Consider the following 121,896-nt stretch of genomic DNA (forward strand, 5'->3'; position numbering starts at 1 on the left):
GCAATGGATGGTTTAGATTAGAGAAACCAATGGTATCTGAAGGTAAGATGGCCAGAGTGCTTGGTAATGGGGTAGCCTAAGGAAGCATCAAACCTCTGGCAAGACTTGAAGCAAGAGGGACCAAGGCATCAAGGTGCACTGCTGCTCATATCCCTCCTGGCCCAAAGCAGCTGCCCAGCTGTGCAGCAGGTCAGTGTGCTACGGAAGTGCTGTCATCCTTGAAATCTGTCAGCTTTTTCATATGCTGGTGAGAAGATCCACCATATACTTGCCTGTTCCAATATGCCCCTCTCCAGCCCCCCAGTACAGGAAAGATGTCATCCAACTGGAGAAAGTTCAGCAGAGGCCACTAGGATAGTCAGAGCTGGAGCATTTGCTCTGTGAGGAGAGGCTCTGGAACCAGTGCTTATTTAGCCTGGAGAGGAGATATCTTCAGAGGTACCTAACAGTGGCCCTCCAGTACCTATGTGGAAGTCATCAAGAAGATGGAGCAGGTCCCTTTTTTAATGGTGCATGGTGAGATGACAAGAGACAACAAGCACAAGTTGAAAGTGTGACATCTTCACACTGATATAAGAAGAAAGATTTCCCCAAGGATGCAATGAGGCAGTGACACAGGCTGCCCAGGGAGGTTGTGCAGTCTTGACCCTTGGAGCTTTACAAGACCTGACCAGAGAAATCCCTAAGTACCTGATCTGAGCTTGTGGTCGAATCTGGTTGGAGAAGAAGTTTGGACTAGACACAGGGGTGTAAAACTCATTGTCACTGAGAGCCACATCAGCCTCGTGGTTGCCTTCAAAGGGCCAAATGTATAAATGTAGTAGTTACATTTATACTGTCCTAAAATGACATTTGGCCCTTTGAAGGCCATCACGAGGCTGATGTGGCCCCCAGTGACAATGAGTTTGACATCCCTGGACTACAGACTTGCTGAGGTCCCTTCTGACTTGAATTATCCCATGATGCTATAGTAAACTTCCTGGCAGAAGCAGTAACACAACTGCAGCAATAATTATGGGTAAATAGAATGCCACATCATGTTTCCAAATTAAAAAAAAAAAAAAAAAAAGAAAATTATTTTTCCACGATTAGGAAGGTTTCAGAATAATTTTCTTTCTAAAATCCCTTTTTGTGACTTGTCCAAACTTTCTAAAAAGAAAAGTTCTCCTACAGGATGAAATGGAAACTGTTAGGAAATAGGTTTGCATAGAAAGAGAGGGACAATTAGAAAAAAATCAAGCATTGGGTGCTCAGTAGGTAGTAACTGAGTGGTGAGTTGTGAAGAAACTGCTTCACCCAGGTACTGGGATAAAGCAGCACAGAAATGACTTGAAATATGGATGTGACCCAATACCTCTCTTTTAATTCAATCTTTTTCCAGCCCATCGCTGGAATTTACACAACGTTTTATTGACTATGGTATCAGAAGCTATCAATTTGCTGCAGCCTCATAAAAATAAAATAGTGATACAGAAGAGAAACTGCTGTGTCAGACACACTTCAGCTATTCCCAGCTTTCCTTGACCCCTTCATCTACCCTCTCATCATAAACATCACTATTCCGTTTGCCTCTTGCTTCTCCTAACCGTTAAAACAGGGAAACAAAAACATAGCCCAGAAGCTGTTAACACAAGACCCAGAAATATGTCAAATACTCAATGTCTGAAATATTTGTTGGCACCAACTAGCAGGAAGGAACAAACAAGCAAGCAAACAGCATAAAACCACATTTCTCTATGGGTAAGAGAGATAAAAGCAGGGCTAGATATTTAAAATGGAGTAAGAGTGTCCTATCACACCATGATTGCTGTGGTAATTACCCATTTTAATGCATATTAGTCCAAACGGCTGCGCAAAATTCATATAAATTGTGAACATAAGTAATACTCTTTCATTTAAAAAATTACAAGGATTTTTTTTTTGAGGAGTTTAGTGTATTTTGGTCATCGTGCTTGATCCCTCATGACATGAATATCTCCCAAGGAAGAGTAACAGGGGTGCACAGTAGCCGCTTAACTCTTGGTTTACTCTCACATGTATTAAAAATACCTTGATTTGGTGAATTCAGTAGTATGTTTTGGAACAATAACTTCATTTTGCCTCTGAAAATCATAGAGCTTCTGCAATACTGATGCTGTTTGCCATACTTTATGCATGGTCACACATGAAACAGAGAGCATTTAACTAAAAAAAAAGAACTCTTGAGTTTGAAGGAATTATAATGCTTCTGTTGTGTCTGTGCAAAATGGGTCTGGTAAAATATATTTAATAGTGAGAGACACAGGTATTGGGGCCAAAGCTATGGTCTTGTGCGACTTGAAGTCAAGAGGAACCACAACATATTCTTTTTCCATAAAGAGACAAAAATGTTTGGGACAATGTATAATATGAGATCCTAAAGGTGTATTTTAGGATCTGTGCCTAACAACTTCAGGGGAACGTCCAGAGCGTGGAACCCCTGTAACTCTCAGTGGTCAAACACTGGGGCTTTCAAACTTCCCCAGGAATTTTCAAATCCTTCGGTGCATGCATTTGCTGATGAGAATTGTTCCCTTAAGTATATGCCCAAAGAGATAAACTTTATGCTGTATGCCAACTTTATGATGTGATAAAAGTTTGTGTTTGAGGTGCCTTGCTGATTATCTATCAGGTGGAAGAAAAAGAATAAAACAACCAATTAAACAGTAGCTCTCGTATCTGTATCTTAGCTAATGTGGTAATTGAAAAATGGCCCCCATTTTTCCCTCCCCCACCCATTTCCATGTAGCATTTCGAGAACTCTGTCCAAGAATATCACTATATGAAAAAAAAAAACATCATTTCAAAATTATTAAAATCTCTGTGGGAATTCATGATTAATTTTAAGGCCTGGCAGATTAAAATACATTATTATGTACACTCTAGTGCATCCTTTCAGATATTTTCAGAATCTGATTTTGCTCTCTTGATACACACCAATGATTCTACATGTATCTAGTAGATTGCAAGGAATAGATTAGCATTAAAGAGGCAGTATTGTGTTGTTAGGTTGTTATGTGTAACTTGTGCTCATACATTAAGAAAAATGTAGCTGGCATTCCCTTGGACATGACCAGACCCTTTAAAAAAAAAGGAGAGAATTGTTAATAGTTGGTTGTAATGCATTTGTAGAGCACTTCTGAAATTTTGACCTTTAGTACATTAACTGGCTGTTTTTATCCAGCTCCCAGGCAGAGTAAGATCTACAGTAGCCTGCTTAGGAAATGGAAAAAATGGGCTTATTAGTAGGACTTGTTAAACCCTCAGTTCCTGAGTGTTCTGTCTTTAGCTCTAGACCTAGATTTGCAATGATCTATCACTCTAACCAGCAAAATCAACAACATTCAATGTCAAAAAGGCAGGTTATGTTTTCTTTTCTTTTGTTTTGTTTTAATTTGGGACAGAATGATCAAATGGATCATTACTGCGAAGTCATTCATTCACAGTTTAGCTCTATAAATGTTAAGGTTCCAGCTTCGGCCCCGGCAGCTGTCCTATGTCTGACTAGAAGTCTGAGAACCCATCTAGCATTAATTTTTCATCATTCAGAAACACCTTTGTCCTCCATCCTGACAAGGTAAGAAGTTACAGCTCCTCAAACTTTTTTTTTTTTTTTAATTATTATTAAGGCATGTTTTCTCATGTAATATGAATGTAGCTATCTTTGACACTCTTCCATGTTCCACCTACAGCTTGTTATCAGCCTGTGTGAGTTGTGGGCTCATAAACAGGACAAAGGCAGCATTATGGCTGAAATAACCAAATTTTTGTCACTGCATAGTCTCCTATTTTTATGCTTGAAGACCACACTGGGTGCAGGACCAGACTGGAATTCATGCTCGTTTGACCTGTCATCATGGTTCCCATCTTTCTCCCTGTCTCTGTTACAAAGATCTCCCTTCTCTTCCAAGTGTTTTTCCCCAAGATGCTGCACATACAGCCTTACCAGAATTACACTGTTTGTTTGTGCCCGTTGTCTCAGTAATCAACCCTTCCTGCAGCAGATATCTCTCCAGGTCATTATTTAACATGGCCCCAAATCATCTGCAAACTTTATCGCAATGATTTTGTGTTTTCTTCCACGTCACTGATAATGTTAAATTACAGCCAAGAACCAATCCCTGCAGCACCCCACTAGCAACCAACACAGTCAGTGGTGATTGGTGTTTACAGTTACATTTTAAGATACGTCATTTAGCCAGTTTTAACATATTTAACGTGTGCAACACTGGTTTTGTATTGCTGTAGTGTGTTGATCAAAGTACTCTGAAGTACCAAGTCAAATACTTCACAAAAATTGAAGTATACTACATCAATATAATTATCAACTAAATTAATAATCTCAAAAAAAAAAGAGATAATTTTATGAGAACTGGTTTCTATACAACCATGTTAATTATCACGAATTATACTACATTATCTATTAATAAAATCTGCTGCCAATGACCCCATTTCAAAACTCTGGACTGACATCAGACTGAGAGGCCTGGAGCTAATGGGGTCATAGTACTTACACTTTTAAAAATAATGGCACAATGCTGTCTTTCTGTTCCTCCTCTGCAACATCTGGATTGTATCAAATATATTGAAAATCAGTGTTAACAATCTTAAAAGGTCCTTGCCTAGCTGTAAATAAAACATATGATGATTTTAAACATCTGACCTTGTAATGGCTGCCTACCATCAGCCTTAAATACTGTTAGCAATGCTGGGAAATAGTTTGGGGACAGTTTCATATCGTATGAATACAGATCTGCTTTTTTTCCTAAATGAAGGAGAGATTTCTTGAATGCTTCCACCCTTTTATATTATAAATGTTTATTCTAACATTTCCATCTTCTTTTTCTTAAAACATCCTTCAGGTCAGGCCATTTTTATTCAAGGTCTAAAAAGATCCCTCTTTTATTTTTCCGTTAAGTCCTCTATCTGGAAATTTCCTCTTCATATCCACTAGCTTTTTTATTCAGTTTTCTGTATTTTCCTGCTTTTAATGTATGTTCATTGCTATTGGTATTTCATTTTATTTTTTAACTTTTTGGTTTGATATTTGGAGCTGTTTATATTTCAATGTTTTTTGAGCTTATACAGCCTTTCTTCTGGACTTATGTGAAGTTGGTGAGGTAACTATTTCTCAAACAGTTGAGAGTTATCATTTATGTTTTTCTGCTTAAAATACATGGTTCAGATATTTTGGGCTGTGTAAAATACATCTTTTCTAAAGCACCAGACAGATGTATTGCGGATTCAGGCTCTATTCTGTTTTCACATAACAAACAGAGCCAATTTACAATCCTGAGTAGTTCTCTGATTTTATTTCAGACATAAATTTCTCTTTTTCTGTTAGATGAACTCTGGTATAACTTTCACCATTTTGGATACAACTGTCATGGGTTTTTTTTATTTTTTTGGAAGTATGAAGTTGTCATCCATGCTTTTAAAAAATTTCAAGGACATTTTAGTTCTGCCAATCAGATACTTCTTGCACGTGTCAATCAGAGGAAATCTGTTCCTCTAATACAGCTTTTTTCCCCCCTACATCTTATATATAGAAAGATGTTTGAAGGACCAGCCATGCTGTTCCCTTATGCAATTGGTAGCCCAGAGTAGTTGTCAATTGTCACTTCATCTTGTTCCTTATTTGCTATACCTTTGATCGTAAGTATTTAAGATTGTTTCCTTTAGAGCTGCCAATGACTCAGGAGCAAGTACTGGTGTAGTTGATGCAGAGTCATTTTCTTTCTAGTCCTTTGCTCATCTGGTTCTTCTTCTTCTAAAAAAAAAAAAATCCTAGCATACCAGGCACGAAGTTCTTTCTAGTTCATAATAACAACTGGGTCAAATGAAAGCATTATTTGGTAAGAGAACTGGGATTTAAAATCAAGGGTTCTGTCGCTATTGAGTCACAGAAACATTTTCTACACAGCTTTACTTATAGACCCAGGACATTCCGCAGCTGGGGATACTGTCCAATATGTGCTTTGGTCTCATTGCACAAAGCCATAAGTAATAGCGAAGTAAAGTACAAAACAATGCAGAATCAGGCTAAAATGAGGGTAAATTACACACAGTGTTATTTCCAAAGGTGGCTCCCTCTCTGAGTGCCTCAGTCCCTGGTATCTGAGAAGCATGAGGGTATCTGCACTACCAGAGGCACAGTACATCCAATTCCTACTGCAGCTTACTGAGATCTCCCATGTACAAACTCTTGGGTTGGACTTCATTCCCTCCTCTCTCGACTTTTGGTGTCCTCAAGGCAGATGTCAAACATCGCCCTTGTGAACTTTACCTCCAACCCCTCCTCATGAACCCAGGCTAGAAACTGTTTTTGCTCGTGTGGCTCTTTTCCTCCCTACGCTTCAATGCACCTGTTTCTATGAAGAAGCAAAGGCAAATAATAGTGGGTGTGGAGAGATAATACTGTAAGGGTTCTGACATCCAAAGGGATGAGTACTGTAAAAGCGTGATTATGGGACGTGCTTCTGCAGCTCCAGTGGTACCTTCTGAAAAAGGTACGATGTCACCTTCTGTGAAGGTCAGGAGCACTGATGACACTTAGCATCTTGCAGGAGCTGACCTATTGTCACCTTTTTTTTCTTTTTTCTTTTTTTTTTGCTTTCCACTTCTTTGCACATAAGTTATGTCTGTGTCTTACCTAGTGCAGCTCTGGAAATAATCTCTCCCTCCTCCGCCTTTGTAATTGCCTGAGCCTTGGAGTTCAGTTGGGTAGCCCCAGCAGTCTGGATGATACACACAGCTAAGCAGACAGAAGGGGCACCTACCACCCTCCCACAATGACAAAGCTGATGTGTGGGCAAAAGGAACAACAAACAAGCACAGTGGTCGCTTCTTGAGATGTGTCTGAAGGTTTGCTTTTGAGCTGCCCTCCAAATTAACTGAAAAGCTCTTTTCTTTCTTTTTATTTTCTTGGTTATGTAGGTCAGATACTGAAGAACTGTATGCAAGAAAACTGAATGTAATCAGTCACAAAATGGAAGTGGAGACTTAAAAAAGAATCACATAAGAATCTGACAATAATGCTTACAATCACTTTGATGTATATTAAAAAAAAAATAATTTTGGTATTGGTGTATATTTTATTGCCCTTGAGGTAGTTTGAAGATTTTTTTTTTCTTTTTGATCAAAAATAAACCCAACAACATGAAAGAACTCAAACAGTTTGCAATCTGGATTCCTCCCTCCACAATAAAAATGGCTGGAACGTTTTCTGTGTAGAAAAACCAAAACCGATATACTGCCCCACCTGTCTGCTGCATCTCCAGGACTTTCTCCAATTCAGACAGATCTCCTCTTCCTGTCACACATGTGAGACCTGATCTTCTCCACCAAGCTGTCCATGCCTGGATGGGAGGTACCATTACTTTGTGCTGCTGCTTTGCACCAAAACTGAACCTCAGTTTCAACTGCCAGGTGGGAAGAAAGTTTAAATATACAGCATTTGCAGCGACCCAATAGGTGCATTTAGTGCTTAGCAGCTTAAATACCTCCATAAGGAGTTTCATTCTGGGTACTTATCTGTCAGTGACCCAAATGGACTAGAGAGGAGGGATTTGGGGATGGAAAAGGTCAGGATGTGGAAGTTATAGTACCCGTGTCAGGAGGTGATCAGCAAGTTGATGCTGTGCACTTTCCTGCTCCTCAGTGAACTGATTCACTTTGAATGGTTCATTTATTTATGTGACCATCTAGGGGGAAAAAGTCTTTAATTGCAGACTCCATAATGTGTTCTTCACATTAAATTCCAAAGTGCTGATTTCAGTTGATTCTGTTTAGAGGTACATATAGTTTTGCTGGTGAGCTGTGCTCATTCTTTAACTCTCTTATATTCTTTATAACAACATAAATCACCTTTGGAAGGCAGCTAAATATTATTAACCTCTTTGTACAGAAGAAAAAGAAGTTATAACACTGAAAAAAAGTAATGTAAATTTGCCCCAGAACCATCTATGTAGGGATAAAGTATAACTAAAGATAAGGATGAGAAGTGAATTCTTGATTTCAGAATAGAGATCACCTTCTTAACCCCCAGTGTTCATGAAGGAAGATCCATATTTTGGTAAAGGCAGATATATTTCTTTCTCTTTTCTGAGCCAAACATGGGCACAGCATGCAATAGTTGTTTCTCAGAGGTGATCTGTGATTAGTTGCTTTGAAATGCCTGCCATGAGATACTGAATATCCAGGAACTATGCAGTTCTGTGTCCTCATTCCTCTTTCCACCCTTCAGTAAGTTTTTTTTTTGGCCCCCCAAAGACATTATCTTCCCATGTCTTTCCACTGTTCTTACAACAACCAGGAAAAACACAGCAAAAAGGTGATCCAAATACTTACTGTCTTTTGTTGCAGCCAGAGATCAGTCTCCAGAGTGCAAGGGCTGAAAACAAAAGATGCATCTTAGAAGGTCAGCTTTTCCCAACGTTAGAGATTAGTTCTTCAGGAAACAAATTCCTGCCAAGGATTGCTCTGACACAAGGGTGTTTATTCGTGAGCAAACTTACATCTTTTTTCCAGAACGCCAAATGCTGTATATGACACTTCTAGGTTGTAAACTGCACCTAACCCTCTTCCAGAGGTGCAAAACTCAAGGGTGACAGAGAAAAAAACAGGAAGGCGATCTTGCCGTGCAGCTCAAGATTTTAAAAGCATAATAACTGTACTTTTTAGATAGTCAGAACTTAGTGAACCATTGAAAGTGACCCAGTTCATTGAGCAGAGCTGAACAGATGGAATTCCAGCCTCGCCATGCTTGGGTAACTCTCTGAACAATACAAAATCTTCCTTCAAAGCTGTCTCCACCAACCTTCCTGCCTCACGCATGTAACATTTGGGGACACTGGTCACTTCTCAGTTCAGCTCACTACATTTTGGGGTAGTGTAGGTGACAGACTCTTAGCATTGGGCTTATTGCTTGGGGTTTTTCATTAGGGCTTTTAAAACTTCTGCTATTGTTTCAGATTTAAAAAAAAACCACACACACACCAAAAAACAAAAACAACAACAGATAAAACAGAAAAAAAAAAAAAACCAACAACAAAATACAAACCCAAAACCAAAACAAAAGCGAGCAAACAAACACACACACACACAAAAACACCCACACACAAAGAAGAATCCTATTGTATGGATTGTATGGTCTGTCTTTGTTGGAAAATGTCTCACCAGGCTCTAGCCCCTGAAATGCAATGGCTATTTTTCCTTTTTCATTTGACTTGCCTACCACTGAATGCTGACAAAACATATTTACTGCATTTTTGTGATTTACAGCAAGCCCCTTGCTCAGCAACTCTGAGGGGCATGGTGGCCCTGTGGCTGCCAGACAGAAGCCACCAGCACCACTTGTGAGCTGGCTGCTACAGCAGGGATATGAGAGGGAAGATAATTATGGGGAAAGTAAGAATAAATATGGTCAGAAATTTGCTATCACTTCCTATGGGACAAGAGAAGAGAAAGATGATGGATGGAAGGCTTTGGGTAAGATATTGATTGGCTAAACCAGAGCTGAGTGTAGCAGTGATCTCTTGGAGCTGTTGCAAGTTCTCCTAAGAGCAACCTGTCCAGGGCTCTGATGTTCATGGACTGACGGCATGAAAAAAGCATGGGTGAAGTGGGCTTCAAGCTAAATGCAGGAAGGTGTGCACAGAAATACTGTAGGACTTTAATCTTCTTGCATGCCTGAATACCTTAGAAAACTGGTTCTATTTCAGATTCATTTTGAAGTGCCTGTAGCAAGCTCTCTGCTTCTCTTGGTTAGAAAAGTTTTAGGGTCTCGGTGTTTGTTTCTGTTATAGTAAAAAGGGAGTTTATTGATTAGATGTGGCTTGGGAAGCGAAAGACCTGTAATAGTACATCAAAAGGTGAATACAAAAAAATAGTGTGCCAAAGCCACGCAACCTGGAACATATCAAACTAAGTGTCTGTGGCATATAGCAAAATACTCATCCACTGTGCCAGGCAAAGGCATCATCTGAAATAGTGGGGTAACCAAAATCCAAAAGAAGGAGCATGGTCTGGACAGGTGAAGAGAAGGGCTGGGAGGCTGGTCAGGGGAATGAAGATCCTTTTGTATGTGTGACCACAAGGTATTAGTTTGTGTAAAAAATAAAGGCTCTGAAGATATATTTACCCTCTGGCTGTGTGCATCCATAATGCAAGAAAAAAGATAAACATGGGGATGGAGAAGAGCTGTTTACTCTAAAGGACAGTGTAGGCAGAAGCACACATGGGAATAGGCTGTTTTAGGAGGGTTTCTAGCCAACTAGAAGTCAGCTCTGTATTACTGAAGAAAGCTCACTGCCTTCTACTAAACTGGGGCAAGCAAGACCAAGTGGGTGTATCTGGCAGGGATTCAAAGGAGGAGGGGCTCCCTCACCCAGGAGACCTTCCTCTGCATGCCATGAATAAAGATGCCTGCACCTGTAGCAAATACTTGGTATTTCTCCTAGTGGAGACATCTAAAAAGAGACAAAACCTTCTTTTCTAGGTTGGTGTGATGGCCCACTCAAGAGGCAATGCAGACCAGGTTTTGTCACCACCTTTGTTATAGCCATTCAGCAGATAAAGGGCTGTTACTCAAATGCTTTTCACCTGCACTTTGTTCACTGATGTCTTCTATAAGAACAGTTCCCTGAGGTCTGTTTGTGTGGTAACGGGCAAGAGTAGAGGCATCTGTAATCTCACTAATCCCAGTACTAATAGTAGTTGCTGAGAACCTTAATTAGGTCCTTGGCATGTGGGCAAGTTCCTATCTTCCTGGAGAGAATTGAAGCAACTTGTACAAGTCTCTCCTTCTCCTGTTCCTGTGTGCAACTGTTAGGTTACAGATAGCTCTGCTGCATGAAAACAGCTTCAGCCACATCTGTAACAGTATTGTTCATCACATGGCCTCGGTCAGCAGCTCCTCCTTGGACAGGCACCCAGTGCTGAGTCATGAGCACATCTGTTCTTTTTTGGGGAGTTGGCAGAGGTACCTGCTGTATTACCTCCTGGCTGAACGAAGAAGGGAAATTAAATGCAATGAACTTATTGATCATCAAAAACAGTAATTCACAGGAGAGGAGTTCTCCTCTGGTAGCTGTCAGCTTGGGCTATAAAACACTGGAGGATGCTCCGGTGACTGGGTGAGGTTTACATCCATCCCCTGAACTCTCTGACTACTCCTGTTCGGGGTACTCTGGGGTTTATAAAGTGCTAGGTGAGCCACACTGTAGCCCTGTGGTAGACAAGGATCATCCAGGTTTGTTACCATACACTGCTCTGTGGCAAAGCTGAGGGCAAGGTGGCCAGACAGGATGCTGGGGTAGCCCGACTACTGCCTCACAGCCCCATTTTCTGTCCTGTGTGAAGGGGACACTTGACAACAGGCTATCCTGGCTACACTGCTCCATGCAGCCCCTGAACCTTGCAGCAAGCACCCTGCAGTGCTGGGGAGCAGCCATGACCTGCCCCTCACCATTGGCACAGCCAGGGCTCAGGTCACTGGCTCATAACCCCTTGGAAATGCTTTCCTCACTGGGCAGAGGGCAGGGGAGGCAGTGCCCACTTCCCCTGACCAGAACCCCTTCCCCTCTTGGTAGGCTGTAAATTTTATTCTAGAGGCAAATAATCTTTGTTAAGCCTCTGCCCCAGCCACAGCAACATCCATTTAACCGACAGGGAGATGCAAAAAGCAATCATCTTGTTTGATCCAGCGGGAAGCTGGACAAGGAGAAACTATCCCCAGTATATTAATGTTTGGCATGAGCCTAGTAAGTGTTATAATTAGATGGCATTAATTAGTGCTGGAAAAGACTGTCATGTTTTATACCAAGCCTTTGGTTAAAAGACAGGAGCAGAATACTTTTCTTGAAAAAATTCCATGTATATTTTCTTGTTTTACTAGTAGGGATTTTTAATCAGTTGAATGAACTTGTATGTACTAGTTAACTTTGCTGGAGTTTAGTGGTTGTATTTAAAGCAGATTTTATCCTAGAATGATATTAATTTGATAGGATCCCTGATCTGTAAAACCATTGGTTATCTTGGTCTCTCCTGATAAGAAAAAAAAAGTGCCGAGGGTTTCCAGTTGGTGAGCACATTTGGGCAGAATCTTTCACACGTCACAAATTGCAGATGGGAGGCAGTGATCTCGAACATGCAGTCACATTGCGTGACCATCTGACACCTTCCATTTAGAAAAATAATACTTTCCTCACAGCATACGCTCCCTGCTGCAACCAGCACCAAAAATTATGCCTGGGAGAGCTGTTCCTCCTAGACTAAGGTCTTAAATATTTCTTAGGCTGCTTTTAAAAGATTCATGCAGCAGCACCACCTCACTCACATCCTGCTAAACCAGAGAAAATACTGAAATTCTTCTCCAGACAGTGTTAATCACAAAATAGCTGAAAAGAACAAAAGGGGGGAAAAGACAGCAGGAAAATTATATACTCACACTAGCAAGGTGAAAAATGGAAGGCTTTTGTTGTATGTGTAATTCAAACATGCCCATGTAAAACACTGCATGGACTTATTTCCTATCACTACCAGTTTTTCAGATGCATAAAATCCCACAACTGTGGCCAAGTTCAGATTTCAAGTGCCCTGTTTTTGTGCATAATTCCTTTTGACAATGTGGTGTGCTGACATTCATTCATTTGAAATAGCAATGACCATTTCAGGGTGTCCTTTGCTATATATTGAGGTGTCAGTAGTGATAAAAAAAATCTTTACTGTTTAAGGACAAAGCCATGTGAATTTAAAGGCTGACATCTCACACTAGCTTATTGTGTCCTCTTTGTTACTATGTCCCAGTAAATACCAGGAATAAAAATTAACTAACACTCATTCTTTCTACCCAAACTATAAGACTGGCTAGGAGCACATTTTTTAACCCATGATGTTATCAGCAGTAGGATGGTGTGACCTGAAGCAGGAGACAGTTCCTGCTGTCCTACCTGACCTTACCAAGTGTAGCTATCTTAACAGTTAGGCCATGTTTTCCTGTTAGTCTGCTGAGCAGATGTGCCCCAGCAGCCACGTCAGCCAAGCACTTAATTTCTGCAGAGTGCCTTCCTCCCCACATCACTTCGTCACCATCTCAGATCTGCCATCCCATACATCTATTCGGTTTCTCTGTGCCCATATGCCACTGATATCTGTGAGAAAGAGGTGTCCATCTAGCTGTTAATATGTGGATGTCTTACTATAGAGTGGGGCACTGGTTGGTGGTTGTACCGGTGAAATTTAGCATGTTGACGGTAGGGCAACCATCTCTCCCCTCTCCATACAGGGATATTCACTTAAATTCCACTTAAGTTTCACTTAAATTTGAGAAGAAACTTCTTCTCAGTGAGGGTGACAGAACACTGGAACAGGCTGCCCAGAGGGGTTGTGGAGTCTCCTTCTCTGGAGACATTCAAAACCCGCCTGGACACCTTCCTGTGTAACCTCATCTAGGTGTTCCTGCTCCAGCAGGGGGATTGGACTGGATGATCTTTCAAGGTCCCTTCCAATCCCTAACATTCTGTGATTCTGTGATATGCCCCTATGGATTCTGTGACACAAGCCATGGCACAGCCCCACAAAAGCCTGTCACACTCATCCTGGCGGGCTCAGTCAGGTCCCAGGGCACATCTCCTCCCAACACCCTAGCAAGGATTCCTCCAGCCTTACAAAGTTTTAATGACAGTTTTGTCTCACTGCAGATTTCTGGCCATTAGGGCTGGCTTAAGCCCATCAAGCAGTGTCACAAACACCCATCATGCAGAAACAGTAATTACTGTCTGCCACCGTGGGCCAAGTTTGAACTCACGTAACAGAGAAGAAAGGCTGTATCTTCTCTCCTGTCTTTTGGCACAGCCTTTCAGTGAACCAAGCCCTGAACTGGCTCTTTGAGAGATGAACTTCTCCAAGCTCCCATCTCGTACTTTCCAGCCCAGGCCTCCACAGACCTCCTTCTTCCCACAGCATCCTTTACCCTGAGGTCCTCCTTGCTAAGCAGGTGTGATGCTGCAGCTGTGTCAAGATTTTGTGCTGCTTTCACAAGGCACACATGACATCTGGGCACAGCCTTACCTTCACTTTTACTCCCAGCTGAGGACAGTGAGCTCCCTCCCTGGCAAAACAATGTATGCAGCACCTCTAGTGTTGAGGTTACCTATGATGTGTAGGTGGTATGTCCGCAGCAGGACATACAGGCTAGGGACATACCATGCATCGAAGCTAGGAGGACAGGGAAGCACTGGTTCATGGCAGACAGCCAGGATCGAAGTGAGGGAGACGTGCAGTTGCTTAACTACTCTTCTAGCCCCAGATGTGGACATGGACACCAGCGTGGCTGGTGCCAGCATGTTTCTGCATACCCTTGCAGATGGGTCTGATCCATGAGGTGTTGGGCTAGACAGAGGCCCCTTCTGTCCCTTCCATCAAGACCCATGCTATATACGCTGCTGCTTCCTAGCCCCACAATTAGTTCCTCCATCAACCTATGTGGTCACGGGACTGCCTTGTCCAGCCTTCTTGCGGATCAGCGGTTGCAGATTTAGAGTGTTGCAGGACTGGCCCACTTTGGGTGCCAAGGAAAAATTTGTTTCCTTGGAGCCAAAAGTCTCAGATCCTGATGTATCTCCATCATGGGACTATTTGAACAGAATATGGACTTCAAAGTTTTGTTTTAAGAGTTCATAGGCACCTATTTAGATCACCACAGCCCATGACTTTTGCCTAGTAAGGTTAACAGGCCTCAGGTTTAGTTCCCAAAAGTAAAGTTCAAGTGGCAGCCCTAATGCTTGTCAGAGAGGAAGAAGGACTAATGACTTCCCAGAATGAGCTCTCCTTCCCTACCGTGATAACAGCTGCAGAGGTGAGCATGGGGGGACTCAGAATGAAAGCTGAGTCCTCCTTGTGGCTTGGGACAGCCTATGTTATTTTGGGGCAGGTGGTTAGATAACCCAGACTTTTCTCCCTTGAATCCCACTTTTGTGATCTGCTAGCTTAAAAGTTTTGACCTGCTGCTTATATCTCATCCTTGCGCCTGCCAGGAGTCATCGCCATGCCTGGATCAGTAAGGCTGAGCCAACTGGTGAACTTGTCTCATTATCTCCTTGCTGAAAACTTACAAGCGTTACTTATTCTTGGATACTTGTAATGTTTACGCTTTTCCTACCCAGAAGATTAGCTCAGGCATAGCAGAGCTCAGAACACAAACCCATCTTTTGGCATTAACTTAGCCTGGGCTGGCTGTCATTTTACAGTAGTTGCACAAAAAGAGTAACTAGCAAGAGCACTTACAAATCATAGATTATATTGTATTGGTTTAGCTCATATTGTTTGCTTTAAATTTATATTGTGCTTTAAATGTCAGCCATTAAAATTATTAGGGCAAGGTTTGCCCTCAGTTTACAGCCCCTCTCCCCAGCAGCTCATAAGAGAAGCTGCTGCGCAGTTGTCCTCATCTCTCTTTACTTGTGTGGCAGAAGTCAGAGAGAGTGTCCAGAGAGTCATAACACACCCCGGAGCTGTTTCGCTTCCAGACAAGATCTGCATTTGGAAAAACAGGTACAGAATCAGGGAAAGTGCATTAAAAAGCTGCATTTCATTTGATCCACCTACTCACCTCGCCCTGACCCCCATCCTAAATCCTTGATGTCTGTCTGGGTGCAGTGATGCAAAAGGCAATAAAGCCACACCTTGTCTTTGGTGATAGGTTATTTTGAGTTGCCATCTAAGCCTAAGGAAAATCATTCCCTTTTCTAGGAGAGTACTTTATTAATGTATTATTTTTGACTGTTATTCTCATCTCTCATGTGTTGCTCTGCATTTTTTCTGTCTGTCCTCACATTTCCTGTAAAACACTGTTCTTGAATAGCTTCAGCCGTGCATACGGAACTTTCTGTGGATGTTCTTAATCTGTAAAAGCAAGATCTGTAGCAGACAAACTAACGCAGCCCTAAGCAAAGAGAAGACCGTGACACTTCTTCAGGGCCTTTAAACTGGGGAATACGATCTTATTTTGGCTTGTGACAAATCCCAGTGATGAAATGTCAGCAGTGTTTACACAGAAGTCTCCCGATCACAGACAGTACAAAATTAACCCTTTCCAGCACTGCTGTCAGGACAGAACAGCGCTGTTGTGTTCTTCTGCAAGGATTGGACTTGGGAGAAAGGAAGGAAACAGACATGGAAGTATTGCCAAATGCCAACCTGGAGGGCAGAGACCCTGTGAAGCTGACCACACTCTATGTGACAAACTGAACAAGGTGTGAGTTGCTTGATAGTTGTCCTAGGCAGAGTGCTCCAGGCACAGCTGGTGGGGGGCAACATCACAATTCCTCAATGGAAGTTTGAACCAAAATCACAGCTATCTTCCAGGCTCACCTTTGCCATTACACATGTGATACCCAGATCTCTCAGCTTCCATAGGATAGTTTAGGTGTGAGACAAAGCTGAACAAAGTTTCAATGGGAAACTTGAAATATATTTTGCCACATAAGCCTCTGACTGCGCATTAACAGCATGCATGGTGATCTAGGGACATAAAGGCAAACACAGCCCATCTCAGGGAGCAAGCAGCAGCAAAGAAGCTAACAGGACACTTTTGTTAAAGGTCCTGACTTTATTGAGTTGTCGAGGGTTAGGATTGCGGGGTGACAATCAAACCCTGGCAGATGTATTGTTAACCTCCTCTCCCCCCACACTTCCCCCTTCTGCCCCTCCCTCTCCCCCCTTCCCACTCAGGACAGGCGATCGGGAGGGAAAGAAGGACAGAGAGAAGAGAGTTGGAAAAGTTAAAGATGTTTTACTAATGCTACTAATAAGAATAGAGAAAATAGTACAAGATATACAAAACCAATCTTGTAAGTCTCAGCAACTGCAGAGCCAGCACCCAAAGTCCTGGATTAGACTCTGTAGCCAACCGGAGCTGGATTCAGTCTCTCACTAGGCCTCAGTTCGCAGGGACGACCAGCAAGGTCCTCTCCTAATGTCAGCCATGAGGAAAAAAGGAAAAGGCAAAAGGGAAAAGGGACGAGATCCTCGTGATCTCCCACTTTTATATGAAGTATTCACGTGAATGGAATGTTATACACCGTTGGTCAGTCTCTCGGTCACCAGTTTCTCGTTGCCCCTCTCGCGAGATGTCCATCTGTGCTTATCAATAAGTTTGCATTCCATTGCTAGGTTTAACCAAAACATGTGTCGGGTTCTCCAGGAAAATGCAGCTAATATGAAGGCTTTAGCTGACAGGCAAAAATTCGCTAAAAGAGAAACTTGTTTTTAACAAAACCAGGACATTCCACCCCTTATAATATGACATTCACTGAATACTTAAACCTTATCAATACAATCTATCAATATAATCTAATTAATCACTACTACTATATATATATATATATATATGTACATATATACACAGGAGTAATTAATCAGTGGACCATCCTTTGAAAAGTTCATTAAGTTCATTTTGTCGCAACAGTCTCCCAGGGCAGGGAAAATGATACAAGTGCATCTCATGACCACTACTTGTGGGTTAAGGACACCAATTTCCAAGAAGGTGTCGGGCGCCACTCGAAGAAGCTAGCTCTAGTTTCATCACCATTGTCTTGATCTGAAAGACACTTATTAAACATTGTTAGTGCAGCAATTCACATCATACAGTTCAGCATTGCATATTTTCACCTAAAATCAAATCCCCTTGAGGTACACACCGAACTTCTCCATCCTTAAGCATCACCCACCAGGTGCTGCCAGGTCCCTGGGCAAAAACAATCCCACGAATAGGTTTGCCTTTGCCTGAGGCAGGAGTAACCCAGACTGCCTTTCCTAAAATATTTTTCATGTGTACTACAGGGACTTTATCTCCTTCTACAGTCCGTAGAATTTCTGATTGGGCAGGCCCGGCTCGATTGGTTGATCCCCTAGTGTTGACCAACCAAGTGGCTTTTGCTAAATGTGAATCCCAGTTTTTAAAGGTTCCACCACCAAGTGCCTTTAGTGTAGTTTTTAACAAACCATTGTACCTTTCAATTTTCCCAGAGGCTGGTGCATGATATGGAATATGATATACCCACTCAATACCATGTTCTTTGGCCCAATTGTCTATAATACTGTTTTTGAAATGAGTACCATTGTCTGATTCAATTCTTTCTGGCGTACCGTGCCGCCAGAGGACTTGCTTCTCAAGGCCCAAGATAGTATTTCGGGCTGTAGCATGAGGTACGGCATATGTTTCCAACCATCCAGTGGTTGCTTCCACCATTGTAAGTACATAGCGCTTACCTTGACGTGTTTGTGGAAGTGTAATATAATCAATCTGCCAAGCTTCTCCATACTTATACTTTAACCATCGCCCCCCATACCATACAGGTTTTAACCGTTTTGCTTGTTTGATTTCGGCGCAAGTTTCACATTCATGAATAACCTGTGAAATAGTGTCCATAGTTAAATCCACCCCTCGATCACGAGCCCATTTGTATGTTGCATCTCTACCTTGATGCCCTGAAGCATCATGGGCCCACCGAGCTAGGAAAAGTTCACCTTTATGTTGCCAGTCCAAGTCCACCTCAGCTACTTTAATCTTAGCAGCTTGATCTGCTTGTTGGTTGTTTAGATGTTCCTCGGTGGCTCGACTTTTAGGCACATGAGCATCTACATGACGAACTTTCACAGGCAGGCTCTCTAGCCGAGCAGCAATGTCTTGCCACAGTGTGGCAGCCCAAATGGGTTTACCTCTGCGCTGCCAGTTGCTTTTCTTCCATTGCTGTAGCCACCCCCACAAGGCATTTGCTACCATCCATGAGTCAGTATAGAGATAAAGTATTGGCCACTTCTCTCGTTCAGCAATGTCCAAAGCCAGCTGGATGGCTTTCACTTCTGCAAACTGACTGGATTCACCTTGTCCTTCAGTGGCTTCTGTAACTTGTCGTGTGGGACTCCACACAGCAGCTTTCCACCTTCGATGTTTTCCTACAAGACGACAGGATCCATCTGTGAACAGTGCATACTGCTTATCAGTCTCTGAAAGCGTATTATATGGTGGTGCTTCTTCAGCACGTTTTACTTCCTCCTCATCTGGAGACATCCCAAAGTCTTTGCTTTCTGGCCAGTCTGTAATAACTTCTAATATCCCTGGACGGTTGGGACTTCCAATTCGAGCTCGTTGCGTGATCAGTGCAATCCATTTACTCCATGTAACTTCGGTTGCATGATGTGGAGAGGGAACCGTCCCTTTGAACATCCAGCTCAGCACCGGCAGTCGAGGTGCCAGGAGGAGCTGTGCTTCAGTGCCGATCACTTCTGAAGCAGCTCGAACTCCTTCATATGCTGCTAGTATCTCCTTTTCAGTTGGAGTATAGTTGGCCTCAGATCCTTTGTATCCTCGACTCCAAAAACCTAAGGGTCGACCTCGGGTTTCTCCTGGTGCTTTCTGCCAGAGGCTCCAGGTAAGTCCATTATCTCCGGCTGCGGTGTAGAGCACATTTTTAACATCTAGTCCAGTTCGGACTGGTCCAAGGGCCACCGCATGAGTTATCTCACGCTTAATTTGTTCAAATGCTTGTCGTTGTTCAGGGCCCCACTCAAATTGGTTCTTTTTACGAGTCACTCGATAGAGAGGGCTCACAATGTGGCTGTAGTCAGGAATGTGCATTCTCCAAAAACCTACAACGCCCAAGAAAGTCTGTGTCTCCTTCTTATTAGTAGGTGGAGACATTGCTGCAATTTTGTTGATCACATCCATTGGGATCTGACGACGGCCATCTTGCCATTTTATTCCTAAAAACTGGATCTCTCGTGCAGGTCCCTTGACCTTACTTCGTTTTATGGCAAAACCAGCATCCAAAAGAATATGAATTATTCTCTCACCTTTCTCGAAGACTTCTTTCGCTGTGTTGCCCCATACGATGATGTCATCAATATATTGCAAGTGTTCTGGAGCTTCACCTTGCTCCAGCGTGGTCTGGATCAGTCCATGGCAGATGGTAGGACTGTGTTTCCACCCCTGGGGCAAGCGATTCCATGTGTACTGGATGCCCCTCCAGGTGAAAGCAAACTGCGGCCTGCACTCTGCTGCTACAGGAATAGAGAAAAATGCATTAGCAATGTCAATTGTAGCATACCACTTGGCTGCCTTTGACTCCAGTTCAAATTGCAGTTCTAGCATGTCAGGCACAGCAGCACTCAGTGGTGGTGTAACTTCATTCAGGCCACGATAGTCTACAGTTAGTCTCCACTCGTCACTAGACTTACGCACTGGCCAGATTGGGCTGTTAAAAGGTGAGCGAGTCTTACTGATCACACCCTGGCTTTCCAATTGACGGATCAGCTTCTGGATAGGAATCAAAGAGTCTCGATTGGTGCGATATTGCCGGCGATGCACCGTCGTGGTAGCAGTTGGCACCTGCTGATCGTCAACCCTCAGCAGTCCTACAACAGAAGGGTCATCTGAAAGACCAGGCAAATCAGACAGCTGTTCAATTTTCTCAGTGTCCACAGCTGCTATACCAAATGCCCACCTATACCCTTTTGGGTCCTTAAAATACCCTCTCCTGAGGTAGTCTATACCAAGGATGCATGGAGCATCTGGACCAGTCACAATGGGATGCTTTTGCCAGTTTTTTCCAGTTAGGCTCATTTCAGCCTCTACAACAGTCAGCTCCTGGGATCCCCCAGTCACTCCAACAATATTGATGGATTGCGTTCCTTTATAATTAGAAGGAATTATTGTGCACTGAGCACCAGTGTCCACTAAAGCTTTGTACTCCTGGGGTTGTGTTGTACCAGGCCATAGTATTTGTACAGTCCAATAGACTCTGTTATCCCTTTCCTCCACCTGGTTGGAGGCAGGGCACCTCTAATTCCTGTTTTGCACAGTCTCTGGGTGTGAATTAGAGGTTCCTTCAAGAGCATCAGAATCTCTTCTGCTCCTTTTGTAAACTGGAGCAGCCACCTTCCTAGGAGTTTTTCCTTTTATCTCACGTACTCGTTCCTGAAGTTCTGAGGTAGGCCTTCCATGCCACTTATTCATGTTTTCTCCCTGCTCATGTAGGAAGAACCACAGTGAACCTCTTTTTGTGGGCTGTCTCTGCCTTCTCTCTCGAGATTGGAAACGCCTTCTCCTAACAGCTGAAACATAGGTTTGTGCAGGTCGTGAACGGTACGAGTCTGCTCTGAGCTCTTGGATTTCTTGCAACAGCTTTTCAAACCGGTCGTCAGATTTTTCACACAGTTTCTCCACAGCGGAGACACAAGCCCGTAGAGAACCAGCAAGGCTGTCCTCAAAGTACCGGAGCTGCTCAATCACTTCATTAATTTCTTGTATACCTCTAGCCGACCAGACCATTCCTGCCAATGACTTAGCATATGCAGGTGGTGCACTTTGTACAAATCTGCGCCACATAGATTTTGTACAATTGATTCTATCTGGGTCTGTCCCCTCTTGGCTGTTTGGTCCTAGATAGATGATCTCTCGCACAGCTAATTCTCTCAGGAACTGGATACCTCTCTCCATAGTATTCCATTTCCCTAACGTGGATATACAATCTTCCTTGTAGGGAAATCTGACTTTCATAGCTGCCAGGAGTCGGGTCCAGAGAGTAGCGGCATTAGACTCTCTTGAAATTGCCCTATCAATGGTGGAATCTTTTGACAGAGATCCCAGCTGCCTGGCTTCACCACCTTCTAATTCAATTGTTTCTGCCCCATTGTCCCAGCATCGCAGCAGCCAGGTTAAAATATTCTCGCCTTCACGACGACTAAAGTCTTTTCGCAGATCTCTCAGCTCACCTGGAGAAAAGGACCGAGTGGTGGTCACTTCATCTCCACCCTGTCCTGATGATGATGCCTCTTGGGTTGATGTTGGCCCTGTGCCATCACCTGCTGCACGGGTAGTCTTTCTAGTGACTTTCTTACAACCAGCAACTGATGCTGATATGGGTTCACCATCATCTGATTCATTTTCAGAGTCTGAATGACTGTCACAGTGATTGCAGTGGTTACAGCAGCAACAGTGCCCAGTGTGTGAAGGCGGGGGGGCTGCCTTGTTAGCCTTTGAGGCTGGAGAAGTAACGTTATCTGCAGCGACCTTGGCAGAGGAGCTCTGCGGAGGAGCTGTAGCTTCAGCCTGTGAAGCCGCGGTTGGGGGGGCCGTGGCTGCAGCAGCAGCTTTGGCTGTTTTGCCTTTTCTCGAGCGGCTAGGAGTGCTTTTTGCTAAAGCTTCTGAAGACGCACTGCAAATCTCAGGACTAAAAAGAGACGCAAACCTCCTATTGAACCTCATTTCTCTTAACAGTAACACAAACTGACACACATTCAGCAAACCAGATAACACCATCACAGTTCTATCAAAGCTCCAAGGGTATTCAAAGTTCTCTAACACATTTGCAAACTGTCCCAGCGAAATCACAAAAGTATTGTTAGTCAGCCTTTCTAAAGATTCGCTTGACCAATTAGCAAATATAGAGCCATTCTGCTCTTTAATCTCTCCTGGAGGTTTTTCAAGGTAAAGCAAAAACGAGTAAAAATACATTAGCGGCTGCAGTATAATGAAATAAACCAGTGCCAAACCACACAGGATCATCATCACGACTAAATAATATCCGAATCAAACAGACGCGCGAGTATCACAACTCTGTGAGTTGGCACCGTGCCAAGAAAATTGAAAGGTACGTCAGAGCAGTAGAAAAGCCAAAAATCTCCAAATTTACCCCTTTCTCTTTGCCCCACGTTGGGCGCCAATTATCTGTCGAGGGTTAGGATTGCGGGGTGACAATCAAACCCTGGCAGATGTATTGTTAACCTCCTCTCCCCCCACACTTCCCCCTTCTGCCCCTCCCTCTCCCCCCTTCCCACTCAGGACAGGCGATCGGGAGGGAAAGAAGGACAGAGAGAAGAGAGTTGGAAAAGTTAAAGATGTTTTACTAATGCTACTAATAAGAATAGAGAAAATAGTACAAGATATACAAAACCAATCTTGTAAGTCTCAGCAACTGCAGAGCCAGCACCCAAAGTCCTGGATTAGACTCTGTAGCCAACCGGAGCTGGATTCAGTCTCTCACTAGGCCTCAGTTCGCAGGGACGACCAGCAAGGTCCTCTCCTAATGTCAGCCATGAGGAAAAAAGGAAAAGGCAAAAGGGAAAAGGGACGAGATCCTCGTGATCTCCCACTTTTATATGAAGTATTCACGTGAATGGAATGTTATACACCGTTGGTCAGTCTCTCGGTCACCAGTTTCTCGTTGCCCCTCTCGCGAGATGTCCATCTGTGCTTATCAATAAGTTTGCATTCCATTGCTAGGTTTAACCAAAACATGTGTCGGGTTCTCCAGGAAAATGCAGCTAATATGAAGGCTTTAGCTGACAGGCAAAAATTCGCTAAAAGAGAAACTTGTTTTTAACAAAACCAGGACATGAGTATTAGGTCTACAGTGTATATTATATCACTACAGTGACTGAAAAAGTCCATTACAGAAGCAGAGGATCTGCAAGAGCAGGGGGTGGGTAGCCAGAGCAGCAGGATTGAAGAATTCACAAGTGGGGAAAAGCACTAACACTTTCCTCAGGATGAAGCACATCAAAAAGAGCTAGGAGAAAACTGGATCTGAAGATCAGTTGTAAGAGAGCCAGTGAAAGTGTTTAAGTGAGGAGAACTGAAGGTTTCTCTACAGGGGGAAAGCAGCAGGTGACAGGTACAATGGTGTCCTACATGAGGTTAAGGTAAAGAGGGAAGGAGGAGAGGGGAAAAGCAAAACGTTTCACGGAGTCATGATGCAGATAAGGACTTTCTATAATTGAAAGAGCAGGAAAATAAAAGAAAAAAAAAAGGGGGGGGAAGTAAGAGGATTTTAGGTGCATCAAAGAGGGTAAAATAGTGGAACTGTTCCCCGCATGGGCCTGGGGGAACAGAGAGGACACTGCAGGTTTGTCCAATGGGGAAGCACAAGACATGGCAGCAGCCCAGCCACACTAACAAAAATCTCTGTTGCCTCGCACCTCTTGCTGGAGATGGATATGGAGCTCTGGCAAAAGCTTCATGTGGAAACTGTGCTGGTAACTACTGTCTGTCCTGCACTGCAGCAGAGGCTGTTTGTGAACTGTGTCACCCTGAGGTCAGGAGATAACAGGAGTAGAGGACGCCTTGCACAAAGCAGGCAGACTTTGGGAAGCAGAAAGCCTTGTGCAAAACTGATATTTTATTGTTGCTAACTAGAATAGCTATAAAGCTGAATTGTAGGAATAGGTCAGCCTTGAGCTCATGTGGCAATACACGTATAGGATTATAGGCTTCATTGCTTTCTTGTAGGCTTTGTTTGGGGCAAAGAGGAGTGCTAGCTGTGCCTGGGAAGCTGTGGTGTTCCCTGCACCAGCAAGGAAGGAAAACGCTAACAAAGAAAAAAAAAATTACTTAGAGCTATTATTCCGGCTCTGTCAGAGACTTTATTACAGCATCAACATCTTTCTTCTTCCAGATGTGCTGAGCAATTCTAGTTCCTCTGAAAGTTTAATGTAGGTGCAGACATTTAGGTGCTTTGAAAATTACATAGTATCATACTCACCGTGTGAGCTCAGTCCTTAAGAGCTGTACAGACACAACTGCCCTATGGCTCTTGACTCTGAAATGCAAGCTGATTTAAACGTAACTATCACAGGCAGATTATATACAGCCTCTGTGTCTCAGCTGATGCTTTGGCAAAATGCAGGTACCTTTTACACACAGACAAGTATGATAAGGCATAAAGCTTCACACCTGATGCAAGACACACTGAAAAGCCACAAAACAGAGAGAAGAAAAAAGGAAAATAGTAACAGGAGGGCTGACAAAAAAATGGGTGAGAAAAGCAGAATAAGTAAATTGGAATAAGAAATTTCCTTTACCGGGATGGAGGAGAGGCACAGACTAGGGTGTGGTGTGGACAGGATCTTGTTGAGATGACCCCCAAACTTTTCCCTGCAGCAGTGGCCCCTCCAGCAAGCAGGGCACGGGTGCTGCAGGGTGATGCCTGGCACAAGTGGGCAGGACAGGAGCTCTGGGGCCAGCGCTGAACCCGGCTGTGCGAGAATGCTGCGTTCCAATGTGGGTTAGAGTCAGGAGGTAATTCCCTCTCACAAGCTCATTAAATTGTGTGGTTGCCCCTCAAAAATGTTCAACAAAACCAGATGATGTTCTTTGTACTGTAAGACGTCACGGGAAAAAAATAGATGAAAATGTGTTATGCTGAGGACAGGAGGGGTCTAGATATTCCTGACACACTTTTTGTCTTCTAGGGCTTTGCTTTAGTTTCAGATGCCCTCTACAGAGAGGGAAACTGCAGTCCTGTTCCCAAGGCTTTTGGATACCCATGCTCCTCTCTCCTTGCTTTTTGGTCACTGGTTGTGCTCCTCAGAGGCCATTTTGTCATGTTGTAAGGTAAGACAAGGCTGTGACCCAGATTCTGGTCTCATGGGTGCTGTGGCTCAGCTGCATATACTAATGTTGCTTGGGGTTTCACTGTTTCCACCCTTCCCACTGTTCTTGTAAATTTGATTTCCCACTGCAACACATAAAGAGCAACAATACATGCTCGGAGGCATCGTTTCTCACCTCTTTGTCCTCAGCCATGAGAAAAAGTCCCTTTTAAAAGCACTTTGTTTGTATTCACTTGGCTTCTGCTCTTCTTCATATTATTTAATATTTTTGTTGCATTTTTTCTATGATTCTTTCCCCAAGACCTTAGATAAACCACAGAACACTAAAGAGAGCTTCAGTTACTCCCCGGGACAATAAAAGCTAAGGGTCAAATGGAGGAGAAAACATCACTTCAAGGTAGGTCTATAAAATCTTGTGCTTTTCAGAGGCAGCGCAGGAGTCTGTGGTACAAATGTCTGACTAACAGCTGGTTGCCGTGTCCTACAAACACTTTTCCTGCTGCAAGCACATTGGAAGGTGTTTTAAGGCCAGCACTGGTTAAGGAGAGTCAGCCCAGCAAACAGCACTGAAACATCACAGAAGTCCTGAATGCAGCATAATTTTTGAAGGAGCCTGTTACATTTCATGTCATGTTACATTTCTTCAGAATTTCATAGTGCTTTACAACAAATAACAGTATGTTGTGTATGTGTGATATTATACACTGTTCACTGGTTCCTTAGAGGGTCTTCTGTGTCCCTCTCCACTTGTTTACTCAAGGGCAAGCAATCGGAGTTACATATCCTTTGTGTTCCTCCATCAAGAGAACAGGTTATTACCTGTACCTCTTTCTGGTTACCTACGAAGCAAGGAGAGCAAAATGAGCATAGTGCCAGGCATGGCATGGATTTTAAAAGGTTCTAAAACATTTTCCAAAGAGATAATTTTGCCCCGTGACAGAAATGTGGCAATTGCAGTGGTAGGACACCACAGCTGGGGAGTAACAACTCGCTGCTTCATTCCAGTGTCTGGAAGGTACTTTTGACCATCTGATCTCACTTCATCAAATCATCTTCTATGCAAAGCTTGTGCCTATTTGTTGTTTCCTAATGGCAGAAGAGTGGCTTCTGAATGTGTGCATCTGCGCCACACTAATATTTTTTAAAGGCTGCAAGGTTTCTGCCCAAAATCTTCTCTGCATGAAGTCCCTTTCTTCAGACAACTCAAGAATACTTTGCAAATATTTTTATTGTAATTCGAGCAGCCACAGTGTAGGGAGCATTCAGGAGGCAGCTCGCTGGACTGGAGCGATGGGGAGGGTGGAATTCGGCCCCTCGCACGCTTCACCAGGCTGTGCCCCACCAAGCTTTCTTCTGCTTTGCCTCCTTGGAGCTGCCCGACACTTGCAAGTTAAAATAAAACTGCAGCCACATTGCGGAGGCCGCATGAAAGTACAGTGCGAGAAGCACTTGTCACCGTGAATAAACAGTGAAATGCATTTTTTTTAAAGTTGCTAATTCCACTTGGCATTTCTGAGCCCAGCGTTGGAAACATCCATCTTGTTAAAAAGTGATGTCATTTGTGACACCAGGAACATTAGAAGAGACTGCAAACGAGTTTTCAACCTGGTTTGATAATGATTTAACAGCCAGGAAAGTAATCAATATTTTAGGGATAAATTTTCCACTGTGCCTTTAGCAGGCTCAATTTCTGCCCATACAGAACTGTGTCTATAGGTCTGCAGGTGAAAATACTGGAGTGCATGTGTCAAAAATATGCACATCAGCTATTACACCAGCAACATTTACTGCCCAATACAGACTTTGTATTTCAAACTGAATTAAAAATCCCTTTGTCTTTTCCCAGTTTCTGATAAAGACAATCCCTCCTATCTCTCTCACGAATCTATAAAATAAATCTTTATACCTGCTTTCTCTTACATATTTTTGTGTTTAAAAACAACCGAAAAAAAGCTGGGGAGTTTTTGATACAGCGCAATAGCTAGCACAAGCCACCATAATGTCACTTACTGATAAAATTGGATGACATTTGGATTTCACATCCTGGTCACAAAATGAGATTATGGCATTCTAAACTGCTTGGGTAATTGATGTGCAGATGCTTTTTAAAAAAAGTGGATAATCCAAACTGATTGGTTTACAAAGTTAAAAGAGAAAGAGAAAGAAAAAGAAAAAGAAAGAGAAAAAGAAGAAAAGAAAAAGAAGAAAAGAAAAAGAAAAGGAAAAAGAAAAGGAAAAAGAAAAGGAAAAAGAAAAGGAAAAAGAAAAGGAAAAAGGAAAGGAAAAAGGAAAGGAAAAAGGAAAGGAAAAAGGAAAGGAAAAAGGAAAGGAAAAAGGAAAGGAAAAAGGAAAGGAAAAAGGAAAGGAAAAAGAAGATGAGCTCAGGTTTCTTCTTTTTTTTTTTAATGCTGATTCATTCCATGGCTATGCCACTGAAAGCAGGAGTCATTAAAACAGCTTTGGTTTTTTGTTTGTTTGTTTTTGATGAGTGAATTTTTCTTACACAATTTCACTCCTACATAAGAAATATTCTTACAAGATTATTTAATCATAGGCAAAGTTCCCAGAGAGGTAAGTGTATGATCTATGTTCTCCCCTCTTGGGAGACACAGAGTAATATTTTCTGAAGTAGCAATTAGATTAGTTATTGTCTTAAATTAGCTTCTTTTTTTTTTTTTTTTTTTTTTTTTAATACCGAATAGTGCTCTGAACTTTCCAAACCTGAGCCACTCAAAATCACCATTCCCCTCAAAAATCTTGGTCCTGCAGCAAAATTCTGTGTATTACCTCATTTCCCTAAAAGTCCTTTTAATGTATCACCAAGTTATTAATAGATTACTTGACCTTAGGCTCCAAAATACTCATGTTATTATTGATAGTATATTGTACTAATCCTAATAGTAGCATAATGAACTTCGGTTGCTTTATAAGAAACTTTAAAAAAATTCTTATTTTAGATAATCTTTTAGATAATAAGAAAATAATTAGACAAAGTATATAAATTTCTGAGGATCTTGCTCCGTGTATATTTAATTCATTAAGATACATTCCCACTTCCTATAGCACTGTAGGATTTGATCCAAGGTTGTGGACACCACAAATCAATGAATAATTTTGCCAGTTTTTTCCTCACAATTAAAATCCTTGTGGGTGTTTGGCCAGTGTGTGTCTTGTGGTGATAATGTTAAAAATCTTATTTATGTTTAGCAAGAAAAATGGCTGTGTTTTCATTTTAGAGCACATATGATAAGCACAACTTTGGAAACTGATGCTTAGCTCACCTGGAGTTGGATTAGTGATTATTATTAGTGGCAAGGAAGGCAACTGGATTATACCACACAGGAGCTGTTCTGAACTTTAGCTCAAAACATGGTGTCGTATACAATAAAATGTAAAAAGAACCAAATGACCTTTCACTTCTCTTTTGATTCAGACCTTCTCAGTCTGGAGGTGAATGAGGTGTCAGGAAACACAACTGGGAAAACCAGGGCCACGGGGATGGGTTTATGATGGTGAGGCTGGGAGGGCAGGGAAGGGGCCACAGAGCTGCCAGGGAGATACTGGAGTCTCCACCTTGGGATGCTGGGCAGAAAGCTGGTCCAGACTGCAAGGTGCAGGTGGGACACACCTGGGCCAGGTGTGGTGAAAAGCTTCAGAGGTGACTGGAAAGAGATGTGCACTCAGAGAGGGTGCCATGTTCCTCTCTGTCACTGCGTGGTGGTCAGCTTTGTGAGGAGATTAGGTGGGAGAAGAAGAGGTCCCTCACCTACAGGACACATGTCAGGTGGATGAGCACTCTCTAGCAAGTATCAGAAATGAAGAGGGAGGTGGTGACCAGCTGTGGATAGAGTACAGCATGACGTGGAGTCAGACTGCAAGTGACAAGTGAAAACTTGGAAATCCTGACACTGGAATTTTGCTTAAATCTGCAGTAAAAGGTAGCTCAGGTGGGGGATTTGAGATGGAAGTTGACAGTGGGAGTCACAGAAAGCTAAATGTTTTCTTTCCTCTAGCCTTAACTCTAAATTTATCTCAATTTTCACTTGAAACCAGAACAGTATTGAAAGGAATATCTTTTTTCCTGATTACCTTTCACTAATCCTCAGGAAACAACAGCTCTGACCCTACTAGTCATTCAAGATATTATTGACTTGGAGGATTTGCATGCCCATACACGTGTGCATGTGTGTGAGCAGGGATGTGAGATAGTCTGTACTCCCTTCCCTAGTACAAAGCACCAGCCCAATATTTCTAACCTGACAAACTGGGAAATCTGTGAAACAGATAAAATGTTTTCTTGTGCGTGATGCAGAGAGACACTTCTGGGAAGTGGAAAGGTTTGGACAGGATGTGATAGGTATGAAGACAAATGTTTCAGTCATTCTTTCGAGCCTGTTTCCAGTTAAGTGAGTGTCTGCTTGTACTCTTGCAAATATAAAACTTCAAAACTTGATGTGGGCAATGGCACTTGCTCCTGGCAGAGAGGCTGATGTAGCTGCTGGCAAGTGCAAATGGTCCATGGTTTAGGCTGCAGCATGGTGTCAGTTTGTCCTACAACCCAGCCAGGCCCAGCAGCCAAGCAGGGGAGCCAAGCTCACACTTGGATGGGAGATGATTTGGGAATCCTTGGTGCACTATGACACTGAGGAAGCTCCAGCTTCCCACTGAATGGGAGAACCATGCCAGGTGTAGGGTGTTTCTGTGGTTAGCTATGCAAGGCATGCTAAATGAATCTTGGCTCTCCACACTGGGCTGGTTGGGCTGTCCAATCACTCTAAGACTGCAGTATGATGTTCCAATCAGGTGGCAATGGTGGAATTTTATTTGTTCCCCAAGAGCCCTGGAAGAAGCGATATTGAAATGAACCTGACCAGAACACTCTGTCAGAGCAGGTTTCCACTGGAATATATTAATTCCGTGACTTGGCATCATCCCATGAAATATGCCCCAGAGGTCTTCACTAGCCTTCTTGCTTTATTTTCTGATTGCCTGAATCCACAGCCTCCCAAAGTATGTTCCCTCAGTCTATTGGGCAAAACATCTGCAAAGCACTTTGCCAAACCAGAACTCTTCAAAAATTTCTCCTCTATAAGAACCGAAACAACTCAGTTCTACATCCCAGCAAGCACTCCAGTTTGTGAATTGTCATTTTTATTTGGAATAAGAAGCATTTTCAATATATAAGCATCCCTGCATGACTCTCTTGCCAATTGGGAGGCAAATGATATTTCAGAAGTCATTATTCCTAATATCTCTATCACATATAAGTCCTAGAAAGGAAGAGAGGGTATGATGAGGTTTATCACGTCACACAGATCTGGGGGTTCACTGAAGGACAGAGAACACCACGGAGACCAGACAGCCATGGGACTATAGAGACAAAGACAATTAGTTACAGACTGCAAGGTTCATGATGGGCTTCCTGTCGTCTGACTTTGTTGAAGGTGTGCTTGGTCTTTGAAAGCCTGAAAAGTACAGGAGCAAGGGGTGACAAATGGTTTAATCATTACAGGACGGTACACCACATCACATGTTCCTGGTCCTGACCCAACTCCTGACCTGTTACATGACTGTAAGCAAATTCTTTTACTGTTCCAGTCCAAATCCTGCAGTCTGCATCCAAGCAAAACAGTCACTGTGATAAAATTCTGTCTTGATGAATGTTTTATGGGTAACCACAATAACACTGTTTCCTTCCTCTTGGCCACAGCAAGATCTTCTGGTACCATACTTCCCTGAGGGACAAGGCTAAATCTGGCACGATTTGGTGACAGGCTGTGATCAAAATCAAATCTGAACACTAGTATATAGCAGTAGTGACCCACTTTCACTCTTTATTTCCTCCCCTCATCTGTAGTTCTCAAAAATCACTTGCCTATAGCATTGTCACTTCTTTAACTCCCAGCCTTGAAGATCTGCTGTGCCAGAGCACCCCATGACTCAGAGAGATCCAAAAAGCCTGAGCTTAGCAGCATGCCTACTGAACTGAGACAAATAAGATGAGCAGGTCAGTCTGACGAGCTAATCAGAACTCTCCTCTAGGAAAGATTATGCTTCCAGGACATACTCCACATATTGCAGAAAGCATGTGGAATAGAGCCAAGGCAGAGACACAAACTCCAGCATAACCCATGTTCCCTCAGTCTTGAACATCCTCAAGGACACTTTGTCTTGTGACCTAACGCTCAGAACCTTTATAAGTACAAAATCTCCTCCCTTCATTTTCAGTGGGAGAGTGTTTCTTTTCCCATCACTTTCTCTGGTCCAAACACTGGGGATTCTGCAGCTACTGAAAAAATGTCTCCAAGTGTCAAAGACACAGTAAGTACAAGGCAGACCCTTTGATATTACTCACATCTACATGTAAGCACTTAAGTCCTGTATCCGTGACCCTAGTGAGCCTTGGAAGGTTACTCAGCTATGACTGCAGTTATTACTTCACTTCTGTGTCTCAGGCAGGAAGAACACATGCTGTGATAGAAAAGCTGTAGACAGTACCTGATGAGTCTACACACCTTCATGAATGTTGCTTCAGCTTCAAGTCCAGTAACACTGCTGAGGTAAACATCCTCAAGTCTGAAACTCCTCATCCCTCTAATTCACTTTTTTTTCTTAGACACTCTACAGAACATTTCTCAGTCTTGAAAGCACAACAGAAGATCTCTACTGAAGGAGAAAATAAGCCATTGATTTACATACCCATATTTTCTAATCTGAGCTCCTCTTACCTCATCGGCCATACCAACACTTATTGTTTATCAGTAGTCTCATTCAAATATCAAGAATATACAATATGGGCTACATGAAACTCCAGGACTGACTCACCATTCAGACCTAGCAGCCATCATACCCCTTCCATGCATGGTTTGGCCTTCTGTAGCTTTGGAAGAATGGCAGATAACTGATGAACAGCAGCCCCCCTCTGCCACAGTGCATACTGATTCACATACAGCTGGATGACACATTTGTGCACCCCTTTGGAAAACAAAAATCACAAGCCCTTCTAAGACAAGCCACTGAATGAGGTGGCAAGATTTTGTTTTGCTTTGCTTCCCTTATGTTTTGCTTAGGAGAATTAGTGTGAAGTCTCCATTTCAGAATTTCAAAGACTGCTATTTTGCTTTGGGTCACAAAGCAAACAGCCTTTTTTAGTTCCATTCTTCTTTGTAATTTTTGCCATGGACAGGAATAGTAAGACTTTGCAGATCGATACACAGACACTAAGGGAAGATCTGTAAGAAAAATAATGCAATATGCCTTTTCAATAAGACTCACCTACTGCTGTTCTTCAGTTGTTGTAGCACCAAATTCACATGCAGGTCTAACACTAAAAATAAATAAGCAGTGACTTGTATGTGTGTATGGTATGGCAGATACCGGGGCAGATCGTCAGCTGGTGTAAATCAGCCTAGGTCCATTGACTTTAATGGAAACTTGCCAACTTACCCCAGCTGAGAATCTGATTATTGTTTTGCAAGTTCTTGCATTAAAGATAAGCATTCACATTCTGCTCTGTTAGACTGGTGTAAGTGGGAGTAACTTCACTGAAATCTCTGGAGTCCTGCTAGATACACCTTACCTGGAGAGCAGATTTTAGTCCAAAATCTTAATGACAATTGAAGCAGTTTTTAGCTCTGCTATATTTAATATCTTTCCTTTTCCTTTAAAAAAAGGAGGGGTGGAGGAGGAAAAAAAAAAAAAAAAAAAAAAGAACAGGAAGAAATAACAGCCTGTCATGGAAATTCTCAACTAAATATTTTTTTCTCTGACTCTCATTTCCAGGCTTTGTGCAAATAGTTTATTTGATTTGACACCTACCGCACAAAAGGTTGCCCCTTCTGTTCTGTCAAGGCTGGCACCCAGAAAAGAGAGAGAAAAATTGCGCAGCTGGTAATACTGAGAACCCAAAAATATACAAAGACGTACCAGAGGGAATAGTCATCAACATAAAGTGAACAAGCACCCAGACTATTGATTACATGCTGCTCACAGAACACTAGGCATTTCTGCCAACTTCTTTCCACTCTTACGCTGAGCTGCAGACAGCATGTTGTACTTTGCATCATCAGTTTTGATGAATAATGCACTGATAAACACTGTAGCCAATATTCTGGAGGAGCTGAGAAGCCAGATGTCATCTGGACCTCCAATAGTTTTAACCCTGGGTCTCTGACAGACTCTGAAATAAACACTAGACATGCACTGCAGAATGGGCGATGCCCAAATGCAAGGTTAGGTATAATATCAAGCTGGCAGGCATGTGAGAAATGAACGGGCATTGTAATCCTTTCACAAAAAAAACATCCAAAGGTGCTGAGAGAGTGAGAAAGCAGCACCCTGGCCTGAGATGCTCCCTGGAAACACCTGCCAGGTGCAGCATCTCTGGGTAAGCAGTGGTGCCCAGACAAAATAAACACTGGTAGCAGTGTCTGCTTGACCCTGCGAGATACTGCCTGCTCCACATTGAAGGGAACAAACAAATGGCCCTTGGGGAAGTGGGATCCCCATTTGGAATGCCTCGTCCCATGTCTGTGGTCTGGATGTGTTAGGACAGCAACCAGCTGGGCATCTGAGCAATACACCACATCCTTCCTGCTCATGGGCAGCAACACATAGCAAAGATTCTCAAGCCCTTAAAGCTCATTTGGTATTTATTTTACATGTATCTCCACCAGTGAGGACTAGCTTTTTTAAGCAACATGTGGGTCCCCCCACTGATAAGGCAGGTGTTCAGGGGACCTCAGGCCTGTGAAGGTTTCAGTTCAGCGAGTCTCAGCAGCACCAGGCAGCTTTTAAAAGCTCACACAGTTTAGCAATATCACCAGTGAGATTATGCAGTTTTGGAAGTAAACTATTCTACACACCCATCTCAATAATCCAAGATCTCAGCATGCCACGTAAAAGTTACTTTTTTAATAAATGAGGGGAAAGGCTCTACCTTCCCCAGAGTTATAGTGTAAAGGGCTCATTGCTAACTCAAAATTCTGTTTAAGGAAGATCTGCTTATATAAAAAGCCAAATTAGGCTCTCAAAGGCTGAGTGTATGCCTAAGCAATGGAAGAGTAGTTTCTCTCTGCTGGCACTGCAACATTGCGAGGGTCAGGAAGCCCCCTCATGGTTTGCTCACCAGGAGAAGGGTTGTATTATTTGAAGCATCCTAAATGTTCTGCTTTATTTTACAGTCAGAATTTCCCAAGAAAAACTGCATGTAGAAAAGAATATATATGGCTTAAATGCGGAGGGAGAGTGTTTTCCCTCTGTTTGCCTTCCTACTTTCTTTGCACCTGAGTAACCATTCTTGGCATAGTTGGCAAATGCTCTAAGACATGCCCTACTGCTGCATTGAGGGGAAATCCAAAAATAGGTAACATGCTCCTTATAATGCTATTTCTTTTCCATTCAGCTTGTCAAATAACTGACAAATGTGAAGCATGAATAAGGACCTCTTCACGGTATGACACAATCCAAGAAGAAAACTGGCATGCACCTGGGAAGTGGGTAAAACAAAGTAGTAGATCAGGAAACGCTTACATAGATAAGGGGTGAGCTGTAAAAAGGCAGAGGCAGTGACTACAGTGGAATTTCAATTATGCTGACATTGATGGGCATAGCAGTAGTGGAGTCATTAAGGATGGATACGTGTTTCTGAGTGCGGTACCAAACTGTTTTTTTCCGTTTGAGGAGCAATCAACAAGACCAGGGGCTATTTTGGACTTAGTCCAAGGAAATGAAACTAGGTGAAATGAATAATATAGAAGATAATAAACCCTTAGGGCTAGGTTATAATATCATCAAATTGGAAACACTTCTGAAAATATTTGTGAATGGTTATAAAAGTACAATAATTTTGAGGACGGAATGAATTGAAGAAAGTTGATTGGAATCAACTGTTTGTGGACAATAATGGAAAAGCATGTGGTATTTAAGAAATGGAGAGACTGCTATTTCTATTCAGTTTATTAGAATCAAAGTCAAAACGATAGCAAAAACAAGATAATGTGGCCTCGAAAAAAAAGTAATAAAGGTATCAAAATGCTTTCTTTATTTAAAAGGCCAGGCATCCTTGAAAAATGGGAAGGTTTGGCAGTTTTAAAATGAATGAGAACAACACTGAGAGAATACCAACAATGAATAATATCCATTAAATATTTCAATCAAGACTGAAGCCAAGTTGTTCAAGTGTATGCATGCAATGTAAATGGTAAAAAAGAAGAAGATAAAAAAAGAGAGATGATAATGAAACATGGAGCACTCGTTCGTATCTATTTGCACAAATAAAAGGACCGGTGCTCAGGCTTTCATTCAGAGCGCAGTTCCCGTGGCTGCAGCAGAGCGAGGTTACAAGTTAGAGTTGCTCAAGGAGTGTGTCCCTAAGGAAGCTGACAGCTGCTGGATAACAACTCGCATGCAGAAGATCTGATCCCATTCTTACAGTGCTGAAGACCACCCAGAAAGGGCTACGTAAGAGTTGGTGCAGGGTCTACCCTGGCAACATGGTAGTGATTCTCACCAGCTGGGACAACCTGGATGATTCAAGAGGAAGAAGTACATCTTGATCCATAGAAATTACTCTAAGGGCATGATCAAATGATCAAAGACGTGGTTCAAGCACATGCATTTCATTTCACAGAGAACAGCCTCGTACAGACACAGTCAGGTCCTCTACCTCTCCTGGGATGGCCACAGCTTTCAGGTGAGGGGACCAGCAGCTTCTCCCAGTAAGCAAACTCAGTCCTTACCGGCTTACCTATGTTTTTAGCTGCCATTTCTGAGCAAATTCTCTATATCTGCTCCCAAATGCCACAGTTTGTCACACCAGAGAGGATAATTTTCATTCTGCTCAACTCGTGGTGGAAGGGCCAGAGTCACCTGTCTAAATCTTACCCTGTGAAGGAAATCAAAGACATTGCCCAGGAACAGTCTCAGCAGAGAGACAGACAGACAGCAGAAGCTTGTGAAAACAACAAGCTGTGTGATGGAGAGGGGGAATGTGCTGAAGGAGGTACTTTGCCTTTTCCTGGGCAGAAATAGGGTGCCCTTGGTGAGAGTGTGCTGCAGTCAGCAGAGTACCTGGCCAGGCAGAGACAGTGCTGGCCGTGCCTGGCTGAGCACCACTTCGTGCCCCTGTAGGGATGTGTTGTTCAGCTGGCAGCATCTCCTACTGCTGTACAGAGCCTGTGATGGGGATTGTTGCTTCTCCCAGAGAAGGAGGTGCCAGAGCCTTCTTCCTTCCTTCACCACAGCCCTGTACTTCTCAGCCCACATCACCAGCCAGGTACAACATGAAGCTGAACTCCAATCTTCTCCAGTGTCCAGAAAGGATGGAGTTACTTATTTCAGTTCAACCTTGCAAAGTGGGGAGGTCAAGATACCAGGGTGCTTTTTATGTCCCAGATTTCAAAGCAGGCCTGATGTCTACCACCCAAGCTGCAAGATAACTCTTCAAATTTTCCATCATGCTTAAGTTGAGGACAAAATGGTGAATTTCCCGATGCTGCACTGATGACTCACAAACAACATCTAATCTAGAAAAGGACCAATTTAGGTGGTTTTTCTTCTTCAGCTACAAATGCTGTACTCCTCTCCCACCAGGTACCCTCAGAACATAAGTCCATTGATAACAGGAAAGGGGCTTTTTGGGAGACACCAGCTCTCACATGGGTGAACCTCCTTGTAAAATGCTGAAACCATGTGTGAACAAATCCTGAAGACAGTTGGTTTCTGGTTTTCATGGTTTGAAGGACCTCCAATGGCTGAATCATAGTAAGTCCCACTCCAACATTTCTGTGACAAAGGCCATAGGCGAGAGCAGATTGAGGAGAATTATAGATGGTTTCTGGACCATATTGCAATGGTTCAGTGGGAACTGGAAACAATATTATACTTGACAGAGTTTTACACAGATGTAAATGCAGTACAGGACAGAGGGGAGTCAGGCACTTAACCCACAGATTGGCAGAAATTGTGGTCTTGGCTTCAAAGATAAAGATGAAAAGCCAAAGATTTTTTTCAGTGACATGTTCCAGAAATGAGCCCAGCCCAAGTTAAGCTTACCAGGTGACGCAAGTTGTAGATAGGGACCTTGCAGTTTTAGTCTGGGATGTTAAATGTGTCCAAATTTGGGGGAGATCAATCCTTTGCATGTCACTCTTCACCCATCAGTGAGACTCCTTGGAGAGAGAGGATGGCCCTGCATGGAACTGGAGTTTATTGAATGAATCCTCTCTCCTCAAACACTCTGGCACCCAGCAAACACTGACCATCCCCCTTCTCACCCTGCAGCCTCCTCCCCCTGTGGCTACTGCACCACTGATTCACATGTCCCACTGGAGCGTGCAGGACCCTGGTAGCATCTGCTGTAAACCTGGCCTGAGGAGATGGTTCACAGTGTGCTCACAGAACCCACAAAACTCAGTGGAAATTTCAGCCCTGTGACAATGATCCAGATTTCCATGAGCTCGTAAAGCGCTCTAAAAATTTAGCAAGGAGAGTGCAAGATCATGCACACCTGTGCAGAATTACCTGTCACCTCAGCAGGGAAGCAGAGAGGAGGATGTATGAGGAGCAGAAATAAGTGCAACAGCAGCAGTGGTGCTCAGGTTATGTCTTTCTCTCTAAAAAAATCAGAACTATGGAGGCACAAACAACTGTACCCAAAGAAAATGGCTACTTTTTTTTTTTTTTTTAAGCGAAATCAGGAAAAAAACAAGACTTACAGTTACCCATAAAAGCCTGAGAAGCAGAATCAGGCTGTCCTACTTTTCTCCAAGCATCCATATAAAGTGAGGAAGAAAGAAAGGATTGTACAAGTGTAGAAACCAGTGTAATTTTTTTGTTGTTGTTTTGTTTTCTGTTTGTTTTGTTTTAAATCCTACCGCAATGCCTGGCTGCAGAGAAGAGTGAGCCCCAGCCTTTGTGGCAGTAGAACCTGCCACATATTTGCCCTGGGTAATGAGCTCAAAGGAGGAGATTTGAAAGAAGACTTTGCATTGTTCGAGGAGGCTCTGGAGCGGAGGGAGGGTGGAATTCCATCTGTTCACTTCCGCGCGGTTCAGTGAGCTGCTTCACTTTTAATGGTTCACTAGGCTGTGACACTTAGCAGAAATTACGGTAAATGTTTTTTAAAACCTTTACATTATCATTTAAGAAGCCGCATGACAAGATCACTGAAAAGCTAACCCTTTGATCTCTGTCTCTTGTGAGGTTTTTTTGTCTGATAATGGAAACAATGTACCATGTGCCATTGAGGCTGGATAATGTGTTGGTGTGCTTACATTCACTGTGCTCTCTGTCTTAACAGCGTTCTTTATGGTAGTTTTTTCACACCATCACAAAAAAAAAAAAGGCAGATTGTTGCCCTTAAAATCTATAGCCACCTCAGCAGTTCCCATATAGCTCTTCACATGTTAGGAGAGCTGACAAACAGCTCACATGCCAGCTCAGATAGGAAGTACCCTATGTTACCGATCAGGTGGAATTCCACTTTGCCTGCTTGAGTGACTCTTTGAACAATGTAAATCATTAAGTAAGTCTTTGCAACGGTGCAGAAAGGTGATGGGGGAAGGGAGCTCTGTATCTGGTGCTTGTTCAATGCAATTTCACAGGAAGTCTGTTTATTTTCCACAAACCTTTGAAGAAGACCAAGTGGTAGTCAAGAAGTTCAGTTTGACTTGAAGACAGGGATGGGAAAACACGGTAAATTTCTGTGCACTTCTGTGTTTAATCAGCATTTAGGACATTTTTTTCTCCCTACATTTTCTCCTTAGCACCAGAGTTTTCAGCACTTTCTTGTATAAATCCATCTTTTCCATCTGAAGAAAGGCTATGGAGTATCTGGAAAACTTGGAGCAATCATTTAGATCTCTTCACTGCCTTAGAAATTGGCCCTTTAAGTATCAGGAGAAAGTCTTTATCATTTTGCAATGAAGGGAAACACATACAAAGGAAGTCAGACTACCCACAGACCCATGGCTTCCAAAGCTTTCTGCCACCTTTTCTCTAGTCAAAGGAAATGGTTTACAGCTTGTTCAGACAGACCACACTCCCCTATCAACTGGACTGCATCGACAGCATGTCTTCAAAACAAGCAGCCTGAAAAACAAACGGAGGCTACAGATTCCAGCCGTTAGAGATCATTCTTACACCTGTTTTGGTGTTAGGGGACAACTATAAAGTGTAGATATAGAACCATTTTTTTCCTTTTATCAGTTTTGTCTGACCTAGGCTATGGACATGAGTTCACAGCCTGAGTACAAGCCCTTCAGCTATGTGAAGATATCCCTTAGGAAACGGACATCTCAAAGATGCAGATTCTGAACTAGTATGGTATCTACAGCCCTGGCTCCATTGTGCTCACATGTTACCAATGAGCATGGTCAGCACACTTTACATATAGGATTTTAGCTGTCACAAAGGAAAATTCTGAAGTAAAATGTAGTTAAATAAACCCAGTCGGTTCTTGCCATAGCTCTGCTACTGTGTTGGCCCTCTTGATGAAAAATGTCCATTTTCTTCCTACAAGTTGGAATCTACCAGGAGGGCAAAAGAATGCTCAGACCATTTATGAGAAGTCTGATAACTACCTGCTGAGTAGAGACAGAGATGTCACCAGAGCGGGGGAGGGAGAAGGAAGCAAGGACTGGAGATGAATTTCAGGTGGAAGAATATGGTACTTCGGACAAGCCACTAGTAGTCAAGGGGAAGGTATTAAATGGGCTGGTTGGAATTCCAGCTGCGAGTAGCTTCATATTGTCCTCTTCAGCTACTGATATGAGTAAGGCACTACTGACCTTGAGAATTTGCCTGACATCTAAACCAGCACAAATAAATTAACCCAAAGCAAGCAGCTAAATATTGGCACCACAGGTCTGTTTTGCATTGCTCCCTGCATCATCTCCATGCTGTTCTTCGCCCATAATCCCAGATCACCCATACAGCTCAGGAACATCCAGGCTGGGGAAGCCTTCATATCACACTGCTCATATACTGGTTGCTTCTGTCTGGCTCTGACTTGTCTCAAACAGGTACAGAGACAGCAAGACAGCCCCCTGTCCCCCCCCTCAACTCTACTGAAATGTAAGTTCAAATATTGCTTTTCAAGCAGTGCCCAAGTCTTTTTTTTCTTCCCCTCTTGGGGATTTGCAAAAGCTCATTTGAACTCCAGTGTCCCTGTACCGGTGCAGTGGCCAGTGAATGCTTTATGTTGCAGGAACATGCTACCTCTCCATCTAAACGTGGAATCCTTCCTGCAGAAATATCCATATCTCATGAAGCTGGAAAAGCATGGCCAATATAGAGCAAATAAATCTATCTGCATGTGGACTTTGACTGGTATCAAACTGGCTCATTTATTGCCACAACTCTTTGCTGGGAGATTTTTGTTCTGCTGTAGAGCTGCTAAAATCCCCTTGAGTACTATTAGTGTTGCTGCTTTTTATGTCTCTCTCCATGACACTACTCAATGCAAGTTATAATTAACTCAGAGCAAGTAGAAGGGGATGGACTCTGTCTGTTTAGGGGGAGATGGGTACAGAATAGGAAAAGATAATGCCAAATAGCCTTTGGGCTCTCTAGTGTCCTCTGAACCCTTGGGCATTGTTTAATTTTAGACCTCACCTTTCTACTGAGAGGCAGGCCAATGCCTGTTGTCAGTGAAACTATGGCAATGAGGACTAATTTGGGGGGCTGAGGGAGAGCTTGAACAACTTGACTTGTAAGCTGTTTGTACTGGCCTTTTGCACAAGACTGGTCTTTAGCCTTGAAGAACTACAGAAGCCACTCCTGGCTGAGATCCTAGTATCAAAGGTGAAGAAAATGTGTCTGTTTTCCAGCAACACTGGACGATCAGGAGAACAATTTATTGCTTAACTATTAAGGATCTAAATGTCAAATGCAGGACCTATCCTGACTCCCACAGATATCCATATTTGTGCATAGACACACAAGCTGAGGCTTGCAAAGGCAGGCTGAGAGAGAGTAGCACAGTATTTCTGAAGGTATTTGCCCTTAAACAGGATCCTGGCAAGGTTTCTTGCATTTTTTTAAAGTACTGCATTGTGGAAGAAGAAAAGGGTAAAAAATCTGGCAAACTAGTGATCACATTGCACATGCTTTGGACACAGAAATTATTCCCCTAGCAGTAAACAGTGAATGCTAATATAACCTTAGTGATCAGCTCACAGAATCATTGGAAGTCAACAAGAAAAAATAAAGTGTCCTTACTGACTTTGACATCCCTTCTGCAAGTACCCATAGCCATAAGTAACCTTATACAGCTGAGTGAACCTATTGAGCTCAGCAGGACCACTCTCATGTACACAATGCTCACCTGGGTCTCAGTAATGTACAGCCATAGTCTAAACAGCTCATACTTTTGAACTTATTCAAAAAGTGAGTTTCTGAACCCAGAAGCCATTTGAATAACTAGCATGCTATTTTGATCAGCATTCTAATTTGAAAACTCATCATTATTTACATGATAAACATAAATGGTGCATTTGGAGTTGTTATGGTCCATCATGTAAATCCGTATTTAAGCATTATGAAAAAGAGGATTTGTGACTCAGTAGATCATATTAGCTGTTGAGCAGCTATTCCTGTTGATCAAATCTATTTTCTTACTGTCCAACATGCATCAAGTCCATGTGATAAAAAATCCTTATGACATATTTATTGCTGTGTGAAATGATGTGGTCATTTTTAATTTCTTTTTATTTTTCCTATAATATTCTAAGCAGCTTGGCATTGTTTGAGGAGAACAGCAGTCTTACTCTAGGTGGCCATACTTTGATCTCAGCTAGGTGAACATCAGCAATAAGCTCCCATGGGTTTAACAAAGGTTCCCACAAATATTCTCCCGCTCACTTGGTGATAGCTGTGATTTTCTGTGGGCATGTCCTCCTCATGAAAAAAAAAAACATGCCAACTCCATATACCCCTTTCTCAGACGGAAAACATCAGCTCCATACTCTCATTTCCACTGTTTCGAGGCAGGTTTGCCCTGCTGCAGGAATAGGTAGTCAGAGGCCGATTCATTTTTCCCTCCGTTCCTCAAGTTGACAGTCCCAGACAGACAGATAAAGGTATCTCCCAAATGCTGGATAGATCTATATAGCTGGTGCTGAAGGGAGAGGCAATATCTCTTCTGTCTTATGCACAGCAGTACACAGTTTCCTTGCTTCATGCTGGGCCAAAAAGACCAGTTTAATTCTTCTTGGTGCTGCTGTCAATGCTGCATCAAATACACGTGCATTCAGACACGGCTTTAAATGGAAACTAGAGAGATCAGCCTTCGCATTTGGCCATGAGATTCGTTCTTCCCACTCCAAGTGCAATCAAAAGATACCTGCAATTACTATGACTTCACTTATGTTGCACAAAGATTTTAGGGACTCTTAATGAGCTTATGTTTTCACAACACTCCTAACTGCTACTATTTTGTATATACTCTTGGTATATGCTCAGCAGGGAGACAGAAGCATATTTTTGTCCACTCAGTCTCCTGCAGCACAAGCACTGTCTATTCTTTCCACTCTCTCATCTTTGGTCTCATTTTTAAGGCTTGTTTTGCCACCTAAGGGGAAACACACTTCAGTCAGATCATCAAAGATTTCTAGAAACCAACATCTCATCTAAACGTTCCTGTTCTGGCAGGGGGATTGGACTAGATGATCTTTTGAGGTCCCTTCCAATCCCTAACATTCTGTTATTCTGTGATTCTGTGATATTTAAGAAAGCTGATGCTTTGTTTTTAAAACCGAGATTACCTTTACAAACCCCCAGTGAGTGTTGTGATTAGCTAGTGCTTGTAGAAAACCCCCACAAATCCTGTTTTCATATTCAGCGAGGACAGCAAATAGTGGGGTCTCACCCCATGTGCTACTGTGCTTTTTTACCTTCTTGGGTAAAATATATTGCAGTCTGAAACTGGGAGATGAGTTAGAGATAATTGGAAGAACAAGGAATAGGTAAGACAAATGAAATAGCAAAATAAGGGCAATGATCTGCCTAGCAGATGTTTGATATTCCTACAGTCTGGTTACCTTTGTTTAAATGTTTGAATCAATGCTCTTAGTTTAATAAACAAAACAGATGTAAAATTTGCAGCTAAGTGTTAGGAATGAATGTCAAGGCACAGCGAGTGATCTGCATGTCCCCTGGGACTGTGATTTTTGGTCCAGGATGGAAAACCTGTTGTTAGAATTGTGCCCAGATTATATCCCACTGGCCCTGATTACCTTGATGTTGGGGAAATGTCTCGAGGGATGTAAATTGCCTAGAATCATTTGCAACAGCTGCCAGCAACTGCGATTCTATGTTATTACAAAAGCAATCTCCCTTCCTGGGAATTTGATTTGCAAAAATAGAAAAATTAATAGAATTAGAAAGAAATGTTTTAAAATAAGTTCAGTTTCCAAAAACCAGGTGCCCTTTTTGACACAAATATCCCTTGTGCTCTCAAATGTGAATAATTTCAGAAGTGACTCTCACAAGATGGCACCTGCTTATGAAAAATAAATCTCTCTCTTGAATTTAGGCAGGCTCGAGTCAATATTTCTTGCAGGAGAAATCTCTCCTTTAAGCTCAGTATATTTTCTGGAACAATGGATATTGAATTGTGTCTGTTAATATAATCGCTTGACATCTACCGTTTTGTATATTTCGTGTTCCAGTGAAACCTCCTCTGTATTGCTAATGAAATAATTTTTTTATGTTCTCAATAATCATTATTCTCTTTAATGAAAAGTTAGGGCAGATCTTTCAGTCCTTACATGTGGGAATAATTTGTACCCTCACATTACTTTCTTGAGTAACTTAAGCTGACTTGAGTGAATTAAAGTTTTGTAGGGATGGCTTGTTCATAACTTAAGTGCTAATTGACATCTATTTCAGAACATGACATCCTGGAATAAACCCTACTTTGAGACATTAATGCAATTATGGTTTTTATAACAATTAGTATAATTATGTTTTGGGTAATAACTAATAAGTCATTGCAGTGGAATGGAAGGTAATGTTTCCCGCCAGCTGCCTTCAAAAATCCTCTGTCAGAGACAGTGAAAAAGATCTGTCCTGAGTCGCACAAAGCACCTCCTTCAAACATGATGAAATAAAAGAACAGAAGACACAATACTTCTGTCTCTTATTTTTGAGGCATGACTAATTCTGGTGCTTGGACATTCTGGAGTTCTAGTACCACGAACAAAACTAATCGCTTCATTTCAATGCCTTTGCATCAGAAAATGAGTCAGGTCCAGATACACCAGTGAGTGTAGTAAGTGACAAATAGCTAAAGTGAGCTGCTGGTGCTTTATTTCCTATCCCCTGCTCTGCCTCCTCTTTAACACTCAGGTAACTGTCAGAGAGGGAGCCAGCTATTACAGATGACAAGGGGTAAATGCCTTCATGTTGTCCTCCAAAGGTTAAGGTTTACCAACCGCAGTTGGAAGCCACAATCTCCAATAACCATTAATCCACTAAACTCCAGTACCAGTGAACATATTTATGGCTGCAGTCACTAAAGGGTGAAATAAAGATTAGTTTTTAGTTAGGAACGCAAAGCTTTTTAGATCAATACAGACCCACTGCTGAAATCAATCTAAAGTTTGGAATTTTTAAGTAAAGATTTACTGGGCTTCCTTGTACAGTTAATTTTCCAAAGGGGGAATAGTCTCAGCAATGTTACATAGTAATCAAATTGAGTAAACACTAGTCAGTTCGTAAACTGACCTCAGTTATGTGCATAGTAAATGAGTGAACAGCAATAAAAACACCCATAATGTGGATAGTAAATTTGCCAATAAACAGGTAAAGCCAAAATGCACGTATAGACTAACATGATCAAATATTAGTAGCTACATTTGCCTATTTGAAAACATAAATAATCAATAGACATTAATAATGAAGTTGTTCGTGCATTTCTTTATTACTGTGCATATTAAGTGTTTCAATTATTTCTACTTAGTTTGATAGATAAATGTATATGCACATTTTATGCCTCAAATAGAATATAGGATTACTCTTCAAAACAAAAGCTACTGTTTAGCTGAAAGAACAACTGGACTGGAAATACACAGCTTGTTATACCCCTCTGCTGTTCATGTTTGATGCATGTATACAATTTATTATGCAATTTCTTGAGATTTGACAAAGTAATTGTCTGGCAAACCATAGCTTTAATGATGGTTTTTCTGCTTCGTACAAAAGGTCTGAAGGTAGTGTAGGAAAATGACTTAATAGATCAGTGTCTATAAATGCTGCTAATGCACATTATATATATATATGTGCAAGGGTAACCCAAGTTATTTTCTGAGTTACCGCACAATATGTTGCGAGTTTCCATGTGGTAAATTCGTTTTTTGTCATCAGAGCTACTGCATGAAATCTTATATGTTGAGCTGTAACTTCCAAAATAACTCAGGTCACTGCATTAGCTTTAGTCTTGCTGTCTGTCACTGGGAGTTCTTGATGATGGACCAAGGGCTATGAAGAAGCCTGGATGTTATAATAGGACCACAGTAGCTTAAAAAAAGACAGAATTTCTATTGTTAATCCCATTTTAAAGGGCTTGTTGCTTGGCAGTTAAAATCCATTCAGGTCTGAAACAAAAGTCAAGGTGCAATATATAAATTCCCTTTTAATCATATTCGTTTTAAATCATTGTGGCTATTCTTAAGATAAGGAGCACAGAAATCCTAAAGTTTTATTATTTTGAACACCTTTGCAGTCTTTTGTAACTAAAACGTCTAATTTTAAAAAATGAAATTTCTCAGCAGAGGGATGTTCTTCATTTTGCCTGTCTCCCTGTTTTATCATCAGTAAAAGACTACTGGCCAGATTCATCGCTTGTGTGAGTGAGCACTGGGTCCACTAGGACCCTCCCTTTACATCAGCAATGAACCTTTGTCTGCTGATGAGCTGTACTCAAATGAAGTTAAAATAGAGACATTTTTCATTTTTCTCTGGTGCCTTTTCTCAGATCTAGGATACTTGGGATGTTTCTCTATACCTTGGTGCAAATAATTGTGAGGCATTGGGCAGACAGGAAGATACTATGTCATGAGAAATAGGTATCTGAAAATCACTCAGGCAACTTGAGCCAAAGAAAAAAGAAAAAAAAAGAGATGAAATTCTGGTGACTGGGCTCCATCATCAAGTACCATTTTATTCCATTTCATTGCCATTTTTTAGAATTAATCATATCTACCCTCATAGCTGCTTTTTTGACTCCCATACCTGGTTCATAAATTAGTTTGTTAACAGGGAAGACTAAAATCTCCTCTTAATTCTCTGATACAACAGAAATGGTGCTAGTACTGATGTCCTCACATTGCCCTTTTGGCACCATGGAAATCATATAGTCATAGAATCGGTTAAGTTGGAAAAGACCTTTAAGATCATCAAGTCCAACCGTTAACATAGCATTCCCAAGTCCACCTCTAAAACATGTCCCTAATCACCACATCTACATGCCTTTTAAACACCTCCAGGGATAGTGACTATCACTTCCTTGGGCATCCTGTTCCAATGCTTGACGACCCTTTCAGTGAAGAATTTTTTCCTAATATCCAACCTAAACATCCCTGGTGCAACTTGAGGCCATTTCCTCTTGTCCTATTGCTTGTTACCTGGGAGAAGAGACCAACCCCCTCCATGCTACAACCTCCTTTCAGGTAGTTGCAGACACCGATAAGGTCTACCCTCAGCCGCCTTTTCTCCAGGCTAAACAGCCCCAGCTCCCTCAGCTGCTCCTCATCAGACTTGTGCTTCAGACCCTTCACCAGCTTTGTTGCCCTTCTCTGAACTCTCTCCAGCACCTCAGTGTCTTTCCTGTACTGAGGGGCCCAAAACTGAACACAAGATCTGAGGTGGGACCTCAGCAGCACTGTGTACAGGGCAACAATCACTGCCCTAGTCCTGCTGGCCACACTATTCCTGATACAAGCCAGGATGCTGTTGGCCTTTTTGGCCACCTGGGCACACTGCTGGCTCACGTTCAGCCAGCTGTCAATCAACACTCCCAGATCCTTTTCTGTCAGGCAGCTTTCCCGCCATTCTTCTGTAGCATTACGTGGGGTTGTTGTGACCCAAGTGCAGGACCTGGCACTTGACCTTGTTGAACCTCATACAACTGGCATCATCCCAACAATACAGCCAGTCCAGACCCCCCTGTAGAGGCTTCCTACCCTCCAGCAGATCAACACTCCCACCCAACTCGGTGTCATCTGCAAACTTACTGAGGGTGCACTCAAACCCCTCATCCGGATCATTGATAAAGAGAACTGAAATATTCCAAAAGGTGAGGGGGGAACAATTTCCAGCTGTGAACAGTTGGCATATCCTTCACGCCAAAGCAGACCACAGATGATCTGTTTGTATTCCAAGGCAATGTCACTCAGAGCCAAATACAAGGACATTTTTATTATGTGAACTAGATGCTGGCCTGAAACAGCTGGCTGGTGACATACAGAGCCTTGCCAGCCATCCAGTGATGACTTTTTCTTGGTTTCTATTGCCTGGGCCAGATTTGAACCAGAAAGCTGGACCCAACTGCCCACTTCGCTGAGAAGCAGTGAAACGCTGCAGCAAAGGAAAGCGATTATTTTCCAAGTCCCACTTTCTCCCCATTCAGAGTGTATGCTACCAAAGTTATCTCTTCCCTGAAAAAAAGAAAAAAAAAAGTATATATTTATAATGCTACAGCAAACTCAGGTTGCTGTTTTGCAGTTGGACCTACTTGAGACAAGACAGAGGTCTTTGTTTATCCTTTAGCTAGTTGGGTTAAGTAGGAGCCACTAATGAATTTCACCAAAATCACCCTCACCGGCTAGTGAGGGTCAACACCAATTGGGAGAACAATGCTTGACCTTCACTGGCTACATAAAGTTAAAGTTTACCTGGTGTTAATCTCATGAAGCCCTGTCTCCATGTTTTGTGGGGTTCTTTTGTTTTGTTTTGTTTTTTTTTTTTTTTTTTCTCTCAGCAAACTACCTAACTTGAGTTATTAGGTTACAAATTTAAAAATACAATTTGGAATATGGGGGCAAAGCAGCATATTGACTATTTCACAATGGTGAATAGGTCTAGTTACTGAGAAAATGATGATACATCATCTCCATAGAGAGATCACCTTTTTCCCCTTTGCAGCAGAACAAGGCTGTATATTTAAGCACAGCTCTACTATTTAAGCAGCCAGGTCAGAAGGTGCTCTATGTTATCTCAGAAAGATGGAGTAAAGCAAAGGGAGGTCATAAACGTTAACTTGCATTTCCTTTGCTTTTTTATACTTATGTTTAACTTATGACACCCAAATTATATTAATGATAAGTATGTTGGTAGTCAAATTTAGCACTACATTTTATTTAAAATCACTATTTCTCACAAGGGAGTCGACATCCAGTGAGTCCTCTCTGCTATATCCAAAGGGAGAAGACAGGTTTGGGGCAGTTGAAATGGAACACTGTGGGAAAGATTTCTGTCCCTAGAGCACTTAGATGTGATGCAGAACAAAAGTCTTTGTCAGCAGACTTTGCTTGAAAGGGAATTAAAAAATTTTCACAACTCTTCTCTCCCTTAAAAACTGTTAGTGCTCTCTTGGGGATTGTGAGAGCCATGTTCAACCTATGGATTATGTATTACTTCAGTACAAAAGTGTACTCTAAATCTAGCCACTGCAATCCTGCTAGTTCCTCTTGCTCTGAAGCTTACCCTTTGCCTCATGTGTCTCAAAGTCTTGCATCAAAAAAACAAGCAACTGGTATGGAGCACTGTCCCACTTGAGGATGGCTTCTTACAAAGCCTGACCATCACTTTGGAGCAATTGTGGTGCCACTCGCCACCAACAAGTCCTCCTCCTGGTTTTGCAATGAGTCCTGTGTGCATCAGGCTGGGAAAATTCAGTCAAACTGAATGGTGAATGCAGACACACGTCCCATGTCAGGAAAGCATCCTCTTTCAAAAGAGGTCTCAAGAATATGCTTTAAGAAATGCTTAAATGCTTTCCTGAACAGAAATGGACTTAAGCACACGAGAGTATCCCTTATTTGGGAGTATAGTGCAGACACAATCACTAAAGCTCATATTATGTGTCTGAAAATCGAGTCCCAGAGCGTAAGCTTTTCCGAGTGATGGTTAGAGGGTTCCTAGTTGTAGCATGGTTCCATACAGAAGGATTTGCTTAATCCATCTTGCTTTTAGATTGCAATTTCCCCAAGCTTAGCTGCTTCTTTTAACAGTTCTGAGTTCTGCCCCCCCCCAGTTATTTTAATAACTCTTTCAGAGGCAATGTCTTATATTCTGATTTTTCAGAAGCTACTGGTTTTCTATGAAGTTTTTCATGTCATCTTGATTGCACAGCATCAAATGACTTTTTTATTTTTTATGTAGTTTACCCTGTTGCCTTTTTGGGGACTGAGAGAGGAGGAATAACAGTTTGTCTTTCGCTGCTCTTAGGTTTACTCGTTTAGGATCCTATTTAGCAGTTCCCAGTCCACTCTCACCAGAGATTTGGGGAAGTAGAACAAAAGTGTGAATACATAATGGTATCATGCTCCTTGTTACAGAAAAGATTCTGCTCTGCATACATTGAGGCATATAAACAATACTTCACCATATGTCTGTGTGTATAAGTAAAACCAGCCAGTATTCCTGGAGGAATCTCAAAGCACAAGGCAAGCACGGATTAACCAGGACACAGCACAGGCGATCAGGACGCCTGTGACACCTTTGGGGCCAGTTGTGCCAGTCTCTAGAGCCACATGGTTGCGGCAGCCACTGGCATAGCAAGTGTAATAGTAAACATTCAAAAATGCTCAGCTGGGGGTGGAGCTGGGCAGATGTGCTCAGCAGGACCAAGGGACCACAAGCTGGGAGAGCCTTGGACTGCACTAATGAAAACGCTTTTTAGCATTTGTTAACTGAAGCACAGAGAGATTTAAGGATGCACCTGGGTCAAGGTTGTTACATCTACTTTACTAGACCCAAGATAACTTGTTTTCAGATCTCTCTCCCTCCCAGCTCCTTGTGATGCCTCACATCTCCCCAGTTCCCACGGAAAAGACCTCCTCAGCGAACAACAAGGCACCTGCGAGGTTTGCATGGTTCCCAGGCCATAACCCCAAAGTGTGCAAATCAGGGTAGGTACAATCCCTGTGTGCCAGTGGTAGGAATCCAGATGTCCAGATTCATGAGCCTTCTAAAAACCATCAACACAATCTCCTGAAATCTTCCACTCCTGCTCTGCTCCTAGGCTGACAGTACCTGGCATGGTTGAACTGAGGAGTTAATCTGTACTCCAGGAACGGTGCTGTGATGCCAGGTCTACCTTCAGAAGTGCGAGCTTACAAACTTCTATGTCAGAAACTTCAAGTGGATTATACAATATTTAGCATGAGTAGCAATGTTGTTGGTGACAGCCAATAATACTGCTGTTGCTCATCTATTTGTCTAGTACTTATACTACGAAAGGGACCTATGTGCTCAGATCTGTCCTAACAACTAGTATGGCATGTTGCCCAACAAAAACGACAGAGTCTTTATGTCTCTGGAAGGTCCACAAGAGAACCTTCCTTTTCTGTGGTGAGAGGTCCCATCCACATACAGGTGGCTCTGGTGAATGCTGCATCTCTGTTCTACCATTTGAAATGCAACAGTGGCAGAAATGCAGATTGCTGAGAGAATTCAGCAAGCCAGAGAACATCGCACAAAGGCAACTTCAGTGCCCAAAAACAGTGGAGCCAGATGAAGTCCTGTTTCTGACAACAGTGTCAATGACAAAGGTGTTCAGAACTGGCACTTATTTTCGTTCTTAATAATTAAGACACTCTGCATATAACTTGATTTCTGAGCTGTGCCAGGGTATCAGTGTATATTGCAATAACAAAAACTGCAAAAAATCCCCCACAAAACATCAGTTTTGCAGAGATACGTTTCATATTACAAGCACAGATAATGAAAGGGTTCTAAATTTCTCATTTTTATATAACTACTCTTAGTGAAAAGTATTCACCTTGCTTATTTACTGAGTTTGTTCCTTGGGATTTTAATGACAATGCCTTATGCCTTCTTGATGATCTCTGCATGAGGACCTCTTCCCTTAATTGCAAGTTGTGATTCAGTTTCTTCTGCAGCATTGACCCCCCTACTACAAATCTCTGCAATGAGGCTTCAGTAAGTTGAGGAGTCTACATGGCAGGGAAGACGTGAACTAAGGGAAGACCAGTAAAAGCACAACATCTACCAACCTCTGGCTTTGAAAAGATGAAAGCATGAGGCACTGCCTGCTGTTCTTCAGAAATGCTGCTTAGGGGCAGAGCCCTAAAGCTACAGTTGGGAAGGCTCAGTAGTTAGTATGTGATCAGTGCCCCGCGGGAGATGCTCGCTGCTCCCAATGGTAAGTCTGTGATAGTTTTAGGCTTATAAGCTAGATACACAAAGTCCCTGCTTAAGCCAAGTGGCCAGTACATCTAGTTTTGCTCCAAAGGAAAAAATGGACAATTTTACACGGTGCAGATCTGGAAGTAACTGCAGAAGAAAGAAAACACGTGTTTTTTTTCTGCTGACAGCTGCCACCTTTAAGCGATGAACTTAAATTTTCTACTTTGCAGATGAAAAGGTGTAAAATTTTGAAAAGCACCCAAGTGAGTTAGAAACTTTGAACTCTCCTTTTAAAAGCACTCAAACACATTTAGAAAACACCATACCCACAACCTTTGGCAATATTTGTCAATTGTAATTTGTAAGTGACCACAAATCATATATAAGCGTGAACTTTATTTCAACTTGTGTTAGTGTACCAAAGTTAAATACAAATTGACCAAGTCTCATTTTCATTAATGAGGAAAACATACCAGTATGCTAGTCCCAGAAATTTGCTACACATTGGCACAGACCTATTTTGGCAGTTTACAATGGTACAGGAGTGTGTGACACATCACTCAATGAAAACTGATACAAAACCTTGTGGAGACTATTTACAGCTATTACAACAGAAAAGTTCAACAGCACAAGCATGATATAAAAATCATTCTTCCCATCTACTACAGTTGGGAGGCAACTCGCATCACTGAAGATACCAGCTACTATCAAAACGGAGGCGTCTTATAATTCATGTTTGTCTTCACTTGAACAGGGTCAAAATCTAGGTGGCAAACAGAGTACAACTGGAAGGAAGGGGCAGGACAACAGGAGCAAAGCAAAGCAAAGGGTTTTACAAGCAGCATATGATGGTGTAATTAATTTGGGAAGAATACCATGCCCTAAAACAACAGCTGCCTAGTTTCTCTAGGAAATTTCTTGCAGAAATAATTGATGTCAAAGAGAGGACTAAGGCAGCTATCTGGTGAAGAAAAACAGAGAGGTACGGCAGAACTTCTTTTTTAAGGTCACCAGAGAATAAATGAAACCCAAACCTGCCTTGATGCCTTTCAGTTCCAGTCCTTTGCATTCCTGAGCAATCTGACTCCAGCTCTGTAAATGCATTGGCATCCTTGGCCAAGTCAAAGGGAAAGACCATGAGACCTGGCATTCAAAGTCCGCTCCTGGTGTGTATTTTAATTAACGGGAGCCAGAGTATTATCTGGGAAAGAGGAAGGGGCTTGTGGCTTTCACATCAGGTACAACTTTCTCTAAGTGCTCATTCCAGTCTCCTTTCATGCACATTTCATTCAAGGCCATCCATTCCACCTTTTTTTTTTTCTTTTTTTTCTTTATTTTTTTTTAATTTTTCTTTTGTTAGTTTTGTTTTGTTTGGGGTGGTTTGTTTGTTTTGGTGGTTTTGGTTTTTTTTGTTTGGTTGGTTTGGTTCTGGTTGGTTTTTTTGGTTTTTGGGTTTTTTTTGACAATTGTAGGTTTGACAACAGAGGAACAGAGCTATAAACGTGAGGGTACAATATATCATGAGGTAAAGCGTGGAGAACATGTCCTCTACCAAAATGCCCCTTGGTGGAAAGAAAAAGCCCTAAATGCCTACAATGAGAATTCCCTCTACTTCTTACAACTATAAAGGAGCAAAAACCAAAACAAAGCCCCAACCCGTGGGCTGTGCTGTGCACGTTTCTAGGCTATCAGCTATGGCAAAAAGTTGAAAGGTTATGTTTGTGAAATAGCAGCTGCTTTTCTGCCATTTGATTCAGGTTTCTGCATTGCAAAGTCTTGAAACCGAAAGACAAATCTGACAATATGCTAATCTCCCAATAAAAAAAAAAAAAAAAGTGACTTCTGAACCCTTATCTGTTGAAGAGCTGACAGTGAAGTTCAGAGACGGTTGTCTAACCAGACAAAACGATAGAGAAAATATGCTTTCAAACAAGATCATAAATCTTGAACAGTGCAGGGGAACAAATGTAAAGGGAACGTTTTACCACTAACACCATTTAGTAGCCTCACTTTCTTTCTCTCCCTTCCACCCCTCCAGCCTCATCATACTTGCAAGGAAGGAGGATGTATCCTGTCAATGCAATAATATAAATACAAGGGGGGTGGGGTGGGGGTGACAATATATCGGGTACTGAAATCAGACATTATTTCCATCACATCTGGGGTGCAGGGGGAGAGTAGAGACACAAAACAAATACTGTGCAACCTGAATACAACAGACTTTCCCCCACCCCCCCAGCAACACACACACACTCGCACACAAAAAGTTTGCATATTGCACAGGGTGCTTGAAGATCATAAATCTATGCATGAGAAAGATGTAGTGGAAATTTTTGGGGGGATTAGAGTTTATTTTTGTCATCTCTGTGAGACAGCTACTCATTCATCCAGATCACAGCTAAGAAAAAAGCTGGTCACAGAAATTAGCAGTTTCAGCTCAGCAGCAAAGTCGCCAGCCTGTGAAGGCAGAGAGAAATTGACTAATTAGCAATGCGCACTAAAACTTGACGGTTCTTTATAGAGAGAGAGAAGAGAGAGGGAGAGCGAGAGGGAGGGAGGCAGAGAGGAGGGGTGGGGGGGGGCTCGCTTTTTCCCCTTCTTTCTTCCAAAGATGTTTGAAATCGCAGTCATTTACGCTCGACAATTTTTACAATAGCCTTGAGCCATAATTTTGCGAGTCTCTCCAGCATCCATCCCCCTGTATGGTCTCTCTCCACTGGCCATGCACGACCGTTTCTCTCCCCAACCGTGGATTTCCTATTACTCTCGTTACGACTCACTGAGCCCCAGGCCCAAGGATAATGATGTGTTGTTTCTTGGTAGCATAATTTGTCACACGTACATTTTTTCTTCTTCTTCTCTTGCAGAAAGCTCTGTGCTCTCTCTCTCTCTCTCTTTCTCTCTCTCTCCTTCTCTCTCTCTCGTACATTTTCTTGCTGTTGCTAATTCATGGTGATCAAATGATGTACGACAAAATAAATTGTAAAGAGTGACTGCTCCGAGTTGGGAACCAGAAGGTTTTTTTTTTCTTTCTTTCTTTTCTCTCCTTTTTTTTTTCTTTTTTTTTTTTTTTTTTGGAAGGAGCAAGCAAACCTTTAAAAAGGAAGGACAATTGATTTTTTTGGGGGGGAGCTTAAGTGAACCTTTACTTTGGCAGCTGGTTGTGGAGCAGGTAAGTTTCTGGCCTTGTGTCTAGCCGTCTCTGTGCATTTTCTTGTGTCTCCTGATTTGTTTGTTGTTGGGGGAGAGGAAAGGGGTGTCTGTGTGTGCGCTGGAAGTGTGTGCCGGGGGAGGGGGGGGCAGTTGTGTAACGAACGCGTTTGCAGAATAAACTCCGATTGCAAGAAATGGGCAAAACGAGGCAGAAAGAAGGGGAGGGAGAAAGAGGAGGAGAGTGTGGGTGTATGTGCGTGTGTGTGTGTGTGCATGTATGTATGTGTGTGTGTGCGGTGGGGAGGGGGGATTGACCGGGTCCACTTAAAGGGAGAGGCTCCGGGAGGTTTCTGTTGCCGGCGGCGGGGCGCGGAGCGGGGTTCAGCCGCGCCGGGGCAGGGGAAGCGGCTGGAGGGAGCCCCGCACTGTGTCGATAAATCGGGCTGGGGGGGGGCGAAGGGAGGAAGAGGAAGCCCAGAGCTGACGAGGAGTGACTGAGCGCGTTGCAATGGCAGGAGCAGGTCTCGGCGGGATCCCGCTGAGGAGGAGGAAGAGCGGTGGCGGCGGCGCTCCGCGGGGCGAGATGCGACCAGCGCGGGTCGGTGACTGCGCAGTCCCCGCAGGTGCGGCCACAGCTCGGGGCTGCCCCGCCGAACCCCCTCCCCGGGCCGGGCACGGGGCCGGGGCAGAGGAGGCGCGGCGGGGCCCGGCCGGACCGGGGCCGCCGGGCAGGGCCCTGCTCCCCGCCGCCCCCGTCCGCCTCCCCCGTCCTTCCCCCAACATGAACTTCACGTAGTTACCGGAGTTACGGCAGCGGCGCCGTCTGCTGCGAGGAGAAGCGAGACAGGCAGGACAGCAGCGGGCGGCCCCTCGCCGGGCCCGGGGCTGCCGCTTCCCCACCCCCTCCCCGCCTCCTCCTCCGGGGTGCGAAGTATTGCAACCCCCCCCCCCAGTGAGTCCAGGAGCGGGGCTGAACTTCGGTGCCGGCCAGCGCCGGGTCCCCCGCTCCGGGCACGCCGCCCCCCGGCCCCGGAGAGGAAGCAGGTCCCGGCACCGCCGAGTTGCCTAAGCGTCCAGCGGGGTCGGGGGCTGGCGGCGGGCAGGGCTGTTCGCCTCCCCGGCAGAGTTTCAGTCACTTGGTAGTTTCTGTGGGCATCGCGGAGTTTGGGGGGGTGGGGAGGGAGGATATCTTACTTCCTGTGTGTTCGATTGTTTGGGTGGTTGGTGCGGGTTTGTTTTTTGGTTTTTTTTTTGGGGGGGGGGTGGCTCAGCTCTGAAAACGTCCCCGGTTTCCTCGCTCCTCCCCTGGAGAGCAAACCGGTGTGCACCGAGCAGGGAGGAGAAAGTGGTTGAGTGTGTGCATGTGAGTGTGTGTGGGGGAAAAGACGAGGAGAGGGGGATGGGGGTGGGAAAAAAAAAAAAAAAAGAAAGAAAGAAAAAAAAATCTCCAGCCCTCCCAAGTTGCGGCTCTTCCGAGCGAGCCCGTCCGTACTCGGGCCGGTGGGGAGCGGCTCGGCGGGCAGAGGGGAGCCCGTACCTCGGCCGCTCCCCCCCCGCCACCCGTGCGTACACGGCCGGGATGCACCCTCCGGGCCTCTAAAGCTCTGTGTTTATTGATGTGTTGTCCCGTGTGTCCCCCCACCCCGCTCTCCTCCCCACCCCTCTGCCCAGGTTGGAGGAGGGTTTAAAAGGCAGGTGTGTCGGAGGCCGCTCGCCATGTCCAGATCCGGGGACAGGACCTCCACCTTCGACCCCAGCCACAGCGACAACCTGCTGCACGGCCTCAACCTGCTCTGGAGGAAGCAGCTCTTCTGCGACGTGACCCTGACGGCCCAGGGCCAGCAGTTCCACTGCCACAAGGCCGTGCTGGCCTCCTGCTCCCAGTACTTCCGATCCCTCTTCTCCAGCGGCGGCGGGAGCGGCGGGCACCCCCACGCCCTGGGGCTGGGACCCGGCGCCCAGGACGGGCTGGGGGGCCCGCCGAAGGAGCCGCCGCCGCCGCAGCCGCAGGAGGAGCCAGGCACCCCGTCCTCCTCCCCGGAGGACAAACTGCTGGCCAGCCCGCGGGCCATCAACAACCTGGTGTTGCAGGGCTGCTCGTCCATCGGGCTGCGGCTGGTGCTGGAGTACCTGTACACGGCCAACGTGACCCTCTCGCTGGACACGGTGGAAGAGGTGCTGTCGGTCAGCAAGATCCTGCACATCCCACAGGTCACCAAGCTGTGCGTGCAGTTCCTCAACGACCAGATCTCGGTGCAGAACTACAAGCAGGTGTGCAAGATCGCCGCCCTGCACGGCCTGGAGGAGACCAAGAAGCTGGCCAACAAGTACCTGGTGGAGGACGTGCTGCTGCTCAACTTCGAGGAGATGCGCGCCCTGCTCGACTCGCTGCCCCCCCCCGTCGAGTCGGAGCTGGCGCTCTTCCAGATGTCCGTGCTCTGGCTGGAGCACGACCGGGAGACACGCATGCAGTATGCCCCGGACCTGATGAAGCGCCTTCGCTTCGCTCTCATCCCGGCGCCGGAGCTGGTGGAGCGGGTCCAGTCGGTGGATTTCATGCGCACCGACCCCGTCTGCCAGAAGCTGCTGCTGGACGCCATGAACTACCACCTGATGCCCTTCAGGCAGCACTGCCGGCAGAGCCTGGCCAGCAGGTGAGGGGGGCGGCGGGGAGGGGGGACCTTTCCTCACAGGCGTCCCCTCGGCGGCTCCTACCCGCGGGGGGCCGAGGGGGCGGGGAGTCCCCGCAGGGCGCGGGGCCGAGGCAGCGGCGGGCAGGGACCCCGCGGGGGCCGGGCCGGGCGCCGTCCGGCGGGGCAGGGAGCGGCGCGGCGGCTGCGGCCGGGCCGGGCGGCAGGAGCCCGCCCGCGGCAGCAGCTGGAGGGGGGCGGCGGTGCCGATCTGCCCGCCCCCAGCACCGCCAAACTTTTCGTCCCCTCCCCTCAGCCTGGTGGGGCCGCTGCGGCCGGGGGCGGGAGGGTGGGGGTTGGCGCCGCGCAGCGCCTGGCCGGCCGCTGGCCCTTCGTTGCGCGGGGAGCGGGCCCGGGGCGCCCAGGCGGCGCTAAGGGCCGGACCCACGGTAGGGCAGCGGCGGGGACGGAGGCCGCGTACGAGGCCGAGAGGCCTCCTCCTCGGCGGCCGGCGGGGTGAGCGGCGGCGGGGGCCTCCCAGGGCGTGTTGCCCCTCGGGAGCCCGGGCGGGGAGGCCGTGCCCGCCCGGCTCTCCGGCCTCCTGACGGGCTGGCGGCGATCGCAGCTGCCTCAGCCGTCGTGCCTGGTCCGTGGGGCTAAGACGCGAACAAGAGGGACCCCGGGCCCTGGGAACCTGTTGTTCTGTACAATAATTATTTATTATAGGCCATATTTATTTATTTATTTTCCCGCAATGTTACTTTTAACAAGGAGTTGCATCTTTAGGTTGTTTTAAGCTCTGATATCCAAGTCCTAAACCTAATTAGTTATTTTCGTAAATAACCGCATTATTTGTGCGTTTCCTGGTATACCTGGTATTTGGGTGATGTCCATAGCGTGCATGGAAACCTGTGACTTCATAGCCCTTATATCTGTGACATGCCAGTTATTTTCATTTAATAAGGTAATGAATCATGATATCAGAGATTGACAATATGAGGCTGGTAGTAGAAACTGAAAGCACAGCGTGTAGTTTAATGAGCAGTAAATATACCCTAAATGAAGGGGATATTTATGTTTTTGTCTTTTAAAATACGTTTATACTTCATTTCATTCAAAAATTGAAAGATAATACCATCTTTCAAGTACAGTGGCACAGTAGCGTAGAAATCAAAGCACACTTTGTATAATTCAGCTTTTTAACTAATAGGTCCGTATTATTAATGACTTAGGAACAAGAAAAACTAGTACGTTATTATATATTTTATATAATACGCTCTGTTAGCATTAATGTATTCTTTGCATCTTCATGTAATAGGTACCCCAATGATTTAACTTTGAAAATGCTGTGCTTTCTTTTATTATCTCTGGCTAGCGCCTCTGTTAGTGTTTTGTTGTGCTTATCACCTTGCTGTCTAACCGACTCTTACTCCGAAATCCTACAGTAAAGGACAAATCGCGGCATTTTGCAGTGTAGCGTATTTTTCAGACGCTGTTGTTGCAGCTGGTCCGTACCCTTTGCATTTCAGTATTCAAAACTGTTGACTCTCAAAAATGCAAACTCCACCGCGTCCTTCTCAGTGGTGATTCTGCATGCTGCTGGGGGCACACCTGGGCTCGTGTCCTGGTGGATTGCTGAGATACCAGCCGGCTTGGTTCAGTGAAGATACCTTCCAGCTTCACTGGTCCATGTCATTTGAAGGATATGTAGCGGTGTTCTGACCACTGAATGCTTACAAGTGTCATGGATGCTGCAAGAATCTGATACCCCTGGTGCTGGGAGCTGCCTCTCCCTGTGAGCAGGACTGTACACAAAAGGGACACACTTTTAGTAGACCTAGATTAGATTCTAAGTTGCACTTACTTGATGACTTACAGGGTACTCCACGTATCACAAACAGCACGTTTTTTGTTTGTACTAGGTTTGTGTGTCTGTGAAGAGAGTGTTATTTCAGAGACCCTTAACAGTAGTGGAAGAAACTGTACTGTCACCTTCTCGACTTTAATGTGTGTTTAATGACAGTGTCGTAACTAGCTTCTCTTGATTGGGCTCTACAGTGGTGGTGAAATCGGACTAAAACTATTTAGAGTTTTTTTGTTTATAAGCAGGCATTAGAACTTACTCAAAATGTTAACATTGGAGATGTTGAAATGCTCTGTGATAGAGAATACAATCAGTGTATTTTCATTTTGGGTCTTGAATGGTACTCCTGGGAATTTGTGAAGGTCACGAAGGCTGGTCTTTGAATCTTAATAGTTTTAAGATTTCATCAGGCTACCTAAGTGCCTTCTTAAACATGAATGAAGAAACAAAATAAACATACCTAGGGCTACAGAGATTTCCGGACTTGTCCTTCCTGTTACTCATAGTTTCTTTAAAGCTGCAGTGACAGGTGTCACTCAGTAAAATTGTATTTTAAGGAACAAAATCTGAAAATAGTTTCTTAAGTTACAGAAGGAAATCTTAAAAGTAACTAACAATTAAGTACGTGTGAAAATAGATTAAAAATATTAGACAGAAAAGGACTTTGAAACTTTGATTACTTTTTCTGTGAGCAGTGGTGACCTTGGTAATTTGAAATTTAAAGTTTAATGAAAGGTCATTCACCAATGATTCACATGTCTTTAGAAAGAGATTAACTATTCCTCCTGTGCAGTGTAATGTATACTGCATGGTACAGTATTGGTCAGTGAGAAATACAAGCAGCACAGTGCCATAGCCACCTGCTTACTGAAGAAATAAGGAGAATTGCACTCAGAATTAGAACTTGCCAATAATTTTTCTACATTTTCAAAACAAAAATATTTTTTTTGTAACACACTACTTGAAGTGTGTACTCATATGTACGTACATATCCATATGCCACTTTAGAGTACTTTGGAGTTGGGGCTGTATATATTTCTTTAACAAAACGAGTGTAATGGTAAGCTCAAAATACAGTGATCCTTCTTTGAAATGTAACTGTAAAAATAGCACCGATTCTTTCTGTAAGCTTATTTTTTATGTGGTAAATCACATGTGCTCACTTTTCTGTTGAACACAAGTTTTTGTTCTTGTCAGGGCTGGAGGAAAGCAATTTTGGATCTTAAGAACCAGTCTGCACACTGTGAATGGAGTTATTTATAAAGTTTGTGCTACAAATGCAGGTCCTACAGCACAAGTGATGCTGGGGCTAGAAGGCACCCAGATTGTCTTTTATGCCACAGTGAAAAACACTATTTACCTCCAGGGAGAGCAGATTTTTTTTTTTCCATGAAATTTCCTGAAAGAAGGTGACACTTGAACTCCCTCCTGCATTTTTGCAAAATTATTTTTCCAAGTGCAGCAACTAAACAATCATTGTTTAAAAAGTTGAGGAATGATGTTCCTGACTTGTGAACCTTGCTGTGCAGTCGGAGGTTCAGGACTTTGCCACGGGGGGTGGATTTTTTGACTCTGATCTGGCATTCAATCAGGTGCTCAATTCTAAGCAAGTTAGTAAATCTGTTGACTTTGATCTCCCTTTTCGAGGTTAATGCTGGAGCTTTCTGGCCTCTGTGATCCTCACCTACAGTAGGGCGTCAGCACACAAGCTGCTGTTAAAGCCTCTTGAGGCACAGTCAGTTTTGCCATCAGTAGGAAAAATCCCACTTGATTTCAGCATGAACTGAATCAGGCCCATTACGGTGACCATGAACATCAGGCTTAAGTGACATTTGTATGTCCCTGAGAGACACAGGTAACTCTGTGCTGTGTCATGTTTTCTGTCCTTCTGAGAAGAAAATGCATTTAGATAGAGGAGCGTTCATCTTCCAGTTATTTATTTGACTCTCGGGACTTTACCAGAGTATTGAGTTGAATGAAATGCCTCTGTACTTTATTGTGTAATATAATATCTTTTATACAATACACGGTATGTGTTTTCAATTTTTAAAAAGGTCTGGGTTAGAGCATTACCATGTTGCTGGAAAGAATTTCACTTTTAAAGATGAGTGAGCTAGTGAGAATTATTACTGCTTCCATGTTTACTTGCAGCAACGAAAATGGTTAAAAACACGTCACTGCTATGAGACGCTGAGCTTTTAACTTTAATTTTGCTTGTACTAAGGCACAATATAGCTGTAGACAGAGACCGGAGCATTATGGAAAAATATTTAAATTAAAGGACTTACTATTAAATGTTTTTACCTAAATATTGTGGCTTTTTTATAGAACATTCCTGTGATTTTATGGTTCCGCTTACCTGCAACTATTTACAATGGCTTCTGTTCCAGACAGAGATGTGAAGATAGGCTGTGTGGGGAGAAGCAGCCCCTTCGGCCTGGGAGTTGTTTGTCAGCTGCAGGACACATGCAGCTCTGCTCAACATCCATGGGCATGTGGGCTGGTTTGCTGGCAGAGCAGCAGATAGATGTCTGTACAGCTGCATCAGGTACCTGAAGGCAGAGGGGTGTGAGGAAAGTGAAGCTGAGAGAGGAAAAGGCAGAAAAAGAAAGGATTAAGGTAGCCCAGTGGAGAAACAGGACGTAAATAGCGGAAGCAAGGAAGTACAAATGAGTGAAAAGGGGAGAGAAGAGCACTTTTGAAGGGAGCAAGGTGAAAGAATAGGTTACTACATAAGAAAGGAGACAAGCAGAACAAAAAAAGACCTTGGCAGAGAAGAGAGGGAATGAAGCAAAAGGAAAAAACCCTAATTCTTAGCAGAAGCAGCATCTGTTGTCAATAACAGCTGAGTATTTCAGTTTCTGGTAAAGCTATTTCGGATGTGGGGGAGGAAAAATGGATGTGGATTGAGGATCTGACCTGAAATTTGATAAGTCGTGGGCAGGAAATATGGAATTAAAAAAAAAAAAAAAGAGAAAAAAAGAGAAAAAGACAAAGCGATAAGAAGGCTAAGCCTGATTGTGCTGTTTCCTGGGTTCAGTGAAGTCCCAGCATTCACAAACCCAGCTGTTTTTCTGTACTTTTGTTCCCTGGACTATTAGACCTTGGGGAGATTAGAAGTGCAAATTCTAGTCTTGCTGAAATTAATTATAGGGGGTTTTATTTTTCTTTAATTTCAGGGAAGAGAGGGTGTCATCCACAGTGTTTAGTGTTACATAATATTAGTGAAAATGACAGTAAATTAAACAGTGACAAGTGATGAAGATGATATGACCAGTTTTCATTCAGTAGGAAGGTGATAACTGTTGAAGAAGGAAAATGTAAAGTGCTGAACAGTGTGAGATGCTAGCATTTATGTGGAAGACATATAACCAGTTTTACTTTATACAAAGGAGATTAAAAATTTGAAGAATCCTTGGCAGTTAAACAATTTCCTTCTTAAATGCTATTTGTCTGCAAATCTCACAGACTGTAGTTAGATTTGACTTGTTTTTCTACTGAGATTTCTGTAGGATGCCAGTAGGGCACGTTTGATGGTTGTAAAAATTTGCTTGTTTTTCACTGAAGTACGTTGTTGTGTGTTCTGACAGCCGCTTGCCTATCCCTTTGTGATCCTGACACCAATATTTGTATTTTTAACTAATATTCATTCTCATGGTTAATTGCAAGTGAGAAATATTTCAGACCCCAAATTAACATTCGGATAAAAATCATACCTAAAAATGTATGTGAATTAATTATTAACATTTGCATTACGGTGTGGATGAAGTGAATGTGAGGCTCCAGTTTATTTTAGTGGGCTTTGGATAGGGTATTATGTGCCTGAATTAATATGAGGAAATTGTACCTGTGCCAGGACTCTCTCAGCTGAGCTGCAGAAGGAAGACTGACACATTAAAGGCTGTGGGGAAGTGAACCACAGACCTGTAGTCAGTTTAATCCTGGTTAGTCTCACCTACTTGCCTTGCTTGCCTTATGTGCATTCATTTGCCTCTATAGACAGGCTAGTTCTGAAGTGTAAGTGGAGAAATGTTGAGTATCCAAGAGAGAGGAAGGGTTGGAGCTCAGGTTAGGGTCAGAGGCAGCACTCTTCTCCTAAAAGGACTGCTGTGGGTCAGAACAGTCCTTGAGAGCCTTCTTAAAGACATGTACGTCCTGGCTGGTAAAATCCTTGAGGGCTGCGGTGGCACAGGTCATAGCCAGTTTCTTGACACAGTTATAGTACTTGTTAGAACAAACATAATTTATGGAGGGCATTTAGTGGACTTTCTTATGGGCAACCATCTTTCCAGCAGCCGTAGATGAAGAAGGGATGCCAAGTACCATGTGCAGGTACTTCTCTTCCCCTGACAGCCAGTGGCCTCATCAGGGGTACTAGTTGGGATAATCGCCTTTGTAAACTGCCAGCCCCTCCTGATTTATGTCCTTAGCTGACACATGGTCCCAGTACCTCCAGCACCTCCCCCACCTCCTGCCCTCCTTTGCTCCAGAGCTTCAGTTCCTCAAAATCCGCTACTTCAAAGGCTTTTGGTTGTCCAAAATAACTCATTTTCCCTTACCAGCCTGCCTCACAGGCTCCTCCTTGCTCCCGGGCCACTCTGCCAGATAGGGCTCTTCCCGAGATCCAGCCTGCCTGAGCTTCACCTCCACCTGTTCCTTCTCTTGAATCCTCTGCTGCCATGGCCCCTGGCGCCTTGGTGCCCCTTTCCACCAGGCTGCCTTCCTCACCCACACCGATGCTGACTGCTCCAGACCTCCAGACCTTGGGTCTCTGGAGGCTGCTGTGGCTGGTTGGGCTGTGCTGCTCCTTGGCTTTGTCACCCTGCCTCTTCTACCACTTGAAGCAACTTTAAGTATCTGCATCTGCTTGTCCAAACTCTTTTTCCAAGAGAGGAAATCTTCCACTGGATTTCAAGGCACCTTGTTCTAGAAGGAAAATGAAGTTAAAAAAGATAATCTTACTAAACTGCTCAAACTGAGGGCAAAGAGCCTGGGAAAATGGGAGCTTCTTCCTCAAATGCTGTACTTAAGCAAAATTCCCCCTTCCACCACCTGCAACTGTCTGTGCAGCTCCTTACAAATACTGTAGGTACCTAAAAGAACGGAGCTGTCTGCCATGAGGTCCTGTGCTGCTCTTGCCCATGCTTTGACAGCACAATCCAGGACTGTCCTGTCAGGGAGAACGTAGGTCACACGTGGTGCAGAGTCTTCTGCATAAGGAAGTTCCGTCTCAAAGTCCTCTTGGTATGAATTATATTACACTTAGGGTGTACCTTTTACAAATGGAGTGTGCTGTAGGATCACAGTGAGCATCACACACACCTGTCTTGACTGCCTGTGTGTCCTATCTGAGGCTTCTGTGTTCACTCTTTGCCTGATGTGTGTCCCCTTCATGTGGAGAGAGGAGACAGAAAGGAGAGGGTCTTTAAGCCATGTTGTGGCCTGGAGTCAATATAATTTTTTCCTTATGGGAGAAGAATTCGGAGGTTCTGACTCTCTAACTGCTGAGCGGTAAATGAAACAGAGCTGAGACAGTGTAATTGTTTGGATTTGTACTTGAAGAAAAAGTACAGCAAGCCTTGGGGACAAGTGGAGTGAGGAGAGCAAACGTAGAACACAAAATCAACAGAAAATAGTTGACCAGGAAAAAGGCTTTGGTTCTGTTAAACTGGCGTTATGGAAAAAATCCTAATAATGTGTACAAACACTGTTTTATCTTTTCGAACAGCTCCTGCTTTCTAAAAATCAGAGCAGTTGTCTAAATCATAGCCAAGTTTGTTATCTTTTGCAAAGTATAGCCTGCATAGATTGAGCAGGAAGTTAATAGGAATCCTGAATTAAAGTTTTGAGCTGGAATTCGCTGCTCTGTAAACATTTCTCTTGTTGATTTTGTTGAAACAGATCCTGTCTGGTATTACAGGTTCACCAAAGGACCATCTAAAGAAATTAAATATGTGAAGTTGATGTTCATTAGTAGATACTTTCAGGCATCATTTTTCATATTTGCTGCCTCCCTGCAATTTTCTTTAAAGACCGTCGTGCCTAGTACTTAGTAGTCGACACTTCTTGCTATGTTCTTGGAAAGCAAACAATGAACTTTGAGCAAATATTATCAGCTGCCAAATTCAGTGGAAGCAGACAGTTCGCAATGAAACTGGAAGTAAGTAGAAATTGGTGGCACAGTTGGTTCTTCCTGCCTTCCCTGTCTGCTGCTTCCTTTTAGGAAAAAAAAAGAGCAGTGGAAAAGGTAACCAGTCATTGTTTGGGTGACACAGCAGCAAGTTGTGTTTCTTCTCCTCGGTCTCCTAAGGAAAAGAAACCTCAGCTGGGGAGAACACAGCTTCTGATACAGAGGCATCCTGTCATCATGGGCATATAGAATTAAACAAAAAAAAGGACCTTCTTCAATTTTCACAGTCTGAAAATCAAAAATGAGGATTTCACCACCCTGAAACCTTCTATGAACGTTTCCTGTTTAACATCTGTGTCTAAAACAAACAAAAAATCCCACAAAAGCAAACAAACCCCAAAACAAAAACAACAGAAACAAACTAACAAAAAACAAGGAGGTGGGGAAGGGAAAGCAAATTGGAAAAGCATCCAACTTTGGCATTGTCTTTAGTTTTATTTTTAAAAGTGTCAGGATCAATGAGGGTTTCTATGAGGTTTTTCAGAACTTCAAACAGTATGGCAAATCAGTTGTTCACATAGTTTTGCCATTAAGATTCATGACATGGGAGGTTTTGTGACTCATTTACCAACATAAGCTTTGTTAGTAAAATTCCTTTGATTTGAGTCCCTTACAATGTTTCAGACAGTCACTGTGTGGCTCATAAGGATATCTTCAGCATTCAGATCTCAGTGAGACTTGTTTTCAAATGATCTGTTTGTGTAGATATTGTCACTATAGAAGTACTGTTCATGATCTCACATAGGCAACACATCTATTAAAGCCTGTCTCAACTATAAGGAACAAGCGTTGTGTATGAATACAGCAACCTTGGCAGTACTCTGTACAGGAAAGCTACTGAGCATCTTTCTGGGGAGCTGTACCAGTCTCCTGTCAACATGAAGAGTAAGCTGGTAATACAGGGAGGCAAAGATGAGAAGGACATTCCTGTGTGTTCCTCCCAAAGGAACGCTGGTGGTAGATGCCACTTTTTCAGTATAGTTGCCCATCCATAAGCTGCCGATTAGTTCAGAGACTTTTATGCCAAAAGGGGGGGACATTGCCTTTAAAAATCTTCCAGCTAAAAGAATAACTCTTGAATATTTACTTAGAGAGCAATCCACATTAGAAATGGCAGTGGTATTGGATTCAGAAAGAAAAATTGGGTATTCAGAGCTCCATACAGATTATAAGTTATTTTAGTAGAGGGAATGGAAAATCATCTGGCAAATGTAGGAATAAAGGAAACATGAACTTGTCAGGTAACTTCACAACAGTTGAGTGTGGCCTGTCAGACAAAAGGTTCACTTACCCTTAGACTTCTGCTTTTTAGATAGAGGCAAAAAGGGAAGATTGTTGGAGTAAACAGTGACTTTCCTTTTTTACTCTGCATTTATTAAAAAAAAAAAAAGCATAAGACAAAGAATAAAATTCTAGTAGATTCAGAGGACAAAACCAACAATCAATGCCTGCAGCAAATCATTCCAAACTTAGTATTTATGTTGCTAAACTTAAGTCTGTCAGTGGTCAGCAACATGTGTTAAACGAGCAAGAGAGCAGGTGTCTCTTGGGCATCACCAAACCTCTTCAGTGAATATTACGGTGAGCTCTGCTGCAAAGGAAGCTTGTGCTTGGGGCCTTCTGCTAAGCATGCACTAAACTGAATTATAAGACTCGTTGTCAGGTATAGTATTAATAGAAAGCTTTTTCACATTCTTTCAAGTGTGCCTTGGGCAATAGACGTGCCATAGAAGACTCGGAAAAATCTGGTCATAAAGCAACATTCATACACTCAGCATATTTTTGAACATATTTTGTACCTAAGAACTAAATAATTGCTTGGTCATAATTCGCAAGAGACCTCCACATGCTTTAAGTTTTGACAAAATTGAGATATTCTTTTAGGTCTGTACTTTGCCCACAAGAAGAACGATATTCCTGGTGGGTCAGAGTTTCAGCAGACGTCTGACCTGCAGGACTTGGTCTGGTAACTGTGAGGGCTTATATCCTTCCCCTGGCAGTGCTATAGGGTTAAGAGATTCTAGATGGCTATTCACCTATAGGTTGTGATGTCCATTAATTCATTTATTGTGATAACAAAACCTCGCGAAATTTCTCCGTCCAAAATAATTTTTACATCGTGTCTTCTGGCTTTCATCAAGTTCATAGTTAAATTCCTGGATAATTATACTTTCTGTCTATTAAACATGTGTTGCCAGTCATGGCTGTCTTTGCAGTCAACCACAGAAGCCAAAATCCATTGAAATAAGCAGTTTTCATGTGACAATTTTGTTGCACTGAAATGCCTATCCAAAAGTGGGGAAGGTGACTGTCAAAGATCTCATCACATGTTCTGTGAAGGCAAAACAGTTTCTTCAGTCACGGATAAATGGATGCTTGCAGCATCGGTTCAGATTTGCAGACTGCAGCTAGATTCCCCATTAAATTTTTATTGGACACAATGCTCCTTCAGGTGCTTTTTTAGAAGAAAAAGGCTGCTAAGGACTGTTGTGGTTTCTGAAGATTAGATTAAGTTTTCAGAGTTAACAAACAAAAGGTCTGCAACTGATTGGGACAGTATATTTATGTCTTTGTTACCGTGAGATCAGTATCTAAACCTCACTGCAACATTTTGGTTAATATGGACACTTTTTCTGACATTCTTGCTACTTCTTATTTTGACAGTACCTCTGTGTCAGCCACCAGTTTCTCAGATCCTTTGATGTAATGAGATTTGTGGATTTAAGTAAAATTCACCACTCATTCACCTGCTTTTGCTGAATCTGGGCTGGTTTTCTGACTGTTTTCGTTTGCACCTGAGTTTAGTGAGAAAACACCTCCAGTTCAGTTTGGCTCTGCTGCGTTTGAGGTCAGCATTTGAGCACTCAAGGCATCCCATGTCTGTGAGAGCCCTGTTCTGAACAGCCACCTGGCTAGCTCTATAATCAAAGCCATGGTGATAACCTATATTTAAAGAGAATCAGTTATCCAGATTTTTTGTTTTATTATAGCCCTGAGTTAGAGGAAAGTATAGTTGGATAGTTTTTTTTTTTATTGTTTACCATGATCACCTACCTGTATGTCCAAGATGCACCTTTCTTACTGATGTGTAACACTACACTGAATACATTAAGAAGCACAGGACTATCACGTCATCGTTTTATTGTATTTCTTTGCATTCACTAATGCAAAGGGGAGCTTTATTGCATTGTTTAAAAACTGGAAGAGTCTGGAGCCAACCTGTTGTTTGAGGCTTGTTTTCTTGCCAGCCTTGGTAGAATGAACTTCTACTAATTGCCCAGATAAGGAAAACCCATCAGTGCAAGTTTGATGGATATGCTAATAAACAATGTACAGTAAGAGTATTTCCCATTCATGCATTTTACATTAACATGAGATTATCAAGATTGCAAAAGAGCTTTGGGTAGGAGTGGTTGTCAGGAGTATTGAGCTCTATTTCTGTCTTTTCTGCTGATACTTTACTCTCTTGGGCTCAGCATCTTGCCCTGTGTATTCACAGTTCGTTTAGACTATGGGCTAGTGACCTGAGTTTTAGAGCTGATGCACATCTGCTGCTACGTTGGAAGTGAGCAGGATTTACATATGTTGATGGGTATTCGACATCTCCGAAAACAAAGCAACTTTCATGAGTTACCGAATTCCAAGTTTGGTGTGCCTGAAGGAAATTATACAAGTCTGAAAACATTGACTTTAAAATACACTTTGGTTTCCGATCTTCCAAGTAGACAAAATAAATTTTCCATCGCATGGGGTACCCAGGAACTTAATTAAGGTGAATTAAGTGGTTTAGAATCTTTGCAGAACAAGAACTGTAAAGTGTGTATGTAATAATAACAGCAACGTGTATGTTCATCAATGAGAACTTGAGTTTTGTATTCTAGTTATAATAAATGCTTTTGGAATAAGATATGGATAAGTTTATCTCAGCTTTTTGCCATGACATCAGCCTGCCAGGTCATGGTTAACATTATTTTAGCCTTCCCTGACCACGACCCACAACTGTTAATTGAACATGAGATGATAATAATAGCCTTGCTAGGGACACTGTGAACCACAGTATGTAACAGAATAGGGTATTACACTGTGAAATAAGGACTATGAAAAGGGAGTGTTTCAGATACAATGCACAGCGTTTCACGTGGTAATGTTATCTGAACAGCAAACATGTGGTAAAGCAAGAAAAGGAGAAACTTTACCTTGCTAAGGTATTACACATATTTCTAAATCCTGCCTTCATTGTAGTGTTTCACTGAATGATATTTTTATTAATATTGGGGAAAGTCTTCTGCATATAAGCAGTGATCATTTCCATGTCTCTCGTATTTTAGAATGTATTTTAAGATTTTAGCAGTACTACTTGGTGCAGTATGAAACACAAATATAATGTAATAGATTTAATTTTTTTTTCAAAACCTAAAATGTAGCAGTTCACACTGAACCTTAAAAATAAGAATTGGCTCCAAGAGAACACATCACTTTAAAACATGCATATCTTTAGTAACTGTATTATGTTTACTTGATTCACTGGATGAACTTTCGAGATAGTTTAATTTGATACTTTGAGTAAAAGAACCCACCTCTTCTTTGCCACGTGAGAGTTCCCTGTTCTTTTGGTGGAGACTGTGCTGGTTATTAAGCTCTTATTAAACTTCTTATTAAGGGCTTCTGTTCATGCAACTTCCCATTTTAAACATGTAAAATAATAAATATTTTTAAACATTCCCATGTAGCAGTGCTGCTCCATCTCAAGAAACAGTAGCTTCTCTGATTGTTTAGCTGAAAAAGTAATGTTAAGGATAGTTGCAGCTGCCAAAGTCTGGAAACTCGGGAGTTACATCTGACATTTCATTCTTCACTTTAGCTATTGAGCCTTGGCCATTCATTGGTATTTCACAGTGCTGTGGAGTTAGAAGGGAGTTTTACAGATGAAAGATGAAAATCAAAATAAATTCCTTTATCAAGCAAACCTTGCAAAGGCATTCTGAATTTTACAATACACAGGGAGTTGATTGTGATATAACATACAACACAAGAGGGTTGGAATAAACAATTTATTCTCTATCGTTAGGGATGACCATGCATAACTGACTTATGGCTCTGGTTTGCTCTGCCACTTGTTACGTGTGCAGTCATCCCTAACTTCATACAAAAATAGTTTATCATACTCCTGAGTTGCATAGTTTTTATAAACTGTTCTCTCATTAAAAACTTTACTGGGTAGATTTAACGTTTCCAGATGCTAGCAATGCTTCTGAGAAGCTTTGCCCAGAGCTTGGTCTCACTGAATGGAGTTGGTGCTGACAGCGATCGCGAGATGGTTCCTGATACCCTGCACAGATGCAGTCTGGTGGGCAGGTAACCGTCATCATTTGACAGTACGTAGCAGGTTCGGTGCAGAGGTCAAAGGCTGGCTTGTCAGAAAGATTGAAGGACTCCAGGGGCTCCCCCCAAGTTGGGAGCAAAGCAGGTGGGTAGGATAGCAATGGGAGAATGTCGCAGCGTCACTGCTGCCCCTGCAGTGAGGGCTTCATTTCCTCTCCTGTCAATTCAGGACCTTCTCTGGACCCTAAAGCCATTCAAAACCAAACAAGGCCATCTGCCAGATAATTCCCTGACCATCCTTGGGACAGATGTCTCTGCAGTCTGTAGTTGTCTTTTGGATAGCCATTTTAAAAGGTTTTATACCTAAGCATTGTGTATATTGAGCCTTCAGCTGCCTGCTCCCTTCCTGAAGGAGGTTACTTTTGGGTAGTGCATGTCTACAGCACAACCTCGATCATTTTGCCCAGTCTTCACAAGAGAGGACAGAATCCTGATACAAATGGAAGTTGTTGGGTCCCCAAAACTCGTTCTAGGTAGCAGTTGGAGCGAAGCCGCTGGTGTGCCTTGGTAGTAAAGCACCAGCTGCCAGAGTGCACTGCTGAGCTTGGAGCTCCCGAGCGGTGGTTTGATCCTGCCACGTGCAGTTGGGGTAGTGGGCTTTGGTTTGTGGCATTCTGTACCTTTCTTGGTGAGGAGCATTTGCTGCAGACTGACACACAGACTGCTGCAGTGGTGTTGTTGCGCTTGGAAAGAAAATGTTGGTGCTTGACAAGGGTGCTTTCCATCAAATGCGTGGTCCCCCTGCACATTCATTCGTATCGATGCATGTTTTCTGGGCTACGTCACCTGCCTACTAAACAGGAACATTTTGGGCACAGACCTTTATTTCAGCATTATCACACCCAAGCTTAGTATAACTGATGAAAGTTCAATTATATGTGAAGTGACTATTAAAGCACCAGGGCTCATCTGGGGGTCTGGGCCTCCCCTCCCCTTTTCGCTTACAATTGTGCTTAATCCCTTAATGTTGCAAAGAAATCGTACATTCATCAGGTGGAGCGTTGGAGGCCGGGGTGCAGATAACCGCTTTTACTGCCTATGAGACATTGCAGTCCTGTTCTTAAGAACTGCCAGGCAGATTGGGAATCACGGTCACGGTTAATAGCAGCGAATTGCCAGCTCTTGATGGGTGGGTAGTCACTCCTTTCAGTGGTTGCCCCCTGGGGGAGAAGGTAGAAAAACAGAGGGAGGGAATTAGAGTGACTTTGCACAGTTGAGCAGGTTCATGCCGCTGGATCAGTGGCAAGCATTGGCAGGGCTCCACTCTGGGGAGGCTCACAACAACATCACAGTCTCATTTTTACCAATTGGTGTTGCTATAGCCAGTGGTGCACAGGGGGAGAGCAAAGAGAAGGAGGGGAAGCTTGGGGGGGGAGAGTGAAAGCAAGAGTCTGGACTAAATTAAACAAACAAAAGTGCTTGTAAGTAGCATTTAACCCATAGCCATTAGCCCAGTGCTGCTAATTGTACTAAACAATATATCTGAAGTTCAGTGTGTGATTAAAGAGTTGGCTCACAAACTCTCTGCATAACCTTAATTTTTTCAAGGTTCTTTGAGTGTAGAATGGCTTATAATAATGATTTTGACTAATACGATTTTTGACATGCAACTTTAATGCTTAACCTTAGTACAACTCCAGAGCATTTCATGTGTATTCAGCTGTAAAGAGTGATGATTTAAAGGGATAATATAAGAAAAAGGTCGTTCTAGAATGAACCTCTAACAAATTGCATAAAGGAAGCTTATTATTCCATGAGTAGAGAGATATGCAGCTTTTCTGATCATTTTTCTGCTTGGTTCAAAAAATTGTTGAGACATGATTGGGGAAAGAAACACAAAAAAATGAAATAGGAAACTGCAAGCAGTGAACATTCTTTTGATGGTTATGATTTTGTTGCCACTAAAAATACTCCTCAGTAATGTGGTTGTTCATCTTTCCTCTTGTTTTGGGTGAAGAATTCGCTCCAATAAGAAAATGCTGTTATTGGTTGGAGGATTGCCTCCCGGACCTGACCGGCTACCCAGCAATTTGGTTCAATATTATGATGATGAAAAGAAGACGTGGAAAATACTGACAAGTAAGTGGTTTATTTTGGTACAGTTGTCTTGATGAATTTAAAAACATGGTTAATCAAATTAGACACTTTATTGATTTGTTTCTCTTCAGAGATTTGTTTATGTATCACAAGGGGCTTCACAATGGAGCAATAAATTGAGATTGTAGAAGATGCTAATTTTATAATAGGATAGGCCTAAATTAACATTGGCTTAAAATCATTCCAGTAAGTTTTTTAAGTCAGCTTGTAAGTCTTTCTTACTGTGACATGAATGCATGCATATTTATGTACATATGAATAAAATCTGGTTTAGGAAGAAAAAAAAAGACAATATTTGAGACAGTTTTCTCCGAGTCAGATCACTGTTAAGCCACAGTACTAGAGGACACCTTTTGCATTTTCATTTCCTTCTTCCAGCTTTATCTGTTGTCCACAATCATTAAAGAAATGTTTTCTCTGTACTGCTCTGCATCCATTGCTGACAGAAGCCTTGGTGGAATATATCAGCTACAGCAAATGGTGCACAGAGGCTCCTATCACAAAATTATTTCCCACCTTCTTTTAAAGGTTGATTGTGTTTTAGAGTAAGTATTTTGCCTCGAGCGTAGAGATTTGGAACTTATGTTGGTTGCGATTCCCAGTCTGGGTTGGTCATGGAATCAAATCATAGCTTCTTGAGTGCAGCAGGCTGTGTGTACATTAGTCCCCTTGTGGCTAAACTGGCTGTATTGGTCAATAAAACCAAATTTTAACTGTCAAAATCGCCCAAAGCAGTATAGATAAAATAATAAATGAGCAATTTTGATCCATGAATCAAAGCCATACTTCTGAAACTGGACAACTGGTAAAACCTGGATTTCCTAATAGATGTGTTTGGTTTTTTTTCCCCAGTAAAATACATTTTAGAGAGTTCTGTTCTTCATCTCTTATCCATAGCCCTCTAATGGGATACAGCCACTTCAGTATTATTTGCACAGGTTAGGATGAAAAAGAATTAAAAAGACTGCTGTGATGCAGGACTTGAAATGATGCCTTTGCAAAGTGCTTTCTCCCATGGAAAATTTAGGAGCCTTTCTCAAAGCACTGCAACATAAAGACTGCTTAGGTATAGATGCCCTGGACTAATAGTTGTATGAATAGTGGTATGAACTGTACATTAGAAAACTGTACAGCATCTGTATTAGGGAATATACTATGCTTCAGATTTTTCGAAGTAATGAGATATAATACTCATGTCTGTATTCTGCTTCTAAGAAATTTATGAATATGGTAAATCAGTGAAAAATCAGTGATATTATGTAAGGTAGAAATGTTCAGGTTTTTTGAATTTGTTGTGTCTACTCCAGTGACTCACCAGGAGAGACAGAAGAAATGTATCTTATGCTTCAAGATCTGAACTCTCCACATAATTAAAGTAAAAAACTCTATTCTGAACCTTACATATCTGTAGATAGGTCAGATTTTTTAAGAATTAAATTTACACAGTTATTGGTTACTTACATTGTGATGCTGTCCCCAAGACTGTGGGAAACTGGACCCGGTGACGTGATACCTAAATGCTCTGCTAAGAAGTCCATCACTAGTATTTGCATAACACCACGTTCTGTGGTGTTGTTGAAAGATTTTTCTGAATGATTTTATGTGATTTTATCAAAAGAATGTAGTCTTTATTACCTCTAACAAATAGTAAACAAAAATTCTCGTTCCAGTCTGGTTGCTGCACATAACCTTCTGTGCTGTGATTAAAAGATAATGCTTCTGTTACAGCAAGCTCATGTTCAAGCTCTTGGTTCTCAGCACTCAAAGTCCTGGAGGTCCCAGGATCTGTCTCAATGTTGGCTGAGACAATGGCTGTCAAATACATAAGCCTTTCATAACACAAGTCTTACAATACCCACTAGAAAAAGATGCCCTTTTGTCCTGGACTACTGTTCAGGGAATGCGGAGGGGAATGCTTGTCTATTCACACTGAAAAAGACTAAATGTTAGCAAGCATGATTTGTTAGAAAATATTATTACTACTTACTGACTGGTAGCAACGATTTTTTTTTTTTTTTAGTTGAAATAGGAGTTTAAAGCATCCACTGCTCTATTTTCTAACTTAATTTAAAAAAGGGTAGGAAGTAGAGACAAGTTGGAGTAGAACTGCTGTCCTGTCCTTTCCATAAAATGTTGAAGGACTCTGCAGCATAGGAGCAGAGGGACTTGAAGAACTGTGACCGAGCAGTTTTAGGGAGGACCACAAACTAATCTCCTTATAACATGGTGCTAGTTCAGTGCAGTCATGAACATACTATGACATTTACGGTGTGTGGGAATTTAAGGACATCGTTCTATCTTTATTTTACATGTACTTTTTGCGATTTAGGAAGAAGGACATTTATTTCCTTCTTTTACCCTTTTATCTCTCTCCCAGTCCACAGTTTTGGAAAATAATTGGTCAGTTTATTCTTATCAGAGATATACAATCAGCAGTGAAAGAGGAGGAATTGTTTTGTTTCTTTTTCACTTGTTTAGACGGTACTGTCAGTCCTAAGGTTGCAGTTCACCCCCATCTCATCAGTGCAAATGAGGAGTTTGCTCCCTAGTGAGCAAAAACCATGTCCTGTTCATGAGTTTCTAAGATGGGAAGAATCTCAGTCCTTGTAGTCTGGTATTTTAGGTTGCTCTATCTTACTATCACCTTAGGTCTATTTAATTTCCTCGTGTACTAGCAAACATACGTCCCTCCTGAGTCTGTACTGGTACCAGACAGCTTAATATCTTAATCAGTGACATAGACAGTGGGATCAAGTGCGCCCTCAGCAAGTTGACACCAAACTGAGTGGTGCAGTTGACACCCCTGAAGAACAGGATTCCATCCAGAGAGAGCTGGACAAGCGTGAGAAGCGGGCCCATGCGAATCTCATGAGGTTCAACAAGGCCAAGTGCAAGATTCTGCACCTGGGTTGGAGCAACGCCCAGTACCAATACAGGCTGGGGGGAGAAGGGGTTGAGAGCATCCTTGCTGAGAAGGACTTGGGGGTACAGGTGGATTAAAAGCTGGACATGAGCTGACGATGTGTGCTTGCAGCCCAGAAAGCTGATTGTATACATTGGGGAATGACCTATTAGAGAGCAGCATAGGGGAAAGGGACCTGGGGTCCTGGTGGACAGCAGGATGACCATGAGCCAGCACTGTGCCCTTGTGGCCAGGAAGGCCAATGGCATCCTGGGGTGTATTAGAAGGGGGTTGGTTAGTAGGTCGAGAGAGGTTCTCGTCCCCCTTGTACTCTGCCCTGGTGAGACCACACCTGGAATATTGTGTCCAGTTCTGGGCCCCTCAGTCCCAGAAGGACAGGAAACTGCTGGAGAGAGTCCAGTGCAGGGTAACAAAGATGATCAAGGGAGTGGAGCATCTCCCTTAGGAGGAAAGGCTGAGGGAGCTGGGGCTCTTTAGCTTGGAGAAGAGGAGACTGAGGGGTGACCTTGTTAATGCTTACAAATATATAAAGGGTGAGTGTCACAAGGATGGAGCCAGGCTCTTCTCGGTGATAACCAATGATGACAAGGGGCAATGGGTGCAAACTGGAACACAAGAGGTTCCATTTAAATTTGAGAAGAAACTTCTTCATAGTGAGGGTGACAGAGCACTGGAACAGGGTGCCCAGGGAGGTTGTGCAGTCTACTACTCTGGAGACATTCAAAACCCACCTGGACGCCTTCCTGTGTAACCTCATCTAGGTGTTCCTGCTCCAGTAGGGGGATTGGACTAGTTGATCTTTTGAGGTCCCTTCCAATCTGTAACATTCTGTGATTCTGTAATTCTGTGATATATCCTGAGCTGCACCAAAAGGAACATGACCAGCAGGACAAGGGAGGCGATTCTGCCCCTCTGCTCTGCTCTGGTGAGACCCCACCAAGAGTTATGCATCCAGCTCTGGAGCCCTCAACACAGGAAAGACATGGACCTTGTGGAGAGGGGCCAGAAGAGGCCACAAAATGACCAGAGGGCTGGAACACCTCTTGTAGGAGGAGAGGCAAAGACAGTTGGGGTTGTTCAATGTGGAGAAGGCTCTGGAGAGACCTTATTGCAACTCCCCCACATACCAACAAAAAGCCAGGCTTTGTGCTTAGAGGCTTTCTGATCCAATGTGACTGTGCACAGAAATTCCCCTTTCCCTCCTCCAAACCCGTCTACATTAGTCATTTTCTGCTCACTGTACCAGTGGCATTTGAGCATAGGGGAAGCATGAAAGAAGCTTGCAGACACTTAGTCCTGGGTGCAGTGGCAGGACAATAGAAGGAGATAGATGAGGGGAGACTGAACCTGCTCTTGTCCCCCTCCACTGAGAGGAACCCCAGAAGTTACTCAGCAGAGCCTACAAACCCATTTGAGGGGGAGCTGCTTGCCTGTTGCCTTCTTCCTTCTTGGAGTGGAGAGTGCAGCCACTCAGTTGCTTGTGGCTCTGTGTCCTGCCTTGTGTGATGCATAAGAACAGCAGAAGATCAGCCATCAGAAACTGCAAGCCATGGCACTGCAGCTGGAGCTCTGAAGACAGTTGCAGGTGGAACAGCACAAGCTATCGAGTATGACAGCTCAGCGGAGTAGCAATCCCATTTTGTTCCCGCTACAAGACTAGATCTATTGGCAGGGGATACTGCCCACCTCTCTCTGCCTGGCTACCCAAAGCACCAAATGCATCAGTACTAATGGCAGTAATTCTAAAGGTATCAGGAAAACAACTTGCCTTGTTCATAGATCCAGAAGAGGAGGGGAAGTATGCACCCATTTCCAATTTTTTAATGTCATCATCTATAGGCAAGAATGCTATGGCTCAAGAGATCGGTACATTTTTCACAGTCTAGTATTACTGTGTATTTTTCCTGTCTGGTATTTCTCAGAGAATTATTTTTTCGATGTTGGCAAGAAAGAATAGAGACAGAGTCAAGAAAGAAAGGAGAAAGTAAGTGGCATTTTACAAACATTTTCTGCCACCTAATTTTACTTGGTGTGGGCACAATGCTAATGTGAGATTCATAATGTGCACGTTGCTGTTTAATTTGAAACATTGCTTATTGCACAGTTGTGCCTGAGTGAAGTAGAGGCTTTTATAGACTGTATGGTAAAGTACAGCAAGCAGATCTTCGCTGTGTGGTTTCTTTTCAGGCTTGCCTACACACACACAAACACCAGTTTATTTTTTAACTGGGTACTACCTGTGTCACGTAGCAGCAACAGGCTACCGCTGCCTGGTGACACAAACTGAACAGCTGATGGGTGTTTGACAGTCCTTAGTAACAGCCAAAGTTCTGCTCTATTAATGAGGTTTCATTATTCCATGATATTTCAGAATCTTCATAACTACTTGCTGGATGTGGGGCAGTCGGGGGGGTCCCTGTGTCACCACCTCATGCCTCACTGCTCAGAACCAGCCACTGCAGCTTTGGTTTTAATTGCCAGCTACAGCCTTGCCAGGAGTCCTTGTTTAATCGTAGAACTCCTTGGGTTGTTCATTTTAACTGCAATGTTTAAGATTAATTAAACTTTAAGGAAGTGAAACAATGTTTTGTTTGTTAGAATTATTCTATAATTATTGCACGTTTCAAAATCCAGAGCCCATAAAGATTTTTGTGTGTTCAGAATTGCACAGCTCTCCCAAAAACCCTACTGCTAAGGCAATGATGTATTACTTTCACTTTCATTATATGTTTTTAATCAGAGCATGACTTCACACTAGACAAAGTGATGCTTTATGCATGGTCTCCCTTGTTTTTTGCTAAAATCTTTTGACATGATTAATTTTACTTTAATGCTTTTGTCTTGTTGTAATGGTAAGGATGATGGGTATAAACCGGGGCAAAAAATACATGCTTTTCTGTCATAACGCCTCTAAGCATTTAAAAAATATATTAAATGAAAGAAAAAAATATCACAAGAGACTGATCCAACTGGAATTAAATTTCTTGCTGTGTGAACAGAGAATGCAAGAAATAAATAAAAATGATGCAGTCATTGTTTTATATTTTTTTTGGTAGTTTTTCCATAGCAATGTATCCATCTGTCTGATTAGAAGCAATGAATAGGAGAGAAATTGTGTCTTACAGATTTCTAGGTATACAGCAAATCCTCCTTTCAATGCAAAATTCCTTTCTCTCAAAAGCACAAAAGGGTAAAACATTAGAAATGTTACTGAACTCTTACATGGTGTGTTCCATCCATGTGATACTGCAGCTACAGCAGACCTTTTTTTCATATTGGTATTTTGCTTTTCAATAAGATGCTAATTGTAACATTTCTTAACCTCCCTCATTAACCACGTATCTTGGTAAACTGTAGAGAGGGTCCATGGGGCATCAAAATAGTAGCAAATACATGTATGGGCAATCACAAAATCACAGAATGGTTGGTGCTGGAAGGAACCTCTGGAGATCATTTAGTCCAACCGCCTTGCTAAAGCAGGTTCACCTAGAGCAGGCTGCATAGGATCACTCCTGGTCAAGCTTTGAATGTCTCCAGAGAATCACAGAATCACAGAATAGTTGGAGTTGGAAGGGACCTCTGGAGATTATCTGGTCCAACCCACCCACTAAAGCAGGTTCACCCAGAGCAGATGGCACAGGAATGTGTTCAGGCAGGTCTTGAATGTCTTCAGACAGGGAGACTGCCCAACCTCCCTGGGCAGCCTGTTCCAGTGCTCTGGCACTCTCAAAGTAAAGAAGTTTCTCCTCATATTCAGATGGAACCTCCAGTGCTTCAGTCTGTGCCCATTGCCCCTCATCCTATTGTTGGGCACCACTGAAAGAAGTCTGGTCCCATCCTCTTGACACCCACCCTTGAGATATTTAGAAGCGTTGATAAGGTCCCCTCTCAATCTTCTCCAGGCTGAACCAGAACCAGCTCTCTCAACCTTTCTTTGTGAGAAAGGTGCTTCAGTCCGTTAATCATCTTTGTAGCTCTCCACTTGATTCTCCAGTAGTTCCTCATCTTTCTTGAACTGGGGAGCCCAGAACTGGGTGCAATAGTCCAGATGCAACCTCATCAGGGCAGAGTAGCGGGCGAGGATAACCTCCCTTGACCTGCTGGTCACACTCACCCTAATGCACCCCAGGTGCCATTGGCCTTCTTGGCCACAGGGCACATTACTGGTTCATGGTTAACTTATTGTGCACCGTGACTCCCAGGTCCTTCTCTGCAATGCTGCTTTCCAGCAAGTCAGTCCTCAGCCTGTACTGGTGCCTGGGGTTATTCCTCCCCAGGTACAGGATGCTACACTTGCCTTTGTGGAACTTCATTAGATTCATCTCCACTCAGCTCTCCAGCCTGTCCAGGTCTCACTGGATGGCAGCACAGCCTTCTGGTGCATCAGCCACTCCTCCCAGTTTGGTATCATCAGCAAACTTGCTGAGGGTGCACTCAGTCTCCTCATCCAGGTCATTGATGAATATGTTGGACCCAGTATGACCCCTGGGGAACACGGCTAGCTACAGGCCTCCAACTAGACTGCACTGCTGATCACAACCCTATGAGCTCTGTAATGCAGCTAGTTCTCAATCCATCCCACTGTCCACTCATCCAATCTGCACTTTCTGAGCTTACTTATGAGGATGTTATGGGAGACAATGCCAAAGGCCTTGATGAAGTCAAGGTGGACAACATCCACTGCTCTCCCCTTATCTATCCAGCCAGTCTTGCTGTCATAGAAGGCTATCACATTGGTACAGCATGATTTCCCCTTGATGAATCCATGTTGACTATTCCTTATAACTTTCTTTTCCTCCACATTCTTAGAGACAATATCCAGAATGAGTTGCTCCATCACCTTTCTTGCCCTTTTTGAAGACTGAAATGACATTTGCTTTCCTCCAGTCCTCAGACACGTCTCTTGTTCACCATGACCTTTCAAAGATGATGGAAGAGTGGCTTTGCAATAACATCTGCCAGCTCTCTCAGCACTTGTGGATGCATCCTGTTGGAGCCCATGGATTTATGGGTGTCCAGTTTGCCTAAATGATCTATAACCTGATCCTCCTGGAACAAGGGAGAGGCTTCTTTTCTCCAGACTTTCTCTCCTGCCTCTAGGGTCTGGGATTCCTGAGGGCTGGCCTTAGCAATAAATGCAATAATGCATTTATGCTTAGGGCTTGCACTGGGTTTGGACTTCTGTCCATTGTAAAAGCCAACATCACTGTCCAATGAGAAGAATGACACAGGTGATATATTTGGTTATGAAAGACAGGGAAATGTCCAGAAGGTTGCCAGACTGGAGAGTTTAGTTGGAATGATCAGCACCTAATTTCTGGTTACCTCTTTACCTAGTTATCCCTTAGTCTTATTTTAATTATCTTGACCTTCCTGCCCTTTGCTAGGTATATTTAAGTCTGCTGTGTTTGGTCAATGTGTAAGGACAAAATGAGGCACTTTGATTTCCTTCTCCATCCCTCTCCTTCATGCCAGCAGCAATCACACAATATCAGGGAGCTGTCATTTATTTGTTTTCCTCTGACTCACTGATCATAACAAGCAGCTGGTAACCTTTTCATCCTCAATGCTCTGATAAAGGCAATCCACCTGTTCCTTCCTTTCCCAGGTTCGCTGTGCTTTCATTTTTACATGATGTGGTCTCCACTGCAGGTAGTCTGGTCTGAATACATCTTTTTATTTCTGTCATCTTGACTTTTTAAAATTTCCCTTGAATATATTCTATGACAGTGCAGCCTCCTTTGCAGTGGTCTTCCATCATTCATTTTGAATGTCAGCCAGCACTTAGGCATACTAGTGGTTCTAGAAACCCTTTCAGCATCATTGCTGATGTATTTTATCCACAGGAAAGTCAAGTAAAAGGAAGGTAGAATGGTTTGCTTCATGTGACAGTCAGCATAAGAGACCCTGGGTCACTCCACTCCCCAGCCTACATCACCTCTGCTGGAACAGGTTATATTTTGTTTTTTGTTTTCTGTGACAGTTCCAAGGTGCTCAGTTGTATCAGCCTTTCCCATACAGGATGATACTTTGTCCTTCCGGGGCAAATTACTAACAAACTCCTGTTTCTCTGTTTTTCTGAAGTGGCTTTGGAGTCACCAAACACTTCTTGGTCCTTCATGTGTTGGAATGCTCTATCCAGTTTTCTCTTTTCCAGGCTGGTTACTTACAAGACAAACAGTATGATTTATATTCTCACATGAGAGGTTCTTGGGAGAAATTTTCAAAGGCTTAAGTACCACTAGATGCCTAGCACATAATGTGCCTTTGGAAATGTTACGTTGTTTAAGTAAATAAATCAATCCACTGTAGAGCTTTTGCTTTTTAGAAGAATAATAGTGTGTTAGAAACAAAGGTTTCCTCTGTCAATTTAACCCAAATCATTTGGTAACTGAATGAAAGAAGTGGTGTTTCCAAAAAGTGAGTTGAGTCAGATGGACAGGTTCTCTTTACATGTGCCACATATAATTTCTTCCCATTTTCTTTTGTCACTTGTGAGGACAGTGCACACTTACGTTAATCAAAAAAACATCTTGATGCACACTTCTTGGCAGCACTGATGAATTTCATCTCTTTTTCTCCATTTATCCAGCAGCCTGGGATGCTGCAGCTTCTGCTTCAGTGCTGTGTCAAGGATGGTTTCAGCACTGCATTGAAAAGCTTGAGCAAGCTTTAGCGTCTTGCTAAGCAGAAACCTTCATATTAACCACTAGACAGGTTTAATAAATGTGGTAGATATATGTAGAAATTGTACAAGTACATGTACACTTATGCACATGCTTATGTGTATCCTCTTTCTTAAACAAAATCACTAATTTTAAAAATAAATTCCATCCGGGTTTTCCGTCCTTATAGTTAGACCCTTTAAAGAGGTTCAAAACCAGGAAAATATTGTCACAAAAGAAGAGGGACTCATCCACAGAAAAGGTGACTGATTGGTATGACTATCCAACTTTAAGCCTGGATTTAAGAGATTAATTCAAGGTGGTCAGACACATTGCCAATAAGCCACGTTTTACACATATAGGGAAGTGAGCACATAGAAGTAAGAAACAGAAATATAGCAAAGAGTCTTTTTTTACGTGTGACATACCAGAGGTTAGCCACAACTCCTATTCTGAGAGTGATGCAAGGGAATTCAACCATGCAAGTGCCATTAATGGTGCGCGCCTGCGTATCTAAGAGCAAGACAGAGCTCTAAGGAGGAGTGAAAATGTAGCATGTTCTCACAGTGAATGCTGTATTTGTGTGTTGAATATTGCTTTCTTCTGCGCTGCCATTTGAGATAACTTTCAAGAAATGTCAGCCCTTTTTCTGTGCATTTTTCTCTTTGATTACAATGTTATTAGCTTCTGCTTTTACACAGGTGTTACTTGACGGTGTGTGTGTTTTGTGATAACCTCTATACTTTGTACCTTCTTTGTAAGCGTGATGTCTTTGATTCTGGATAGCTTTTTTTTTTCCCCTGTATTTCCAGTCCCTTTAAATCTTGCTATGCTGTGTCTTTGAAATGGCCGGTCTCGCCACTGCATCCAGTCTGTTTGTGCTGAAGCCATCAACAGTGTTTCAGCTTCTCTTGGCTACTTTCTGCCCTTTCTTACGGACTTTTGAATACCCATGTCTCTGGATACCAGGCTGTTCGTTTTCTTCTGCATATACGAAGATCCCTGAATCTACCCACCTTCATCCTCAGAAACTACACTGGCAAACAGTTACTTTTAGGTAGAATCCAGAAGTGTTACCTAAATGTCCTGTTCCTTGCCTGTGCTCAGCCAGGACTGTTTGTGGTTGAAAACCCGAGTGGCACAAGAGAGCAGGACACAACCTTGTTCCGAGACATCCTTAGGCAGGGCACTGAGACAGTGGAAAGCTGAGCCGTGACTGGCTCTGAGTAAGAAGGCAACAGGTGAAAGATGAATTATAGACGATCAGTGCCATTTCCACAGCAGATGCTGATGTCAGGCTTCTGCAGAGATGTCTTACAATGAAAGCTGCTGGTTCCTGGAGATGCTGCTCCCTGCTGTATCCTTACAAATACATTAGAACCTTTGACTTGAAACCTTCCTCCTGTTTCGCAGAACTTACCTTTTCCTGTCTCATATTTCAGCTTGGGTTACGTATCTTTACAGATGGCTTGAGGATGACAGTTCCATTTTGCAGCAAATTCTACAGCTTTGTTCCAAGGCAAAATGAAAACAATTTCCTTCAAATGTTTTTGCAAAACCAGAGTTGTATCAGAATGTCCCTTTTCATCTCAACATCTCTTGCGGGTTGGGGAAGAAGCAGGCAGTTTAGGTTCAAGTCCCTGCTTTGCTTCAGTCAGAGTAAAATTTTTTAACTTAGGAGTCCCTCACATACGTCTCAACGGGTATTTCACAGCACCACCAAAGAGAGTTTTGTCCAGCTTGGCAAGGCTCACTGCAAACCGGAAACTGCATAGCTACAAATAACAAGCTGCTGTGACTTCACAGGTAAACCCTGGTGATCAGCAGAGCATAGATCCTCAGGCTTATTGCCGTTCTGAAGGATGTGCAACATTTTGAGCCATCTCAGCCTATGAACATTGTGTGTCTGCTATGAACACACATATCCTGGTCCAGTAGGAACTGAGAGCTGCGTTGTCCTGTCTTCTGTCCAAAGCAAGTGTCTCACCTGGCTAGATACAGATTTCAGTAAAGTCACCTAATTTCTAGTGAAAGGAAATATCATCAAAAGTGTTCTCAGCAGATCTGTTTGTGTAGGTCCATTAACGCTATTTGGCCACTGTCTCTAAAAAATCAACCATCTGGAATAACTTCCATGCAAAATTATGTGGCATTGTGTGAATTTAGTACTCACTGCAACCATGGCTTTCTGTTTCTTAGATGATTTCAGGTAAAATTTATGTGTTTATTCTCATCTAGTTACTCTGGGATTTATGTAGCCTTAATGGGAGGTAGGCATGTATGGAGATGAAAATGAACTCTGGTGTGTTTCTAGTTGCTTACTTTAGAAAGCGCTCCCTTTTTTCAATATCTAATGTGTTATTTTATTTATGTACAAATGGGTTGCAAACAGGATGGCAAAGGACCGCTAGCTGAGCAAAACGTTATCATAAGAAATTCTCATAAAAATCCTTACACTTTTTTTGAGAAATTGGTATATAGTTTATAAACTTTCTCCTCTCAAATGTTCCTAAAACAAAAGGCAGTTTCCTCCCAAGAAGTGTTTTGTGCACAATTATTTGCAATACAGATATCAGAAGCCTGCCTCAGCTTTCTCAGTTTTGTAAGTGCTATTAGTGTGCATTTTGCATCCTCAGGTTTATTTGCTGTTGTCTGTCCTTCCTGCGTTGTAGTGACTCTTTGCAGGGAATCATTCTCTTGTCAATTTTCCTCTGTTTCCTCACAGCTTGATTAAGTTTTTTTCTCCCCTCCCTTCTTCATCCTTTCCCCCTTCCCTACTGGCTCCCCTACTCCCATACCTTCCCTCTGTTTAAGACAGAAATAAAATTTATTACAGACTTGAGAGAGGCTTTTTCTAAGCTTTCTGTCTCATACCAGGTGTTGTATGAGCTACTGCTTTCATTTAACTGAAGACTGGAGTATCTGCAGGAACAGACTAATATGTCTTTACAGGGATGGGTTTTGGTATCTTGTTTTGTCATATTTATGTATTGTGATTCGACTCCCACATGGGGATTGTGCTACTATAGGGTATGCAACTGCAGAATGACTGTTCACACCGAGCAAAAAAGTGTTAACAAATTGAATAGTAATGAATTAACCTGCAGAAAAAGCATTTTGCCCTAGTACACAGAAACCCTGCATAACTAGAGCATATAATTTTAAATGAAGCAGGCTCTAGGAATGCCTCAATGGGTGTGATGTCGACAGTAGCTCATAATTCATGGATATGAATTATGGCTGAATACCAGGAACAAACTTCCTGACATTGAGATCTATTAGGTTGTGGAATAATATCCCGTGGGAAATGGCGGAAATCCCATTGCTTAACATCAGCCTCAGCCCTAGGAAAGGTAGAAATTCTGGCCTGGCCTCAGTCTTTTGGGGCAGATGAATTAATTGCTTTAACATAGGCCTTCCCGTCAGTCTAGACGAGTGATGCCCTCTGCTATTCGCCGGGCACGAGCAACAAAGGCAGCTGTAGTAGGAGCTACGTCACCTTGCCCTGTGGCTGTGTCCCTGCTGTTTGTGAAGAGATCATCCTCAGGCTCAAAAAAAAAAAAGAAGTCAGTGGACTGGGGCAAAAACCGGACATGGGTGGTCTTGTCTGTGGCACCTGCAGGAAGCAGTGTGTGAAATAAGCTGGGCTGTATTTGTGGCAGGGAGGGGGTGGCTGGTTTCCATCTGTGATGCCCCGAGCTCACCTGCGTCATGTGAACGGCACGTGAGTGGTGAGGCGTGGGAGCAGCCCTGGCACCCCAACCACTGGGCATGAGAGAACCCACTCCGGCTTCTTGGGAGGTAGTGAGGGGGACACTAAAAGGGAATCGGGATCTTTTCCACGGTGGGAACATCTGTTTTCCATGAACCCAGGTAAGCCTACCCAGGTGCTCCCTGAGCCCAGCAAACACCCAGAGCTTCCAGTGCCTGATGCAAGCCTGCTGTTTGCAGTAACAAATATCTGTGACTGAATCATTTCAAAATTTCCCAGTTTTTTACAAGTAGATGGTGTATTTAATGGACATAATTTTGTGGGTGGGGAGGAAGTCTTTAACTCTGAGATGGCTAGATCTAAAACTATTAAATCATGCTCATTTCCTTGTGAGTAAAAACTAAATAGGTGTGAGTGGAACAACTGTTCTGCAGTGATGACAATAACCAGCACCTTAATGTATATGAGTAAGCCAGTGCTTTGAGTTCTAATTATTTAAAAAAAAAAAAAAGAAGGTTTGACTCCAAAACTTGAAAGTAGGAGATGGTAAAATGCATCTCCCTAGGGTTAAGCAGGAAAGGGGAAAAGTGAGAGAGAGATACACTTGCATCACTTTCAGATGGGAAGGCTTGGCAAATTATGTTGTTAGAAATCATTAACATAGATTTAAATTGAATTATGATGATAAGTGATGCAAGAGCCACGTTTCTTCTCTCTGCCTCCCTCCCCCCAGGTTTTACATGCAGAGCGCAGGGCTCTGATCTGTACTCATGAGCAGCTGCTTTCTTGCTGGTCAAGAATTACAGCTGGTGTATTTGCACAGCCTTAACAAACACACATACCATATGTAAAAAATACTTTTCTGATTGAAAGGACGTGAAGTGAATGTCAAAGAGCTGCCAGATCAGAGAGAAAGAACCAGGTTTTGTTTTCCTAGATGAATCGTTAAAGACTAACAAAAAATAAGTCCAATTAAAGGTAACGGAACAGTCTTCTGCCCTCATGCATGTGAAAGGCATTGTGCAGGCATAACTAAGGCAGAATTCGACTCCCAAATTAACTCATTTGCTGGTTGCAAAACTGAAGGAAAATCCTTATGACCAGCTTATAATTGTATATAATGAAAAATTACAACAGCAGAAAAATGTATTCATATCATATCTCTAATTCAGCAAAGTATTAATCGCACTGATGTTCAGCAGTGTGTTTAAATACATGCTTAAGTAGTTTACTAAGTACTGCCTGTAAACAGCTCTATATGACAGCGCATTACCGTAGGACATAGTTTATCTGTACACTCTCTCCAGAGAACTACAATTATTTCAAGCACTGTGGCAGCTAGTGGCACAGAGCTGGATGATCTGTGGTGTCCAAATCCCAGCTTTCTGGCTAGTCCCTGTGCAGTCCTTGTCTCCCAGCTGTATTACCACTCATGTCTGCACAGGCTCGTTTAAACTTTGTTTTATTCAGCAGAATCATAGACACTGGAATCATCTGGGCATTTACTGGCTCACATTAACTTCAGCTCCAGGACAGAAAGAGTCGTCCAGGGCATTGGTGTCCCATGTAAAGATTTATACAGTGCTCAAGTCTCTAACTTAAGTCTTGTGCAGGGTGTTTCAGGGGTTTTTGCACTGGGACGCATTTCACCCTGCAAGGTTGGAGCCACTGTCCTCCTGTCAGCTCTTAGGCTGTTTCCAGTGCAGCTCCAATAAATGATCATATTTCCATGCTCAGAAGTTTGATTTTTCTTAACTGCAGGGATTTACAACAGCAGTAAAGCCCTGCCATAGCGTCGTTTTTCCTGAAGCTGTGATTTGGCTTCACCCAACTGCTTGATTTTAACAGCCTGGCCTCTCAGGGAGGCAGGGCTGCTGTTGAAAGGGGTGTACCTCCAGGTAAAATAGTGCTGGTGCCCACGTGAAGCAGTTGCTGCTACTCGAGGGCTTTCATTGGAAACTTTCAATATTGGAAAATAATTCATTGTCCTCACAGAAAATAATTGATTCCTTAGGAAAAAGTCCTCTGGCTTTACATGGCACAAAAGAGTAGGGCTCAACCGGAGTGAAGATACATCTTTAAATACTAGAAGAATTTGTTTGAATTATGCTAAACTCACTGTTTCAGGGCGACATGTTTTTATACAGAAAACTGCTATTGATCTATCACCTTCTATTGATTTTCACCAAAAAAAATTCTTCCAGGGTTGGCCATTTAACTGTACGACACCACTGTTACTTGCCTCTGCTTCTGAAATCAGAGAGCTCTTGAGAGCTCTGCATTTCCCCTGATGTTCAGAGGCTTTGCGGGGTGCTGCGGGGGTTATGTAGCAGTAGGGTGCTGGAGCTGCCCACAGGTGCATGGCCAGGGGGGGAAAGTGTCTTTTTCTTGGCACAAGCAAGGCTGGAGAGGTAGCACTGAAGTACACGCCATTTCTAGGTGTAAGGAACCCCATTGGAGGGTGCAGAAAGGGTGAGGGAGTGTCTGATTTTGCTTAGTTGGGTTTGCTGGAGGTTGTATGTTTGGACAAGGAGGGCAGATACCAGGGCTGCCCAGTGGGTCCACAGCTGGAATTCATCTTGAGTGGTTTCTACTTTAAAGTGATTTGTGGTTGTCTGCAACCCACAGATACTAAAAAAAAAGGGAAGAAGTACTTGATTTACCAGTTTGTTGATCATTTCTATATGCCTTTTTAATGTGTCCTGCGACCAGTGGATACAGCACTTGCTGAACTGGGTCCTGGAGCAACTAGGACCTTTGGAACAAAAGAGGACCTGAAAGTACACTGGTTTCGGCTCAGTCAGCAGAATGAAGTTAGGTCAGGTATCACTATACCATATCATGACAATTTTGGTACTCATAGTTCTACCCTGAGACTGTCCCCGCAGAGTGCAACAAAAATACTGCCCTTTGTCGTGTGTCTAAATAAAGCCAAACTGAGTACCTAATTCTGAGTGTTTCAGGGAAGTTGCTGCAGACTTACATTAGCAGTGTCGCCAACAATCTTATCTCTGATCTTGCGCATTTAGTATATTAAGACAGAGCTTTGTGATTCAACTGATTATTTTTAAATGGGAGGTTTTGATCTTATGGTTGAAAATTAAAAGTAAATTGAAAGTAAATTGAAGAAAGTAAATTGAAGGGGCATCAAGAATATGTAGCATCTTGGATTTACTGGTCTGGATTGAAATTTTTGAAAGTGTTTTGGATTATCAGCACTTCTGCTGTGGAGAAGGGAGCAAATAACAAATCCCGAAAGATTTGTAATGTGATTTGAAGACAAGATTTTTGCAAAAATGCTTAGTTCTCATGTTTATCAAAACTATGTTTATGTACCCTGGTAGCGCAATAGGAATGAGTTTGTGAACTCCCAGTGGCATTGAGCTCACCAAGTGTCCCAAACAGGTTTGTGTAATCACTCAGAGGTTCTATGTATTGCAGAACACCAGAAAGTACTTATTTATGTCAGTAAGCAAAATCCATCAGAGGACCTAACATTTCAAAGTCTATATATAGCTAATCAAATGGAGTTGTCTAAAGTTTGGTTTTAAGGAATTTACAGAATTTTAACAAAGGTATTTCTCTACTAAAAACACCACACTACTTCTTGGGATATGTATAGTAAGCGCAAAATTTCCGTGCTTTTGTACTGTGCAAATGAGGTAAACTGGCATAAGAAGTAGGCTGATTTTACCAGCCCATTTTGCAAGTAGTTGCTATTATTGTTTGTTTGTCATCTCTGGGGTGTTTTGAGTCTAAATCTTTTGTAATTTTTTTGTGGTCAAAGGATTGCAAGAAATCCAGCATATCTACTTTTCTTCAAGGTAGCACCCACTAGTTGAGGCACAATGCCTGTTAGTGCTCATGTTCCTAGGTGGTTACAAATGTAAGGTAAAATGTGCTATTTTAAACAATCTAATCAGTGCTTTAAGGTAGTTTAAGCTAGTGGCTTTTTGTAATTGTAAGAGACTAGAAGCAATTACCGCAGCCCAGCTGTTAAGTGGTGACTTTCACAAGCACTGTGCTAAACCAAAGCAATTGCTTTGATCATCTATTCGTGCTCTGTAGTATGAATCAAAACTGTATCAGTGGTAACCTAATTTGTGTAAAAACACATTTATTTTAACCAGATGTGGATCAGCAGTGTCCTTATGAATATATATGATCAACTGCACTGCATTTGGGATTATGTTCCGTCTTTATTAATTTACAGGAAGACTGCAAACTCCTCAGGCAGGATCAGTCTGTATTAATGTCCAGTAATGATGCACTATGCATTTTGTCAGTGTCACAATGAATTAAAAAAAAAAAAAACAAACTAAAACAAACCGACCAACCAAACAAAAAAACCCCCAACAAAACTACTCAAGTTCATTCTTTAATTTTATTTCCTTTATGTTTCTTTTTCTGCCACGTTTTTTATCATGTGTTTCTCTTCGTGAAAATCCAAGTTCATCAGGAATGAAACTTGAGTTTTCACATGCAGGCTATGTGACAGGACATGCTGTTGGGCAGCACAAATCTCTCTCGCCATGCTCATCTCCCAGTTCACAACTATAGGCCTGTGCAGCACCAGCTGTGACAAGCTGAAAAATGCAAGTTCTCCCATTGCTGGAGTAAAGAGAAGAACTGAGGATGTGCTCAGCCCTCTCAGTGTTGCTGCCCCGTGTTAGGAGCATCCCCAGCATCTGCCCTCAGGTAGTCTTCCTCCACTGAGTGCAAGGAGGACTTTCTCTACCCATGGTAGCCAAGCAAAAGAAAAGACTTGACTTCAAAATGATCCTGGCTTTTTCCTCTCTTTCTCTTGGCCATGAAGAAGGAGTCTGCAGGAGATGAGAAGGTCATGAGAAGATGCTGTGTAGGAGATCCAGGGTATCTGTATTTTCTTGGGGGGCTGGAAGAAGCTGGATATTGGACAGGGGTGCTCGGCTGTATTTTATTAACAGGTTTAATAGTAAGTAGTGTTACTGGAATGGATGATGCTTTGAGGCGGACAGTTCTTGTAAGCAGTTGGGAAAGAGTGAGAGAAAATGTAATTTGGCAGAGGTGTGGATGCAGGTTCATACAGGTCCCTTTGCACATCCGTGATGGAATAGGCACCCTTCAGCTTCTGCATGCCTTCCCAAAAAATCATTCTTTAGGGCTACAAGAAGAGAGCTGTAATACGGCCACCTTAATGCAGTTTGCTTTGGGATTAACCTTGAGTAAAGTGCTGTGTTTCCATTGGAAAGGAATAACTATTTTAGAAAGGATTCTTTTTTTCCCTGTAATTCTGTAATTTGTTTTTTTCTGTTTGTTTGTTTGGTTGGTTGTTGTTGGGTGTTCTTTTTAATCACAGTTTCCTCACGTCCTCTTTCCCCTTCTTTACCCCTGTAATGAGGAAGCACACTCTTTGTCAAAAGAGAGCATGTTGTTTTACCCAGCTTCCAGATCATTATTAAGAGAGAAGAGGGAGAGAGATTTGGAGGCGTGTTGGTGGGGAAGGGAACCGTGCCTGCTGTATTTCGCTGGGACTGGCACGCAGAGTAGAAAAGCAGATGTGTGCGGACTGCCAGAGAATTCACTGGCTGATCCCCGCGCAGTCTGGGTTCGGGGAGCTGAGACAAGATGAGGCAAAGCAGGTATGACTGATACCCGTGCCAGGGCCTGAGCACCCACCGTGCTCGTGGCAGGCAGCGGGAGCCGGGGGGGCTCAGCACCCGCCAGGATTGATGCGCCGAGCATTCGACAGGGTTTGCACACTCTGTTTGATTTCTTCCCTTTCGCTCTGAACACGAGGAACAAGCAGAAGTTAACTGCTTGGGAGGAAGCTGGCTATGTCCTTTTTTTTTTTTTTTTTGTGCTGTGTTTCACCTATTTTGGTTTGTTGGTTGGCTGCAAAACCTGAAGCCAAAAGATGATTGAAATGCTTCTCCCGGGGGAGGGGGGAGCCGAGCACCCCGCACCCCATCTAGTGGCTTAGCCTCAAACTGCCGGCGGGAAGGAAATGCGGCAGGAGGAGGAGGGGGGTAAGGAGAGCTCCTGCAGCTCCTGCCATGGGCTGGGTAGACTTGGGACTCCAGAGCGACTGCCTGGGTGATCCTGAGATGCTGAAGCAGCTACAGGGTAAAGAAGGCGCTGGCTGCCTGTCAGACCTGGGGTGGATCACACACGAGGGACTTGCACCAAGCTTGGAAAGAGCATGAGACAGACGGCGATACCAACCCCTCTCGAGTTAGGAAATGTGAGAATTAAGCTGCTTCTGCAACCTTAATTTGGCCTCTGTTTGCATAAGCATTAAGATACAATCTCTAATGATATCACACACTATTCTTTGTCACATGTCAGTGCACAGAAGGGACTGTGCTGAATTTCTCCTCACGCTATTTTGTTTTCTCCGTTGTTCAGCAAGCAGATCCTGTCCATCACATGCCACTAAAATCTTATGAAGACCATTTTTTCACAAGGTTTCCTTCATAGTGTTCCTAAGAACAGGGGCCAGTTGCTTCATTGACATGTTACAGTGTTTTTGCACTATCCTCTTTGTGAGGAGTGTAGTCTGTCATCGTTCCCATTTTGCAGATGAGGAATGGAGGTGCAAGGAGGTTGAAGTCAAAGGTATCCTTTATTTTGGGGTGCCCATTTCAAGACCCCTCACACCCCGCTTTCCAAACTGCCTCTCCCAGCTGCTTCAGTTACAGCAGCGAGCACAGAGTGCTCCTGCATATCAGACACAGGGATCAGAACAGGCTCTCCAGAAATGAAACACACACAATCAGTGTTCTCAGAACAGGGGAAACAGGTAACTGTGGAAAAAATATCTTAAGGGATTTGTCTAGCACTACAGTAAAATCCTGTGGCAAAGGCAAGGACAGGATCACGTTCTCCAGCTCAGGGCACAGCTGCCTTAACTGTGAGATATCCCATTTGCTCCTGCAGCCCCCCAGCCTCTCCCTACACAAACTCCAGAAGTGAAGCAACCTCTTGCAGTCAGAGGTCTTGTTCACTGTCACCCAGTTCATTCGTAAGGCAGCTTCATCTCCTGCATGGCCACACACTAGATTAAGCTGTTGCTGTTGGTTCATGTTCCTTTCCACTCAAACCCCATCCCATGGTCCTGTCTCCTCCTTCATATCAGCGCTGGAAATCACGGGTGAGCCTGCTCAGGGCATTAAAACAAAGTGGAAATATACTCTCTTGTTTTCTGGTTTATTTTTCCACCAGATTATTGCTTTGAAAAGGGTTCACTGAGGGGTGCCAGGGAAACTGTGCTTACACAAAGAGAGACTTGGATTGCCTGGGCTGCAAGAAGAGCAGGAGCACAGCAACACTGGGTTAGACCCATTTAAAGGGTATGATATTGTGTATTGAGGTTGTAGAAGCTGATGCAAGCCTGTGCTGCTGCTGGTACATCAGTCCTTCCCTTCTCATGGCCTCGCACTCCCGCTAACTCCAATTTGTGAGGCCAGGCAGGGAAGCTTAGTGGGGAACACATCTGGGTTAAATTCAATGCACCTTAAAAAACCAGTGTGGTTTCTTGCTTGTTGATTACTTGGCTGCATGCATGCATCAGCCATCACAAGGAGTGATGGGACCTGGGACGAGAAAGGGCAGAAACGTTTCTTGCAGTGGCAGCTTCTGCAGGTCTCTGGTGTTCATGGAACTGAACTTTCAGCAAGATGGGTAGTTTGGAAGTGTCATGGTCAGCTGTTTAAGGACTTCGCCACCATAAATAAAGAGGTGCCAGAAGAGATGCACACTGCAGCTTCTCATAATGGCAGTCTGTAACTTCTGAGAGCCCCACATCTTCTCAGCGTTTTCATAGACTTGGAGGTGAAACTGTCTTTTCAGGATACGCTGAGAAACAGTGCATCATGTGGGCTGGCTTTGTAGACCTTCTGTACGCATCTCTGCCTTTTGAATTCAGGTGGTTGCTGGTGACAGAGGAGGCTCTATGCCTGGGGAACCAAGTGGTGTAAGCAGCACAGGTTTGCACCCAGATGTGCTGACAGCAGGGGAGTGTGAAGAGTGCAGGACTTGGGGCTCTGGATCAGTCTTTGCTGCTGTGTCTGCAGATTTTGCCATCTCTTCCTCCAGTCTTGGTCTCTTCTGCCACATCCCCTCCAACCTGACCCAACCCATCCCTGTCCATTTCAGTTTCATTCCCTTCTTGAATTCAGTGTCCACCAGAACCTGATCCAAGACATGATTATTAGCACAGGGAGTCCTAGTTTCATTTGTGCGGACTGTGTTTCAGTCCTCGCTTCCCTTCACCTAACTAATGGAAAACGATACTTTAATGAAGAACACTGTCTGCAAAATTAACTTCTTCAACAAAAGATGCAGGCCAGTTGAGGATACTTAGTTTTGTATACTTTAAGTGTTTGTGATTAATCATAATTAATATACTCTACTGTAGACATCAAATCCTGCAGTCCTGACATGGCTAGTGATTTAAATGAACCCAACCTTTCATCCTGTTTGTCAGCAGTCCATGACCATGTACTAGTGTGTGATCTGTGAATTATTTGTGATTCTGTGTGAACGTGGTTTAGACCATGAATTTTGACACTGCTTGATTAAAATAGCAGCTGCTTGTGCTAGGATATTCAGCTCCATATTCAATTTTAAGAAACACAGTTTTGCGTCTGTTTCCTGGCTAGATGCTTTCTAAATCCACAGAAAGTCTTTGAGGAGACAGAACAAAATTTCTGGTGTGAGTGCTCATATGGAGTGAATTTTTCTGGTCATTATGATTAGGCATCACAACACATTTTTCACAGCAATTTTTCTGAAAATATTAAACTACTGTTATTATAGAAAGCAAAAGAAAATTAACATAAATTTAGTCCAAATCTATTTAAGGATTTTTTTTTCAGATCTACATTCCAATTTCATCTTCTGTGTATAGATTTATGAAGTAAGTGATCTGTGCCAATTTTACAGAAGTATTGCCTGTGAGTCTGCCATTTCCATTCCTTGGGAGCTGATCCATGGGGAGGGTCTAGGAGAACAACATTTCTGCCTGGTTGGAGAAACCAGTCTTTGGTGCTACTTGACTTATGTGGATTTATTCCTGTGTTTCCTTCTGTATTTTTTTGCCCAGTGGTGACTACATTCTACAGTGGGCTTTTATTGCCCATCCTGAGAAAATATTATACATTGTATTCCTTTCTGTCCAACATGGAAAAGGTGTCGACAGTAAAACACTGATTTCCTGGTACTTGAATGACTACATTCGTGATGAGAACGTTAAGCTCTGGCAAGGTATCTCCAAGTGCCTCTTTTCTCAGGGTACCGATAGGGATGTGCAGAACTGAAGGAAAGGCTGGGATGCTCTCCTTGCTCAGACAGCAACATTCCCGCCTCTATGCCAGGGTGTGGAGGGGCTGGTAGCTCCATGAGGACAGGCCTCAACATGTGTCTGAAGTCTATCCAGGAGACAAGGCCAAAGACAGGACTTGAAGATGTGCCACAGTGTACCTACATGGGGTCTGTACAGGCCAGATCTGGGCGCCCAGGCCTCAGCTGAAATAGGGCTCATGCACCCATGGGCAAGTGGTGTTGGGGGGCCGGTCAGGGTCATTGAACCCTATTGGTGCCCTCAGCACCCTGATGATGTGTTATCTGAGTGGGCTGTCCATTAAAGATGAGCTCAGAACCTTCTTGTGGTCCTTGACAGCGACACCTGAGCTTTACTTAGGCAGCCTGGGTACATTAATGTAATACCACTTGGACATTTGTGCTGCTACAGGCTGTACTTGGGAATACAGGAGGTTTGGCATGTTGGAAGTTTCAGACTTATCTTCAGATACCCGTACAAGGTATATCTCTTCTGAGAAAGACAGGATTTTTTAAGCTTTTTTCCTGGTGGTAAGCACTGGACAGATCCTTCCACTCTCTTCTGCTTTATGTTTAGTGCTTTACGTATGTGCTAGACTCTCTTGTAAACAAAACCTTTTGTTTGCGAATACTGAAGTATTTCAAAGGAAAAAGTAAAACAATCTACAGCAGTGCAATTCTGAAGGTTTCAATTTATCTGAGTGAACTAAAGTATATCAAAAGTGCTGTTCTAATATGATGAAATATGGGCACATACCTCTTCCATGTAGAATTTTCAGAAGGAAATATCACATTTTAATTCATCTTCTGGAATGGCTTCAAGACCTAGCAGGAAGAAAAAACCCTTTGTTTCCTTTAAAAAACGTGTTGGTCAGAAGTGGAGGTTAGGGTAAGTGCTGAGACCAAGAAAGAAAATAGTGAAAGGTTCAACATCTGGGACAGTGGGGGCCAAGTAAGATCTTACTGCATGTGATGAATACTTTTAAAGACATGGGTCCCTGAGCAGGATCCTGCCAGGAAAACGCAAGAAGTGGTTGTGGTTGCCCTGAGCTTGGAAGGTTACCCGCAGGGGAGACTCCAGAATGCATGCATCTCAAGGTTGGGTAGAAACTGAGTCACAAGTGGATGCAACTGGTCACAAACACCTGGGCACTGACACACCACTCCTGGTCGGGGTCTTCTGTCCTGTGGCTCTCTTAGAAAAGGGAATGCATGTCCTTGAGCTGCCATCTTGGAGGATCTGAAAGCCTCCATTGGGACAAAATAGTATTTCTTTCTGGAGCTTTCTGGTAAATCTGTTTTTCTTCCATCAGGGACTATTCATCATTTTCTCCATGAGGAGATTTTGTTGTGCAAAATGTCACGCATGAACATTTCATCATGCGACTGTTACGGTGTGATGAGATGTCATTTCCCTGTACTATATGTTGGGCTCTACTTTAGAGACCATAAATCCAGACCTGAGTAGGTACACAGCATATTCCACTGGGAAGCAACCATCATTGAGCTAGCCTTGCATAACTCAGGGTGGTGGACAACAAGTGCCTCCTGATAAACTGTCTGTGGGAATTGTTGGAGCATCTGGGTGGCCAGGAGCAGCCTTCAGCAGGTTGACAGGTAGGCAGAGGATAATAAAATGAGATAAATTGTTGCTTTGAACCTTCCCACGGGATTGAGCATTACATTCGCCTGCTCTGCGTCATGCCAAGAAGTTGGGTGTATTCATTTATATGTGCTTCTCAGATCCTGTATCAGTGTTTCAGCTGTGCGGGATCATTTCCATGGGAGGGGCAGCAGAGTGTGCATAGCTTTGCTGTACATGGCATGGAGAGGATCGTGTCAGGATTTTGATACAGGAACATCATTTTTTAAGGTGCAAATATAGTATTTTCCTCCTTTATTCAGACACTGTTGATCCAAGTAAGCAGCTTTATTTTATTATTCAAATGAAATCCAAATGGCTGCGTGCAGCTTTGAAAATACATGGGTAAAATTTGTTCTTGCAAACAGGCAAATGTATGTGTTGCTGAAAACCCAGTAGAACCTTTTGCCATAGCATGAACTTCATCCATGGAAGCAGACAGGTCTGTACCGAGAACTTGCATCCAAGTAACTTCAAAACAATTTATTTCAGGGCGAAGTCAACCATGCCAGCTATTCCTGATGCTAAGTTTGCCTGATCTGGTGCATCAGCATGAATTTAAGTGTCTTATTTCAGATGCTAACGTGTGAAAAATTTGGCCCATTAAAACAATTAAACTGAGAACCCCGCTGAAAAAGTCTGTCTGGCATTATTCCAGAGAGTGTATCAAAAGAATAACTCCTGACATTTGAATAAAAATATTGATATTTTCATTAATAAGAAATATCTTCATAACATGAAATATCTTAATTAATATGAAATATCTTAATTATATGAAATACCATTCACTATGTTGTGAGTGATTCCAAGAACTTTCATCTGCTCAGATAACTCTTAGTGCTTATGTTGTCTTGACTTGAAGGTAGGTTTGGGGTAGCGTTTTAGCTTTTCTATCCTGCAGCCTCAGTTCATGGAGGGGCTGTGTCCTAGATGAACTCAGCTGCCCTATGCCCATCCTACCCGTGATTACTTGGATGGAGGTGCCACACGACTGGCACAGGAATAAAGAGGCGGTGAAGATTATAGCTGAGCTGATGAAGTTCTCTGCAGTGCTACTGGACCAGAGCTTATACCAGTTATTTGTTCTCAAATGTGACTTTGAGGTGCAGTGCTTCATGCTGATCATTTTAGGATTTTCTGTTTATGGTGACTGCTGTTGGATTGTCCCAGGCTTTACCCACTGACCAGAGCTCAGACACAAGATTGGCATCGGTGTGTTACTAGAAAAAATACTTCACATATATTTGCTTTAGTTTGAGGTGAGGGGTGCAGTTTGGCCATAAGTATTTGCCTTATACTGTTGATTATTCTCCTCTTCTGAATTTTTTTCATTATCTTTTGAGCAGAAAATCCCAGTGGTTTAAAACCTGATGCCTTTAAAGTCAATGGCAAAACCTACACCATGTTCACCAAGGCTAGAATTTCATACTTCCTGTGGTCAGTCTTTCCCCACAGCTATTAAATAACAAACAATTGAAGTGAGCAATTCACAGAGGAATCCTAGCATTTATTTATGTAACCTCCTTGGTTAGAAATAACAAGTAACATAGAGTAATAAGCACCTAGTCTTCCTGCAAATGATGTATGAACCAAAGAAAGGTGAGCATTATCTGATATTCTGTTCTCAGCAAATAACAGGACCAGCTGGGGTCTGGCCAGCATTTTGGGGAGACAGTTGGGAATGAAATGAATATTGTGTCTCTGCCATGAGCAAATCACAGTCTCCTAAAGTGAGTTTGCAGGTGCCTCCAGTACTGGAAAGAGACATCTTCTTACATTACTCTGCCCACTAGAGAGACGTGAAAATCGCCATTTCTCAAGTTATCAGTAGTTGCATGTTACGTAGCCAACAGGTTAGGCTGTGGAAGGTCATTATTGACTCCGTATGTCCTCTGGTAATGACATCTTTGTTCTGGAAACACACTCTTCTCTTGCGTCATCTGCACAGGTCATTAGAGATGATAAGCACAACTTCTGGGTGCATACTGAGTCTTGGAGGGGCTATGCTCAAGCTGTGCCATACCTGAGGCAGAGATTTCTTGGCTTTCTTCATGGTAACTCCTGCATCCCAAGCAGCTGAATGGTTCAGGGCAGTGAAAAATCTGTGGATTTTTTTTTTTTAACTTTGAGTAGAAGAATCAAGTGCAATTTCTGAAAGGAGTTTTTAGCACATCAGAGGCATGGCTATGGGCTGTATCACAGCTTTCAGATCTCCTGGGACCACAGCTCATCCTTCCTTCTGTCTTGAGAAATGTCATTCCTGTTCCCCCTTTTTCCCTGCCAGTTAGTGGTGAAGTGACGATAGACAGGGGAAGGTGGGTTGTAAGAAGGAAGAGCTGATGACCCCTTGATTAATGTTGGAAAACAACCAGATGCTGTTTCCTAAATGTGCAAATGTTGGCAGAAACTAAGCAAAACACAGGGTAAGACAAACAGCACACACTATTGTTTGTTAGGTGAGTGAGATGTGTCATTGTCACCCTCATATGAAAGTTGGAGATGTCTTTAGAGCATCATTGCATCTGGCTGACCTCATAGGCTTCACGGTTGAGAATGTTTTGTTTCATGAATGTTTGTAAGCTGTAGGCTCAGCTTTTGAAAGTAGGTCCCAGAACATTATGTGGTACCTTTTATTAACTAAGGTATGGCATATGTGAGGATTTTTTGCCTGGGACAGCTATCCTGATACGTAGAGTGCTACTGTGTCTTCCACCTGCATCTGCGTCTGAAGAACGTCCCCGAGTGTCACCTCCTGCGCAATGTCACTGGTGTTTGTGTGATGAAGTATTTCTTAGCAAACAACAGCAGTCTTGGACTCCACTGCCTTCCAGATCATTCTCAAGGATAAATCACCTGTTTGGTTTTGACCTAGAAATCTCTGCATGTTACATATCTGTACCTGAGAAATTGCTTTCCTCCTTACCGAGGGTCTGCTACCAATCTTAGGTAAATTACATGGGCAGGGGGCTGGTGGGGATGTTGTCCTCTGTAGAACTGCTCGGACTCCTTTGTGCTTTTGTTCCAGGGAAACACAAGCTTGTTAACTATGGACCCCCAAAGCCTTGGAGGTGTGTGTGAAGGGCAGGGGCTTCAGGGGGTGGTTTCTGCACTCTCCGACTAGCCTGTTTATATCTGTCTGCCTCCTATAATTCGCTGGCACCTATTGCCATGGTGCCTAAGCATGTTTCTCAGATGACCACGGCTTTTTTTCTGTCTTCTCCTCTTTTTAATAGTCTTTTCTCTTTCCTTTTAAATTGGTCTTTAATAAAGTTGAAAATTCTTGCACAGGGTTTTATAAACATGTGTTATTAAATTTTAAATCTGTTTTGAAAGTGCCTCTATCCTACTCCCTCCTAGTAAAGTGACCTTTTTAAATGGAGGGAAGTGGGTTTAGATGACAGTCATGATAAATGCGGTCATGTTCACTCAATAAAATAAGGCCCAGTGCATTTGAGGATAAATCAGTGAAATGTACAGCCCCACCTGTCTGTCTCCATCATTCATTTCCACTGTCACTTTCACAGTGGCTGATGGATCACAGTTGCTGTAAAATTAGACAGCCTTTAATCTCATTTCATCCTGATTAGCTTCTCCTTACCCTTTCCCTCTAACTCACTGACTGACACGCTAAAAACTCACACCGGGCTGTGTTTGAGCGTGGCGTACAAACTTCTCTTCAAATACCCTTTTTGCGGGGCAGGCAGGTGTTCCACTGGGTTGAAACCGAAAAATGAGAAGATGGGATTTTCACGTTATTAAAGGAAAACAGCAGACAAAGGCTCATACAAAATTAATGAAAGCAGCAGCTTGGCCAGACTGTGTGATGGGCCAAATTCTTCCTGATACACCTTGGCAAGCCCAGTGAGTTTGAGAAGGCTGTTTCTTCCAGAGGCTGAATTTAGCATACTCATTGCCATGTAATTTTGACTATGTCTGTGAAAAGTTATGTCTTGTATGGCTGTGTGTTCATAAAGAATTACGGTTTACGGCACAAGTTTTCTGGTGCTTTCAAGAGGTGTTTTACAGCAGTAAAAAAATGGTTCGTTCCCATTGTGGATCTCTTACAACTCTGAGGGACCCTGAAAATGATTGGGAAGAAGGACTGATATGTTGATGATTTCATTATTTCAGTGACAAAACTCTCTTCGATGTCCACAATGTTGCTCCGTCCTTCCTGTTTTGTCTATCACCCTCCAACCCCCTGGGCAGATTCATGAGACCAAGAACAGTTTTTTCCTAAAGCTCTGTGAGAAATAAAGGTCATAGTAAAGGTCTGCAGTGTTTTATTGCAGTCACCTTTCCTTTTGAAGCCCAAATACTACCCTCCTTTCTAAGGCAAGCTTCCCTTTAGCTTTCCCGTGAGTTACGGATGGTATTTTGAGTCATTTGGGCCCAATCCCCTATCAGTGGGAATGTTGCCATCAAGTTAAGTAGGAGCCAGGATTAAGCCCTTAGTTTTCAAGGTTTAATTATCATCCTAAGTGAGGAAGTCTTTCTGCATAGTTTATATGCATGGGAACAGCAGAAAAGCTTAAAACATAATTTCTTCCTCTACTGGCCGTGTTTGTGTCAATATAGAGGATAAATAAACAAAACTGTTTGTAAAAATGAAAACATGTGAAAAACATGCATGTACAGTTCTGATAAATGCCAGCTCTCTCCAGGCTGACCAAAGGAAGAGCCTGGCTGTGAGTACAACCAATGCCTTGGACTTAATTTTAAACCATAACAGAGCATTGGGTGAGATAAGAATTGAAGCCTCTGTGGACTGATCCTTCTGGAGAGGAGGGCTCCCAAAAATATCTAAGGAAGACAGCAAGTTTCCCATGGGAGAGACAAATTCATTGTGTGTTACAAGTATCCACAAAATCAAGGAAGGTACTGTGTTTTTGAGGGAGATATAATTTTAAAATGGGAAAATATCTGATATTGAAGCATGATATAAATATGATATGGGGGCTAGGAAGAAAACAAAAATATTTTCATTCTTTCATCCCACTGTAGGAATCTGTAGATAGTATAAAATCTTATGCAGTGCCTAGTATAGGATTACTTACCAGTTATAGAAAGCATAGTAGTAACAAATAACCTTAATTAATGAACTTTCAGTGTACCAGGCTGCCCAATTTAAGAGCTGCTTCACTTACGTGACTTGTAAGAGCACAGACTATGAAAATTATATTCGACCTTTACCAGAAACTAAAAATGTACCTTACTTATTCATCATTGCCTTGGCAAAAACTTCAGTAAGAAGCTTAAATGAACCCACTTGATCTCTAAGAAAATGTGTCCTAAATAACAAAGCTGCGCATATTTCTTCTTATTATTATTTGCATATGCTATACTGCACAACTGCATTCTGAGAAAAATAAAAGATAATAAAACAAATGAAATGAGAGATATATCACCCAAAATAATCCAAGTGTGAGATAGGCTGCCTTTTTTTTTTTTTTTTTTTTTTTGGCATTGGCAAAAGAGCACCAAGTAAGAGCTGGCCCTGAGTCATATTGATTTCCCACTGCACTGGTTTCCTAAGTGCTCTGTTGATCCGTGTCAAGCAATAAGTTCCCTGCCTGTACATGCACATCACCTCCCCATTTGTCCTCACCTAGATTTAAGGTGCCCATATGATGAGCTGAACAAGGACATCATTTTTCCTGCTGGTATCACTGGGCCAAAACTACTTTATGTGGCATGATAACTAATGCTGTGTAAGTTTACACTTACCATATAATATCACAACAGTGCTGTATGGCACACCACAATTATATGTGCATATTATACATATAAGCGCCTTTATTTTTTTCTCTTAACATTTGCAGCAGAGGATAGAAATTTGAAAAAAATAGATTATTGTGACTGTAGTTGGTCCACAGTAAACGCGACACCTCCAAAGAAAAGGGATATTGCAAATCTAATGCCACAGTTTTGATCTTTGTTAACAAAGGGCTTCCTGATTAGATGAATAGAAAATGTGTGATTGTGCTGCTAATGACATTGTACAGGAAATTAAGCGTATACATTTGGAAAAGGCATTAAATCAGCAGGACCTTAATTTAAAAACTTAAAACTGTATGGAAATGCAGCTTGTTCATTGCTGTGTAATAGAAAGCTACTGAACACACTGACTCTTCTTGTGGAAACATTACCAGCAGAACAAAGCTGGGCTGAGGGTTGTTTTAATGTCGCCTAGCATATTTGGATTCCTAGCATCTGCTTATTTTCAGGGAAATATCAGGCAACTTCACTCCTTTTTACAAGTTGTTTTTAGGGCAGCATATATGGCAGTCGGGCAGGTCGGGGGGGTCACTGAGGGACCAGAGTTCCAACTTTTTTCCTCAATTATTTGTAAGATTGTGTAATGTTAAGATTGCTAGTAAGGGGCTTTGTCTGCTGCTAATTCAGTGGACAGACATGCTTGGGGTGATGCATTCCCCTATTGTTTCATACAGATGTAATCCCAGTGCTGTATTTTGTACCTTTGGAAATACCTGATGGGATCAGTGTCCTGAGCTGACAAAGAATTCTTGCTTTGCTTGCAGTTATGCCATATAACAGTGCCCATCACTGCGTTGTGGAAGTGGAAAACTTCTTGTTTGTGCTGGGAGGAGAAGACCAGTGGAACCCTAATGGTATGTACAGAATATTAAAAGGCAGCATCAGCCTTCCTCATCTGTCCATCAGGTCAGCTGATGTAGTCATTAGCAAGGGATTTTGAGGACCCTCAGCCTAATTTTTGAACCCAGTAAAGGCTACTTCTAGATATTGATGCGATAAATATCTGTTACTTTAGCATTAGCATCTCCGTCATTCATCAGCTCCCACATCCCTTGAGAAATGCCACAGGCAGCAGAACAGACTCTTTCAAGTGCATGCACCAGGCAGCAGCTGTTAAGAATTTTAACCTTCATTTCCAGTCTCCTTCCAGTCATAATATAATAATGCAATTGCAGTAGATGAATGCTTCCTATCTATTGTCAAACCAGATACTCGCAGCTAAAGTTGTTAATGTGTTAATTATCTAGACTCTGAGATTCTTAAACCAGTCCTTTTTTAAGTCTTGTGCAGGAGCTTCTTGTATAGATTATCTGCTGCTACCTTCTTTGATTTGATTACTTCATAAATTTACCGCAAAGAGAAATTAAACAATTTAACAGGCTTCTGAGCAAAGCAAAAAGAGAATACCATGCCTTGCAAAATTCACAAAATTGTCAAGACATTGTTAAAAAGCTTGCACACGAAGAAAGAGTTGTAGTTGTAGCAGTCTGTGTAACAGAGATAATTATGACTGAGAAACCATAAAACAGCTTGCAGGTACACATTTTTACTTTAAAACACCAGAGGATCCAGCTGAAATTACATATACTGCATATATTTTATTGTGAATGCCCCATTTCAGCATCTGCACTAAACCAAATTATAGAAAATTGTTACATCTGTTCACTTCCTAAAACCTGAGACAAACAAGCTAGTCCACCCTATAAGCATATTTCCGCTGTAGTTAAAAATATCACTAAATGTCTTGGGAGAAGAGCCCTTCACTTCTATTGTTGGATCTCCTTTATATTGAACAGGAGATAGCGTGGTATCATTAACGACAATTATTATTAGGAGCAGCAGCCACATCCAACAACTGAGGGCCCCTGTTGTGCTTGGTGGTAGGCATATGGATAATAAGAGGCAGACCTTGTTCCAGACAGTTTATAATTAAATAGCCATGTCACATGAAGGAAGAAAGAAAAAAATAAGTATAATTACCCACAATTTGAGGATGTGGACACTGAGTTGCAAGATGATGGAGAGACGTAAGAACAGGTACATATCCTGCGTCTGAGACAGGAGTCGAGCACAAGTGTGAGATGGATAGTACCTTCGTTCTGAGGTCACCTGCATCAACTTCTGAGCTGAAGACATTACCATCAGACATCTAGCAGCTTCCTTGTTCTATGAATACCAGAGCTGTGATTTGTCTATAGAGGAGACAGGAATAAAAGAGGTTGGAGCATTGCTGATACTGATCTCTTTACAAACTTGCCCAAAAAAGAAGTGGATCTTATTTGTCACAAAAAAGGGACTTGAAAATCATAACCTGCATCCTGTGCTATTACCGGGCTAGTTCTTTCTTGAAACTGATGTGGTCTGAACGTGCAACTACATGGGAACTGCTCGCACATACCCACTTGTCTGCCATCCTCATAGTACCAAAGGGACTTCCTATGGACCTAGCTGGAACTCTCTTGCCCAGAGCATTACAGGGCTTTTGATTTGAATGAGAATGTGCCAGGTGTTTTTCCAGTGAACAGAATTATCTTTGAGATGAGGGCAATGGGAGAAGCACCATGCATTTCTTCAGCCATCAGGCCTGCAGGTTCTGGAGAAACTGGATGGACACTGAGGAGTGCCCATGTACCCTCCGTGCTACTCCTGTGTCTTCCCGATCATCTAGAGAGCACGGGATACATTTTTTTTTCTCTTTTTACATCCTCCTATGGCTATGTCTTTCCAGTCACAAGAGATCCTTGCATGAGTAAATGCTGATGAGAGCAGGCTGCAGAACACAGACATGGATTAAAACCAACCTTCATAACTGTCAGAGCCCTTTGCCTTTTGGCATGGCTGCAGAGACCTTCCTGTAGAGAGCAGAGAGCAGCAGCATCTGCCTCTTTTTGTCCCATTGTCCTGATGTGCTAATCCTGATTTCGAATCACTTGTTAGAGTTTCGACATTCTGGCGGGTGCCTAATGTGGGTAAACCTCCCCACTGGTGAGCAAGACAAAATAATAGATACAGTTGTCTTGCAAACTGAATTCCAAAATTAAACTGGAGTCACACCAGTTGCACCAGGAAGCTTAAGTAGGTCATTTAGTCCTTTTCTTGCCTTCACAGGCATCATATAGTCCCATTTGGTACATTTTCTAAGCACCTTTCAAAAAGCAGTTGGATTTTTAGCCCCTACTGCTCCTGTTGGAAAGCTGTTACAGAATCCAATTGCTTTAAATGACTAGGAGCCTTATTCTAATTTCCAGTAAAATGTATTCTTTGACTGTTTGAATCACCTTGTTCTCATGCAAAAGTTGTCCTTTAGCTTAATAGTTTTTCCCCTCCTGGAGATTTGTTCCTGTGATGTATTACAGACGGCACTCCTATCCCCTTTTAACTTTTGTTTTCCATGATACAACAAGCCAAGTTCTTTGTCTCTTGCCATAAGATAAACTTTCTGTTCCTCCTGCCACCATAGTGGCTCTTATTTGGGACTATTCTAGTCTGATTTCATCTTCCTTCCTGTGAAGTGACCAGATTGTATCTTGTATTCCCACTCTAGGGTCACTAAACCATCTCTCTCTACCCTATGCTATACAATCATCTATGAATGTGATATTTGTAGTGAATATGTGTGTGACACATGTCGTGTTAGGAGGCCAAGGTCCCCAAATCAGATGTTTCTATAAGATAATTAAAAAGCTGCTATATAACCAGTGACCACTGAAGTCCCCAGTAACTCTGAAAGATGTAGTGAATACAGCAGCATTAAAACCTCCTACTAGAAGTCCAGCCTTATGATCAATACGTATATTGGTTTGAAGTTCTGCTTTTTGTAACAGAAATAGAATAATAAATATCCTGAACAGTGATGGTCAGATGCCTGCTGTTACTGCTTTCACTGTTTATTGAATCTATAGCTGTCAATGCTTCTTTTACTAGATTGTCTGCATAGACTAAAGTAATTCGGATAGGGACCAAGAGCAAAGCCTTGCTTTACTAAACCCAGTGGCAAAATGACCAGTTGCCCTTAGCATATGGGGATATCATCCTATGTCTTGGGATGCATTTGAGTGGTGTTCAGCATACAGACCTTTGGTCCTTACTAGGCATCGCGCTGCATTTGAAGGGAATGTTGCGTTACTCATCAGTCTTCTACTTTACCCTCCTCATATGGAACATGCTTATAACATAGCAAGGGAACGAGTTTGCTTCCAGACGGAGTGGTCAACCTGGTTTCTTTCTCATGTTTCCTTGTAGAACATGATCTTAAATTACTACGAATACAAATTCTAGCTGTGTCGTTATTCTTCCCTACAATCTTGATGGTCTGTTTACACATGCTGAAGTAAGTGTGGAAAGAAACAAGAAAGTAAGCCAATCCTGCAGAGGCTTTTCCGATGCAAAAATATCTGCCTTGTAGAATACCCAGTGACCATTTATAGAACTGTGACATACACAGTTGGGTTATTCTGCTGGCTTGTGAAGCTTCTAATTCAATTTTTTAGTCACACATACATAAACAAAGGTTTCTGTTTCCGAGATCCTCATCTGTTGAAGTCTCAGGTGTTGCAGGAAATTGCCATACACTCTTCTTGCTTCAATTTTCTTGCTTTGATGTCAATCTGCATGTAAAATAAGGTGAAATCTTAATATCGTGAAGACATGAATACAGTCCTTGGGCTTGACAGCAGGGATAAGCTAGTTAGCTGGTGTATGTTGCTCATGTTTCTTATTTTAGCTAACACACTTGGAATAAATCTAAGAGTGTATTCCCCCTTCGATGCACATGTGTAATTCCTTCTAACTTAACACTGAAAGTACACGGTAGAATAAACCATTTAGTGCAAACACTGCATACCCCATGCTGATGGCTTATGCAGCTCCTGGTTATTTGCACAAGGTGTTTTTTTGCCGTGTTCCACACAGAGATGATGTGAGGAGAAGAAAAGCACATGTTCTCCCTTTGATTCTTTTACCTGACACAAAATACTCTAGTAATAAAAATACTGCGGGGATGCCCTCTTTTGGGCAGTAATTTTGTTTAGTGCTGTGATTTATTGTGGCTGTGAAAGTACCACAGCATCTATAAGTAAATTTAAATACACATTTTCAAGATCTTATTACAGAGAGCAAGAATAATCTCTATCTGCTTCTACTGCTAGCAATTGCTAATTCAAACCTTGCAGTGCCCCATTTGTTGAGTTATTACTGTACACATAGTGTAATCATACATTGTTGTAAAAGGGTGAACCCTTCATAAAAGCTGTCAACTTGTAAAGTATATGTAATACATATTACAATCATGATGTTAAATACATGAAACAAACAGCTGAGTGTCAAAATAATCTATCTTTACAGGGAAACACAGTACAAACTTTGTTAGCCGATACGATCCCAGGTTTAACAGCTGGATACAACTTCCACCCATGCAAGAGAGGTAAAAACCTGCTATGTGTTTTTCAATATATGTTTTATCATCCTAGGAGCAGCTGAAGTTTGGCTTAGTTCTGGGAGTAAGGAGGCATACAGAAGCGTTGAAAATACTGAGATAAAACTGCAGCATGCAGTTGCATCCCATTTGTCTCCCAATTTTTTTAAACTTCCCAAATTCAAAACTCCAAATGCCAAATCCTGCAGTGCTAACTCATGCAAAATAACCATGGACTTCGTGCAATTACTGGTTGCCTGAGTACGGTCTGAAGGATTTTTCTGAAGTCTCCGTAGTGTCCTGTCATATCTCCTGACTGAAGTGTCATGATGAGCTTGCAGTAAACAAGCAGTAATTACAGTCAGATGTCTTACAGGGAACTGAAATCTTCACATGTTGCCTCCATCCTGTTTCACCATGCCAGCCATGAAAAGTTCTCCTCAACATGATTCACCTTGTCAGAGTACTCTTAATCCTAGGTGGTCTTTGAGTGAGGTTGCTGTCCGTCAATGTATACTAGAAAAGCACACGTTTTAATCTTACTGTATACCGAAGTACAGAGGTACGTGTGGACTTGCGCAATGACCCATAAAGATGGTGTAAACTTAACTCTGGACTCCAAGTCCTACCCTGACAGGAAAAATGTGCCCCAAATCTGAACTGAATTATGCACGTTTCATAAGGAAAATCTCAAAGGCGTGAGATACAATTTTACAATGTTTCATGAAAGAGCATTCAATGTCCATCTTTCAGTTTGACACCCATCTTCTCATGGATCCAATGTACAAGAGATATCACAAGGTCTTCCCAAGACACTTTCCTCATTCCCTGTTCTGTCAGCATTACAGATCTTTTTCTGTTGGCTGCGCCAGTGCTCAGGTGTCTGGCAGTCGTATATTGAACTCGGTGCGACTTTGCAGTTCAAGGTGTATATTATGAGATACATGGAAATATGGCCATCTTTTCAGATTTCCAGAGGTAAAATGTCAGTCTGCAGGGTTTTTGAAGGGCTTTTGTCAAGGGTTCAGTTTGATTGACCTGAGTCCGTGTGCAGGCCCATGTGTAATGCCTGTCACCCAAAAATGCTGCATTGTACCACTGCATGAAAAAGCACAAGTGGAGCGGATCTGAGGAGGTTCCCTGTTGGAGCTGAGCAAACCGATAAAATTAGCAATATAAATAGAGGTAAGAAGAGGTTCACAATTCGTCATAATCTCTGGCTTCTACCTTCCTCCCTCCTGCCAGCACTGTGTGATGACCCTACGACTGGGTTATTTACCTTAAAACAAAAGGTCGCCTTTCCCTTTGGTTCAGCTCCCTGGACTGAGTCACCACCAGCGCAGGTGTTGGCACGGGGGAGAGAGGAGCTGTGCCTGAGATTGAGCGTCGCTGTGCAGGTCATCCTCAGTGAACCGGGAGGCTGACTAGCGGTTGTACAGAGCCTGAAGCTCTTCTTTGGAGCCTAATCTGTGTCCTAATTAGGCCCTCTGGGTATCTGCAAGCGAAACTCTTGACGGGCATATGTGGCTGGCTGAACGGTTGGGTTGATTTGGCTGACAAACCTCAGAAGGCAGAAGTAGGTAGTTGAGGGTTGGAGAAAGCAGACAGTAGGAGTTTTTGCACCTCCAAAATGTCCAATTGTGTTTCACTAGAAAATGAGTTTATAATCACAGGTGCTGAATGTGACTTGCCTTGTGCTCTGGTGGAAGCTGCCACCTTCAGCCACGAGTCAGAAACTCTACTGGACATTGTGATGGTTTAGCAACTGCCTGTTAATAAACCGCGATGCATTAGCATCCCAGCTCCTTACAGTGTTATTTAAAATGCAATTTAAATAACTCATACATCATTCCTTCTGCAAGGGGCTTTAATATGACAATGTTAATTGTCACCTCTTTTGTTCAGGATATGTAACTCATGGGCTTACCCATTATTTTTCTCTAAAGGCTCCTAAGTATTTGGGCTATTGTTGGAAAACAGGAATTTTCCAATGACTTTCTAAAATGTTTTTAATAGTTTATTTACTCATCCTTCATGATTTCTTCAGAGTTGTTGCAATCTTTAGAGGTATGATCTGGCCCAGTTTTTAGATGATCATACAAACAAGAGAGAGTTTTTGTGCAGTGTCCTTTTACAGCTCCTTTAGTCAGATAAAGTTCCCATTAAAGTCAGCATGCTATTTTTTTTCCCCTAGGAGTACAGGGTCATGCCCTGTCTCTGCTGGCATAATGCAGGCATCATTGACAAGACAGACTATTTAATGGGTTTTTCTGAGTCATTATGGTCCATCAAGTCAAAACCTGCTTAGGAATTTTAGTCTGAAAATAATTGGCTGGATAGACTATAATAGCTCCTTTGAAATGGCTGCCAGGTAAATGTGGGTCTCATTCACAGACAGTATATTCTGAAGTTGAAAATCTGTATGAAATATTTGATGAGTAAACTTTTATCTCATATGCTAAAATCCATATCTGATTGATTTTACTGTATGAGCTATAAAGAAAAGTCTAATCCCATTACGGACTCAGAGCCATCAGCGCATTTTTTCTTTAAAGCCAAGTTTGGTTTATTTTCATTTGAAGAACATCTCAAAAACACATGCTTTCAAAAAGTATGTACTATTTCCAGGTGTGTGTTGTTTAGAGAAGCAGCAAATGACTCCTCAGCTTTTGAAATACACATCTGCCTGATGGTACAATAACAATGGGATGCTTTTTGGAGAGCAGTTCTGTTAGACTAGATCTGGCGAAGGAGTGAGTTTTGCAGTGGACATGTCTGAATTTGTGGAATGAGCTGGACACCTCAGTCGGAGTACTGTTGCATCTTGCCAGCTCAGCCCAGAGCGGGATGACGTGTGTAGAATATAGTAACACTTAAAACATCCTTTTTCTTACATCCTGAATGGAAAGATTTTGCTTCAAGACCAGTAAAAAAATAAGGCATAGCACAGGTGGAAGTGAGCAGGTGAGGCTGAGTGATTGGAGAAAAGGAGCCACAGAGAAAGACATGAAACAATATCACATTTTATTTTAGTATTTGAAATAATAGTAGTTTTAACCCTGACTAATATGACTTTATTTTTTAAAAAGCAAAGCATTAATTCTAACAGTGACTCTGAAATCATGTCCAGATATTGCAATGATCAGCAATAACACTGGTAGGTTTAAACCTCCAACTGTTAGTTGTATTTCTTGTTTCAGGGCAGAAATTCATCATCTGTGGAAATCAGAAATTCTTCCATTTTATGTGTGTATACTTATGAGTAGTTAGTTGGGTTGATTATTGAGTAAAGGGGTGTGAAGGGAAAGCATTTCAGAGACCAGTGAATGTCAAGTACTTGCAGTCCCGAAGAAAACCACAAAATAATTGTAGTCTTTTTCATATTCAGATCCTGAGGTGGATTCCATTTATCTTATTAGAATAGATAGTCTCTTCCCAGTTTTGTGAGGAAAACTGTCGTGCAAAGATGGTTGTATTATATTTTAATCTGAATCATATTTTACAGCAGTTTTAAGAGTCATCACTTAACAGCATGCCCCTTGCACACTGTATCATTGAAAAGTAAAAAACCAAAAAGCTTAAAATACATGTGACAGGAGCAACTGAGTGAATATTCCCATCCAAGCAGAAGAGTGAAGCATGCTGACACTTTCATTTTTGCTCCTTATAGTGACACTGTGTGGATGAAACCAGGAGTACATGTACAGAATAATGTCGATGAAATCCTACTTGAAATAGTAAAGCCTGCAAGTTGTACCTACCTCTGTTTTTTAAACCTGAACTGAAAAAAACACACTGAGAGCAGTTTGTTAATGGGTTTGTCAGTGATGCACAAGGACAGATGAGTGAACATGGGAACGCCCCCAATATTGATGCCTGCTGGTTTGTGCCTTGTGGCTGCTGGACACAGAAGGGTCAGAGAATGTGTGCCTGTCCATGCAGGGTCTCTGATGTTTCATAAGATGTGACCTCTGCAGCTTTTCCGATTTTTGGGGCCACTACGGGCTGTCTTGCTTCTGGCCTGTCACATACTCTCAGGAAGCGTATAGACACTTGATTGCTTCTAACACCTACACCCTCTGTCAAATTAGAGTGAAATCAGCCAGACGGTTGTTGTTGAGGAGACAACACGCAGGCAGACATGGATACACATACAGCGTAATCAAATAAGCTTTGTTTCCATAGAAAATCAGGCTAAAAACATAGATGCACAATTTGCTGCCCGACCATGCAGAGCAATAAATGCCATCAGCTTCTATCTGCCCATTGACAGATAAATTAAATGATCTTATTTAATTCATCAGCTGAGCTGAAGGCACTTAGCAGCATTCCTGTCCTCCTGTTTGCATCATTTCTTTTGGTAGCCCTACCCCTGTGCCAGTGCTGCTGCTCAACAAGGGGTGCTGTCCTGTGCCATCCAAGTTGGCCATGTGCAGGCAAGGTGAAGGCCAAGAGGTAGGCAGGAGGTGCTCAGTGACACAGCTCCTCTCCAGCCGGGGGAGGAGTCCTGTCAGGCATGCACCAAATCCAAAACGCAAAGCCAGAAAGAGGCAGCATTGTGTCAGGTCTGCTCCCCGAATGCCCAGCCCTGCCATTTCCACGGCCATGTCTTTGTGTCTGCCTTACCTCTCCTCCAACTTACGAACCACCAGCCAATCTCAGCCATGTTTAACAAAGAGGAAATTTCTCCAAAATGTTAAAGCATAGTACAGATTGGTGAAAATCAGCAGCTGGGTAAAGGGCAGAGATCTTATTTGGTCCTTCACTGAAGGAAATGCTCCTGAATGTGTGCCTGGCGAGGTGGCAGGTTGGAGACATCGCACACAAGGCTTTGCTAGCTCACCTGGTCACAGGGTGACAATAGGGAAGCCTGAACAAGAGTTGGGACATGCCAGAGCTGTTCACTGCAGGGTGTTGTGTTCTATACTTGGACTGCCACTCATCCCAGATGCCTTGCAGCACTCTGTAAGATTGAGCCCTTAGGGTGCAGGTGACCATCAAGTTCCCAGGATTTACTGTGCAATTGAGGAGCGCAACATGCAGCTGCTCCCAGATTCAGATTCAGGTCCCTGGCCAGGAACTGGAGCACATTGTGTCAGCCACGGAGGGGGTTTGGCAAGCTGCAGCCACACTCCAGCGTGCCAGCTTTACAGGAGCTATCAGAGGTAGACCTTGCTCTGCCTCACCTTGCCTGCTTGTCTCTGGGCCCGCATACCGCTCCACTTTCACCCAGGAGAAAATTTGCGGTTTGGGACTGACAATTATCCTCATTCAACATTTTGTACAAGTCTTCATCCTAGCCTGGCTCGCAATTTTCTTTCTCATATCCTTGCAGCTTAAAATGAAAGGCCTCTACCCTAGCAAACCTTCCTGCTGCTGAATAATCTGGGGAGCTTTCTCTGCAAGTAGATTACACCAAACAGGGTCTCTCAAAACCATCTACTTTTACTTCAGCAGCAGACACTTACCGTCATATTTGGAGGTACAAAGAAGGTACTGCTTAGCAGTCCTGACCAGAAAAAATACTTTCCTGCATACCTGAGTTGCATGTGAAAGCAAACAGGTGGCTAAAATTTTTCTCGGAGCTAGTTGGATGGAGACAGACCTCTTTTGAGTTAAAGGGTGGAAATACAATATTGTGCCTAGCATAAGGAAAGTTGTTCTATTTGCAGTACTGCAGAAAGAAGAAAAAAATGATAATTGAAGAAAAATTTTGATGATGTGGTTCTCTTAGTAAATTGGGAACAATGACCCTTGAAGGACCATAAAGAAAGTGAATGTCAAGATAATTTATTATTGTTACATTATCTACCTCATTTTTCACTTTGTCTTACTGAGTTGTTATATCCCTTACAAGGTAATGCCCCAAACATTAATGAGCACCTTTTTATCTTTCACGGGTGTGAAAAAGCAACAAACAGCTTCGAGAAAGGGTATTTTCTTCCAGAATCATGTGTGCTTAATTATTTTGACACCAAAAAACTAAGTATTCATCTGATGTGGAACGAGCATTGGATCAGCAAAGCAGCCACAGTCTCTGGGATAGCTGTGAGCATGTGAGGCTCCTGGTTACTTCTCTCCAAAGCAGCGTTTGAAGGAGCCACTATCTTAGTTCAGGGAGTCAGCTGCAGAGGGAAGAAACAAGGTTGACGTGGCTAATTGGTTTGTTGTTGGCTTCTTTTTGTTTTGTTCTGCCCTGTGCTTCAGGAGAGCCAGTTTCTATGCCTGTCGCCTTGACAAGAACTTGTATGTAATCGGTGGAAGAAACGAAACTGGCTACTTGTCCAGCGTGGAGTGCTACAATCTGGAGACAAACGAGTGGCGTTACGTGTCGGCATTACCACAACCTTTGGCAGCTCATGCAGGAGCCGTTCACAATGGCAAAATTTATATTTCAGGCCAGTATCTTCTATAATTCCTGTTGTATAACAAAAAAACAACCCAAAGCAACAACCATGAAAACCCAGAACCCAAAATCACGGAGCTAAATTCCTGCTGCAGCACAATGTCTCTATTTACATTAATTAACAAAAGTATCTTTACTTTGCAGGAGGTGTTCACAATGGAGAATATGTCCCCTGGCTGTACTGCTACGACCCTGTGATGGACGTCTGGGCCCGAAAACAGGACATGAACACAAAGCGAGCAATCCACACTTTGGCTGTAATGAATGATCGACTGTATGCAATTGGAGGAAACCATTTGAAAGGTCACATTTTCAATAGTGAAAAAGCATTTCAGTGTTTCCCGTCTCCTGATAAAGAATATTTTTGTTAGACAGTCATTGTTAAATACATTATAAACCAGGCAACACAATTAACAGGACACTTGAGCCAGCAATTTTAAAAACATTTTATGCAAATTATTTTAAAATTATAACAGTACATTAAATAGATGATTAATGAATGCTTTAGATAATAAAAATGGGAGCTTCCATTACTCAAAGGCATGGACAATTTGTCATTACCAAGAATTCAATGAAACAAACAGATTATTCTTTGACCCGAAAGTACCAGCAATATTTTCCTCTGTAAATCATTTTCTAAAATTTGCAGTTGGAGAGAGCTTTATTCAGAGCAACATACAAATACAAGCTCCTGATTTAATGAAGAAAAAACAATTCAAACCTTCAGCCATTAACTGTTAGGAGTAGGCTCTTTAGATTCCTTTTTAGTATTAAATATAGCTTGTTAATTAGAATTCTTTTTAGAGGTCTTGTTTTCATCTTTTGAAAAGGTCTCATATTAAAATAACTACTGTTTAGGCATCTGGTAATTTTATCTTAATACCTACATACTGTTGCTCTTACTGCTAAAGGGATTCTGCTTAATCCAGCCACTTAGACAAAAAGCACAGCTCCTGCTCCTTTGTCCCGTGACGATATTTGACAGTTTTTGTTCCCTTTTTTTTTCCTTTCTCCTTTCATGCAAGATTGTAATGCAAAAGAAAAACTGTTGTTAACTGCCACTAACACTGGCCCATGTGCCTGGTTGACTCTGGTACCCGAGTCCCTGTGAGGCTCTGAAACCACGTGCTCTTTTTGAAGATCTGAATGACTGTCGAGCACAGAGGGGACAATGCACAGATGTAAATTTTCCCTGGTAAATAGTAGTGGTGCATAAACCCCTGCAGCCAAGTGCAGGGCTGCTGTGCCTCCGTGTCCCTCATGGGTGCTCCTGGACTGGACCTTACGGACTCCAGCAAATGTTGTAGAGGTTGCAGAACTACATGTTGTGGGCTTTTTCACCCGCTAAAGGGAAAGTTTACATGTCACAGCCCTCCTACAACCAAAGCAGGTACTTTGGTTTCTGTAGGCTTGAGTTGTTTCCATCCTGCCTTTTTTTTTTAACCCAGTTTCATCTACCATCCTCTGTGAAAGAAGGAACTTTTAATAAAAGTTGCATTTTTACCACTGCAACTGCTGCCCTAGGTGCCTTTACTAGGTATGAAGTGCTTGTTGTTATGAGAGGTATTAAGCATCCAGGTTTCTGGAAAGCTGCCTACTGTCTGGAAGAAGGGTTTTTTGCAAAAATGGTTTCTTCTGCACAGTGAAATAAAAGTAAGAACTGCAAGGAAAGTGAGGAGTGGGGGAACTGAAGTGTGGGTGAAATGCTACAAATTCTCCAAACGAGTGGGAATAGCCGGTCTCCACAGCAAAACCCTTCCTTGTGATGCTGGATCTGTGTGAGCAGCGCATTTACGGCACCACGGCCAGCCGTGTGCGTGCTACAGTTTATTATGGAGCTTTTGACAGATTCCGGGTGCACTGCGGTGGCCTTTCTGTGACCCCTTACAATCTTTACAGTGATGAAAAATTATTTTTTCACAGCTATTCTTTCCTGACATAAATAATACTCATACAAGCAGCATAATTGTGAAGTACTGAGATCACCAAATGCCGTTTTCCAGAAAATCTAACTTCTCTTTTCTGTCATACCTTGATGGAGAAGACAGCATTGTCAAGTAAAGCATCCCAGCGTATTAAGAAAGCCATAATTTTACTGCGATGCTCTGATAAAGAAAGTAGTAGGAGATAGTGAAATGTCTAAATATTGGAGCAGGAACCAGGACTCCTGGGTTTTATGTCCCTGTTCATCTCAATTGATACCAGACATCACAGCTTGAGAGTCTTGATCTGAGACCCATATGCCGTTTGGTGACTACATGGAGTCTTTGTTGATCTGTCAGAGAAGGATGGGGGCCACCTTTTGTTTGTTTGTTTGTTTGTTACATTTTCTGTCACCTTAAAGACTTTGACATGTGACAACTCCTCAATTAGGGTACACCTTAAATCGGCTTGAAAACTGAAGCTAGTCCGTAGCATCACATCCCTTGTGCTAAGCACCTTGTCCCTCTGGAACCAAGTGGCATCATCAGTTGTCTGAGGTTTACCTTGACTTGTTAGGCATTGATTTCTAAGCAAGATTTAATCTGTCAACTTTTGAATAGATTAGGTCTGCTGACCTTTGAGAAAGACTGACAGGAGTCTTTTTGAACCTGTTCAAACTCGCATTAGCACTGAGAGATGAGGAGGAATACTGCTTTAATCTGCTTGCACCGTTGATAGGTTTTTATTGAGTGTTACTTTCTGATTTGTTCAGGCTTTATATGTATTTGTGATTTGTGGAAGACTGTAGAACTTAATGATAAAAGCTTTCAGTTTTTGAACTGAAATAATGAGACATTAATGTTACAGAAGATGGCTTAGATGTATATGGTAATATTTTCTAGAAGAAAGTTGAGCAGTAGTGTTATAATTGCAATAATATAATTGTAACTGTAATTTAAGAAATTTAACCATAAAACAAATAGTAAAACAGTATGTCAGAACACACGTTCTCTTTTCTCAATGCTCTCATCTAGGTTTCTCCCATCTTGATGTAATGCTTGTGGAATGCTACGATCCGAAAGGTGACCAGTGGAATATCCTCCAGACTCCAATTCTGGAGGGTCGCAGTGGCCCTGGCTGCGCAGTCCTTGACGACAGTATTTACCTTGTAGGAGGCTACAGCTGGAGTATGGTGTGTACCTGCTTTCTACAGTGACCCTTCCACTCCTTTCAAGCTCTTGCAGCCAGGCTGTATGTTGCTCAGTTGGGATGGAGGGGACACAAGGGATGAAGCAGCTGTAGGGGGAGGTTTTGTTTTGGTTTTCAGCATGTGGAGAGCATGGAGTATTTTTTCACCTTTGTGTGTTTTTATTTAGATGAGTTATTACCAGGTTGTATTCACTGACATGGAGTAATATAAAAATCAGAGGTAACTTGGCAAAAGTGACTTACGGGACTGTGTGCCTATAGATCTGCCTATAAGAGACTTGTGGAGGAGCCTGATTTGCAAAAGCTGGGTGCTCAACCCATACGAAAACCAAGCCTCTTGGAAGGCTCTCAAATTAGGGCCCAAAACGGCGAGTCACTTTCAAAAGTGGCTTTTCATCTCTAAAGATGATGTGTAACTTGAGTTTAATGTAGGCCACATTTAATATGACTTTCTGTTCTGTTACAGGGAGCCTACAAATCTTCTACCATTTGCTATAGTCCTGAGAAAGGGACTTGGACAGAACTAGAAGGAGATGTTGCTGAGCCACTTGCAGGACCTGCTTGTTCAACTGTCATATTGCCAGCCTGCGTACCGTACAACAAATGATAGTCAAGGAGCACTGACATGAACACTGATTGCATTTGGGAAAATAATGACGGGTGACGTAAATATTTTATTAGAACAGGATTCCTGTTAAAACAAAAGCTACCATAATTGACCCCTTATTCCATATTTATGCTTTAGGAGCAAACTAAAAGAAAACAAAACCCAAGTATTGTCCCATCTCAGATAGATGCCGGTGTCTTATGAAGCAAGCAGCTAAAACACACCGAACATTACATGCTGACAGACTGCCATTTCAGACTGATTTTAACCTTTTTTCCTGCTGCAGAGATGTTCCTTACGTCAAATCTAACTTTACAAAAAATGAAGGCTAAATTTTCAAATACAGCCTGAAGAGACAAGATCAGTATTGTGCATTGTATCTACCTGCATGTGATCTGTGTTGAAGTCATGGGGATGTTGTTTTCATGAATGCTTCAGAATTCAGATAGTGAAAAGCTCGCACTGCATTGCAGAATTATCTCCTCCTCTATAATCCTAACCTACAGCTACTTCACATGCTCTGCAAGCAACACAGCGTCAGAAGATTATAAAAGGTAAAGAAATATCATTCAGGTTTTGCACAGCTTGGCATCTAAAATGCTCTGCCTTCAAAGTCCCCATGTGTAAGTGCAGCAGAAAGCAGACTACAATGAACGCCATGCTTTACAGAGCACTTCTTGTAATAGCAGCTTAGGGATTAGGATCAAATTCTTCTAATCACACTTGTGTAAAGTCAGAGTAATTTCACTGAAATCACATGGAATGACTGTTTTTACATTGGTATAACAGAAATTTGGTCCTACACCTTAAATTCTTGGTTCATAGAGTAAGTTATTTCTATGGCCACTGAACAAAGCACCGGAACCCTTACTTACTTTTCACTAACCTGGTAGATAGGAGCATCCGTGCTAGTTGCTTCCAAAGACAAGAAGACTGCATTTAACTTTGGACTCTGAAATGATTATGCACAATTTTGGAGAGATGCTGGTAAGTAGTTAAAATACTCCTGTGTGGTTCATCTTCAAATGTACTCTGAAAGATTTTTACTGTTTATCCAAAGTAATATGAGGCTCGACTTTCCACTGCCTTATGTCCTGTGTAGTTATTTACACGTTACAAAGCAAGTTCAGAATGCTACCACATGGGACCAGTAGCATTTAGGACTTGCTTCATATGAGCTCATGGTTGCTTGCACAAATCAGGCTGTCCATGCTTTAGGCTTATGTCCTTCTGTCCTCGCTTTGCAAAAGCAGTAACAAAATCTGAGCCTGATTCTTCGCCACCTTGCAGCTAACGCAATCATCTACACCTCAGCAAAGTATATGCATAATTCTTCCATTGCAGTTTACTGGTGCTGCATCCATTACTCTCAGGAGCATCTTCTTCTCTGGTATAAACTGACATTGCTCGGTTGAAGCCAGTGGATGTATTTTTGTTTATGTCTGCTGCGAACCTGGTCTTTAATTTACCCAGTTGTAACTGGCTGCACCAGATAAAAGGCAAAGCAGACTCAGAACCTGCATTTTCAAGCCTCAACATATCTTTCACGACTTAATGCTAGTGCATTAAGCAAGGAGCAGGCAACTACTGGAGATTGGTTTCTGCTGCAGAGGCAATAGACGCGAGGAAGAATTCATTCTTTGCTTTGGAAAATAGAAAGAGGGTGAATGTACACAGAAATTACACTATATATTGATGCTTGAGAGCAATATAAATAGTGGAGAGCAAATACCATGGTACTGTTTCTCTCTGGCATCAGTCCAGTTTTATTGCAGTGCAACTCCCTTGCTTGCAGCAGAATTACACAGTTGTAAAACTGGAGTAATGCAGTGAAGACTGATATCATACAAATGCAATAACCCAGTGGATGAGGTAGCTGCACACCTGGAAAAAAATTGTTTAAACAAAGTAGTTATCTGAAGATGCTAATATTTGAATGTGCCGTTGGGGAGTTTTCCATTGAGCATCACTAAGGAACTCAAAAAAGTGGAGTGTATATCCTGAAATCTCAATCCATTTCTACTATATAGTGCAATCTTAGTTGGTTTTCTATTTATTTATATTGTTCAGATCCAAGGGATCCCTTGTAAAATATATTTGGTGCAATCATGACTTTTTTTTTCCTTTCCTGTTGAAAGTATATAAATATAAATATATATAAAAAGGCAACTGTTAAGATACTAAATGAGGAAATCTTGAATGACATTTAAGATCAGGATAAGGTCTGCCATTAAACACTGTCACCTGTCGCTACGGAAATGTACCATTTTTAAAGGATATTTGTTGTCCTTTTAAGTGGTCCTTTTTTTACCAAGATAATTTAAAGATTTATGAGGACTGTATGTAAATCTTTCTATCTTTCAGGAAGGCATGACCAAGGAAAGTGCTAACTGAATAAGTCACACAAAGAATGTAAATTTTGTACAGTACTAGACTGTGTAAATGAAGCTTGCTTGTAGGGGGGAAACTTTAAATAAAACTTTATGTACTAATTCAACTGTCTACCATATTCCTACTTACAAAGTGTATGTATAAATAATATCTACATTAAATTCTTTGGAACTTTTTTTATCATGTAGATGCGTAAACTTCTTCTATTTTGTGGCCACACATAACAGCCTCGTTGTTCTCAGTGCCTGTAACTGCAGCGACACAGTAAAATGTAGTGAGTCAGGTTCTTCTCCTGAGCGCACGTGTCCGACCTGTGCTTCCAGCAGGGAAAGCCCCACCTGCGTGCTGGTGGGCAGGTTTGGACCTCAAAAAGTCACCGATGCCATCATATGCCTGTGAAATGCCTCTGCCTTGAGCTGCTTGGCACATTCCTCCATCCCATGGTAAGATAAGCAAAAAGGACACCACCCAGTTAAATGCCATCTTGCCTTGGGGAATTTAATGCTGGTTGTGGCAATTTCTTCCCTCTTCAAAATGTCCCTCCTGCGGTGATTGACCCTTCTAATGATGGGTATTTTTATTCTTGGAGGGGAAGGGCTGGCACAGGTGAGCAGGAGAGGAGTTTGGGACAACAGCTATTGCCAGGCTGAGAAGACAAGGTCAAGGCAGAAGTTTTACCAGGAAGCAGAATCATTGTCAATACCAGTTACTATACTACATGTTTGATTTATTCGTGCCTACCAACCTTTACATGGACCAGAACCTTCCTATGCAAACCACCAGTGGGTGTACTGAGCAAACAAAAAC

At 42.6% G+C, this 121,896-nt stretch overlaps 1 protein-coding gene and 1 long non-coding RNA gene across 5 annotated transcripts in view; one reads left to right on the forward strand and one right to left on the reverse strand.

The window, feature by feature from the left end:
* Positions 1-32,817, reverse strand: part of LOC139827162 (uncharacterized) — a 50,470-nt gene extending 17,653 nt beyond the window's left edge. The window contains exons 1-2 of the long non-coding RNA XR_011737442.1: positions 32,686-32,817; positions 8,368-8,410 (exon numbers count right to left, since the gene is read on the reverse strand). This is a non-coding gene — a long non-coding RNA (uncharacterized lncRNA). The remainder of the gene's footprint in view (positions 1-8,367; positions 8,411-32,685) is intronic.
* Positions 32,818-54,408: 21,591 nt separating this feature from the next.
* KLHL14 (kelch like family member 14) lies at positions 54,409-121,265 on the forward strand. 4 transcript variants are annotated; one of them, XM_071804158.1, is made up of 9 exons: positions 54,409-54,955; positions 56,608-57,590; positions 72,960-73,081; positions 103,905-103,994; positions 108,484-108,562; positions 114,761-114,951; positions 115,104-115,262; positions 117,917-118,074; positions 118,558-121,265. In XM_071804158.1, exons 2-9 carry the CDS (start codon positions 56,653-56,655, stop codon positions 118,696-118,698), a joined length of 1,878 nt encoding a protein of 625 aa, XP_071660259.1. In that variant the 5' UTR covers positions 54,409-54,955; positions 56,608-56,652; the 3' UTR covers positions 118,699-121,265. The 4 variants fall into 4 exon arrangements, with proteins under 4 accessions (XP_071660259.1, XP_065688460.1, XP_065688461.1 ...); XM_065832388.2 differs by lacking the exon at positions 54,409-54,955 and adding an exon at positions 55,347-55,559; XM_065832389.2 differs by lacking the exon at positions 54,409-54,955 and adding an exon at positions 55,771-56,075.
* Positions 121,266-121,896: the final 631 nt, after the last annotated feature.

Source organism: Patagioenas fasciata, chromosome 2 (genome assembly GCF_037038585.1).
Source record: "Patagioenas fasciata isolate bPatFas1 chromosome 2, bPatFas1.hap1, whole genome shotgun sequence".
In the NCBI taxonomy this organism is placed as follows: domain Eukaryota; kingdom Metazoa; phylum Chordata; class Aves; order Columbiformes; family Columbidae; genus Patagioenas; species Patagioenas fasciata.

Coding starts and splice junctions, on each gene's coding strand:
- KLHL14 (XM_071804158.1), top strand. CDS start 56,653: ATGTCCAGATCCGGGGACAGGACCTCCACCTTCGACCCCAGCCACAGC. Junction 103,995..108,483: donor AGACCAGTGGAACCCTAATG/GTATGTACAGAA, acceptor CTATCTTTACAG/GGAAACACAGTACAAACTTT. Junction 114,952..115,103: donor TGGCAAAATTTATATTTCAG/GCCAGTATCTTC, acceptor TTTACTTTGCAG/GAGGTGTTCACAATGGAGAA.